The sequence below is a fragment of the Ambystoma mexicanum genome, chromosome 2q, assembly GCF_040938575.1.
Source record: "Ambystoma mexicanum isolate Mex_15411 chromosome 2q, UKY_AmexF1_1, whole genome shotgun sequence".
Taxonomy (NCBI): domain Eukaryota; kingdom Metazoa; phylum Chordata; class Amphibia; order Caudata; family Ambystomatidae; genus Ambystoma; species Ambystoma mexicanum.
In genome coordinates, this window is record NC_090924.1 from 1,458,185,456 (window position 1) to 1,458,329,634 (window position 144,179).

The window sequence follows — 144,179 nt, forward strand, 5'->3', positions numbered from 1 at the left end:
ACCCATGTCTACCACCACCCCCACCCCCCCAGCCACCAGGGGCAGTCTCGACCAGGCCCCCACCCATGTCTCCCATCACCCCCACCCCCCAGCCGTGCAATTTGCCTGGGTATGTGTACTTCTGTGTGCGCAGGAAGTTCCACACGCGATTGGCCTGGGTACGTGTACTTCGGGTGCACGGGAAGTTCCACACCCGATTAGCCTGGGTACGTGTACTACGGGTTGCGTGGGAAGTTCCACACGCTATTGGCCTGGGTACATGTACTTCGGGGTGCGCAGGAAGTTCCACACGTGATTGGCCTGGGTACGTGTACTACGGGGTACGCGGGAAGTTCCACACGTGATTGGCCTGGGTACGTGTACTTCGGGGTGCACATGAACTTCCACACGCGATTGGCCTGGGTACGTGTACTACGGGGTGCGTGGGAGGTTCAACACGCGATTGGCCTGGGTCCGTTTACTTCGGGGTGTGCGGGAAGTTCCACACGTGATTGGTCTGGGTACGTGTACTTTGGGGTGTGCGTGAACTTCCACACGCGACTGGGCCTGTGAGAGTGGGGTACATGTATTCCAGGGGCGGGCGGGAATATTTACCCGCGACTGGGCCTGGGAAAGCATGCTACGTGTATTCCTGGGGTGGGCGGGAAGATTCACACGTTCGCCTACGACGTGCCGAAAAATAAATGGTCCAATCCTGAAACACGTACGCCAGCATGAAGCAGGCGTACATCGACCCGCGCAGCATAAAAGTGCGTGCAAACAACAAACAAGCTCATACGCCAGGATGAATATACTGTTCCTAGCAGCAGTGGCCGTGGGTTACCAAAGGAGGAGGAGGAGGATAGTGAGGGCCCGAATTTTCATTCCCAGAACCAGCCTTTTTGGGATGCCTGATGACCAGGTATATGGGAGGTACAGGTTTCCACCACACATAATGCTGGACCTGGTTAGTGAGTGGGAGGATGACCTCACATCACCCACCCTGTGCTCCCATGCACTCAGCCCCCTGGAGAAGGTCCTCAATGTACTGCACTTCTTGGCCACAGGATCATTTCAGCGGACAAGTGCCATAGTGGGTGGGGTGTCACAGGCCACGCAGTCATGCTGCCTACACCAGGTCTTGAACATCATCACTGCACGCCCATCAGTCCGTAGGCACATATACCTGCCCAGGACACCTGCAGAAAGGCAGGCTGCCACCCTCGATTTCTACGGTGTGGCACAATTCCCAAAAGTGCTAGGTGCCATTGACTGCACCCATGTAGCACTACGTCCCCCCAGGGCATCTGAGCACATCTATAGGAACCGCAAGCACTGGCATTCCATCAACGTGCAGGTAGTATATAATGCTAAGGGAATCATCACCTCAGTATATGCCAACTATCCAGGGTCCATCCACGACAGCTTAATTTACCGTATGTCAACCCTAAGCCGGGACCTAGAAGCTGGGCGGCATGGCGATACATGGCTGCTTGGTGAGTATGAATGCCACTGCACATGCATGCATGTCAGATGCAGAGTTATGTCACTACCCCACTAATGATACCCATGACCTCCTCACCATTGGACACTGCGTACCCTCTGAGCACCCACATGATGACGCCAATTCGGAACCCCATCACGCCTCCCGAGGTAAGATACAACACAGCCCATATTGCAACCCGGGGCATAGTGGAGCACACATTCGGAGTGCTCAAGTCACGCTTTCGCTCCCTTGACCGTTCTGGCGGGCAGCTGTTATATGCGCCCCCAGTAGTGTGCAGGATCATAGTGGCAGCATGTCTCCTGCACAATGTTGCAACACGCCTTGGCCTCGCTGTGGACATGGTGGTGCCCCCACATCCCCAACCACATGCACGCCCACTGTGCATGGGAGGGGAGAGGGCACGGAGTGAGGCAGCCCGTACGCAGATGGTGGCTAATTACTTCACATAGAAATCACACCCCAGTGGAGTGCACACAGGCCTGGCACATACCATCTGATAAGCAATGATGACTCGACCTGACAATTAAGACGAACAAAGGGACAGTCAACTGTCAGAACCATAGCAGCCTGAGATTGTTCATGTGGAAGTGTCACAATGTGTGCATCCCTACCTACACAAACACCACCAATGCAGTGTCATCAAAAGACACTTCCATGCTGCAGAAATGAATACCCACTCGCAAAATACTACATGAAAACAGTGCCATGTCACCCAACCCCTCCCCGGCCTGGCCACACAACACACCATGGCATGTCATGCAATGTGAGAGGAAAGCAATTAATCCCCATAACATGCCCCAAGTGTCACCAGCTACAGTGTCCCTAATGGAAACATGTCCACACATGAAATGTTCACAGTAATGCAGGACCTACAACCCACATTACCAAATATTTACCAAGAATACCAATCACCTACACAACCTCCAACCTACCTTAAACATGACATTACAGACTTAGAAATTTGCTAGCCTCACCACCTGATGATGACAGCCCTCCAACCACTTCCAAGTATACAGTGTTAGCGCCACGCATGAGTGTAGGTGCACTGCTTACAACATGGACTCCAGCCCCAAGGTGGACCGCATTGTGAAGACATGAGGAATGGACCTGCAAATTAGGAGGATGAGATGGATGCAGAGGCACATATCAATACACCATGCAGTGTACAATACAACAACAATATGCACTATGAATGCATACACAATATTGACTACAGACTGCCCACACAGCTCATGGGAGTCCAATGTCACCATGTACGTCAATGTCACTTCGGCACACCCTTTGCAAGCCCATGGAAATGGGAAGCAGGAGGGGTGTGTGTGACAAAAACCCAAGCATCTGAACCAAATCCATGACAAGCCTGCATGTGCCCAGCCACAATGCAGCGTATGACCACGTAAGCCACACAAGGCAACACACTGTCCCAAAAAAAAAAAAAAAAACATTCAAAAAATTTAAAAAATTCTAAAATGCCCATTAATGGGCCCTGGGGGGGTGGGGGAGGCCACCCAGAAGGTCCGAGGACAGGGTGCACACCAAAACCCACCTGTTTGGATCTTGCGGAAAAAAAACACCTCCATGGGCTCATGGCCTACACGGCTACCCTATTGTGGGAGTATCACTGCTGTCGCTCTCCTCACCCTCTGCAGCTGCATCAGGAGGTGGTGGCACTATGGGAGGCAGCCCATGCAAAGCCCTAGTCTGTTCCTCCATGGCTGCAAGCATGCGGGTGTGGTAGGTCTCGTTCTGGAGGATAAGTGTGCGGAGGTCCCCATGCAACAACTCACGGGATGCCCGGACCTCCGCCCTAGTTGCCTGCATCTCAGCTGAGAGTGTACGGGTGAGACGCTCTAGCTGCTGTTCTGTCCTTCGGTTTGTTGAAGCCTCAAGCTCAACAAGAGTCATCCTGAGGTGAAGGAGTTCCAGCCTCAGGGCTTCCCTGTGGCCCTGGGACTCTATGGAGATGGCTTCCTGCAGAGTCGCCAGTGTCGCCCGCCTGTCCCTGTCGGACGCCAACATGTCCTCCCTGTGTGACTGGCAGATGGAGTCGGTTGCCTGCTGTAGTCGCTCCATCAGCCTTTCGGGGGGGAAAATGGAAGTGGCCACCCTATCCATGGCCTGAGCCATCATCTCTGATGATGCTGCCTGTTGGGTTGCCCTACCGTATATGGATTGCTCCCATGCGGTATTGCCAGGTGGCTGACGGCCACCACATCGGCGGGCACCACACCTGTCTGGGGCAAGGCGAACTGCGCCTTGTTGTGCCGGCACTGCCTGAGGCTGCAGGACTGCATTCCCCCTCTGAGCTGCTGGCCCAGGAACAGGATCAGATGTCGCGGAGTGTGACCCTGCATCCGTAACCACCAAAGGCGTACCTGCCAACACTGACATCCCCATTGAGGGTTCTAACCCTGGTGCAGGTGGGTCGGACAGAACAGAATCCCTCCCAGGAACACTCACCTGCGACGGCACATAGGTCTCATCATCCGAATCGACACCTGAATACAGCTCGGGGGAGGTGCAGCCAGAGACACCCCTTGAGAGCACGACCTGCAGCAGTTGTGGGTTCTCACCCACCACCACACCACATTCCTCACTGGTGATCGGTCGGCCCTCAGACCCCTCCTGGGTCTGCACCATCTCCACAGCCCCAGCAGTATCAAGTGCATCATCCCCTGCAAAGACATAAAAGAAAACAAATGGAAACAGGCATTAGCACTATGGCACACAATTAGGGCTGAGAGGCTACAGAAACAGTACGTGATTGACACATGTCCCACATGACTAAAACCCTCCCATGCATGCACCATCACTGCGTGTGATGGGGAGGCAGATGGCACACATTGATGACACCAAAATGGAATATGAACACATTTGCTGCATGCTGCCTAGCAGTGGCATCACACATTGGCCAGTGATTGGCAGGTCAAATACACATGCCATCACACAGATGGCATGTACCCTAGCCATGAAGTGAAGAGGGAGAGGAGGTCACCAATTGTTCATTCAGTCCAGTTTGCTCATATAATTGATTATTTTCATTGAAATGGTTCAAATGTTTAACCTGCAGCTGCCAGTCCAAAATGGTCCTATAGCACAGGAACATGTCTAAACTAATCATGTCCAGGAAACTAAGCCAGTCCACTGTACCATAGCCATGTCAGACATGTGACAATAGGACTGAGAAATCCCGAGTAAAAGTGGTGGTATGCAAACAATCTGCCTGAATAAACAGAGGTAAATAAGCAACAATGTTGTGGCAAGATGACACTCCAAGGGCAACTGGCATGGTGTTGGGCTGGATGTCTAATGTTGGCAGAAGGGATGCTGCTATACCCAAATGCTGGTGCCAAGAATGTATAGGAAGAGGCACATGGGTGACCCGAACCACTCAGGCACACACACCCTCACCTGGCACCCAAACAGAAGCCCTCCCACACACACCATGCACATGGAGGACACACACATGCATGTGCACTCACCGGACAATGCCTCGTAATCTGCCAGTTCTCCCATGCCTTGGATCTGTTCCTCTGTGACGTAGGTCCCAGCAACCTGCTCATGTGGAGTGAGTTCTATGTCGTCTGCTCGAGACCCACCTCCAGTCACTAGAGTTGCGGCATGACTTGAGGCCAGCTTATTCTTTGCCCTGCGCTTCAGGTCATTCCAGGCTTGTAGCATTCATTAGCTGTGCGCCTCATGATTCCAAGGGCACTTATGATGTCCGCAATGGTCTGCCAGTGTGCCTGATGTTGTGCAGGTGTGGTATTGGATCCTGCAACAATCACCATTTCGCGGTCATGTGCGGACACATACTCTACAAGTGCATTCAGTTCGGCCTCATTGAAGCTGGGCTTCTTTGATGGGTCGGACTGTGTAGCTGTGTCTGGGGCATCAGCCTCTACTGGACGAGCACTCTTCCTCTTCTGCTTGGAAGGTGGTGGGGATCCTGAGTGTCCTATGCCGCTCTGGACATTAGGGGCAGGAGCGTGGGATTGCACACTCAGCATGGGAGTTGGTGCAGGCATTAGCTCAAGTGTGATGGTGTCAGGGGGAATGTCAGCATGATGGACTTGGACCGACACTGTCCTGGCTGGGTGTGTGAGAGGTGGGGTGGATGGAGCCGCAGCTGCCCCTGCAGCCTCTCCACCCTGCCTACGCGGGCAAGCAGATGACCTACCTGCCCCTGATCCACATGGCCTGATGACACCAACATTCACCGGTGCATGTGGCCTAGACCTGCTGACCTGGAAGTCAGCCATGGAGTCACCCTGTGCCAGGTCTAGTTCCACAGTGGGCTGGTCCAACAAGGGCTGAGCATGGATGGTGTCAGCCACGTTAACCTCAACCGGGGGGGCATGGGTGTCCCTGACTGCTCCTCCGCACATGGGGGGCTAGGGGCACCCTGCAAGTCACGACCAGGTCCCCTACTGGATCCACCACGGCCACCACTTGGGGCTCGGCCACCTTTGCCACCCTTACGGCTTGGTCGCCTCCCAGCCATTGCACTGATGTTATTGTGCGTATGGGAGTCGATGTGAACTATTGTCCTGGGCAATTGGGGGTCAAAGGGGTTGGGTACCAGATGGTAATCGTACCCTAGTGCTCTAGCAAGGCTGTATGTCACCCCTGGGGAAAGATGACGGGTCACCCAACGCACAGCACCCCAAAAAAGGGAAGTAAGGTGCACGCAACCCCTCCTAGACCACGTGCGTGGAAAAACAAACCTGCACTACGCTGTGGCACCCAGAAACACAAGAATGAATGTATGCGTGTCACACGCAGCCTAGAATGACCTCTGAAGGGGTACGCGACACACGGGGCAAGCACAGATGTTAAATACATCCGCGACTCACCGTCTGCCAGGAACAAAAGCGTGAAAAATATGCACGTGTGCGCGTTGGCAACACCCCCGCCAAAAGAGGAATTGTACGCTGTCTGAGGAGACAGGGCAACAGTAGAAAGGAAACGCTGTTTGAGGAAACAGGCCCAGGAAAAAGAGGAAAAGAGAAAAAGCTGTCAGAGGTAACATTGAGTATGAACGGGAAACGCTGTGAAGTAAATCGCGTGTGAACCAACAAGAAGTACAGATTTCACCCACTCGCTCTCCATGAAAAGCACGTACAAGGAAATGGCGTTCTACACGTAACTTTTATACACACGTCACAGACGCGCATACGCGATGAGGCCAATTACGCGCTTTGACACTCGGACGTGTATCTCTTCATTTTTACACGCGCCATTCTCTACGGCCATGCGCGTGACGTCAGAGCTGCGCATGGTGGCCTTTGGGCCAATGAAATCGCATATGCGAGCACATGTGGTAAAACTGCACGTCCGAGTGTCATCGCGTGTAATCGGAGGGAAGTGAGCGTACACGCTATTGGCCTGGGTACGTGTACTTCTGGGGTGCGCAGGAAGTTCCACACGTGATTGGTGGAAATCCACGTGTGCTCTGTCATCACGTGTAATGAGGGAAACACCCGCGCGCGTCACGTCACAGACGCGCTTACGCGCTAAGGACCTTTGGTCCAATGAAATCGCATATGCGTGCTGATGTGCATATGCGCTAAGAGCCTTTCCTCGATTTATACGCAGACGTGCAGGATTTTCACATGCCAAATCACTCCGTATCAAGCTGGCCACGTGTAAGCACACGGAAGACCACGCTCCTGCCCAAAAGGCTGAATTACTGCCCCCCAGAACCCTGAGCACGCTCCCACCTGCCATCTGCTGCTGCCTGACTGCCTGCTGCCCACGTGCCCTGCCATTTGCTGCCTGCACATCAGCCAGGGGTGCTGTTGCTGTGACCACCCCTGCTGGAACCGAAGACTCCCGACTGGGATTCTATCGCTCCACAGCCCAGCCCCAGGACCCAGTTGCCCACCCACTCCTGCCTCTGGGGTTGTAATGTCGGGCACTGCAACATCTGGCACCACTGACAACCCCCAGCCAGAGAGGCAGAGGGGCACCAGCTTCAGTGCCAGGGAAGTTGGTGTCCTGGTGGAGCAAGTCCTGGGGCAGTATGATGCCCTCTACGGAAGTGTGCGCGCCGGCAAGGAAGGACGGACTCAGATCTGGACGGACATCGCAACTGCCATCAACGCGGAGGGGGTGGCAGTCCGCAACTTCCAACATGTCAAGAAGCGCTGGGAGGACTTCAGGTCCAGGACCCTGAACAAGGCCCGGCGCCTCTTGAAGGCAGCAGATGCTAATGGGCGCTGGGGCCACTTGTCGGAAGATCAGATGAGGGTCCTGGAACGCATATCCCCAGCGCTCCAGGGCAAGGTCCTTGTGAGGCAGACCCGTCTGGAGTCGAGTGATAAGTGTACATGCATCATGATTGTAAGCTGTGCGTGTGGTGATGTGCCAGTAGTGTGCCGGTTGCACATCTGTTTGAATGGGGCCGAGTATGGGTGGGGGTGTACAGGGCCGTGAGGCTAACACATGCATGGGCTGTCATGTGTGAGACATGGATGGTGCTTGTGTGTGTAGGCTTGCATGCCAAATGCAGTTGTGTGTGCACACATGTTGGGATGAATGTGTATGTAAGTGGGCATGTTTGTGATGTCACGCATGTATGTTGTTTTCAGCTGCATGTATCAGCACTGTGTACATGTGCATGTGTGTGTATTTGACAAGGGTGCAACAGTGATGCAACATGGATGCATGTGACAGCGGGATGTGGAAGCCTGATTGGCAGATGTGACATGGATGCCCATCGGAACACTGCAACAGTTGGCTGAGGTGTACAAATGCATGCAAGTGTGGTGGTGTGCGTGCATGTGTAGTGCACTCCCTGTGTTGCATGTGATGTCTGGCTCACCTTTGCCTGCTCATGCTGTTGTATGTGTATGGATGGTGCTGGCAGTTGCAATGTGGCTGTGGTATGGCTCATGTGTGCAAGTTGAAATGACATGTGTGTTGCCGATTGTGATGCCATGTCTGAGGTTTGCCAATGCCACTCATGTGCAACTGTCATGTGTGTATGTGTCCATTGTACAGTGCCCTGATGCCTGTGTTTTATTTCTGCCTGTCTGCAGCGTCAACTGATGAAGAGGGCGGAGAAGGTGCTGTGGAGCACAGCGGCGGGGATCGCCCGCCAGCCGGAGACGCACGGCCCGGCTCCCCTCCCAGGTTGTGATCTCATCGGGGAGTGAGGAGTCTGGTGCCGCGTCCCAGGCCTCAGCTGCCGGGGTGAGGTCCAAAAGGTGGAGGTCGGAGTTGGACTCCTCGGCAGCAGAAGGGGCAGCTGGGACCCCACAGGGCCCAACGGGGGAAGATGGCACAGAATCATCCAGGTTGGTAGGGGGTTTGGTGGAGGAGGAGGCCGTGCAAGCAATAGAGGCGGGGTCTGGAGGTGGGGATTCCACTGGTGCTAGTGGTGCAGTGCAGGACCAGGGACAGGAGGCAGCACAGGTCGCCGCGGAGGTGCCTGTGTGCAATCCTGTCCCTGATCCTGTCACTGCATCATCTTGCACCAGCAGGGATGCCTACGTCCAGACCCGTTTTCAGGCAGGGGATGAGCTCACGACAACTGGCCTTCCTCTGCCTGTGGACGTGGCTATCCGGGTCCGAGTTGAGCCTGTCCTGACTGGTGTGGTGTTGCGTCAACGGACCATGCGAGGTGACCTGCAGTCTTTTCATGAGGAGACTGCACGTCATCTCAAATGGCTCGTTGACCGCGTCGGCCTACTGGGACAGGTCACCCAGGCCGGATTCCTCCATTTGATTGGGCTTGCTCAGACCCCCTCCTCAACTGAACTCCCTATGCGCCAGTCATCCTCCGTGCCATCTTCCCACCCATCAGTCACCTGGGTGCCCTGTGGAGCTGCCTCTGATGGTGCGGCCAGGCTGGTGGAGGAGGCATCCCTGCCACAGTCGGGAGTTGGACGTCCAGCAGGGGTGGCCACATCAACGACTGCACCCCAGCCAGCGGAGGATGTGCAGGCAGCAGGAGGCAGTGCACGGGCAGAGGCGCAGCAGCAGCAGCAGCAACGTGGTGGGAGCCATGATGGTTCGGGGCCTTCCACATCGGAGGGGCAGCATCGGCCGGAGGGCTGGAGGACCCAGGACGGGAAGTGTCTTCCGTGTGGCAGTGGTTGGGCCACGCCATAGATGCGGAGCGGCAGCGGGCGGAAGAGGCACGGCTCACGATGGTCAGGGCGGAGAACTCCATGCAGAGGGCCCTGAGGCGGGCCGAGTGCCTCAAGGCAATCCGCAGGGAGTTTGAGGGGAACATGTGGACGGCCCTGCGGACCCTCGGGGCCATGGAGGAGGAGCGCCTCCGGGACATTGAACAGGAGTTCGATGATGCCCTGGCCCGGAACATCCCGAAGTGAGCCGTCGGAATAGCCCGCTACCCTTGTAAATAGTTATATACTTAGTGTTAGGTTTCCTTTGGTTTAGCATTTTTTTTTGGACCTTTTGGACAATGGGCCACATTTTTGTATATAGTTATTTTTTTTAGGTAGTGTTATTAGATAGCTTTCATTTCTTCGGTTGGGATCATGGACCCTGGATAGTTATCTGTACATAGTTGACTTTTGGATTTTCAATTTTTATTATGATTTACCCATGGAGCAATGGTTTTCGATTTTAATTTTCCATTAGATTTACTTTTGTGGACTGTGACTTTGGACACCTTTCCTTTGCATTATGATTTGTGGTTTAGCGTTATTTCACGGACCTGCTGTTGTTTTGTTTTTAATTTCTATTATTGTTTGTTTATTTTTGATTCAATTTATGTTGCTTTTAATACATATGTTTTCTTCAAAGTTCAATGTGTAGTATCATCTCATTGGTTTCATGCATATCATGATATGGGTTTGACATTCACTAACACCCATTGGGTGTATGTGAGGGACATGTGTTCATTTCCAAACTTGCAATTGGGCTTCTGTCATGTTTTCTGCCATTTCTATGTGGGTGGATGCAATACTCGGGTGAGTGTTTGCCATTTGGAGGCTGACCATAAGGGCCAGGGATCTACATTGTGGTGACATGTTGGCTGGTAGACATGAGTGGGGTCCTGGTGGAGGCTGCCCCTGGTGGCTGGGGGTGCAGGGAGACATGAGTTGGACATGAGGGGGGCCTGGTGGAGGCTGCCCCTGGTGGTTGGGGGTAGGGGTGGTGGTAGACATGAGTGGGGGCCTGGTGGAGGCTGCCCCTGCACTGCTGGGGGGTGGGGGTGATGGGAGACATGAGTGGGGGCCTGGTGGTGGCTGTCCCTGCACTGCTGGGGTGGGGGTGGTGGTAGACATGAGTGAGGCCTGGTGGAGGCTTCGCCTGCACTGCTGGGGGGTGGGGGTGATAGGGGACATGAGTGGGGGCCTGGTGGAGGCTGCCCCTGGTGGCTGGGGGGTGGGGGTGCAGGGAGACATGAGTTGGAGATGAGTGGGGGCCGGGTGGAGGCTGCCCATGCACTGCTGGGGGGTTGGGGTGGTGAGAGACATGAATGGAGGCCTGGTGGTGGCTGCCCCTGCACTGCTGGGGGGTGGGGGTGGTGGGAGACATGAGTGGGGGCCTGGTGGAGGCTGCCCCTGGTGGCTGGGGGGTGGGGGTGGTGGTAGACATGGGTGGGGGCCTTGTGGAGGCTGCCCCTGCACTGCTGGGGGGTGGGGGTGATGGGAGACATGAGTGGGGGCCTGGTGGAGGCTGCCCCTGGTGGCTGGGGGCTGGGGGTGCAGGTGGACATGTGTGGGAGCCTGGTGGAGGCTGCCCCTGGTGGCTGGGGGGTGGGGGTGGTGGTAGACATGGGTGGGGGCCTGGTGGAGGGAGGCTGCCCCTGCACTGCTGGGGGGTGGGGGTCATAGGGGACATGAGTGGGGGCCTGGTGGAGGCTGCCCCTGGTGGCTGGGGGGTGGGGGTGGTGGTAGACATGGGTGGGGGCCTTGTGGAGGCTGCCCCTGCACTGCTGGGGTGTGGGGTTGGTGGTAGACTTGAGTGGGGGCCTGGTGGAGGCTGCCCCTGGTGGCTGGGGGGTGGGGGTGATGGGAGACATGAGTGGGGGCCTGGTGGTGGCTGACCCTGCACTGCTGGGGGGTGGGGGTGATAGGGGACATGAGTGGGGGCCTGGTGGAGGCTGCCCCTGGTGGCTGGGGGTGGGATGCAGGGAGACATGAGTTGGACATGAGTGGGGCCTGGTGGAGGCTGCCCCTGCACTGCTGGGGGGTGGAGGTGATGGGAGACATGAGTGGGGCCTGGTGGTGGCTGCCCCTGCACTGCTTGGGGGTGGGGTTGGTGGGAGACATGAGTGGGGTCTGGTGGAGGCTGCCCCTGCACTGCTGGGGGGTGGGGGTGATGGGAGACATGAGTGGGGCCTGGTGGAGGCTGCCCCTGGTGGCTGGGGGGTGGGCGTGGTGGTAGACATGGGTGGGGGCATGGTGGAGGCTGCCCCTGCACTCCTGGGGGGTGGGGTGATAGGGGACATGAGTGGGGGCCTGCTGGAGGCTGCCCCTGCACTGCTGGGGGGTGTGGGTGATGGGAGACATGAGTGGGGGCCTGGTGGTGGCTGCCCCTGCACTGCTGGGGGGTGGAGGTGGTGGGAGACATGAGTGGGGGCCTGGTGAGGCTGCCCCTGCACTGCTGGGGGGTGGGGGTGATGGGAGACATGAGTGGGGGCCTGGTGGAGGCTGCCCCTGGTGGCTGGGGGTGGTGGTAGACATGGGTGGGGGCCTGGTGGAGGCTGCCCCTGCACTGCTAGGGGGTGGGGGTGATGGGAGACATGAGTGGGGGCCTGGTGGTGGCTGCCTCTGCACTGCTGGGGGGTGGGGGTGGTGGGAGACATAAGTGGGGGCCTGGTGGAGGCTGTCCCTGCACTGCTGGGGGTGGGGGTGATGGGAGACATGAGTGGGGGCCTGTTGGAGGCTGCCCCTGGTGGCTGGGGGGTGGGGGTGGTGGTAGACATGGGTGGGGGCCTGGTGGAGGCTGTCCCTGCACTGCTGTGAGGTGGGGGTGATGGGAGACATGATTGGGGGCCTGGTGGAGGCTGCCCCTGGTGGCTGGGGGATGGGAGTGCAGGGAGACATGAGTTGGACATGAGTGGGGGCCTGGTGGAGGCTGCCCCTGCACTGCCGGGGGGTGGGGGTGGTGGGAGACATGAGTGGGGGCCTGGTGAGGCTGCCCCTGCACTGCTGGGGGGTGGGGGTGATGGGAGACATGAGTGGGGGCCTGTTGGAGGCTGCCCCTGGTGGCTGGGGGGTGAGGGTGGTGGTAGACATGGGTGGGGGCCTGGTGGAGGCTGCCCCTGCACTGCTAGGGGGTGGGGGTGACGGGAGACATGAGTGGGGGCCTGGTGGTGGCTGCCTCTGCACTGCTAGGGGCTGGGGGTGGTGGGAGACATGAGTGGGGGCCTGGTGGAGGCTGCCCCTGCACTGCTGGGGGCTGGGGATCATAGGGGACATGAGTGGGTGCCTGGTGGAGGCTGCCCCTGGTGGCTGGGGGTGGGGGTGCAGGGAGACATGAGTTGTACATGAGTGGGGGCCTGGTGGAGGCTGCCCCTGCACTGTTGGCGGGTGGGGGTGATGGGAGACATGAGTGGGGGCCTGGTGGAGGCTGCCCCTGCACTGCTGGGGTGTGGGGTGGTGGTAGACATGAGGGAGGGCCTGGTGGTGGCTGCCCCTGCACTGCCGAGGGGTGGGGGTGCTGGTAGACATGGGTGGGGGCCTGGTGGAGGCTGCCCCTGCACTGCTGGGGGTGGCGTGATGGGAGACATGAGTGGGGGCCTGGTGGAGGCTGCCCCTGGTTGCTGGGGGTGGTGGTAGACATGAGTGGGGGCCTGGTGGAGGCTGCCCCTGCACTGCTGGGGGGTGGGGTGATAGGGGACATGAGTGGGGGCCTGGTGGAGGCTGCCACTGGTGGCTGGGGGGGGTGCAGGGAGACATGAGTTGGACATGAGTGGGGGCCTGGTGGAGGCTGCCCCTGCACTGCTGGGGGGTGGGGGTGATGGGTGACATGAATGGGAGCCTAGAGGTGGCTGCCCCTGCACTGCTGGGGGGTAGGGGTGGTGGTATACATGAGTGGGGGCCTGGTGGAGGCTGCCCCTGCACTGCTGGGGGGTGGGGGTGATAGGGGACATGAGTGGGGGCCTGGTAGAGGCTGCCCCTGGTGGCTGGGGGGTGGGGGTGCAGGGAGACATGAGTTGGACATGAGTGGGGGCCTGGTGGAGGCTGCCCATGCACTGCTGGGGGGTGGGGGTGATGGGAGACATGAGTGGGGGCCTGCTGGTGGCTGCCCCTGCACTGCTGGGGGGTGGGGTGGTGGGAGACATGAGTGGGGGCCTGGTGGAGGCTGCCCCTGCACTGCCTGGGGGTGGTGCTGATGGGGGACATGAGTGGGGGCCTGGTGAAGGCTGCCCCTGGTGGCTGGGGGGTGGGGGTGGGGGTAGACATGGGTGGGGGCCTGGTGGAGGCTGCCCCTGCACTGCTGTGGGGTGGGGGTGATGGGAGACATGAGTGGGGTCCTGGTGGAGGCTGCCCCTGCACTGCTGGGTGGTGGGGTGGTGGTAGACATGAGTGGGGGCCTGGTGGAGGCTGCCCCCGCACTGCTGGGGGGGTGGGGGTCATAGGGGACATGAGTGGGGGCCGGTCGGAGGCTGCCCCTGGTGGCTGGGGGGTGGGGGTGGTGGGAGACATGGGTGGGGGCCTGGTGGTGGGTGCCCCTGCACTGCTGGGGGGTGGGGGTGCTGGGAGACATGAGTGGGGGCCTGGTGGAGGCTGCCCCTGGTGGCTGGGGGTGGGGGTGATGGGAGACATGGGTGGGTGCCTGGTGGAGGCTGCCCCTGGTGGCTGGGGGTGCAGGGGGACATGCGTTGGTGGGCAGTAGTGCAAGGTGACATGTGGGTTGGCTGGGGGCATGGCCTTTGTGGATGGGTTGCCTGCAGGACATGTGCAGGGTAGGCCCCTGTGGTGTGGGCCACCTGCAGGGGCCGTGGACGGTGTAGAGGGAACACCTGGGAGGACCCACACGTGCAATTCACATACACAATACACATACCCTGAGGGAATCGCGTGTGATACTTCCCGTGCACCCCTGGAATACACATACCCTGCTGTTTTTGGATGTGATACTTCCCACGCACCGCTGGAATACACGTGCCCTGATGGAATCACGTGTGATACTTCCCGCGCACCCCTAAGATGCACATACCCTGCTGCTTTTGCGTGTGATACTTCCCGCGCACCCCTGAAATACACGTACCCTGCTGTTTTTGCGTGTGATACTTCCCACGCACCCCTGAGATACACGTACCCTGCTGCTTTTGCGTGTGATACTTCCCGTGCACCCCTGGATTACACGTACCCTGCTGTTTTTGCGTGTGATACTTCCTGCGCACCCCTGGAATACACGTACCCTGATTGAATTGCGTGTGATACTTCCCGCGCACCCCTGAGATACACGTACCCTGCTGCTTTTACGTGTGATATGTCCCGCGCACCCCTGAAATACACGTACCCTGCTGCTTTTGCTTGTGATACTTCCCGCGCACCCCTGAAATACACGTACCCGCTGCTTTTGCGTGTGTTACTTCCCACGCACCCCTGATGCACACGTACAAAGGACAATCGCGTGTGGAACTTCCCGCGAACCACTGAAATACACGTTCCCTGCTTGGCGTTTGCTGTTTGCCAGCCCTGTGAACTGGTCCAGGGTTAGAGCAGCCCTTTGCGATTATTTGGGGATTTTGAAGGCTTTTCCTTGCGCGAGGGCGTTCTTGGGGGCGTAACTGGCGCTGCTGCAGGGTTGCTGCGCCACGCTGCACCTCGGCTGGTTTTGGATGCGAAAATCCATGAATACACTGTGCGCGGAAATCGATTTTAGCGCACAAGGCTGGCGCAGACATTCGCACGGGCACACTGTGCGCCAGCCGCGTGCGCCACTTTTGTGCGAATTTCTATGAATTACCCTGTATATTAAAGCAAGGAGCAATTTTACCTCGAGCACGGCAGTATCCCATGTCTCGAGAGGCAGATGAAGGTATTTTTAAGACGATATCTGCTATGATGGAACAGGGTATTTTAGTGGCCATAAGGCCATTTCCATATTACAGTGGGATGTTAGATCTAGTAATGAGGGGACACTTCCTGTGCAAACAATAGTATATTGATGGAGTGTTCTACAACGTTATCTGTTGAGCATGCATTGTTTGCCATTCTGGAAAAACCTAAAGGTACGTTGACATCTCAAAGGGCTTCTGCCTACGAGGTGGTCATATCGAATCCAGCGATCAAAATAGTTTGATGCAGAATAGTTAAACCTGCCATGTTTGTAGCGGAACCACTGTTAGAAGGTGAGCATGCACATGATTCTTCAAACTATGAAAAGTTCTATGACGAGCTCCCGAGGGTGAAGGAAAATGCATTGGCAGCTGGGTTAATTCTTTTTATTGACGGTTCATCTAGACTTGATCAAAATGATGGACAAAGATATACAGGTGCCACTGTCATAAAGCACACGGCCAATGGAGAGTTTGAAGTAGTGGTAAGTGCATGACTAACGTATCACTCTTAGGCGCAAGCTTCAGAATTAGTGGCGCTGATTGTCACACTTGAGCATCATGCAGATCAGAAATTAATGGTTTATAGTGACTCTGCCTTTGTGACATCAATGGTGCATGCAGGGCTAGCACATTGGAAAAGAAGGGACTACCTCCGAGGAGATGGCATGCCAGTGCAACCCGCAGCCTTATTGGACAGACTCATTAGAGCACTACAATTCCCAGTAGCCATTGCAGTTGTAAAATACGCAGCTCACACTAAACGGGCAGATTTTATTTCATGTGGGAATCAAAAAGCAGATGAGGAAGCCAAACTCATTGCATGTACAGAAGTAATAATCTCTTTTGATACGCATGATGTGAATGAAAGCATGGTGGTAATGATGAGTGTGCCAAATTGTTATAACAACCTGTCTAGAGCTGAACTGGGAGAAATCCAAGGGGAAGCACCCCAAGATGAAAAAGACTTGAGGACGCAGAGTGGTGACAAGACTGGTAAACCAGTGATGCCTGTAGCCTTATTAAGGGTGGCATTAGAACAGCTACACTACCCTGCACACGTTACAAGAGAGATCCTCACTGCAACAATAGTGGAGGATTGGTTTGTTTCAAATATAGTAGAACACGATGCATTTTATGTAGTAAATTGTATCGTATGTCAAAAGTTTACTGCTGGGTACGCATTGCGCACAATTAGAGGAGTCATTCCGAGACCTAATGGTCCCTTTCAGCATTTACACATCGACTGTAAGTCTGTAATGGATACAGATATATGATTGTAGTAGTATGTCCCTTTTCAAGGTGGTTCAAAGTTGGACCACGTACTTACCCAGACACCACCTGTGCAGCCAAATTTTTTGTATGCAGTGTTTCCTAGATGGGGAATATGTGAAGTATTGAGATCACATAATAACCCTCATTTTGTCAATGAAGTCATTGAACAAATAAGCTTGTTGCTTAGTATAAAGCACAAGTTTTCATGGGCATATAACCTGCAAGGGAATGGTGTCTGTGAGAGACTCAACGGCCTGCTTAAAGAGAGTATAGCTCAATTGAAATTGACCCTGAAAAAAGATTGGTTGCATTGTCTACCACTGGCATTATATGCCTTGAGGAACCAGCCAGGGTCAGACCACCATCTTACCCCTCACGAGATAGTGACAGGGAGGCAGATGAAGACACCCCTCACACCTCCATCTAGAACTAGAGTGATGCCCAGCCAACAGCAGATTTGTTAGGAAAGGAGCTATGTGATTACCTTACATGTATGACTTCAAGTATCTCTGTCATTTCATCTCAGCTCAAACAAAAAGGGTGTAGGGCAACTCAGAACACAGAAGGAGATGCTACAGCAACAGGCTCTCACCAGTTGTGACTTCCTAAACTTTTTCCTGGAGATGCAGTATTAATTTGCAATTCCACTCAGAAGTGGCACGAACCTTGTTTCAATGTCCCTTTCGTTGTGGAAGATGTCATGCCGTCTGCAGTCAAAGTGCAAGGCAGACATGCTTGGATTTTCCTTGGTGATGTAAAGATCTACACTGGAGAGTCTGCATCACCCTCCCTCCCACCCAAAGAGAGCGTCGGGGAAGAACCACAGCACGTGCAGACTAGGTCCATGATCAGGAAGAAGGATGCAGAAGCTATTGCCGAGTAAAAGAAAGAGTGTTATTGGACTGTGGCTTATTCGAGATACTCCTTTAAGTCACTAAAAAAGAGTTAAGGAAACATATTTCAAGCCACAGAAACTTGTTGATATTGGACTGAGGTCCAATGATGATGGACCTTGATTGAAAAGAAGAATATGCCAAATTCTGAGTTAATTTTGCACCATCGGGAAGAAGGAAAAGGTACTGTACCTTTGTATTGTTGAAAGTCCTTTCTAGGGTGCCTATGGTGGTACTTAATGACAAAGCTTTCCGGATCATTCTTGCAATCTTTGAGTTCATCTTACGCGCTTACCCTGCACTGGTGGGGAGACGTACTATTGTTCAAGTGTTCTTGCAAGATCCTTAAAAAGGCCCCATTGTGAGAAGGTTGGTCATAGCTATAACTGAGCAATCCTGAGTTCAGAGTGAAGAACACAAAGACCCATGTCACTGGATAATTCTAACAGACTGGCCAGCACAGCATTTCTTTTTCTGATAGAGGAATGTCCACATCTTGTTGGGAGACAAACCAACGTCCAAACTTTTCTGAGAGTTCGGAGAAATGATGCAGCACTCAATGAAATATTGAGAGACATCATCAACAAAGTGAATGGATATTCCGAGAGAACCTTAAGGAAGGAGTGAAACTTCCTAGGAAGTAGAACAAAAAAGATTCACTGAGTGAGGAACTTTTGTTTCATGCTGAATGAAAATCTTCATGTCATCTGGTCGGAGGTCAAGTTGTGCCATTTATTGGGATTTATGAGTGCATTACTGCATAGTGTGACTGCTAAAGCTGATCAAGGAACTTTTTTGAGCCAATTCTGCGGATTCCAGAAAAGTGCATAATGTTGCCCCATTAAACATATTTGTTCTCCTTAAAAAGTAATAGGGGCAGCATCAGTAGCAACTTCATCATGGAAGATCATGACTAACGTCCACGATGCATTAAAAGTTATTGCTTTAAGTGGTCCTGTTTATGCACACTTTATACCTGTATTTTGTTCATAGTAATACTGCTTTCACTCACAGTACAAACATCTTATTATGTAGACATAAGTATAGTGAATATTCCTGTGTATCCTCCTGTGCAAGAAAAGAAGGATACAGATGTGGCAACTACTAGGCAGCTGAGGCCTTATGTGATTGTTCCTACTCTAGGGATACAGACAAGAGCACCTGGTCCTGTGATAAATGAACTAGGGTTAGTTTCCAAAAAGAGATTTTGTGAGACATTTTTATAACTAGAGCTTAGGCTGAGAGGATGAAACTTTTAGAACTTTCTCCTGCTCAGGTAGCACATGAAAACGTATCCAGCCTACTGACGAATGGACCCATGATTGGTCCAGTAAGAAGAAACAATTCTGATGTACTTCTTAAAGGATGAACAGGATCCAAGAGAAATGCTAGGGAGGATGATCATGAGTTAAATGATTACCAGACAGTACAGCACACTTGGGGAACAACATTTGGTATCAGCATACGAAAGAAGTGGGAAGGAGGCCCCTCAAAGGAGGAGTGCTTTGTGTGCGCACTTCTGCCTTATAGAATGGGGAAGTCTAAAATCTTCATACCTATTGAGCTAGACGACCAGACAGCACATTGTCTATCAAATATAGCACTCTGCAGAACAAGAAGCTAGTTCATGGGTCAATATGCCTATCTCAAATGGGCAACTGAAAAGACAGATCCAGATGAAGATGACTATGTACAAGACACAAAGACAAGAAACAGAGCTCATACTAAGAATCACGTGATCAGATATGAAAAGCCTGGAGTGAAAGGAGCTGGGATCAGATGGAAAGTAAACAAAAGACTTGAGAGTCCAGGAAAAACTGAAGAAAACATCTGACACTAGAAGAACAGAGGCCAGATGCATATTTGGGGATCGGTGTTGTCACCAAATGTATGGGAAGAAGGAGTGGTTATCTGTAGAGCCTGGATGATATATGATCACCCTGAATCAGCTGTTTGGAATGCCCAACTTGGCTGCATCTCGTATTTGCCAAAAAGTTGTGCTTTAGAAAAAATGGCACTAGAAAAAAGTCAGAGAAAATGAGAACTGCAGTCAGATCTTTGATGCACCAAAGATGCATCTTGGGACAGCAGTGATCATGGATCATTATTGGACTTGTGGATCCAAAGCATATATGAAGATACTCAAAGACTGGGGAATAATATGTACCTTGGTGAATGTTCATGTAGCAGCATTGGGGATTTCTTAAAGTGACCTGAATATTGACAGCTTCCCGAACGCAGATGCTCATATGATGAAGAAGAGATCTGTGGAGCTGATAGATCGAATGAAGAGGGAAAACTACTTCTCTGCCAAGTCAGTAGAAGCCTTTGACTACATCCTGTATGAACACAGACTGCTCAGCCAGACTTTGTCAGTACTCACGTTAATCATCATGTAGAGAATCCAGATTGGAGCGAATACTAAATGTTTACAGATAACCAGATGGGAATTGCTGCAGACGATCAACACAACCATAAAGGGATTCATTGCTATCAGAGAAGAGATGAGAGCCATGAGACTGATGACTCTTCAGAACAGGTACGTCTTGGACATGATCATAGCTATGGATGGAGGTGTTTGTGCAAAAATAGGAGAATCATGTTGCACATTCATACCTTCTCACAATAACAAGAATCACACCTTGACTGAGGCCATAGAAATGCTAACAAAGCTACATGTACAGAAGATAGACGAAGTGGAAGACATTGCTGATACAGCTGGTTTGGATCACTTTTTTCTTGGGTTCCACAATGGATGGCAAACATGTTTAAGTTCCTTGGAGCTCTGATTGTTTTAGTGTTACTGGGATTATGTTTGATCAAGATAATAATCACACAGTGCAAGAAGACAGCAAAGGAAGCCAGAGGGATGAAGATCATGATTGATGTTAAATCAGGATGGAAGGCCAGAGACTTAACAGATGATGAGATCAGGGACTTTGTTAAAGCTAGTGTCCATTCACCCGAGGGAACAAACTTCCTGTATCCAAAGAACCATAAGGAGTATGTTGGAAGATGGATCAATTGTCGTCCAAGTGGCAGTGCATGCTCATGACTTGGAATAAGCAAATCGGCTGGTCACCTGAAGGGAGTCATAAAGATATGGATCCCAAAGAAACATTTCTTCAGCCAAGGATGTCTAGATGTGAAGAATGATGGGAGAGTGGTCGAGGAATGGCCCAGAGGGAGGAGTGTAGAGAAAGAGATAAGTACCCCCACTTCAATCACTTTGCCCATATTACCTATCTGCACGAAACCAGAATATGACACACGTACAAAGCTATTTGAACTACAGATACCAAGGAGAATCCTGGAAGCAAGGTTCCCATTGAGACAACCATACCCGCACATGAGACAGTATGATAGCTGTCTGAGTGATAGTCCAGAAGAAAACAGGACAGTTGCCTAACGAAGAAAGATTATGACGTTACACAGACTAGAAGCTGACGTATGAAGAGAGGAGATGCAGATAAATGATCAAGAAACTTATGCTGCAGAAATAATGAAGATATCAAGCTATTTCACACATATAAATATGCAAAGAAACGCAAGCAGACGAAGTATTCTTGAGGCTAGCTTTATAGTTAATAGAGTGTGGCATGCACCAACATGTACAAATACATATATATATTGGAGTCAGTAAAGGATGGGTGTTCCCACTATGTATGATAGCAGTGCTGAGCAAAAGAAGGAAGGTCGCTTTTTTACTTTCCAATGTGTGGCACAGTTAGAAAGCAAGTGAATTACAGGTGAAACTCAGAAAGGCGAGGTTGGATGAGCCAAGAAGCCATAGCCATAAAAGACTGGGGTGAGCTGACATTTGATACAAATCGTGTGAAAGAACAAAGCTCTTGTTCAAAAGGCATGGACAAAAACAAGAAGACGTCAGCGGTCTATTAGAAAAAAGCATTTTAATACACAGAAAGCTCTATTTCGTGGTCTTAAATCTTGTGGGGAGAAGAAGTTGGACAAGCATGATGGTCACACCTATGCACGAGGGTAGAGTGTGCCGTCACTCCCCTGAATTCTTCAGTAGCTAGGAACATTTCCAAGGACGAGTTCAAAGTCCTAATTGACAGCAGACCACAGAGGTGATGATGGATGGTCATGCTAATTGGTGGGAATCTATGGTTAAGACTAGCTTATCTGCACCTGAACGCTCAGCCTGCGTGCTGTTAACATAGGTTGGGAAGTTACTGACAGAGGTTAGAAAATAACCAATGATAGAGGACTGCATGATCAAGGGTCCTATAGTTGTGTAACCAATTAGATGTTGTATATTTAGTGACGTTCATAGTGACATATTTTAGGAAAGGGCTAAATTGCCCCACCTGATGTTAAGAAGCCTATCACTTTGTTTCACAGCCCAAACGAGTATGGACTGTATACCTAGATGATCCATTTAGACCTTATCACATTCACCCTTAGGTTTTGAAGTTGTGCCACGTAGGATGACGTTCGTGATACATAGGTAAACATTATCAATGATGAATATGTACTATAAAAATGTGATCAGAGACGTCTGCTGATGTCCGTTGTACTCCCTGTTCTAGATAATTGATATTAAAACAGTTATCCTTTCGCCAACTAACTGAGTTGTTTTGATTATTGATGTTTGAATATTTTCTGCATCCCCATCTATGTCAAGGGTAGGGCTATCTCATCTTAAAGTGCTGGGAGATCCAATTCATTTCTATGCACTGAGTGACAGGAGGCCTGGCCCGAGGATGTGCAGCACACAGAAACAATGTTTGTTACAGATTCTAGTCAGGTGAAATGTGTGCACATTGCAGTTAATACAGGCTGCATTTTGACATTCACACCCCTTTTTCCCCTGCCAGGAACCTTCCTCGTTTCATGTAACATTTGGCTTTCTTTTAGGGCTAATGTGCTTTTTTCGTCAGGGCACAGATAGAGAGTAGGGTTATATAGGATAAAGGGCTGATTAGACGCTGCCAAGATTTGAACTTGGAAGGTGCAGGCAGGCGCATGTCACAGTTGAGCATATAACTCACTGTGCTTTGTGCAGATAAACAACAACATTAACCATGTTTGCTCACACCCGTTTCCTGACCCCTGTTCCTTCCAGTTGTTTTTCATTACAAAATATAACATCAATATTATCACATGTATAATAAGTGTGCCATGACATATTTGTCCAGTTTCTAAGCACTGTGATAAAAGGTGATATAATAGGTGTTCTATTAATGAGAAATGTTATCAAACGTTGTGTGTCAGCACATGTAAGGTGAATGTCTACATATTAGCATCAATAATTCCATACAAAGGCTCAGAATTATGTCATAGGGCCTCATTCCGAGGTTGTAGGAAGCCATGGTGCTATTGGCTGCCTCCAATACCGGCTCCTGTCTGGTTGGATGGGGACTTACCGGGTCATTCCGACCCTGGAGGCCCCGGTAAGTCCCCATTCAACCAGCCATTCCCCATTCCCATTTGAGCCCCCATAGGGATCAATGGGAATGGGGAAGGAGGTAATTACGGGTCTGCTAACAGCAGGCCCGTAATTGCAGACCACACGTCTTTTCCCGCTAAGGGACCTCAGAATTGGGCGGTAAGGGATTACCGGCACCAGTCTCCTTACCGGTGCCCGGTATCCATTACCGCCCAACTCATAATGACCCCCATAGTCTTAAATCAGTGTTTTCAGTGTTGATTTAAGTGTGACTGCTCTGAATCTCACTAAAGTTCAAACATGCCCCTACAAAAACCATTTCCCAAGCAGTGGGCCTCATTTCGAGGTTGGTGCTAGTCATGGCGCCATGACTAGCACCATTACCGGTACCGTGTCCGCCCTCGTTCAATGGGGACTTACCGGTCTAGTCCGACCTTTGCGGGACCGGTAAATCCCCATTGAAAATGTCAATTCCCATTCCCATTTGAGCCCCCATAGGGCTCAATGGGAATGGGGAGGGTGCTAATAACGGTACCGTAAATTACAGTACCGTTATTAGCTCTGAAGTCCCTTTGCGGATCCCGTCCATAACGCCTGTTAAAAGCAGGCGTTAAGGACAGGGCCGCAAAGGGACCTTGTTGTAGGGGGCAAAGGGTTTACCGGCACCAATGTCCTAAACGGTGCCCGGTATCCCTTTGCGCCCTACTTGGAATGAGGCCCAGTCTCTTTGCCTCCATGAGATATGCACTAATCTAATTAGTTTACGCTATTAGTTGGCACAAGTGCCACCTATAATAGCGTAAACTAATTAGTACAGGCACAGCTGCCGCTGGTATTAATTTTTTGTCGGCGCCCAGAAAAGGGCTATTACCAGGTCATTATGACCTTGCCGGATCAGGTAATTGCACTTTTCTGGGCGCCAGAACAAATAATTCCCCATTCCCATTTGAGCCCCATAGGGGAGGGTGGTTGCACCAGTACCGTTAATAATGGTACCGGTGCTACTGACATGTGCTGTTCGCGGGTGCCGGTACGGCCATCAGGTCAGACCTGGTGGCTGCAAGGACACCCGCGAGCAGAACTCGTAGTATGGTGGTACAGTAGCAACGGTGCCGGTAGCGCTACTCGCACCGTTGTTGCCTCAGCGCCATACTTATAATGAGGCCCATTGCAAGAAATTGGGATGCCTATGTTTGTAGCCACACAAAGGGGAGTGGGTGCAGGGGTAGGCCATGCATAGTGGATAGGGTGTAGGCCATGGAAAGGGGAGGACGTGCAGGGGTGGGCCATTTGACTAAGATGATGCATCCAGAGTGTCAGTGTCAGTGGTGTCAGGTCGAAGCTGCTAAGTAGTCCTGGAAGGTCACTGTGGAGGGTCAAGCCAGATGTTTGGGTCGCCCATGATTCTGACTTGGAATGCAGGTCTCTGAGGTCATTTTCCCATTCTTACAGGAAGGCTCTGGCTTTGCCGGCAGGTAGACAGGTGGCGACTAAGGTTAGCTTACTGCTGCTGTGGTTGAGAGAGCATTTGCATGCTAGTCCTTCAGACAAGGAGGTGTAAGTAAGAGGACACAGTGAGCACTGCAATTAGGTGACTATGGGAAACATTTGATTTACAAATCTCTCACAGAGAATCGGGGGGCCCGGAGAGTAAACTTTTATGACAGAATGATACAATAGTATTTTAAGTAAACATGGTTATTGAGATTTGATTTTCCCATAACATTGCCAAACATGTTTTAAGTACACATGTAGGAGACCACATGGAATAAAAAAAAAACACACAGCCAATATTACAACGGTAGATTTGAGTCGCCCCAACACCATATACAACATATACAGGAGGCATCTCACGTGTGGTGTGCTAAGGAGCACAGAGGAGGGGCCCACAGCACCTCCAGCCCATAGCATGCCAAAGCAGATCCTGCCCCTGGCTAATCAGCCATGCCCAGACAGTGACACCTATGGGCAGGCCTTTGTGGTGAGTCTTCCTTCTGTGGCTCTCTCTCTCTTACCATTCTTCTCTCTAGCCGAACCCACTCAGCCGGACACACCCTGGCTGCGCTGATCACGGCTGATAGCTCCCTCTCTAACCCTCTCACTACTCCTCTTTCCTGCTCTCACCATTCTCCCCTCCCATCTGGAGCTCCCCGGCTCTCCGGCTAAGCCTCCTCCCGCACTGCCAGGCTCCTTCTCCATCATTCGACCCATGAAGCGAGTGTCAGTAGCTGATTTTGCCACCTCCAGCACTTCCCCCAATCCCATCTTATCTCCAACCTTGACTCTAACATTCCCTCTGTCCTTATCCTACTCTATCTCTCCTCTCCCTTGGACACAATCAACCATTCCATCCTGCTCAACTTTCTCTGTGACAACCTGGGTATAACCAATCAGGCCCTGGCCTGGCTGACCTCTTTCCTGTCTGATAGACCCACACAGGTGCAACTTGGGTCATTCCTATCTTCTATCTCCCTCTCTGCCTGTGGTGTTCCGCAGGGGTCTAACCTCTCGCCCTGGCTTTTCAACCAATAACTGGCAGCTCTTGCCTACTGCATTTCCATTTTCTATTCAAATTTCCAGCGCTATGCTGATGACACTCAACTTATTTTCAGGCTTCCCTTGGCCACCTCCTCTCCTTCCCTCATCTCTGATTGCCTAATCGCCATTCAAGATTGGTGTACCGCCAACGATCTTTGTCTAAATGCCAACAAGACTGAGATCCTCCTCATCGGTGAACCTTCACCATCCTTTCTCCTATTTCTATGGCCAGCCTCCCTTGGCCCTCCTCCTACCCTTACCTGCGAGGCTAAGAACCTCTGGGTCATGTTTGACTCCAAACTTTCCTTCTCCGCCCCCATCTCTGACATCTCTAAAAAGTCAAACATCTTACTGCACCTTCTCTGAGGTACTCTGCCTTTCCTCTCCTTTCCTCAGAAGCTCAGTGTCTCCCAAGCTCTGGTTCTCTCTAGGTTGGATCACTGTAACAGCCTCTTCCTAAATCGACCTGCCCTCACTCTCCGCCCTTTACAACTAATCCAGAACAGGACTGCAAGACTTGTTCTTGGCCTCAAGCCCTGGGATCGCATTTCACCAGCTCTGAAATCACGTCATTGGCTCCCTGTGGATGCAAGGATTAAACCCTCTGCATTGTCCACAAGGCTTTCTGGGGCCTGTGCCCATAATACCTTTAACTACCCCTCCGTAAATACCTCCCCTCCTGAGCCCTACACTCCTCTACTTCAAACTCCCTCAGGGTCAGTTGTTTTTCAATGAAAAGCAAGCTGGAGGTAGATCTCTGTCTTGGCTGGGCCCCCCATCCCCTCTGAAACAGCCTCTCTGCCACCACCTTGAAACTTGAGGAAAATAATTTTCTTTTCCGGAAGCACCTCAAGACTTCCTCTTCGATTCTGCCTTTGCACCTCTTCTCCCCTGCTGATCTGTTTTCTCTCTTGGCACTGTGCACCTGGCCACCCTCTGCCCTTTGGGCTCAGGTACCTGCTCACCCTGCCACCCTCCTGCACTGCCTCCGTGCCACCTCTTGCACTGGGGTCTGTACCTGTACCCATAAAGTCCCCCACCCACTTTTCTTCTGCAATTATCATATATACCCTATCTGCCTAACCTAGCACTTGCCACTTGCTGGCAGCACTACCACTGTTTATCGCCTTTATTTATTTATTTATTTGTATGGATTATTATTTATTCTGTCTCTCCTCTGTTCCGCACTTTCCATTTCTTCTCCCTTCCATGAATTTTCCACCTTTTCCCTTTCCAATGCACTTGCACGTTCTCAATGTCACTGGGCCTAGTAAGATTGTTGTTTTTGTTCTCCCCATTCCCCTCCCTTTGCCTGGTCACACTCTGAATCACTTGGATATGAGCACGATATAAATAAAATATTATTTCATTTCATTTCATTACTATTCACTCTATCACTGACTCAGCCTTTGGTAACGTTCACCTCTCGATCTCCAACACCCTCGACACCCTTGCCCCTGCCATGAGGATCCGCATGAAGCCTGCCTCCAAGTGCAATAATTGGTATGATTCTGACTTCGCCTTGTTGAAACGCAAGTGCAGAGTAGCGGAAAGGAAGTGGCAGGCTTTTAGCACATCCTCTGACAAGCTGGCCTATTGCCTGCTCCAACTGCAACAATAGACTCTCTATTCACTCCTAGAAACGGGCCCATCGCCAGTCCCTCATCTCTGGAGCCACAAACAACAGGGCGGAATTTTTCAAAATCTGCAAGGAACTTACCAATACTACTACAGTCTCCACTTCCCCTCTTCCTTCTCAGGCCCTCTGCCGGGTGTTGGCCTGCCACTTCACAACTAAAACTCAGGATATCCGGTCCTCTTTCTCCTCTTTCCCTCTGCCTCCCCCTCCTGCATGCAGGCCCACCCTGCCCCCCTTCCACCCCCCTTCTATACTCCTTCTCATCCATAGCACCTAATGAGTTTAGCAATAAAGCCTGCTCTATGAAAGTCTCCTCCAAACAGGGGGTGCCCTGCCCCTCTAGAACTACCAAGGGCATCATCATCTCTCTGACTCCCTCCTTGGTTGAGTTCTGTAAACACCCTTTTGCCACTGACTCCTTCCCTTCACCCCTCAAGCACTCCTTGTACACCCCCTCCTAAAAAAGCCATTTGCTGATCCTTCCTGCCCAGCTAACTACTGCACTATCTCTTCTATCTCCTTCTTGGGCAAACTCCTGGAGAAGTTGGTCATCTCCCAACTAATCCATCACACTGAATCTTTTGGCTGCCTCCATGACCACCAGTCTGGCCTCAGAGCAGCCGGAGGCTTGGAAACTGCTCTCCTGAACACCCGTGAAGATTTGCTCTCAAACCATGACTCCAACTTTCCTTCCATTCTCATCCTAACCGAGCTGTACTCTGCCATTGACACAGTCAATCATTCCATCCTCATAAATTGGTTCCATGATACCCAGGGCATAACAGACCAGGCACTGGATTGGTTAACCTCTTTGCTCTCGAAACAGCCTTCCCAATGTTCAACTTGGCCCCTTTCTCTCCTCTACCTCACTCTCGACTTATGGAGTCCCTCTGGGCTCTATCCTCTCGCTGTGGCTTTTCAACATTTACTTTGCCCCTCTTGCCCACTTCATCTCCACCTTCTCTCCTCATTTCAGTGTAATGCTGATGACACACAGCTCTCCTTTAAGCTTCCCTCCTTTTCGTCCTCTCCTTCCTCTGTCATCTCTGACTGTCTGACTGCTATTCAGGCATGGTGTGCTGTTAATGATTTCTGCCTTAACGCCAGTAAGACTGAGATCCTTCTCATTAGGACTCATCCTCCTTGCTTCCCTCCTGCTTCCCTCCTACACTCTAGCTTCCCTCCTTGAGCCGCCTCCCCTCACCATTGTGTGAGGTTAAAAACGTGGGTGTCATCTTTGACTCCTCTCTCACCTTCTCACTTCATATCGCTGACCTTTCCAAGAAGGACCACTTTCAGCTTAACCTCCTCAGAGGAATTCTCCCACTTCCGCAGAAACTCAATGCCTGTAGAGCTCTGGTTCTCTCAGTGCTTGATTACTGCAATAGCCTCTTCCTTAATCTGTCTCTCTCCTCACTCTGCCCTCGTCAACTAATTCAGAATAGGACTGCTAGAATTATCCTTGGCCTCAAGCCAGGGACCACATCTCTCTCATCCCTAAAATCTCTCCACTGGCTCCTGGTGGTAGCCAAGATCAAATTAACGATCCTCTGCATCATTCACAAGGCTATCTGGGGCCTGGAAACTCACTACATTCAACTCTCTCTCCCTAAATACCCCCGGCAGAGTCCTTCTGCCATGTAGCTCCAACTCTCTGAATATCAGACATTTCTCCAAGCAAAGATTGGGTGGCAGATCTTTCTCTTTGGCAGGAGCCTCCATCTGTAATGTCGACTTGAGCCACAGCTCTTTACGTTCCGGAAGCTTCTCAAGACCTTTATTTTTTTCTCCTCCTTCTCTGTCCCCCTCCTCTGCTATTCCCCTCCTACCACCATGACAGGATGCCTGTATCCCCTTATGAGCCCCTTCAGGGTCAGGCCCTCCTTCGTCCAATGTTCCCCTCTCACCCCTTCCTACCAGCACTTGCCCTTGAGCACCCTTCCCTGACAAGGCTTCCTAGGATGGTCCCCCCTCCACCTTGACCCCTACCCCTTGCTCTCCCTAGCACTTGCCCTCCCTTAGCACATCCCCAGCCCCTTGGGCTCCCTCCCTCCCAACCTCCAGCACTGTTCCCTCCCTCCCCATTCCTTGTCTTCTCCTTCCCACCTGCACTTCTTGATACCGCACTTGCATGATCCAAAAGTCACAAGGCCTAGTAGGATCGTTATTGTTATTTCTCCTCCGTCACCCAACCCGTTATGCTGTATACACACCATACAAATGCTCAATAAATGAACAAAATAAAAAATATGAACCAGGGAGTTTGAGGGGTCAGAGGAGGGAGTGGGGTAGTACCATGCAGACAAGTGTATGCATCCTGCTGGTAAAGGTTAAGGTTAAAGTGAGGCGGGGGCTGGTGGTGTGTAGCGTCAGGTCCCAGGATGGAGGATGAGGTGCATGCAGCATCACTAGTGTCACAAATGCAGGCACACAGGTGACTAGGGGACACATTTCATCTAGACTGGCCCCTACTGGCCAAAGGCCCAGTTAACCAGGCCTCTAGGGAACAGACTGCTTCACTGGTGATGCTGCATGGACAGGCATCCAGTGTTCACTGTCTTAGTGTCTACCTATGTCTTTGATCACAGGGCACAACCTGTCTCCAGATAGTTCTCCTGGTCTGAGCCAACGGCTGGGAGCCTTGTCTTTTACTTCTAGGGCATAATATGTACGCCACAAGAAGGGGTGCCTTTTCCTTGAGTCACAGGTGGATGGTGTTAAGCAGGATAGAGGTTATTCCACTGATATCCCATGCAAGCTGCTATTGGTGGGCTCACCTTGAATGTTATAGTCTGCACGTAAACGTCCTCTCCCAGACATTCACACCCAAAAAGAAAAGAGTGGGTGTTCAGAGAGGAACCTCAATTCAAGTGGAATAACTATGGAATCTTAAAATGAAAGCTCTAATGGCAGAGGTCTTGGCCAACAAGTGCATCCCAGTAATGCCCAAATAACACCCAGAAGATACAGGAGCAGGAGACAGACATTCCTCAAAGCCCACGCCATAGTGTTGCTGTCATGCCACAGGGTGCAAGAGCTGCTGCCAACACATGCCCAGTGAAGGAAATGTAGCAGAAGTAAAAAGACCCCAAACTGTCCCAAAGGTAAGTGGTACAGGGCCTCTACAGCACAAGCCTACACGGACTGCAATTAAACCTTTAAAAAGTCACAGTGGCGATGAAATGTTACATGATTTTTGTGACTGCTATGGAAAAGTCCCCAGTCCTGTTTTGTGGATTTCTAGGGGTGACATCTATGGGCTGGGAGCCACCCTGGCCACTAGAAAATGAAGGGCCAAAGTGGTATGGGAGGAGCCCCTAGGCAACCTCACTTAGCACACTTCAGCAGGCAGAGAACTGTCACGTCGCAGCAAATTGTTAGTTCCACTTTATTCCCCCATCCTTGCTGGTAAATATGCAAAATAATTATTCCCCAATAAACTAGTTGTGAAGCCTTCACTACAAAAATACCCAGAAGAGTGAAGCAAAAGTGACTCCATGCCAGGACCCAAAAAAGCCTATGGATGTAGAAGACCAACACTTATTTGATTCCAAGATGTCGGGGAAAACTCTAAAAGCAACACTGCCTTTCACTTCAGCAAATCACTGTAACCATATGTTACGTTATAGCATCTTGCATTTGTGTAGGAGGACTGTCTGAAATTACCTGTGTTGGAACTGCTGAAAGAATTGCTGTTGGGGAGACCCTCCTTGAATAGTGGGCACTTATTCTGCATCACCTCACCTGCCTTCCTGAGCTGCTACAGACCCTACAAAAGACTGTTTCGCGAATCTGCATTACCGCGTGCACCAGCATTGCATGTACAATTGAGCAATAGGCTCCTCTCATCTTAGGGACTGGACTGCCTTCCAGTTAGGATAGTGATTACTACAGAATTGCCTAAAGACTGTTTCCACTGCCTGCTTCCTTCCCCTTATAGGTTGTGGACCCATTTCGTGCATTAACCCTTTAGACCACTTGGTCTTGTATATATGTATTTTAGTAGGATGGTGTTGGTTTAAAGGTGTTACTGTGATTTTTACTGTGTGTATAAGCTCAAAGGCCTTGAAATGAATGTATTTGTATTTGTAATATATATACACCTGACTGGGAGTGATTTGTAAGTGTCCTTTACTCTGTGTGCTCATTGAGGTCTTTCAGTCACCCTCACCCATCCTGAGACCCAGTCTTGACTCCCGCCAATGCTACCTTGATTTGTCTGGCTTGTTCAGAAGGTTACCCTGTTTCAAGAAACTAGGCTGGCCTTCTGAACCCATGCCTGCCAGGTCAGGGTTCATAAATCCGTCTAATCAGCGGGTTGCCATTGTTGGAACTACCCTCCACATGTCCTCTGATAACGTACTGAGTGGGGTAACGAGTGTCATATCCCTCTAAAATCCTGGAGTGTGTGATCTTCAACAGATCACCACTTATTTAGAAACATGAAGTGTGTGTGACCCACTTCAATCTCTGTTCCACAGCCGTACTGCACAGAAATACCCCTGACCCATGTCTCCACCAACCATAGTTTTGCACTCATCGGCTTGGGCACCGCCCTCTGTCATTATTACCCTCGCTCCCGCCTGTATCTGGATAGTGCATTTGCCAGCATTGCCCAGAGCCTTCATTATCAAACCTTTGCCATCTCCTGAATCATAGACCTTTCTGATGTCACACCTACCCAGAGGCTGAGTCCCTCACCCACTGCTCCTCACCGTGTACACAACCTGCCTCCTTACCTCTTTTCCTTTGGCTATTTTTCGCCAGCACTTCTTGTTTGGACTGCAAATCGTTTTCTTTCATTCCTTTAACCTGGGCCCCTCCTCAAGAATCTTTGCAGTGGGTATTGGTGAGGTGGCAGTGTGTGGGGGTAGATAGTGTGTGTAGGCAGGCTGAGTTTGTGTTTCAGGGTTGGGCATGCAATTGTGTGTGTGTATGTGTGTGTGGGGTGGCATTTTGAATCTAACAAGTGTGTTTGTTGGGGACACTTAAGGGCCGTGTGATCAGCAGTGTGTTGAGGGACGTGTATGTGTTGACAGTGTGTGAGTGCTGGGCAGTTAATCGGGGGTAGTGTGAGTAGGGGAAAGTATGTGTGTGCGGGGGCAGTATGGCCATTGGGTAGCTTACAGTATGCAGTGTGGGGCAGTATGAGTGGGCCAATGTGTGTTGGGGATTGTGGGTGTGGGTGCAATGTGGGGGCACTGTGTAATTCTGCATACTCCATTGTTAAATCACATTCAAAACCACTGCTCTGCATTGCCATTGAAGTGATCAATTAGGTGATTGTTAAGAAACACACCAACTCAAACCAGAAATCAAACCCTTGCCTGTTACAACTTTTCTTTCAATCTAACATTCTATCTGGCTGCGTGCATAGACAGCACACAAATAGCAGAACAACTTCAATACTGCGCCTCATTCAACACTTTGCCTACAGTACCTACGATGGGAGGGCAAGAGCCCTCACCACCTGGATACCTCAAATCGGCTTCTGGAAAAGCTCGATCACCACAGCATCCTGGCCCATCAATATCGGTGAGAGCAGGGGGGAATAAGCCTGTGCAAACCTTTATTCACTATTGTGCATCTAAATCTGCATGTGCGCACAGCACAACCAACCCGACACTGTAGCCCACAGCACAGCATGAGATTGCCAGCGGAGAACCTCTAAATTTCATCTTCTGACTATCTGCAAGCACTGTTCGACTGTTTGAAAATGACCGTCGTGTTCCTATTGATCAACTGAGGGGCTCCCTTGGAAACATCCTCTCCTTTGCTGATGGGATGTAGCTTGCCTCATAAGCCAATTGGATTGACCAACAGGCAGAAGCCGGCCCATCATCCAAAGGCCTTCATCACAAGGCCAGGCCCTGTCTCTGCCTGTCCGGGCAATACAAACCCCAAAACACATGTGCCTGCTCTTTAAGGGAACGTTCAGTGCATTGCACTGAAAGTGCAAGTTTCAACTGCTTTCCACACTTTTATTTTAAAACAAAAACATTCCGGAACATTAAAAAAAAAAAAAGTATAGGAATGGTAAAACTTAAATAAAAGAATTAGAGGAGCACCGCTCCAGAGCGCTCCTGCCCACTTCGACCACTGGTCCTTTCCCTAAGTTTCTAATGAGCGTTACATTGCCATCATTGTATGTGAACCTATCGCCATTTGTGCCTTATACATGTAACCTGCCTATGGCCACTATTACTACTAGTCATACCTTTGCCTTGAGTCAGCAAATGCCAAGTTATTTTCTGCAAGCGTTATGTCTGCACCACTGACCTCGCAAGTGGCAATTGCTTTCTCTAGATAATAACTTTACTCTTGCTAAACAGGTAGCCTCCTTGCCAGAAATGCTGCAAACATTAGAACTGCACTTACATCTGAGGCCTTCACTAATGCTAATTGCCTGTTCTAGTCAATGACTGCGCTTGTGCTAAATGTTTGATCTTCTCATCTTTTGGGTTTGCAATTACCAAATCATACTAGAACCTTTGCATCCCAAGATTTGCGTCACCCAATCGTTCTGAGTACACTAAATGTATCAGCCTCCACTACTGTTGAATGTTTCAGCCACCCTGCTGCAATTTAGACCCGTGCATTGTGAGGCATACTCTTAAGGATCAGCAAGTTAGCGGCCCCCCTAGCCCCATACTCATGATGTAATTTGATACAAGTGACTAGATCCTGCTTTACTGTTTTGACTGTATCCAACTTACACCCAAACGCAGGGCTTCAGAGCCAAGCACATTGGTTCTGTCATAATCTGCGCTTAAGATTGCCTACTTCATTGATTGTCAAATGTACTCATACCTCTGCTTGTGCTTTATATATAATGATATTTAAATGTCTAGTATCGCCAGAAACATGCCCACCTTCTGCTTGTGTAAAGAATATTGTTGATCAGGACTGCCAACTTGTGCCACACCCAGCTTATGTATCACATAGAGGTGGAAGCCGGCCCACCTCTCCCAAGGCCCACTCCGACTAAGGCCCCTTCCTGTCTGCCCCTGTCCGCACCTGCGCCACTGCGCCGGACATTGCTCTGTGACTATTTTAACCAAGTAACGTGTCTATGGACTGCAAAGTATCATCACGCATGGCCCTCTGCTACTGGAACACTCTGCGTTTTAACTCTAGACCGGTAAGACTGATATTGTGAAGTGTCTACCTGTACGTCAACTAGTTGTATAATCTACCCTCACGCTTACCGAATGCCCACACTAGCTCATGTCCCCATCTCATCGGGACTAGCACTGCATTTTCAATACTGTATCCTCCGAGCAATCTATCTTGTTACGATTGTCCATGGTACTCTCCTTGCCTTGTGTCCAGTAGCTACTCTTACACTAGCTGCTCAGCATTAACTGTGTACCCTTTGCCTGACCTGATCCTACAGTTCGTCAAAATTGTAATGCACACCTGTGACCAAGGCACCGTACAACCTTAGTTTAAATGCCCACTGCTGCTTGCACTGCACGACTTGCCTCTATCTATGGTGCATATTTCTCCACTGCATAGGACATGCTTAATGACTATCCCGTACGGCGGATGGCAAACTCTCGATTTTAGCGGCATCATTGCATACTTATACTGTTTCTTACCTTAGTTGCCTTGCCTAGTAGCCGGCACTGTTACCCCTGTTCCTAGGAGCTTGCCAATAGGCCAACTGTGCCTATTGCATATTGGTACATATATCGCTATTCGTTCAATTCCAAGTATTACATTGAATATGACTATTGGTTACTGAACGTAAAAGCTCCCGACCTTAACATTGAGATAACGTATTACACCTGCCTAGATCACCAAACCATACTATCACCATGTCTCATACAGACCACCTTACCTGACGGTATCAGCATCAGCATGGCCCCATCTACTATTAACCAGACACTTCTCTCCCCTTGACACAGGGATGAGATTGCCATCTATGGTGAAGGATTTAAATGCGGGATTGAGATTTTTGAGTTTGGCGTGAGTGCCAAGGATGATCAACTCAGTTTTTTCGTCATTGAGATAGAGTCCATGATGTGCCATCCATGCTTGAATTACTGAGTAGATTTCATTAAGGGTTTTGCTGTCTGTTTCATAGTTCCCCGAGATAGGAATGAGTATCTGGGTGTCGTCCGCGTAATTGGTATACGTGACACCCAGATAGTCAAGGATATCAAAGAGGGACTTTGTGAATATATTATAGAGTGTCGGGGACACGCAAGAGCCTTGCGGGACTCCACAGGGTACTGGTGAAGGTTCAGCAGAATCAGTGGGAGAGAAGACCCTCATGGTTCTGTTCGCCAAGAAGGAACTGATCCAGGCTGTGGCTGCGTCTGAGAAGTGTGCTGCAGTTTTCAAGTGGTGACAGAGTGTTTGATGGTTGACCAGGTCAAAATCTGTTGACAGATCAAGTAATAAGAGGAGTGCAAGTTTACCATTGTCTTTCAGGATTTGGATCTGGGTAGTGAGATCTACTAATGCAGTTTCCGTACCATGTCTCGGTCGGAAACCTGACTGCCTAAGTCCTAGGAGATTGTTTGATTCTAAGTAGGCCTGTATTTGTAAATAGGCTGCTCTATCCAGTATTTTTAATAAGAAAGGTACAGTTGTTATCGGTGTATAGTTAGACGGGTTGGCTGGATCAAGAGTAGGTTTTTGAAGGAGTGGGATGACCCACGCATCTTTTAGGTTATCAGGCACTACTCCAGTTTTGAAGGAGGCATTGATGAGGTTGGTTATGAATGGTGCCAGGTCGTGCGCAGCAGCATTGATGATCGGGGCAGGGCAGGCATCACCTTGGCAATTTGAAGGTTTAAGTTTCCTGATGATGTTTTCTACTTCCCAGATTGAGAGGGGTGAGAAGCTGAAAGGTTTACAAGTTGACTTAAAGGTAGGTGATTTGTTAGGTATTTGTTTGTAGTCCGGGTCAGCAAGTAGCAGGGATTTTTTTGCGTTGATTTTAGATTGTAGGCGAGCTATTTTATCTAATAAAGCCTTCTGAATATTACTACACCATAGTGCATCTGTAACACATTTGTCTATGGGGGCATTGGGGGATTCTAGTTCTTTCAAAATCTTAAAGAGTTCCTTTGTGTTGGATTCCGCTTGTGTAATCCTTTTGTTATATGTGTCCTTTTTAGCAATAAAGATGGCTTCTTTGTAACTAGAGGAGGCTAGGGTTAGCTCAGTCTTACTGGATGCTGTGGGATGTTTTTTCCAATGTGACTCTGCGGTTCTCTTAGCTTTGCGTAATTCTCTTAGCTGCGGCGTGAACCAAGTGTCAAGGTGACGCTGTGGTTTGGGTTTCCGCAATTTTAGGGGGGCAATGGTGTTCAGTGCTTTAAGTATAGCCTGGTTGTAGATATCCACTGAGACTGTGGGGTCAGCCTCTGAGTCGATATTGTTCAGGATGGGGAGTAGTATGGGTAAGAGTTTGTCAGGTGTAATATCTTTCTTATTTCTTGTGCTGGTGGCTGGGGCGATGATAGGCGCCAGGTGAGGTGTATTGGCTTTGATAGAGAAGGTTATTATGTGATGATCCGCCCAAATGCATGGGTCATTGGATAGAAGGTCAATAGAGCAATTGAGGTGAGTGATCCAGTCCAGTGTTCTGCTTTTGATATGAGTGGGCTCGTGAATAATGTGCATGTGACCCAAATCCGATAAGGTGTTAGCTAGGTCATGGGAGTTAGTGTTCTTAGGGTCGTTAAAACCAAGATTAAAGTCCCCAAATAGGATCGTTTGAGAGTTGGGTTTGGTATCTGTGTTTATGAGTGATGCAATGTCCTCTATAAAGGAGGAGATGGGACCTGGTGGTCGGTAAATAAGGTGCAAAGATGCCGTGTGGTTAGGTGATAGAGGTAGCTTAATAGACAAGGATTCAGCAGAGGGGATTTGAGCGTCCTGGATGACTTTGATGTCGAATGTATTTCTGAATATGATGGCGAGTCCACCTCCCTTCGTTTGAGTGGTGTTTCTGTCGCATCTAATAATAGCATAATCATTAGGTATAGCAAGGGCCAGAGATGGACCGGAGGCAGCATTAAGCCAAGTTTCCGTGACTGCGAGGAGATCGAGCTTTTCGTGAGATATAAAGTCAGCGATGTCGAGAGCATGGGCAGGAAGAGACCTAGCATTCACCAAAGCTGCTTTAATGAGTTTGTCTTTTTGGGAAGATTTTTCAGGTGGCACAGGTAGGTCATGCAAATGGGTATGGGCTAACTTGACTGAGTCAGTGGTCGAATTGGCAAGGTTGTGGTCAGTATGCAAATGTTTCATGCTGCGGGCTCTTAATATAAAGTTTATGGTTAAGATGCTAGGGTGGAAAGAGCATGGAGAGGTAGGTAGGCTAGTTTTAGAATTCAATCTAATGTTTCTATTAGAAATGCTAGGGTGGTGGGAGCATGGAAAGGTAGGTGGGCTAGTTTTAGAATTCAATCTAATGTTTCTATTAGAAATGCTAGGGTGGTGGGAGCATGGAAAGGTAGGTGGGCTAGTTCTAGAATTCAATCTAGTGTTTCTAATAGCCGTAGTACAAGGTTGGTTAGGTGTTGGTCTGGTAGCAAAGTGGTGTATCCAGAGTGCTGGATCATCCAAATACGGGTTAGGTGTCATGGTGCTAGGCCACGAGGTGAGGGTGGTGGTTAACATGAGTGTGCAGGTGTAAGTGCCTTGACTAGGAATGTATTAGGTTGACTAGTCCAACGTCTAGTGTAGATATACAGTAGGTGGATGAGGGTAGATAGGCACCAATACATGATGTGGGCAGTGTTGCTAGTAAGCAGGGGTTGCAAATGTGGTCTAATGGCGACCATAGGCACAACACAAATCTAGTGTTTGCGATGTTTACGGGGCAAGGTTGGTTAGGTTTAGGGCGCACAGCATATAGCTGGATCCATTGGATGGGGCTAAGTGGGCAAAGTCTGTTTACTGACATCTCTAGAGTAGAATTGGGTATAGTGGTACTAGACTGTAGAGCTGGTAGGAATTTGGTAGGTGTTAGGATGTGAGAGGGCGGTAGCGATGTGGACATGGTAAGGGTTATGCCATTTTGTTAGACATAAGTGGGCAGTAGTTGGGGGCTGTGGTAAGCAGACCGATGAGGTAGTATAACCTAATTGTGAGCATCGTGGTGTGGGCCAGTCAATGTTCTAGAGGTGGGGCGCTTGGAGGTACTAGAGTGGCAGGCTGTAGACTAAAGAGGCTCACATGGCCTATAGTCTCTACTAACTCAACTTGGTGCAATATTAAATCAAGTTAGTACAGTAGTGGCAAGATGAGTATATTGCGCAAAGACGGTAAGGAGTACATTCGGCAATCCTAAACAGCAGTATGTGTGTTTGTTTGTTTGTTTATTATTTGTAATGCGCGTCATACTCAGGGGTAACAGTGCGCAGCAGATGCAAGAATATGTGAGACTTGGTTACACACAGGATTATACAATGGTATACACCACAAATTATACATAGAGTAATACAAGATTTATATACACATCAATATAGATAATGCAGGCAAGGGGGGTTAATTACAAGGAGACAAGTTTTCAGCATAATATACAGAAGACCAGAGCGAGAGATACAGAGTAAAGGCTAGTGGCAGGCTAACCTGGTCATATGGGTGGGTCTCATTGCTAGGTTGGGAGAGTTGGTTGTTAGTTTTTAGCCATATAGTAGTGTTAATGGTAAGTTTGGTTCAGTCTTAAGCTAGGAGGCCGGTTGTTCCATAGTTTAGAGGCTTTCACCGGGAAACTGTTGCCTCCGATTGTGGCCCGTTTGAAGTTGGTTACGACAAGACAGTCTTTGTTGACAGATCTGGTGGGTCTGGAGGATGTGTACTTGTGGAACCTCTCTATTAGGTAAATGGGAGCAGCCTTATTGAGGGATTTATAGGTCAGAGATAGAGTTTTTAGGAGTACTTTCTCGTGAGTTGAAAGCCAGTTGTGTTGTCGATCTGGGAGATGTGATCTTTTCGGGACATTCCTAGGGCCGCTCTCAGGGCATTGTTTTGGAGGATTTGGATGCGTTTGATAATGGCTTTGGGTGATACTAGGTAGAGTGCATTACAGTAGTCCAGGCATGAGAGGATGAGAGCTCTGGCCAAAGTAATGCAGCTGTTATCTGAGAGGAAAGATTTACCAGTGCGTATCAGTTTGCACGTGTAGGCTGTAGACGATGCAAGGGAGTTAACCTGTTTTGTGAATGATAATTGAGAGTCAAGATAGAAGCCGAGTGTTTTATCCTCATGCCCTACTTTTGTTGCCATCAATTATGAAAGATGAGTACTTTGGTCCTAGTTTTTGTAAATTGGAATGGGTGCCAAGGATGATGAGTTCCGTTTTATCATCATTCAGGCATAGGCCATGAGCGGCTATCCATGCCTGGATGATGATATACACTCTATTCACCAAGGCCAAATCCTTTTCATAATCCCCAGAAAGCGGGAGGAGGATCTGTGTATCATCTGCATAGTTAGTGTAGGTGATACCAAGATGATCCAGATCATCAAAAAGGGGCTTAGTGAAGATGTTATAGAGTGTTGGTGAGACACAGGATCCCTGGGGCACACCCCAGGTAATGGGGATGGGGTCAGCGGCCGCTAACGGCGAGAAGACCCTCATTGTTCTGCCATTTAAGAAGGATCTAATCCAGGTGATGGCTTGGTGGGAGAAGTGTGCTAATGTGTTAAGGTGGTTACATAAGATGGAATGGTCGACAAGATGGAAGGCAGCTGAGAGATCTAGGAGGAGGAGTAGTGCTGCTTTCCCCTTGTCTCTCAGCTCATCAATTTGTCTCTTTAGATCAATGAGGGCAGTTTCCGTGCCATGCTGGGGGCGGAATCCAGATTGTCTAGCTCCTAACATGTGATGTTGTTCCAGATGTTTTTGAATTTGAGTATAAGCTACCTTGTCCAAGATTTTTAGGAGAAAAGGTACCGTGGTAATGGGCCTATAGTTGGTGGGTATGAATGGGTTGAGAGTGGGTTTTTTTAACAGAGGGAGTACCCATGACTGTTTCAGGTTGGTAGGAATAATGCCGGTGGTGAAGGATGCGTTAATGAGTTTGGTAATGAAAGGCGATAAGTCGCGGGCTGCATCCTTGATAAGTTGTGCCGGACATAGATCCCCTTGACAGTTTGAGGGTTTGAGGGATAGAATTATTCTTTCCACTTCAATAATGGAGACCTTGGTGAAGTTGAATAGCGTTGCATCGCCTCTACTGGTTTTGCCTGTGGAATTGGAGGCAGAGGGATCAGGTAGGCTAATTCGTTTCCGGGAGATTTTGTTTTGAAGAGTGGCTATTTTGTTGGAAAGGGCGAATTGGATGTCCTCGCACCATTTTTTGTCTTTTGTGCAAGTATCGGGTGGTGCTATTGGGGTCTCTACTTCTTTAAGAATTGTGAACAATTCCTTTATGTTGGACTTGACATTAGCTATGCGTGTGTCAAAGGAAGTGTGTTTTGCAAGGTAAATTTCTTTTTTGTATAGTGTGGACAGTTTAGCAAGTTTGCGTTTATTGGCTTCAGATGGATGTTTGCTATAAATGGCCTCGCATTTTCTTTTTTGTTGTTGTAGACATTTTAGGAATGGTGTGAACCAATTATTCAAATGAGTTTTTTGTTTGCTTGGTCTTAGTTTCGGTGGGGAGGTCGTCATGATTTTATTAAATTCTTCTACTAAGCTCTCTGGGTCTGAGTTATCATGAGGAGAGTTAAGAGTGGGGAGTAGTATTGGTAGGAGCCTGTCCACAGTAATGTTATTTTTGTTTCTGGTTAGGGTGGGAGGTGCCCTGATGGCCACAGGGGGTGGAGGCTTGTTGGTCGAAAGCAGGAAGGACACTAGATGGTGGTCAGTCCAAGCTAGAGGCGAGATGGAGAGGATTTTAGCCTGACAGTTATAGGGCCTCATTACGACCCAGGCGGTAAGTTACCGCCTGGGCCGTGACTTTACCACCATGGCGTAAACTACGTTTACGCCATGGTGGTTGGCGGATTTACCGCCCCATTCCGACCTTGGCGGGGCGGTAAGTCCCCAATCCCCATTTACCCTTCCCCATTCCCATTTTTGCCCCATAGGGCATAATGGGAGTGGGGAAGGCGTTAATTACGCCATCGTAAATTACGGTGGCGTAATTAACTCCATGGTCCCTTAGCGCCATGGATTTTAACACCTGCTAAAAGCAGGTGTTAAGTCCGCCATGGCGCTAAGGGACCTCGTACTCAGGCGGTAAGGGTCGGCGCTGTTTACGCCACCGTAAAACCCTTACCGCCTGGGTCGTAATGAGGCCCATAGTCTGCGACCCAATCAAGGATCCTGCCTTTCTCATGGGTAGCAGTGTTACTTCTTTGGGTGAATTCCAGGTCTGACAGGGTGTTAGCTACAGTTGTGGCAAGCTGGTCTGAGTGGTCATTAAAACCCATGTTCAAGTCTCCAAGAAGAAGTACTTGTGAGGTACTTTTAAGGTTATTAGTTAAAATTGAGTTAATATCATCCATGAATGTTCCAGGAGGGCCAGGTGGGCGGTATATTAGGTGGATAATTAAGGTCTGGTCATTGGAGAGGGGAACATTAACTGAGAGTGATTCACAGGAAAGGAGGTTAGACTGGTTAGGCAGCCTCATGTTAAGGCCGCATCTATAGATAAAGGCGATAACTCCGCCTCTTGCATTTTGTCTGTCCTGTCTTAGGATGGAAGATCCCTCTGGGACTGCTAGCATGATCATTGGGCCAGTAGCCATGTTTCAGTGATGGCGAGAAAGTCTAGATCCTCATTCACGATCAGATCGGCTACATCGGCGGCATGTGCTACCAAAGATCTGGCGTTGATTAAGGCACCTTTTATTTGTGGACTCGTAGAATTGGGAGTAGTGGGCTGAGGAGTATGTGAAGTTTTAGGTTTACTGTGTTCTATTAACCTTTTTTTGGAGGGATTGGGGCTGCGCAGAGGTGCCAAGGGCAAGCTCTGGGTCCTGGAGGCATATGATATGCTAAGCGACCTAGCAGGAGGCTCATATATCTTAGCTAGTCTGGCTCTGAGGCGTAGATTTCTGTCAGTAGTTGGACATGGCTTGCAAGGTAGGAGATTTAAGGCGTCTATTGAGAGGAGAGGGGCGCGGTAATTGCGTAGGGTGAGGTGGTAGGTGTTGTAGGTGGCATTATCTTATTAGTGGTGATGAATACCATGGTGTAGAGGGTGATGGTTAGGGCAGGGGGTGTCGGTTTGGGGTTTACATCGATGCCACCTTATCCTTCTCCAAACAAACTAATGCAGTAGCATCATCAGCCGCTTACACCTGCAAGCTGATCACTGCATGTAGGCCGTTCATCTCCTCACCCAATTGCATTACTCTTGCTAGAGCATTAGTCCTATCCAAGATAGACTATTGTAATGCCCTTTACTTAGGCACTAGCTACAAAAATATCAACAAACTGCAAGTAATTCAAAATAATGCCATCAGGGCTGCCCTCAACATCCCCAAAAAGATGCACATCTCGGAGACCAGACGCAAACTACGTTGGCTTCCAGTCAAGCACAGAATATCCCTTAAAACACTGGCCCTTACACATAAAGCCAGGGCCAACCTTGCACCAGCCTACCTCACCAACCAATTTACACCTCACACTTCTTCAAGACCACTTAGAGCAGCACAAGCTAACACTATGTCCATACTGAGATTTAAACTTCATAACTCGGGTGGTGCTAGCTTCCCTGTACAAGCCTCTAAATTATGGAACACAATACCTGCGCTTTTGCGAGCAGAACCTTCATTTAACCTATTTAAACATAACGCGAAGTGCTGGCTTCACAACATGGACGCTATGACAGCCTTACCGCCTGATCCCAGCATGATCGACTGTCACTGGCACACTTTTGTAATTAATGTACTTATACTAGACTATGTATATATGCATTTGCATGACTAAGTTTGTACCCACCTGTAACTGCAATGTAATGTAACCCTTATTGACTGCTTTCAATTGCAACTGTAACCAGATCTAACTTATGCGCCCGTATGCCCCTGGGCCTGGCTGCGCTTTATAAATAAATAAAAATAAATACAAATAGACTAGGGTCTAGACTAAAGAATTCACAACCTCCACTAACTGACTACAGAGGGAATTCCAGAACCAATACCACATCCTCCAAGAGAAATAGGGATATGCAAAATAAGAGCAAAATTAATAGTATGCCCTCTTTACCTGCTGACCAGCCCCTACTCACAGCTAACCCTGATGCCAACGCCCCGATAATCAAGCACACACTTATAAATGCAAGATCATTACTTGCACATGCGCTAGATATAGCAGACCTGATAGTAAGGGATGATCTTGACCTTCCAGCAATATCCGAAATGTGTCCTTAGCCATCCCAGAAAACCTAAGGGCTATCCCGAATCAACCGTTCCCCTCAGGAGAACTCTTATCTGTTAAATGATCTATTAAGGCCACTCGCACGGTAACGATACACCTTATGTACAGACCCCCCGGCCCTTTATCCTCCTTCGAGAAGGATATCACCAAACTCCTCTCTGCTAACTCTAAACCTGGCTTGCAGATTATTGTACTAGGAGACCTTAATTTAGGCCTTCTTGACCCCAATGACAACAATGCATTAGCGCTTGCAAACACACTCAGGCTTCTCACAATGCATCCTCAATTCAACACACATCAAAGGGAGAACTTTGGACTGGCTGGCCGATCTGAACTGCAACATCAAGATCACAGCAAACACACCTTGCGCCTGGTCAGACCACAACATTATTTCCTTCACTATCCAGAATTGCCCTCGGCCTAACCCCAGCAACTTACACGCACTTCCTGCTCCCACTAGAAACAATTGCAACATCACTGTAGAGAACATTGTACCTCTCCTAGAACCCATCACCTGGGATTCAACCTAAATGAATATGGACCCATATGCATTAGTTGAGCTTCACAACCTTACCCTATGGCAAGTCATAGACAAAGGGCCTCATTCCGAGATTGGTGGTAGTCATGGCGCTATTTGCACCATGGCTGACTCCAATAACGGGTCCCGCACCAGTCTTGTTCAATGGGGACTTACAGGTGCATTTTGACCCTGGAGGGACCGGGAAGTCCCCATTGAACAAACCATTCCCCATTCCCATTTGAGCCCCCATAGGGAGAGCGCTAATAACGGGCCTGCTCATGGCAGGCCCGTTACTAGCTCCCTGGTCCCTTAGCGGGACCCGTAAAGGATGTGTGGTCCGACCACACGTCCCTTCGGGTCCCGCCAAGGGACCTCGGAATTGGGTGGTAGGGGATTACCGGCACCTGTCTCCTTACCGGTGCCTGGTATCCCTTAACGCCAACTTGTAATGACCCCCAAAGCAGCGCCATTAAAAATGCGTAAAGCCAAACCTCTTGCTGAACAAATAGTTTACCCTCAAAATTAAAACTTTGAGGAACAAAAAAAGAAACATTGAGGCTAAATGGAAAAAGCTCCCTTCAGAATATTCTCTAAAGTCTCCAAAAGCTACAAAACCGCTATCCCCCAGACTAAAAAGGACACATTTAATGACAGAATTTTCAAAGCTAACTCTGGAACTAAAGAATTATTTACCATCCTCAGAGAATTAGAAAACCCCTCAACCACACCAGAAGCCAGCAATAAAAATGTGACCTGGTGCACTAATATACAAAAAGCACTACTCGACAAAATGTCTCTATTACAAATGAAAATAGAAACAAAAAAAACGTAGCCAGCCAGCTGATACACAATTCTTAAAGCCACAGAACTCACCCTCTAAAACATTGGTAGCCTTCATTCAAAAAGTAGAAGAAATAATAACAAGCCTCAAACCATTGAGCTGCCAAGGGGACATCTGCCCGGCAACCATTATCAAAGAGGCTGCGAAAGATTTCGCCCTGTTCATCACCACACTAATCAACTCATCTTTCGAAACAAGTTTGGTGCCAACTAATCTGAAAGATGCCTGGGTCTTACCGCTTTGAAAAACCTAGCATTGATCCTAACATACCAACAAGTTACAGACCCATAACTACAATGCCATTCCTTCTGAAAATCTTAGCTAGGTCTGCTTACTTACAAATCCAGGAAGGCCTTGGATCGAACAATCTCGTTGGCCTGAGGCAATCAGGCTTTAGACCTGGTCATGGCACCGAATCAGTCTTGATAGAGTTCTATCATGAATAATACACTAAATAACAGACATGTTTTAATAGTAGTTATAAGATGACAGCAGTTTCCTTTTCTTTTGGTCCAAATAGAACAGTTGGCTAATTCATCAACCTATATATTTCTCTCTATATTTCATGATGTTACCATGGGTATTTTGAAAGGCATCATTTACAGCAGAGTTCTTCAATTCAAGGTCCTGGTTACTTTGTGATGACAAACAAATTTTAGAATAGAAGCCTTTTCAGATATGTAGAAATTTCATTTTCCACCAATGAAACTTCACAATGTATTAGTCAATGACAATTTCACAGAATCATGTTTGCTTCTTTTTCTGGGTGTGAATCACCTTGGGTATTCTGTGCTTCTTAATGTTTGGCTCAGATTCAGGTTTGTTTGGTTGTTTGTTTGTTTATTTGTAGGGCGCCCTAAACCTTCGGTAGCTGGGCGCACATCATGTCAGGATTACTTATAGCTTAGTTACATTTTGCATAGATAAGGGTATATACAAGTGCATATATAATTACAGTGTGCATAGCTACAGGTATATACAAGTGCATGGATGAATGCAGTTAGTTACATAATTAATGACTGCGAGGAAAGAAGTGAGAGCAAGCATATGTGGCTGTAGGTTAATGATCGTTGTTACGTAACCAGATGCGGGTGTTGCGCCTGAAGCTGTCATAAGATTGCTCCCTTCTTTGCTCAACTGGTAGAGCATTCCATTGCTGAGCTGCTTTTACAGGGAAGCTGTTTCCACCTGTTTTTTGTAAGCAGAATCTGCTTATTTGGAGACAGTAGGAGTTGGCTGTTCTAGTTGGTTGTGTAGATAGTTTCCTGGTTATTCTTTCCTTCAGGTATGGGGGTGCTGCATTTGAAGGTTAAAGTGATCATTTTAAAGAGGATCCGATTGGTCATTTTTAGCCAATTGTCATTTCTTCTGGTGTTAGATATGTGTTCTCTAGTGGTGAAGTTCAGAGCCATTCTGAGCGCATTGTTTTGCAATGTTTGAAGTTTGTTAGTGATATATTTATTAGCTCCTGCATAAAGTGCATTGCAGGAGTCCAATTTAGATGGGAGGAGGGCATTGGCTAGAATAATACAGCTAGCTGGTGAGAGGAAGGGTCTGCATGCTTTGATGAGTTTGCCGGTGTAGGCGTTGGATGAGGCCAAGGAGTTTACTTGTTTTTTTAGGGAAAGTGTGGAATCCAGGTAAAAACCTAGTGACTTCACTTTTTTGGCAACTGTAATTATATCGCCGTCGATATTGAATGCACTATAGTTGGCATTAAGTTTTTTTAAGTTGTTGGTTGAGCCAAGGATCAGGATCTCTGTTTTATCGTCATTCACTAAGCCTAAATCTGATGTGAAATTGCCCATAAGGGGGATAAGGATCTGGGTGTCAACTGTGTAATTTGTGTAGGTCTTGTGTATTCTGTGCTTCTTAATTTTTGGCTCAGAGATTCAGAAACCGTGTATTCAGGTCTGTATCAATGCACGCCGTTATCACCCCTGTGAAGATTGCGCTGTACTGTCCATTTGAGAATGTTGAGTTTAACCTCTAAATGGCAAGGAAGGGGGTGGGAGTGCAGGGAGATAAACAGGAACCTACGGGATAGATTTAAAAATGAAAATGGACGAACTGGAGGACAAGGGTAACCTGCCCCTCTTATGCTTCTGGACCTATCCGCTGCCTTTGATTAAGTCAATGAAAAGGTACTTTGTAAACATTTGTCTTCGTTAGCCTACTTCCCAACCAAAGCCACTTCCTGGATACAATCTTTCTCAGACAATAGAACCATGAGGGTATTTGCACAGACTGTGATGGTCGAGCCGGCCCTTGTCACTTGCAGCGTACCTCAAGGTTCCTGCATCTCCTCCACCTTATATAATATCTTTACCAAGCCCCGTTTTGACAATCTAGACAATTTGGGTGTCACCTACACTAACTATGCAGGTGACACCCAAATCCTCATTTTCGTCACAGGCGACCACGACATTGATACGAAGCTGATTAATTAAATGTACCTAACGAGTCAAGCCTGGATGGCCACTCATGGGTTACTACTCATTGAATCTCAGACTAAACTGAATACATTGGATAAACAGTTCAAAGCATTCAACATTGGTGGCATCAACATCAAAGTTTCAAGGGAAGTGAAGACACTAGGAATGTACTTAGACCCTTCACTCACCTTGACTGAACAAGTCAACATTACAACCTATGCTACGACGTACACATGCAAATTGATCAATGCTTGTAGATCCTTCTTATCTACGAAAAGTTGCACTAACTTTAGCAAGAGCCCTCATACTATCTACATTAGATTATTGTAATGCCCTCTACCTAGGGACTAACAAACGCAATATAAAAAAAGTCACATTTTACAAAATAATGCATTGAGGACTGCACGCAATATCCCCAAATCCCACCATATTACGGCAGCTAGATGCATTGCCCACTGGCTGCCAGTTTAAGACAGAATTACGTTCAAACTCCTAGCTCTAATGCATTAATGTCTCTCTAACTCAGCTCCTAAATACCATGCATGCAAAATCACCAGAAACCAACCAGACCGACCTACACGGTCTTCCCTCACCCACTGTCTCAAAGTTCCTAACATTAAGCTACATAAATCTGGAGGAACGAGCTTTCCTGCTTTAGCCGCTAAACTATGGGACTCCATGCAGCTAGCTCTAAGGGCAGAACCCTCATTCTGGGGCATGGTTATTCACTCAAGAATGATCAGTAGACAATATGTGATATTTTGATTTTCTGTGATGCTTACTGTCATGTTGAATATCTTTCTTCATGCAACTATGAGGCTTGCTGTAATGTTGAATGTCTATCCTCATGTAACTCTCTTTGAAACTGTAATGTACTCTCACATGTATGTGCCCAGAGACTCCAGGATCAGGAGCGCTCTACAAATGAACAACTAAATAAATCCGTGTCTGCCTGGTTAACGCTATGACCCTATGGAAACTTGTATAGCTTAGGAATATAATTATTTGATAATGTGAATTTTTAACTATATTTATGTATAACAAGTGGGCGGTGTAACACATTTTCTTAACTAAAATAAGTAAAATGTGTTCACACAATGCAATATTCTCAAAACTGCTTCCCCCCTCACTGATGACAACAGTGACACGAGTGGCTCTTAGGGGCAGATGTCGTGCATTGTGGTGCATAATGGAACTTCACAAATAACCTACAATGAAAGAATTGTGAAGGCCCCTCCTCACCTCTGCTGTGCGTTTCCCTTTTGAAAGTCTTAGCGTTCAGCCACCTCCCTCGGCCTCGAAGCACTGTGTGTCTCCTCTATCTATGAACAGTCACCTATATCTACTCAGCTATCCGCTCACACCCAACGATTCAATAAACAAGTCAGATCTGAAAACGAAAGAAACGTCTTTTGTTCTATGTTCCAGCAAAGCTGTGGTATCATAGAAACCAAACCACAATGGTGATCACACTCTGCCAATAATCCTAACACTGACGCATTGTATTTTATGCCAATTGGGCAAGAAACTCTTGGCATGATTGGGTTCAGCCCAAAAGACTGTGACAGCAGCATTGCAGCGACACATGCCTGCAGTACAGAGAGAATGTGGCAGCATTGCATCTGTACATGCTGTGTAGAAGAGAGACTGCAGCAGAATTGCAGCGGCGCATGCCTGCAGAAAAGAGAGAATGTGGCAGCATTGCAGCTGCACATGCCCACAGTAAAGAGAGAATGGGGCAGCGTTGCATTTGGACATGCTGTGTTAAAGAGAGACTGCAGCAGAATTGCAGCAGTGCATTACTGCAGAACAGGGAGAATGTGGCAGCATTGCAGCTGCACATGCCCACAGTACAGAGAGAATGTGGCAGCATTGCAGCTGCAAATGCTGTGTTTAATGGAGACTGCAGCAGAATTGCAGCAGCCCATGCCTGCAGAACACAGAGGATGTGGCAGCATTGCAGCTGCACATGCCTGAGTTGAAAAGAGACTGCAGCAGAATTGCAGCGGCGCATACCTGCAGTCCAGAGAGATTGTGGCAGCATTCCAGCGACACATGTCTGCAGTGCAGAGAGAATGTGGCATCATTGCAGCGACACATGCTGATTTATTCAGCATTTGTTAGGCGCCTTTTTTTATTGATTTGGTTGAATGAAGAAAAGCATTATCAACCTTTCAATACATAATTATCAACAGAAGTCAAAACAGGCCTACTTAAAAAGATGAAGAGCAAATACAGAGACACTAAAATAAACTAAATACATGGCTTAAAGTGTCCATTCCATCACTTGTTTGCTGAACACGGACACTGTCTATGGCATTTGTTTGGCACAGTTTATCATACTTTAATTGCGGATATGTATTGTGATTTGTAAGGTGTATATCACCTCCATGGCTATGGGGCCCTCTGATTTGCATAAGAAGTTACTGTCTAGATGGTTACAGGGGGCAGTACAGGCCCGACTGTGTGCTTGGTATGGTGTCTGAAGGGACTTGCCATAACTCACTGCCAGGTTCACCACAGGGGGTCTCTTGCTGTGGGGACCTACATGGCCACGGGGGCCCCGCAGTTCCATGTGGATATTATGGGGGTAATTCATAGAATTCAGCGCACAAGTGGCGCACACGGCTGGCGCACAGTGTGCGCGTGCGGCAGTCTGTGCCAGCCGCATGTGCCAAAATCCATTTCTGCGCACAGCGTATTCATGGATTTAAACATCCATAACCAGCAGTGGCGCAGAGTGGCGCAGCGACCCTGCAGCAGCACCAGTTATGCCCCCATCTCTCCCCGTGCACCAGGAACAGCGCCCAAATCCCATACATGGCGCACAGGCCAGTGGACCAGCATGCAGCCCCCAACCACAAACACGCCTCGCGCACCCCTCTGAATATACGTACCCTGCTGCGCGGAGAGAATCACACGTGATTGGACCTGTGCGAGCGGGGTATGTGTATTTTGGGGTGCGCGGGGAGAATCACATGTGATTGGCCCTGTGCGAGCGGGGTATGTGTATTTCGGGAGTGCCGTTGGAGAACCACACGCGATTGGCCCTGTGCAAGCAGGGTACATGTATTACGGGGGTGCACTGGAAGTTTTACACATGATTTGCCTTGTGCGAATGGGGTACGTGTATTACGGGTGTGCGCAGGGGGAATCACACGCGATTGGCCCTGTGCGAGTGGGGTATGTGTATTTTGGGGGTGCATGGGAAGTTTTACATGTGATTGGCCCTGTGCGAGCAGGGTACGTGTATTTCGGGGGTGTGCAGGAAGTTTTACACGTGATAGGCCCTGTGCGAGCGGGGTACATGTATTTCCGGGGTGCGCGGGAAGTTTTACATGCGATTGGCCCTGTGCAAGTGGGTTACGTGTATTTCGGGGGTGTGCAGGCAGTTTTACACGCGATTGGCCCTGTGCGATTGGCCCTGTGCGAGCGGGTACGTGTATTTCGTAGGTGTGTGGGTACATTCACATGTGATTTTGCTTGCAGAACGTGGTACATGTATCCAGTGGGGTGCGCGGGGAGTCACACATATGAATTGCCAGTGTGTGTCCTCCCAGGTGTGCCCTCTCCCCCCTCCATGGCCCCTGCAGGCAGCCCACACCACAGGGGACTACCCTGCACCCATGGTCATGTCCTGCATGCACCCCATCCACTATGGGCATGCCCCCAGCCAGGCCACATTTCACCTAGCACTAGTTATCACCAACTCATGTCCCCTGTACCCCTAACCGCCCAGCAGTGAGGGGTACCTGCCAGCAGGCCCCGACTCATTTCCCCCTGCACCCCCGCCCCCCAGCAGTGACGGACACCTGCCAGCAGGCCCCGACTCAGGTCCCCCTGCACCCCCACCACCAAGGAGTGATGGGCACCTGCCAGCAGGCCCCGGGTCATGTCCCCCTGCGCCCCTACCCCCCAGCAGTGAGGGGCACCTGCCAGCAGGCCCCGACTCATGTTCCCCTGCACCCCCGCCCCCCAGCAGTGAGGGGCACCTGCCAGCAGGCCCCGATTCATGTCCCGCTGCACTCCCGCCCCCAGCAGTGAGGGGCACCTGCCAGCAGGCCCCGACTCATGTCCCCCTGCACCCCCACCCCCCAGCAGTGACGGGCACCTGCCAGCAGGGCCCAACTCATGTCCCCCTGCACCCCCATGCCCCCAGCAGTGACGGGCACCTGCCAGGAGGCCCCAACTTATGTCCCCCTGCACCCCCACCCCCAGCCGTGACGGGTACCTGCGAGCAGGCCCCGACTCATGTCCCCCTGCACCCCTGCCCCCAGCAGTGACGGGCGCCTGCTAGCAGGCCCCGACCTATGTCCCCATGCACCCCACCCCCGCAGCAGTGAGGGGCACCTGACAGCAGGCCCGACTCATGTCCTCCTACACTCCCGCCCCCCAGCAGTGAGGGACACCTGCCAGCAGGCCCTGACTCATGTCCCCCTGCACCCCCACCCCCCAGCAGTGACGGGCACCTGCCAGCAGGGCCCAACTCATGTCCCCCTGCACCCCCACGCCCCCAGCAGTGACGGGCACCTGCCACCAGGCCCTGACTCATGTCCCCCTGCACCCCTGCCCCCAGCAGTGAGGGGCATCTGCCAGCAGGCCCCAACTTATGTCCCCCTGCACCCCCACCCCCACTGCTAGCAGGCCCTGACTCATGTCCCCATGCACCCCCACCCCCGCAGCAGTGAGGGGCACCTGACAGCAGGCCCGACTTATGTCCCCCTGCACTCCCGCCCCCCAGCAGTGAGGGGCACCTGCCAGCAGGGCCCGACTCATGTCCCCCTGCACCCCCACCCCTCCAGCATTGACAGGCACCTGCTTGCAGGCCCCGACTCATGACCACCTGCAACACGACATGAAGCTGCACAATCATGGGCCTCATGTGCACCAAAATACCACATCACGCCACCCCAGTCATGACATGCAATGATTTTCCCAATCCACCACACACTGACATGCCTATGTCATGACACAAATCAAATGTCAACCATGTACATCAACACATGTCCGTCACACACACACACTGGTTGCCATAGATTGTGTAAACCCATATTTTGACATGCATGAACCCAATGAGCGAATCCCACACATGGAAGTAAAATATCAAAATGCATTATGAACAAAATCAATGTAACGAAATGAATGTTAAAAAAAATTACAAACATGAAATGAAATGCATGTCCAAATATATGAAAAAGGAAATGTAGAACCAATCCAAAGAAATCCGAAAGAAAAATGGTCCAAACTTTCCGTCCACCAAAACAAATCCAACGAAACGTAAAATTTAAAATCCATTGCTCCATGGTGAAATCCAAAGAAAATGAACACATAAATCCAATGTCCAACTATGTACAAGCAATTTTCAAAGGGTCCATGAGCCCAACAAAAGAAATTAAACCTATCAAAGAAACTACCTAAGAAATCACTACATACAAAAGTGTGGGGCATAGTCCAATAACCACAAAATAAAGGAAAACGAAAATGAAACCTAACACTAAAAACTACAAGAAAATAGGGCTTAGTTAGTTTGAAGTTGCTCCAGCAGGCGACTCCTCACAATCCCTTATAGAAGTCAAATGATGGAAAAAAGTGATTGCACTATATTGTCATCAAAAGTCGCGGGTCACTGGATTCGGACGGACGCTAAGCCCATACCGTCCACAAGGTAACAGAAAAAATAAAGGAAACTCCAGGACTCAGCACCAGTGTAAAAATGGATTGTTTAATGACACAATCTGTTGCACATAGTTGTGTGCATACGACAGAAAAACGCCCTCTACTCGATAACGCATTTCGGCTCCCACAAGCCTTTATCAAATCATGGCCAATAACAGAATTATTAAATCCGTATGACTGTTGTCTGAAAGACAATAATGGGGACAGATCCCAATGGTGAATAATTGTGCTGCTCCACAGTCCCTTGCGTCAGCTGCTCGAATGATGAACGCTTTCATCATTCGAGCAGCCGACGCGTTATCGAGTAGAGGGCGTTTTTCTCTTGTATGCACACAACTATGTTCAACAGATCGTGTCATTAAACAATCCATTTTTACACTGGCTCTGAGTCATGGAGTTTCCTGTATTTTTTCTTTTCCAACACTAAAAACTATTTACAATGGCGGCAGGCTAGTCTGACGGCTCACTTTCCGATGTCCCGGGCCAGGGCATCATCGAACTCCTGCTCAATGTCCTGGAGGCGGTCCTCTTCCATGTCCCCGAGGGTTCGCAGGGATGATGCCATGTTAGACTCCAACTCCCTGCAAATAGCCTCGAGGCACTTGGCCCGCCTCAGTGCCCTCCACATGGAATTCTCCACCCTGACCATTGTGAGCCGTGCCTCTTCCGCCCGCCGCCGCTCCTAACCTCCTCACCGCCCAACCGCTGCCACACTGAAGACACTCCCAATCAGGGTCCTCCTGCCCTCTGGCCGATGCCTGTCCCTCGGATGTTGAAGGCCCCGAGCCATCATCGCTCGCACCTTGATGCTGCTGCCGCTGTGCCTGTGCCCTGCCTTCTGCTGCCTGCACGTCCTTCTCTGGCTGGGGTGCAGTTCTTGTGGTGGCCACCCCTGCTGGACGTCCGACTCCCGACTGTGGCAGGGATGTGTCCTCCACCAGCCTGGCCGCTGGGTCAGAGGCAGCTCCACAGGGTACCCAGGTGATACATGGGTGGGAAGATGGCATGGAGGATGACTGGCGTGTAGGGGGTTCAGGTGAGGAGGGGGCCGGAAGAAGGTCCAGCACACAGAGGAATCCAGCACTGGTGACCCATCCCAGCAGGTCAATGCGGTCAAAGAGGCATCCGAGATGACGTGCGGTGTCTTCATGAAAACACTGCAGGTCAGCTTGCATGCCCCGTTGACGTAACGCTATTCCAGGCATGACAGGCTCAACCCGGTCTCGGATTGCCGCATCCGCATGGAGAGGAAGGCCAGTTGTTGTGTGCTCATCCCCTCCCTGAAAACAGGTCTGGGCGTAGGCATCCCTGCTGGTGCGGGAAGTTGAAGTCACAGGATCGGGGACAGGATTACACACAGGCACCTTCGTGGCGGCCTGTGCTGCCTCCTGTTCCTGCCCCTGCACTGCACCACTAGCACCAGTGGAATCCCCACCTCCAGACCTCGTGTGTGTCCCTTCCACGGCCTCCTCCTCCACCAAACCCCCCACCAACCTGGATGACTCCATGCCATCTTCCTCTGTCGGACCCTGTGGGGTCTCAACTGCCCCTTCTGCTGCCAAGGAGTCCACCTGCAACCTCTGCTTCTTGGACCTACCCTCGGCAGCTGCGGCCTGTGATGTGGCACCAGACTCCTCACTCCCCGACGAGATGACAACCTGGGAGGGGAGCCGGGCCTTGCGTCTCCGGCTGGTGGTGCGATCCCTGCCGCTGTGCTCCACAGCACCCTCTCCGCCCTCTTCATCAGTTGACGCTGTAGACAGGGAGAGATAGAACACAGGCATCAGGGCACTGTACAATGGACTGATACACACATGACAGTTGTACATGAGTGGCAGTGTCAAACCTCAGACACGGCATCGCACTCCCCAACACACATGTCATTTCAACTCACATACATGAGCAAATCAACAGGAATGTTGCACCAAGCAGCACCATCCATACACAAACAACTGCACGAGCAGCCGAAGGTGAGCCTGACGTCACATGCAACATGGGGAGTGCATAACACATGCACACATGCTACCGGACCAACATGCATCTGTACATCTGCACCACTGCAGTGATAATGCCACCATCCATGTCACAACTGGCAATCAGCCACCTACATGTCAGTGTCACCCGCATCCATGTTGCTTCACATTTGCACACTTGTCAAATACACACAAATGCACATGTACATAGTGCAGATACATGCAGCAGGAACCAGCATCCATGTGTGACACCACAACCATGCCACAGTACATGCACATAATATTCACAGCTGTGCACCCACACATGCATTTGCCCAGCATGCTTGACAACACATACACCATTGATGTGTCTCACACATGAGAGGAATCACATGTGGCAGGTTCAAGTCCCTGTACATACGCATCCATACATGACCCTACAAAGACACATGTTCAACCTGCACTCTCCTGGTACACCACAACACGCACAGCGTCCAATCAGTAGGCATGTACACTTACCTCTCGAATCCAGACGGGTCTGCCTCTCAAGGACCTGGACGTGGAGCGCTGGGCGTATATGTTCCAGGACCCTTATTTGGATGGTAGATAGGCGGACCCGACACCCCTTGGCATCCGCTGCCTTCAAGATGCACTGGGCCTTGTTGAGGGTCCTGGACCTGAAGTCCTCCCAGCGCTTCCGGACGTGTTGAATGTCACGGACTGCCAACCCCTCCTCATTTATGGCAGTCACAATTTCCATCCAGATCCTCTTCCGTCCTTCATTGTCGGCGCATGAACTTCCTAAGAGGGCCTCATACTGCCCCAGGACGTGCTCCACCAGGACACCGACTTCACTGGCACTGAAGCTGGTGGCCCTCTGCCTCTCTGCCTGGGTCTTGCCAGTGGTGCCAGATGGTGTAGTGTCTGACATGGCAACCCCAGAGGCAGGTGTGGGTGGGCAACTGGGTACTGGGGCTGGGCTGTGGAGTGATGGTATCCCAGTCGGGAGTCTTCAGTTCCAGCAGGGGTGGTCACAGCAACTGCACCCCTGGCTGACTTGCAGGCACCAAATAGCAGGGCACGTGGGCAGCAGGCAGGCAGCAGCAGATGACAGGTCGGAGTGTGCTCGGGGTTCTGGGTGGCAGGAGTATGGCCTTCTGGGCAGGAGCGTGGTCTTTCCGTGTGTTGTTGCGTGTCCAGCTTTATATAGTTAGATTTGCCACGGGAAAAAAGTGCACGTCAGCGTGAAATTCGAGGAAAGGCCCTTAGTGCGTAAGCGCATCTCTGATGTTACGCACACGGGCGTTCCCCACAACACAGGTGCATAGTGAATCAGCACCTGAGAAAACTGCACGTCACCGTGCTATTGGAGGAAAGGGCCTTAGCGCGTGTGTGCGTAAGTGATGTTGCACGTGTGGGCTGGCTTAAAAGGTACGAGTATGACGCTATTTTCTTTTACGTGCTTTTTGTAGAGACCAGGTGATTCTTGTACTTCTTGTCGGTTCACATGTGATTACTTAACAACATTTCCAGTTTGTACTTCCTGTTTCCTCAGACTGGGTTCTTTTCTTCTTTTGGTGGGGGCGTCTTTTTCACATTCTTTTTCAAGGCAGACGGTGAGTCGCGCGCATATTTTCCAACTGTGGTTGCCCCCGTGTGTCGCATACCCCTTCAGAGGTTGTTGTAGGCTTCGTGTAACATGGGTATGCTTATTTTTGTGTTTCTGGGTGCCACAGCGTAGTGCGGGTTCATTTTTCCACGCACGTGGTCTACCAGGGGTTGCGTGCACATCTACTTTTGTTTTTGGGGTGCCTGTGCGTTGCATGACCCGTCATCTTCCCCCAGGGGTCACAAACAGTCTTGCTAGAGCACTAGAGTACGAATTCCATCTAGTACCCTACCCCTTTCACCCCAATTGCCCAGGACAATTGTTTACTGCAACTCCCATACGCACAACAACATCAGTGCCATGGTTGGGAGGTGACCAAGCAGTAAGGGAGGGAAAGGTGGCCGAGCTCAAAGAGGTGGCCGTGGTGGGTACGGTAGGGGACGTGGCCAGGATTTGCATGGTGCCCCTAGAGCCCAGTGTGTAGAGGAGTAATCAGGGCCACCTATGCCCCCCAATGGTTGAAATGTATCTGACAAGTGAGGCAATAGATGCACTTTATGATCATTATGCTACCATTACATATCATTATGTATCTCTTGCTTTATATACATTGTATGCATTTTTTGTTGATGTTATTGTTTCCTAAAAGTATAGACTTGCCCTGATGAAGGAGTTTTATACTCCGAAATGCATTGGCATTTTAGGTCTACTTGCATAATGCAACATGTCAGCTGCGTCCTCACTAAGATTTGATTAGTGATCATTCTTTTGATTTTTTTGATAAAAGAATATATATTACATAAACAAGGTCTTGGAACTCATTTTTCTATGAACAATTCTCAAATTAAGAAGAACCAAACTTAAACTATTTGGAATTGTTTTTTCGAATATAATTACCCAGACTGGGTACAAACGGAGAGCGGTTGTGTGACTAGGTTTCCCATCTAGTCTATTGCCTCACTTGTTTTCTTGGGTCAGGGTGACTCCAACCCTTCTCAACCTGCTCCCGCAAGTGTTTAGATATTTCTTTGCTAAAAATTTAAAATACAAATACGGACTGAAGACGACAAATAATAATATTTACCCTGTGGTGCCCACTTATTTCTCTTCTTCTTTTTGAAATGTATCTGACACCATCCCAGCTCAGCCATTGTTAAACCGGCCCATTTTGTCAACTGAACCGGCACAGGATGACTCCCAGGCTGACTTCCAGGTCACCAAGTCAAAGCCACGTGTGGCAGTGAAAGTTGCTGTCACCAGGCCACGTGGATCTGGGGCAGAAATTAATGTCATCTGCTGCCCCAAGTAGCCAGGGTGAGGAGGCTGCAGGGGCAGCTGCAGCTTATTCCACCCCAGCTCCGAGTCTCCCAGTCGGGACAGTGTCGGTCCAGGTCCATCACACCGACATTGGCCCTGCCAACATCACCCTGCAGCCAATGCCTGCACCAAGACCTTTGGTCATTGTGCCTTTACAGACTTCAAGTACACAGTCCACCTGCGCTTCTGCCCCTGCTGACCAGAGCGGCGTAAGCCACTCAGGATCCGCACCACCTTCCAAAAAGAAGAAGAAGGGTGCTCTTGCACTACAGGCTGGAACCCCAGACAAGGCTACACACTCCGGCACGTCAAGGAAGCCCTGCTTCAATGATGCCGAACTTGATGCACTTGTGGCCTATGTGTTGGTACATAGCCGCAAAATGGTGGTGACTGCAGGCTGCAAGACTACGCCTGCTCAACGTAGGACCCACTGGCAGACCATCGCGGACCACATTAGTGCCCTTGGATTTGTGAGGCACACAGCTGATGATTGCTACAAGCGGTGGAATGACCTGAAATGCAGAGCAAAGAACAAGCAGGCTTCCAATCATGCCTCTACTCTGGTGACTGGCGGTGGGTCTCCACCAGAGGACGACCAACTCACTAAACATGAGTCTGTTTCTGGAACCTTCGTCACAGAGGAACAGATCCAAGGCGTGGGAGACCTACCAGATTATGAAGCATTGTCCGTTGAGTGCCCATGCATGTGTGTGTAATCCATGTGTATGTTGCTTGGGTGATGTGTTCTGATTGAGTGCCAGGTGAGGGTGTGTACTCATGAGTGGCATGGGTCACCCATGTGCTTCCTCCAACCATTCACCGGCTTTGGATTTGGGTATGACAGTATCCCTTCTAACCACAGTAGCCAATTAGCACCACATTACTGCAGTTGCCCTTGAACTGTCATCTTGCAACAACATTGTTCAAAATGTTCAGTGTTCATTCAGCCTGATTGTTTCAATCCTCCCATTTTTACAACACATTTTTCAGCCCTAAAGCCACATATGTGACATGCTTCTGTCATAGATTACACCCCACAATGGCCCACATTTATTACCTTGTTATGGGAATGATTTCACCATTCAGGCTGATTGAGCAATGGCCTGCTCACATTAATTTTTGGGTCCTGTATGAATGTGGGACATGACCGTTGTCTCCTGTCATGTTGAAGTGACCAACCATTGATGTATCCATCTGCCTGTCATCACTGGATAATTGAACACTGAATGTGTTGCAGTGTGTGGCACATGCGTATTTTGTTACACTATTTTGCATTTTTCATCTCATTATGTCCATCTCACATGGATGGGTGACAGTACTCATTCACTTACATATGGCTGCAGTTGTCAAATGTACCATGGCTATGCTATGTGCCATCTGTGTGCTGGCAGGTGTCATGTATGTGTATTGGACATGCCACTCACGGGCTAATGTGTGATGTTGTGCTATCCAGCATGCAGAAAATGTGTTGCTTTTCCTTCTTGGAGTCCTCAGTGTCTGCTTTTTGCCTCCCCTTCCAACTCATTGACAGTGCATGCATGCCAGGGTTATAGTCATATGGGACATGTGTAATTCATGTACTGGATCTCTGGCTTGTCAGGCCTATGTGTGTGCTATGGTGCTAATGCCTGTTTCCATTTGTTGTCTTTCATGTTTTATGATTCAGGTGTTGAATCGGACAGTGAGACATATGTGCTGTTGCAGGTGAGTGTTTCTGGCAGGGATGCTGTTCTGTCCAACCCACCTGCACCGGGGTTAGACCCCTCTATGGGGATGTCAGTGTTGGTAACTCCACCTTTGGCGGTTATGGATGCAGGGTTACACTCCACAACATTTGTTCCTGTTCCTGGGCCAGAAGATCAAAGGGAGAATGCAGTCCTGCAGCCACGGGCAGTACCAGCACAGCAAGGTGCAGATCGCCGTGCCCCAAACAGGTGTGATGCCCGCCGACGCGGTGGCCGTGCGCCACCAGGCAATACCGTATGGGAAAACTCCATGTACGGTATATAAGCACAACAGGGCGCATTGTGTGAAATGATGGCTCAGGTAATGGATAGGGTGGCCACTTCCATTCTCCCACCTGAAAGGCAGATGGAGCTCCAGCAGCGGGCAACAGACTCCATTTGCCACTCACACAGGGAGGACATGTTGGCGTCACTCAGGGACCGACGGGCGGCACTAGAGACTCTGCGCCAAGCCATATCTGTAGAGTCACAGGCCCACAGGGAAGCCCTGAGGTTAGAACACCAGTTCCTCAGGGATACTCTGGGTGAACTTGAGGCTTCCTAAAATTCTAGGTCAGAACAGCAGCTGGAGCAGCTCACACGTTCACTCTCAGCAGAGCTCCAGGCAACCCGTGCGAAGATCTGGGCATCACGCAAGGCCATGCAGGTAGAAATGCAGGCTACCCGTGAGGTGCTGCATGGGGATCTCCGTACCATCATCCTTCAGAATGAAACCTTCCACACCCGCATGCTTGCTGCCATGGAGGACCATACCAGGGCTTTGCGTGGGCTGCCTTCCGTAGCACAGCCACCTCCTAATGTAGTAGCAGAGGGTGAGGAGAGCGATGGCAGTTCTCCCACAGTAGCATAGCTATGCAGGCCATTAGCCCATGGAGGTATTTTTTTTGTTCTCAACATCCACGCATGTGGGTGTTGGGGTGCACCCTGTCCTCGAACCTCTGGGGTGCCCCCCGCAGTCCACACATGGCCATTTTTGATTCTTTTTTTGTTACAGTGTGTTGCCTTGTGTGGCTCCTGTGGGCATCCACTGTGTATTCCAGCTGGGCACATGCAGGCTTGTCCTGTCTTTGAGTTAGATGCTTGGGTTCCTGACACACACAGCCCTCTTGCTTCCCCTTTCCATGGGCTTGAAAAGGGTGTGACCAAGTGACAGTAACTTTCACAGTGACATTGGGCTCCAATGAGCTGTGTGGGCAGTCTGTAGTCAAAACGGTGTGTACATCTGTACATCCCTAGTGGGGACTGTTGTTGGATTGAACACTGCATGGTGTATTGATATGTGCTTGTGCATCCATGTCTTTCTACTTATTCACATGTACCTTCTTCATGTCTTCACAAGGCTGTCTCCTTTGCAGATGCAGTTCATGTTGTATGCAGTACACTGCCACATTTTCCTGACAGCAACACTCTGCAGTTGGAAGGGGTGGATGTGCTGGTTTAGTCAGGTTGTGAGACTTGCACTGCTTTGATTTTGGACTGTCATATATTGCCACTGTTTCATCCTGTGTTGCTGTTTTGTGTTGCTGGTATTTGTTCATGTGTGCTGTTTCTTATTGATTAATGGGAGCATATTGTCTGTGGCCCATTTACATTTGGGACAGTGCACTTTCTGACACTTGTGTCATGTGTTGTGCATTCATTTGGTTGCTTTCACATTGCATGACATGCCATGTTGTGTTGGGCAACTGAGATGGGGAGGGGTTGGGTGACATGGCACTATTTTCATGCGGTATTTTGCAAGGGGTTAGTTATTCATGCTGCATGAATGTGTGTCTTTTTGTCACACATCATTTGTTGTATTTAAGTGGGTAGAGATGCACACAATATAACACTTCCAGGTGACCTATCACAGGCTGGTATAGTTGAGACAGTTGACTGTCCCTTATGCCATCATCATTGATTGTCAGCTGGTATGTGCCAGGGCTGTGTGCACTCCACAGGGGTAGGATTTTAGGTGAAGTAATTAGCCACCAGCTGGGTACAGGTTGCCTCACCACGTACCCTTTCACCTCCCATGCGCAGCGGGCGTGCATGTGGTTGGGGATGTGCGGGCACCACCATGTCCACCGGCAGGCCCCGGTGGGTTGCAACGTTGTGCCGGACATATGCTGTCACTATGATCCTGCACACTACTCGGGGCGCATATAGCAGCTGCCCACCAGAACGGTCAAGGGAGCGAAAGCGTGACTTGAGCACTCCGAATGTGCGCTCCACTATGCCCCAGGTTACAATATGGGCTGTGTTGTATCTTACCTCAGGTGGTGTGGTGGGGTTCCGAATTGGCATCATCATGTGGGGGCTGAGAGGGTAGGCACTGTCCCCTGGTGAGGAGTTGATGGGTATCATTAGTGGGGTTGTGACATTACTCAGTATCTGACATGCATGCATGTGCAGTGGCATTCATACTCACCAAGCAGCCATGTATCGCCATGCCGCCCAGCTTCTAGGTCCCGGCTTAGGGTAGACATACGGTAAATTAAGCTGTCGTGGGTGGACCCTGGATAGTTGGCATATACTGAGGTGATGATTCCCTTGGCATCACATACTACCTGGACGTTGATGGAATGCCAGTGCTTGCGGTTTCTATAGATGTGCTCAGTTGCCCTGGGAGGACGTAGGGCCACATGGGTGCAATCAATGGCACCTAGCACTTTGGGGAAGTGTGCCACTCCGTAAAAGTCCTGGATGGCAGCCTGCCTTTCTGCAGGTGTTCTGGGCATGTATATGTGCCTGCGGACTGAGGGGCGTGCAGTCATGATAGACAACACCTGGTGTAGGCAGCGTGACTGCGTGGCCTGTGACACCCCCCCACTGTGGCACTTGTCTGCTGAAAAGAACCAGTAGCCAAGAGGGGCTCAGTGCTTGGGAGTACAGAGTGGGTGATGTGAGGTTATCCTCCCACTCACTCACCAGGTCGAGTATTATGTGTGGTGGAAACCTGTACCCTCCGTATACCTGGCCATCAGACAACCCAAAAAGGCTGGCCCTGGGTGAAAAATTGCAGGGCCTGGCTATCCCCCTCCTCCTGTGGTGTCCCACAACCACTGCTGCGAGGAACGGTATATTCATTGTAGTGTCTGAGCTTGTTTGTTGTTTGCGCACTCTTTTATGCTGCGCGGGGCCGCGTACGCCTGCTTACTGCTGGCGTACGTGTTTCCGGTTTAACGTGTCTTTTTTGGCACAAGCCTTTCCCCTGTTCAAATCCATGAATACGTGTTGTAGGCACGCATGTGGGCGTTGCTTGCATTTACCTCCTGTACTACCCCCGTAATGCCCACATTTTCACACGTTGTTCCCCATTCCGCGTGTTCTAACCACTTTAGTTGTGTACGCTGCGCTATGTGCACTTTCGCTGTGCACGTAGTGCACACCCTTTGATGACGTATGCGCCCGCGTGCGCCACCCACGACTTTAGTGCAGATCCCAGGATTTACACGCGCACTGACTTCCATGAATCGATGTGCGCGGCTTTGGCGCACTAGCATGGCAATTTTCACGCTTGCACTGCGATTTTCACACTTGGGCTGCCATTTTCGGCGCACATTAATTCCATGAATCGGCCTGTGTATAAATGCCAGGAAACGGTTTAGGCATGCATTTCATTCACTTTATGGCAGAAAGGTGCCCAGCATGACACACTGGAGTATTTGAGACATGCCACAAGCATAGCGCCCATTTCCGGGTGACCCGGAAAGACATCCACTGCTGGTGGAGATGTGCACGGGGGGAGTTTAAAAGCACACTTGCCTTTGTCCGCTTGTCCCGAGTGGGCGCCACTGGAAGACACAGGTGATGTCCTCTGGCGGGGAGGGGCCTTACTTTACAAAACATAAAGTTATGGGGTCTGAGGTTGCTCCTGTTTGCATCATTTTAAGGGTGGGTGAACTTCGCTTTGGGGGTGCACTATACATACAGTGATATGGCGTGCACGGATCTGAGGGTGCAAAGGTGCATTCCTGTTGGGCAAGGTTTTCCGTGAAGCTAACAGTGGGTGGCAGTCACAAACCAGGTAGTGGTACTGGTTCGGTGCAGTCTGAATAATAGTACAACCCAAATGGCTGTAAAAAATGAAAGGGGGAGAACGTATATTTATTTATTATTATTTATTGCATAGTATAACGCACGTACACACACAATGGGCCTCATTATGACCCTGGCGGAAGAACATGGTGCTATTAGCACCATGGTCCATGCCGGTAAATTACCGACTCCGCTATGGAGAAAGGGGGAATTACCACCCCATTACAAGGTTGGTGGGGCGGTAATTCCCCCTTCCTCCATGGCCCTTCCCCATTCCCATTTTTGCCCCGTAGGGCACAATGGGAATGGGGAAGGCACTAAGTACGGTGCCGCAAATTGCGGCACTGTAATTAGCAGCAAGGTCCCTTTGCGGGTCCCTACTTTAACGGCTGGTCTACACCGGCCGTTAAGGTCGGGTCCCGCAAAGGGACCTCGTAATTAGGCGCTAATAGGTTAACGGCACCGCAGCCTTTTACGGCGCTGTTAACCCATTAGCGCCTGGGTCGTAATGAGGCCCAAAGTGTGACAAAGCACGGTACTGGAGAAGAGCTGGACATTGGGGCTCGGGCTGGGGATATATACATCAGGCTGAGAGAGAATTCACTGGACGGGCAAGGTGTATGAAGTACCTGCCAGGTACATGTGATATAAAGGGCCTTCCCTCAGTAAATTACAAGATGTTTTAAACAGAGCCATAAGTATGCTAAGGGGAGGAGATTGGAGAGCATTGTGGGAATTGGAGCCCTTAACTGCACCTTTTAAGGGGCCCTGAACTTGAGGATATAAGACTCCCAGACCGGATTATTATGCAAGCCTAATAGAGCACTCCTACATGTTGGAACTGGACTCTAGACACTCTAAGAGTAGAATTAAAAATGATTTTAATTTTAAATGGTTTTTATTGGCATTTATAAACATAATGATAAGGTGATTTTGCTTTGCTAGATGACTTGTGGCAACTCATTCAGGGGTTGTGGGGCAGGATAACGGGAAGGCCACGCTTCCATTGTAGCAGTTCATTTTCATCCTTTAATGGCATGGTAACATGCTGCACTGCAGCACGGAAGGTAAAGGTGTGTAAGTAGGTTAAATCTCCCAATACTGGGTTACTACCTTTTGCTTGTCTGGAGTGCCCATATGCCTCAACGGGCCGTGCCCAACCCACTTCCTCGAGCTAGGGGGGGATTTGTCACACTAGGTTGTGGAGGGGAAGACTGACCAGGAATTTGTGGTAAAGTATTGCATTACTGGGTTTAACAGGATGAAGTTATTAATTGTAACAGGGCTTTATTACTTCATCGAGTTAAGTGCCCTCTCAGGCGGTTTAGAACTTGGATACATGCATGTTCTTTTGCATACCATGTTGTCAATAAGGGTTTACGGTTCACACAGTGCCCCAAAACGTAAAGGGGATAACTAAAGAATACAGTGTTAACTTTGCTTTGCTATGGGCATGTGGCAACTCGCCGGGGTGTTGTGGGACGAGTGGACGGGAAGTTCGGCTTACATTATAGCAGTTAATCTCATCGATGACAGGTAGGGTAGTAGGCTGCATTGCACAAAAATTAAGGGTGTCTATGTGGGGGTTTGCCTATTGCAGTACTGTTGCTTGAAAGGGAGAAGGAGATAGTTTACAGGTAATGCATGGAAAGGGTTGCAAGGGTGTATACACCACACATCTGTCTAAAACCACCCGCCTCACAGTTACTCGGGTTGTGACCATGGAACGCAGAGGATTCACTCAAAATGACTGCAGACATGAGCGGGCGGGTTGCAGTATTTGGATTTTGATGATTATATGTGAACATGGGCTAGATACAGCCAGAGGGCGCTGTAGAGGAAATAAGTATTGTATTGTATTTGTATTGTATTTTGTTTTTGTATAGCGCCGGTAGCCCGAGGGCATCAGGGCGCTTGTACATAAAACACCGGTACTACAAGACGAACAGAACATATGAGACAGACGATGGGAACAGTACTAACCAAGATCTCATGTAAAAAGGTGTGTCTTCAACATCTTCCTAAAAGCAAAGTGATTAACTTCGGACCTAAGGATTTCGGGGACGCTGTTCCACAGTTTAGGAGCTAGCACAAGAAAGGATCTGCCCAGCCCTGTTTTTAGCTTGAACCTGGGCACATGCAGGAGGCATTTGCCGCCCGAGCGTAGGTTTCTGCTCGGGTTGTAGGGCACTATGTGTGTCTTCAAGTAAGCAGGCGCTGTGCCATAAAGGCACTTGTGTACCAGGCAGAGAGTTTTGAACTTGATACGTTCTTCTACTCTAAGCCAGTGCAGAGCACGCCTCTCTTCGGTAACATGGTCTTTTCTTTTCAAATTTTTTACTAATCTAACCGCATTGTTCTGGATCACCTGACAACTGGATAGATCCCTAGTTGCGGCCCCCAGCAAAAGTAACAAGGGAGCAGCATTTACTAAGGCTTTACTGCTCTCGGGCACCAGGCGACCTGCAATTTTTGTGGGGACAGGTATGTCTAAACTATTAATTTTGAGATTTGTGTCACAGGATCAAAGGACATGGAAGACGGTTGCCGGGAAAGTGATTCAGTGTGGCTACCACTCAAAGGGGTGTGAGAGCCGCACTGGTAGGTTGGGGCTCGTCCATGTGAGGTAAGACACACGGTTTGCAATTGGTCCTCCCGGAAAGGCGATCCATAGTGTCGTTGAGACAGGGATCAGTTGAGGGGTGCTTGGACCCAACGCTCTGGGGTCTAACGGAGGCAGACACGAGTGCCAGGAGCGGGTCCAGGTGGCAGTTGGAGTTGCGTGAAGTTCTGTGAGGAGGTGCCAAAAGGAAAACAGCTGGTAGCAACCAGCAATGGGCTGCTTGTGCGGATGAATAGTAAGGGCATATGGCTACCTGGGATGCCCTGGGAAGGCCGTGGGTCACCCAGAAATGAGTGATAGAGAAGATTTAAGTACCAGCGAACTTCGCACCGAAGGGGAAGAAGGCTCAATGCAAGGTTTGTGAGTTACTTCTCTGAGATATTAATGGGCCACCCAGTAGTGGCAACAAAATGGAGCAACAGGTCCCTGGTGGTGGGATGGTGAGGCTGATGCCCTTGGTATGCTAGTTTGCTTCAGGAATTGGAGATTTGGCAAGGAAGAGCCATTGGAACGCCTAAGGTTGGTGTCTCAACAGGATGACAATGACAACTAAGGGTGGGCACCCAGAAGTAAGTGGGGGGATAATATTTAAGTACCGGCTTTGAAGGCCGGGGTTAGGTTACACGCAGGGTTTGAGAGTTAATTCCTGGAAATAGTAATGGGCCACCCGGTAATGGGAAGAACATTGAGCAACAGGTCCATGGCAGTGGGAAGGAGAGGCTAACGCGCTTGGAACCTCGGTTTGCTTCAGGAATAGGAGATTGGGCAAGAAAGATCCATTAGATCTCGTTAAGGTTGGCGTCTCACCAGGATGACAAGGACAATAAAGGTTTCTGAGGGGTAGGTCCGGAGCTCCGAGAAGGAAGGTGGGCTCATGATACCTAAGGGAGCAGGATGACAGGTTCCTACTTGGTGGGGGATTGGGGTTGACACCCCAAAGCATGGTGCACTTACGAGGGTGGTCCCAGAGAAGGAGGCACACTGTGGTCTGGTCCATGAGCTACAACCACTGACTGCTTCAGTCAGGTGGGGTGACACGGGCACTGATACCACTAAGGATGGTTGGGACTCCTCAAAAACCGATGCAGTGGCTTTGGGTTGTCTCCATTGTCCAAATGGGAGTGACTGAACTGGGTGACTGAACTGGCAGTCGGATAACAGGGCAGGACATTCTTGCAAGAACAGAATTGGTGTGAGAAGGCTCACAGGTTTTGGACATGGGACTTTGTAAAACGGGATTGGTGGAGCCACCAGGGAAAGGACTATGTGTTGGGCCAGGCATTGATAAGACCTGAGTGGGGCTGGGGCCGCCCGATTGGATGACTCTAATAATGTAACCATATGTTTCCAATAAAGTGTATTATGTTTCCAACTTTCAGAAAGTCTCTGGCTCTTATCATTGGGGGTAAGAAGGGTATGGGGATTTATGCATGTTATTGTTATTATGCAAGGGGCCATAGTAGGGGGTAGCCCTGCTATGTGTTTTTGTGAATCTCATTAATTTGAACAGAGTGACTCTGCAAGCAGTTAGGAAATATTTCTTAATTGTGGGTAATTGTCCTTCCATGTGGCAACCCCTAAACTTTTTGCTGTTGTTTTCACCCTGATCTAGACTTTGTCAGAGAAGCGCAGCATTCCGCCGCACTCCTCTGGGCTTTTGCTTCATTGGTACGGGGAAACTGACATGCCCTTAAGACAGTCAGTACTGAGAAACGTTGTTTTCCGTAGTTCTTTTATCATGTTGCAGCTTTCGTGCAACATGACACAAGAGGGCACTGTAAGCTAAGTTAATGCTCTCTTGGGTCTCTAGTCACTCTAAAGGCCCTAAACACTCTCTTTGGATTGTTAATGAGCGGTGCAAGTGAATCACGGATGGGAATGGTGGCAGCAATCATTTCTTTGTGTTTTGAGCTCCTTTTGGCTGTTTAAGTGCGTTTCTCGCTCTTAGCCCAAAATGGTGGCCTGGCTTCCAAAATGGCCAGATCACGAGGCTCTTTGTCCTGCCCGCTGAACGTCTTGCCCCCTTCACCTTCCCCAGGTCAAGCCGACCCGGGGCCTTCCTTATTTGGGCATGTACTTTCCCGCGAAACACAGATGCTTTTGCCAGAATCTACATGCCTTGTGTGTGCCTCCAGGATGTGGGCTGGGATGTCTGGTCCCAATACACATCCTGGGTGCCAGAGATTCTAGTGTGTCTTGAATTCCTGGAACCACAGTGGTCCGTGATAGGTCCACGTATGGTGTGAGTGTTTTGTGAGCAGATCTCCCATTGGGTCCCCTCCGTTTGGCGCGAAGGGAACTCTGGATAAGAGGAGGCTGGAAACACCACTACCATGTCGATCTCCTGAGTTCTCACGAACGACGGATACAGGAGCCAAGTATCCTGCAACTACGAGGCTGAACCAAGGAATCGCTGGTGACCCGCTGAAGGACTGCTCCTCTGCACTGCTGTCGCTCTGTGAAACTATTCTGCCTCTAATCGAACAAGAAGGCCTGTACTGGTACTTCGACCCTTTGGAATAGTGGGAACAACTATTCTCAGCATCTTCATCATCTCCTGCACGTAAGCCTTCAGAAGCGTCACTGGGCCATCCAGTGGACTGACCAGCTTACCCAAGAGTCTTGCTCTGTAACCGCCGTCAGGTTATGTTGTATTCCGCGTCCTTGACATTCTCACACGATTCGTACACTTGGCATTCCCAGGTCTGAAGTGAGAAGTGAACATTAGGCTGAAATACACACGGCCGCTTCGTTGCCCTGCTGTGGTAACAAACTGTGCAGGTTCACTGCGTTTGGGACATCCTCAACTCTAACTTCTGCTGCCGTGGAATCTACACGATGCCGAGACGTCCCCTGCTCACATCTGAACCTGCCAGCACTGAAACTGACGCGGAGAAGCCTGGGTCTGCCTGCATTGGGGACTGGTGAGTAGCAACGCTAGGAACTGGTCGTCCTCCTGCAGTAGCCCGTAGCTTTTCCTCGCTGTGTTAAACAGCACACCTTTTTCGCACTCGCGCTCTGCTTCTGCCCGCAAGTGGAGGCCGCGCTTGAGTAGTGGAGATTTGTTTGCCCTCCTTTGTTCACCGCTCTGAACTGCCTGATTCCCTTGAAGAGACTCCCCTTGGCCCGTTCGCACGAGCGTTTGCAGGTACTTTTGAGCACAAGACTCCACTCTTCGTAGGGCTCAGGCTTCCTTCTAGTTAGGTGGCCTCTGAAGGCGAACTGGGTCTAACGATTACTTGCACTGCCTGTTTACCTCCCCATCTAGGTGGTCTGTATATTTCATGCTTCAAACTCTTTAGACCCATCGGTAATTGTATATATATTGAATTTGATGGTGATGTGTTGGTTTGCTTGTGTTTTATCGGGATTCTTTGCTATGGTCAATATTACAAAGGCCTTGTAATAAATGTGTCTATATTTTTAATATAACACCTGCTTGGAGTAATTTGTAAGCGTCCTTCCTTTGTGTGATCATTGCAGGCTTTCAGTCACCCTCACCCCTCTTGAGACCTAGTCTTGACCGCTGCGATCGCTACCTTGATTGGTCTGGCTTGTCCAGTGGTTACCCTGTTCCAAGAAACTAGGCTGGCCTTCTGAACCTCTGCCCCTCCAGGACAGAGTTCAGAAATCCATCTTAACACCAGCCACCATGGGCGAGTCAGGAGGAGTTGACAAGTCTAAAACAAAGCAGTCTACGGTGTGTACATCAACAACTGTTGACTTAGAGTTAGTGTTTGCAGCAGGTATCATAGATACATCAGGATTAGGTAGGTTGTTATGATCAGCAGTGCAAACGTTTTGAATATCAGCTAAATAAGACTGTGTGCGAGATTGCACTACTTTTAATTGTGTTCAGAGTGTTTGGCGTCCTTATAGGCGTGCCCTGGGTTGAGTGGGTAACTTATAGAAGCTCTTTGCCAGCGGTATTGCAGACTTTACAGTATAGGGACCAAAGCCATTCTTTTTCGATGGGAGATCTATTGTATGTGCGCAGTACCAATGAATGGCTCTCAGGAGTTGCTGGGAGGTTTGAGCGATTACTGGCTAGGTATACGTAACTAAAAAAGGAAAAGAGGATTGCTTGAATAAAACGAATTGTGGAAGAAGTGGGTGTGGCTAACAAAGTCTCTGCATGTAAATCCAAGAAATTTGGAATTATAATAACCTAACAACAAGGACATTAAAACACCTAGGATTTAAACAGTGTTCTCTAGATAAATCGTTGCAATCCAAAGTTTGTTAGTGCTGCTATGCAACAGTCTCTTAGTCCATACCAGGATGATTCCAAATTTTGGAGAAGAGTGGAACTAGCATAACAGCACTTTTTGTAGCACTTTCTCGAACAGCAGTCACAAATGCACACGCGCGTTCAATAAAAGGATTGTGAGAGAAGTGGGTGTGGCTAACAAAGCATCTACTTCTAAATCCAAACAGGATGATTCAAAATTTTTAAGCAGAGTAGAACCAGCGTAACATCACTTTCCCAAAGCACTTCATCGAATGTTAGGCGCTTATACAACTGACTAGTGTTTCAGCTGCAGCAGCATATTCCTATGTTAAAGAGAGACTCTGCAGTATTGCAGCTGCACAGGCCCGCGGTACAGAGAGAATGTAGCAGCATTGCAGATGCAGATCATTATTTTATTTTAATTTATTGAGCATTTGTTAGGCGCTTATACTAGTGAATAGTGTTTCAGCTGCAGCTGCAATGCAGCTGCATATGCCTATGTTAAAGAGAAACTGCAGCAGTATTGCAGCAGCACATGCCCTTGGTAGAGAGAGAATGTGGCAGCATTGCAACTGCACATGCATGCATTAAAGAGAGACAGCAGCACCAGTGAGCTGCACATGCCTGCAGTATAGAGAGAAACTGGTAGCATTGCAGCTGCACACATTTTATTTTATTATATTGTGCATTTGTTAGGTTCATATAAACCTGATTAGTGTATCAGCTGCATTGCAGGTGCATATGCCTATTTTAAATAGAGCCTGCAGCAGTATTGCAGCTGCACATGCCTGCAATACAGAGAGAATGTGACAACATTGCAGCGGCATATGCTGTGTTAAAGAAACACTGCAGCAGCATTGCAAGTTCACATGCCTGCAGTGCAGACAGAATGTGAAAGCATTGCAGCTTCACATGCTTGTATTAAAGAGAGACTGCAGCAGCATTACAGCTGCACATTCCTGCAGTACAGAGGGAATGGGATAGCTTTTCATCTGCATGTGCTTGTGGAACATAAACACTGCTGCAGAATTGCAGCTGCATATGCCTGTGGTACAGAGAGGCAGCAGCAGCATTGCAGCTGCACATGTCTGCATTAAAGAGAGACTGCAGCAGAATTGCAGCTGTATATTCCTGTGGTACAGAAACACTGCAGTGGAATTAGAGAAGCACATGAGCGCCATACAGAGAACAAGTGGTAGCATTGCAGCTGCACATACCTATTTTATTGAGCATTTGTTAGCCGCTGTTTCAGTGTTTCAGCTGCAGCTGCATATGCAGTTGTTAAAGAGAGACTGCAGCAGTATTACAGCTGCTCATGCCTGCAGTACAGAGATAATATGCGAAAAGGTGGTAACATTGCAGCTGTACATACTTATCTTGTATGGGGAGTATGGAGGAGTGCTGAGGGGTCTCCCCCACATATGATTGCATGGAAATGTGAGAAAAGAAAAAAATAATTCAGTATTTTCGTCTTCAGTATTTCTTTTCTTCAAGATAATCACATAGATCCTTGGTAATCCATTACGAGATGGCTGGGTGAAGGAGGAAAGGGAGAAAAAGATTTGTTAGCTGCTAATACAACTGAATAGTGTTTCAGCTGCAGCGCCTGTGTTAAAGAAAGACTGCAGAAGCTCTGCAGTTGCACATGCCTGCAGTATAGAGATAATGCAATATGAAAATATCTTATGCTCTCTGAGGAAAACATGCATATATTTTCTTGCTGGTCAAAGGTCAAAGGCCTTCCCCCATCGCAAGTGCCTACTTGGTCCTTTATCTGTAAGGATAATTTCTGAGGAACTGAGGCACACCATGGGGGTAATTCATAGAATTTAGCACACAAGTGGAGCATGCTACTGGCGCACAGTGTGCGTGTGCGAATGTGCGCCAGCCGCGTGCACTAAAATCGATTTCCGCGCACAGCGTATTCATGGATTTTTGCCTCCAAAACCAGCCGTGGTGCAGAGTGGCGCAGCGGCCCTGCAGAAGCACCAGTTACGCCCCCAAGAACGCCCCTAGTGCAGGGAAAAGCCATCAAAATCCCCAATCCAGCACAAAGGGCTGTGCCCAACCCTGGACCAGTTTACAGGGCTGCCAAACAGCAAACGCCAAGCAGGAAACGTGGATTATTGGGGTTCACGTGAAGTTTCACATGTGAAAGGGCCGGTGCAAGTGAGGTACGTGTATAACTGGTGTTCGCGCGAAGTTTCACAAGCGAAAGGGCCTGTGCGAGTGGGGTATGTGTATAACTGGGGTTTGTGGGAAGATTCACATGCGATTTCAGCAGAGTACGTGTATTACGGGGGTTTGTGGGAAGTTTCACACGCGAAAGGGCCTGTGCGAGTGGGGTACTTGTATAACTGGGATTCGCAGGAAGTTTCACACGCGATTTCAGCAGGGTACATGTATTATGGGGGTTCGTGGGAAGTTTCACACGTAAAAGGGCCTGTGCGAGTGGGGTACGTGTATAACTGGGGTTGGCGGGAAGTTTCACACACGACTTCAGCAGGGTACGTGTATTTCTGGGGTTTGCGGGAAGTTTCACACGCGAAAGGGCCTGTGCGACTGGGGTACGTGTATAACTGGGGTTCGCGGGAAGTTTCACACAAATTTCAGCAGGGTACGTATATTACGGGGGTTAGTTGGAAGTTTCACACGCGAAAGGGCCTGTGCGAGTGGGGTACATGTATAACTGGGGTTCGCGGGAAGTTTCACACGCAATTTCGGCAGGTTACGTGTATTTCTGGGGTTTGCGGGAAGTTTCACACGCGATTTTGCTGTCAGAGCGGGGTACGTGAATTTCAGGGGTGCACGGTGAGTCCTACACGTGAATTGGCAGCGTGGGTCTTCCCAGGTGTCCCCACAGCACCTGCAGGCAGCCCACACCACTGGGGACTACCCCCCACCCCTGGTCATGTCCCGCAGGCAGCCCATCCACCATGGGCATGCCCCCCAGCCAAGCCACATGTCAGCTTGCACCCCCAACCGCCAGCAGTAAGGGGCACCTGCCAGCAGGCCCCCACACATGTCCCCCTGCACCCCCAACCCCCACCAGTCAGGGGCACCAGCCAGCAGGCCATGTCCCCCTGCACCCCCAACCCCCAGCAGTCAGGGGCACCTGCCAGCAGGCCCCACACATGTCCCCCTGCACCCCCAGCCCACAGCAGTCAGGGGCACCTGCCAGCAGGCCCCGACACATGTCCCCCAGCCAACACGTCATCACAATCCAGATCCCTGGCTCTTATGGCCACACAAATCCCACCCCACAGCACCCCAGTCCAAACACCCAACCAAGGTTTACATCCACTCCAAATTTAAATCCCCATTACATGATAGATCACAAATAAGCAGTATGCGCATGAGTACAAGTCTGTCAGACCCACACAATGGCAACACATGACTGAGAAAACCCACATTGTGACATGCATGAAACCAATGAGAGAAGACCACACATTGAAGTAAGAAACAAAAATGTAATCAAATCAAAATGAAGGGAATGAAATAAAAATACACATTAATGCCAATAATAATGAAAATGCAGCATGTCCCAAAAAATGATCAATAAAAAAATGAGAATCCAAATTAATCCAAATGAAAATGTGTCCAAAGTCACCATCCAACAAAGTAAATCCAAAGGGAAAGAAAAGCCTAATATCCATTGCTCCATGGTGAAGAAAAATAAAGATGAAGGAGAAAAATCCACTGTAAAACTATGTACAAATAGCAAATCCAGGGTCCATGAGCCCAACGACATAAATGAAACCTACAATGAAACCTACCTAATTACTAACTATATACAAAAATATGGGGCATAGTCCATGCGCCCCAAATGAAAGAAAAAAGAAATGAAACTTAACACTAATGAACTATATACTGTTCCCTGGCCCCGAGGTCTCGCAGGGATAATGCCATGTCCACCTCCAGCTCCCTGCAAATTCCCTCGAGGCACTCAGCCCGCCTCAGTGCCCTGCGCATGGAGTTCTCTGACCTGACCATTGTGAGCCGTGCCTCCTCCGCCCGCCGCCGCTCCGCACCTATCTGATGTAGATGGCCCCGAGCCATGATGCCTCCCACGTTGAGCCTGCCGCTGCCTCCGACGCAACTGCCTCTGCCAGCATGACGGCATCCAGGCTGATGGAATCCACCGACGCCATCTTGCACGTGCCCTGCTCGATGATGCCGCACATCCTCCATCTGCTGGGGTCCAGTTGCTGTGATGTCCACCCCTGCTGGACCTCTGACTCCCGACTGTGGCAGGGATGGGATCCCCACCGAGCTGGCTGCGTTGGTGAGGGCAGGTCCACAGGGGGCCCTGGTGGAATCTGGGCCGGAAGACGACATGGAGAACGACTGGCGAATAGTCTCCACAGAGGAGGAGAGGGCCGCCAGAGTGGCCGACATATGTACATAACCCCCGACCATGGACACTCCCAACTGGGCCACGTCGGCACTTTGCTCTTCGTGATGACGTGCGTGCTCCCCCCGGGAAGCACGCACATCATCATGAATGTCACGCGTGCATAACGCGATACCAATCAGGACCTTCTCCATACGGCCAGGGGTCCCCTCATCCGCAGGTAGAGGAGTGTCAGATGACATGGACATCCCCCCTACCTGTGGATGGGCCTGGGATGGGGCATCCCTGCTGGTGCATGGTGGTTCAGTCACAGGGTCAGGGACAGCGACATGCACAGATCCCTCCGCGGCGACCTGTGCTGCCTCCTTCCCTTGCCCCTGGACTGCACCACTTGCACCAGTGGTACCACCCCCACCAGGCCCTATGTGCGGCTCAGTAGCGGCCTCCTCCTCCTCTGTGGAAACCACCAACCTGGATGGCTCCACACGGTCTTCCGCCGTTGCTAGCCCCACCCCTTCCACTGCAGCCAAAATGGCAGACGCAGCACCAGTCCCCTCGGTCCCGGACGATGGTAAATTCTGGGAGGGTGACTGGGCTTTGCGTTGCCAGCCGGTGGGGGCATCCCCGCCGCTTTGCTCCGCAGCTCCGTCTGCGCCCTCTTCATCACTTGCCGCTGTGTAGAGGGAGGCATAGAACACAAGCATCAGGGTACTGTACAATGGTTCCCTAGACAGGAAGCAATAGCAGATGAGTGGCACTGTCAAACATCACTTCCATCATGTCCCTCCACAACACATGGGTCAGTGCAGGAAAAACACATGCAGTAACAGGCATGGTGCATGCAATGAATATTAGCATACATATCCCAGGGACTCTTGAAACATACAATGCTGGTTTGAAACTCACATGCATCATGGGTCATGCATATCACATGCACACACTTCACTGTAGTTTCATCCATCTGGCCTTGTACACCCCAGACACAGTGGATACAAGGATGAGTAGGCTGCATCATTGAATCTGAACATTGTCACAGACATGTGTCATGCATCCATGGCATTTACAAGTCACAGACACGCAAGTCAGACACACAGACATGGACACCATACATGTCCATGAACGCAGAACACATCTCTCACACCCCATCCATGTCCAATAACAGAGACAGGCATGCATTAATGTGTGCATTCCGCATGCTGCTCTGCATGTTGCATTGTAACACATGCACCTACCATGGGGTTCACACATTACTGGTCTCACATGCATGACCATGATGTCCCTGCACACGGGCAAGTATCAGACAACCAGCACCCTGCAACATGCCCTGTCTCACACAGCAATGCTTGGCCACTTACCGCTCAACTCCAGACGGATCTGCCTCTGAAGGATCTGGGTGTGGAGCGCTGGGGCTACGCGTTCCAGGACCCTCATCTGGATGGTACTCGTGCTGCCCCGCCCCCCCCATGAGTCCTCCCAGCGCTTCTTGACTTGCTTGATGTTGCGGGTTGCCACCCCCTCCGCATTGATGGCAACCATAAAGTCGTCCCAGATCCTATCCCGTCCTTCCTTGTTTGCGCGTGATGTTCCGAAGAGGGCATCATAATGCCCCAGGACATGCTCCACCAGGACACCAACTTCCTTCTGACTGAAGCTGGTGGCCCTCTCCCCCTCTGGCTGGGGGTCGCCAGTGGTCTCAGATGGTTTTTGCCCTGACATGGCGACCCTCGAGGCAGGCGTGGGTGGGCAACTGGGTCCTGGGGCTGGGCTGTGGGACAATTGTATCCCAGTCGGGAGTCTTCTGTTCCAGCAGGGGTGGACACACAACTGGACCCCTGCAGATGGCTGATGTGCAGGCACCAAATAGCAGGGTATGTGCGCATCAGGCAGTCAGGCAGCAGCAGATGGCAGGTGGGAGCGTGCTTGGGGCTCTGGGGGGAGGGAAAATGGCCTTCAGGGCAGGAGCGTGGTCTTCCGTGTGTTTTCGAGTGGCCAGCTTGATACGGAGTGATTTGGCACGTGAAAAAAATTGCATGTCAGCATGTAATTCGAGGAAAGACCCTTAGCGCGTGAGCGATTTCATTGGTCTAAAGGCTCTTCGCGCGTAAGCGCTTCTGTGATATGACGTGCGCGGGCGTTTCCCCAGTGACGTGGACATAGTGGATCATTGTGCGTGTGAAAAAAATGCACGTCCCCGTTTGAATGCGTGTAATCGAGGAAAGGGGCTACGTGCGTAAGTGACGTGACACGCGCAGGCGTTTCCCTCAGCATGGGTTAAAGGTGAGCGGGGCCAGCAGTTCGCTGTACGTGCCTTTCGTGGAGACTGACGTGTGTTGCTGCTTCGAGTTGTTTCGTGCGTCATCACAACTTCAAAGCTATCAAGGACGTATCTCTTCTTTTGGCGGGGGTATTGGCTACGCGTGTTTTTCTGCATCGCGCTGGTCAGACAGTGAGTCACGCACGCTATTTTTCCCACTGCGGGTGCCCCTGTGTATCGCACCATTTCTGATGTCATAGTAGCCTGCGTGTCCCACGCATACATGTTTTTTGTGTTACTGGGTGCCACCGCGTACTACTGGAGGTTGATTCCACTCACAAAGGCTGCAGGGTTGCGTGCACGGTTTTCCAGCAGTTTTGGGGTGCCTGAGCATTGAGTGACCCGTCACTACATCACCGGGGTCACACACATCCTTGCAGGTGCAGGGGGGCTGTTAACATATTGCTTTCCACCCCCTTCACCCCAATTGCCCAGGTCAATTGTGGTGTACACCTCCCATTGACAATACTCCATCTGTGCCGGCACTACTACATCTGTGCCATGGTTGGGAGAACACCAAAGGTGAGGGGCGCCTCAGCTGGGCATCCTCCTCGTGGCGGACGTGGTCAGGGATGTGGCTGGGGTGACCAGGGAGTAGGGGGACTCCAGGGTGTCCAGGGCAGCCGCAGAGGGGCAAGAGGCAGGGGTGCGCCACTTGAGCATGATGTCATGCCATGTGTCGGTGTTGTCATGCCACCACCCACTGTGGTTCCGGGAGATGCAGCTTCTGCATCTGGCACTGGCACCTGTGTGCCCCAGCAGTCCATTCCATCGACTGCCACGGGCCCAACGGTAGTGGTAGCTGCAGGTGCAGCTGTGGATACCGACACCCAGGCTCAGGGTCTGCCAGCGCAGCCTGCGTTGGCACTTGAGGAGCCCTTGGAAGATTTCCAACATGCCAGGAGGGAAACCATAGGGGCACGCAGGGCTGCCCTGACCAAGACACCTGTCCCTGGGGCAGTTATGTCATCTGCTGCCCCAAACAGCTGGGTGTTGGCAAGTGCATGGGCAGATGCACCCAACAACACCCCTGTTGTGAGTCTGCCAACCAGGACAGTTGCGGTCAATGACCCTGCCACAGCGGATGTTGCTGCGCAGGGTCCATTAGAGGGCACCCAGCTGCCACTGACAGAAGTCAGGCCTTTGGTAGTCCCTCCACCTGCCACTCCCTTGGCTCAATCCACCGAACCCACTGGCCATACTGGTCTGGGCGGCATTAGCCAGCCAGGGCCTGAGCCACAATCATAGAGGAGGAAGGGTGCACCTGCAGCACAGGCTGGGACCCCACAAACAGCCACGACCTCCTGCACGTCGAGGTAGAAGCCTTTCTGCAACCAGGAACTGGACTTCCTAGTGGGCTACGTGCGGGCCCACAGCCGTGACATGCTAGTGGGTGCCAATAGTCAGACTATGGCTGCCCAACGTGATACCCACTGCAAGCATGTTGCGGAACATGTCAGTGCATTCGGCCATGAGGTGCGCACGGCGCAAGAGTGCAAAAGTGTTGGAATGACATCAAACGCAGCGCTAAGGCTAAGCGTCCCTCAAATTACAACTTGACTCTGGTGACTGGCAGTGGGCCTGCACCAGAGGAGGAAGTCCTCAATCCGCATGAGTCTCTCGTTGCGGAGTTCATACCATCTGTATCGGTCGAAGGAGTGGGAGAGATTCCGGACTTTGATGCCCAGTCCAGTGAGTGTTGATGCGTGTTTGTTGAGGACATGTGTGTTTTACATGTGGGATGTGTTGTGCATGATTGCCACTACATGTGACGTGTACATGGTTCTGATGTGTAAGTAATGCAATGCTTCCGTGATTCATGCCTGCTCTGCTGGATTGTGGAGATGTGGAGCAGACGGGGACTGTCCACATCAATACTATTGCACCCTACTCACATGCTGGTTACCAGTATGCCCCTCCGGTCCATGTTCCAGCTCACTGGCCCTTCTGCATGTAGCGTGGGGTGACCTTCCTCTCAGCACAGGCACAATGTTAAAGCATGGCTGACGTGCATGTGTCCTCTGCCTGCATGCGGGTACTCCATGTAGGCATGCTCCCTTGCCCCTCCACCCCACGCTCTACACCCCAATTCCACCTTTGCACTCGTCTGCTACAATATTGCCGTTGGGTACTTCCCTGTTTATGCGTCCTGTATACATGCTAACTTCCCGCAACCAATCTGCCAGACATATGCTGTGTGGTACAGCCTTAGTACTTGATGCAGGGTATCTCACTTGTACTGTGTAGAGGTCAGATGCCCCGCAGGGACATGAGTGCCCATTCATGCTCCATGTGCATTGCACGCATGCCCCTATGTGTCCTTGACTGGATGATCACTGTAATACAAGTCCTGGGTGACATACATTGCATGGCATTTCATCAGCCTTCCCATGTCAACTGTGACTCAGTACTGTTTAGGGTCTGACAATCTGGGTGGGTCACAGGCCTCAGCCTGTTTAATGGCCAATGACTCTGTCCAACTGGTGTAGTGTCTTCTTCACTCGTGGGTGGACTCCAGAGGTTTCATCATGTGTCCTGCTTACTGTCCCATCATTATTTGCAGTGTTGTCACTTGACTCACATGAAGCTGTTGATGCTAATCAACACTGCCTGTCAATACACAGGTCTATGGTCAGCCTTTTCATACCATGCTAGGCATCCCTGCTTTTGCACTTGGTGGGAGGGGTGGTTTGCTTGTAGATATGCTACCCATTGAATGCACATTGCATGTGATGCCTGAAGTTGACCTTGCACTGCCTTCACATTTTCTGACACACACCATAAAGTATTTGTACATGTAGGTAGTGAGTAACATACACATTGGCTGTACTGCATAGACCCACTTCAATGCAAACTGCCACCTTTCAACAGGTCTGATCACAGAAGCAATTCCGAGTTGACCCAGCATGCACTTGTTGGGGAGAAGCTGGACCCCCACCAGGGCAGTGGGGGCCAGCAGCCATACCCTTACCAGCTATGGGAGACCCCAACACCTCCCATATGGCCCCCAGAAATGAACAGAGTCCCAAGCAGGCAGCAGCATGTTCCAAACTGCGTTTATTTCTGGGCAGCAAAAAAGAAAAAAACACGCAGAGCATCGTGCACATCGAGAGTTCAGGCGCCGTCTCCCTCGGGGCTGGCTTGCAAGCCAGCTTTATGATCACACTGCAGGCTGACCTCACATAATTGGATCAGTTCCCAGAAACCTATCTCCTCCTGCTATTGGCTGCTACGTGATAGGTTACCTATGTAGCCCTTATAGAGAGCCTGATAATTGGATATTAGCCTTTTGCGTCAGTGGGTTGGTTTAGCTGTGCCAGCCCCCATTACCTAATTCTAACTTGTTGCAATATGACCTTGTTCCCATAACTTTTTAGCTGAACAAGCAGTTTGCGCTTGAGCTCTGAGCGCTGATTAGCTGGGCTGCGCCATTCTTGTTACAATTTATGTTTCAAATGTTGTGCGAGTCCTTGAGAAAATGTCTTTCTTTCCCAGAAAGAAAAAAAAGCACACTGGGTTGCCATGATTTATTCGCATTTGTGGATAATTAAAAATGTTTGTCGGCAGAAAGCAATCTTATCTTGAATGTGCGACCTTGGCAGCTCGGAGGTTTTGCGAGGAACATTGCTAAAGGCTCCCGCAGCCAGTGTTCAGTGAGAGAAATGAACTTGGCTGTAATTTTCCTGAAACATGGCTTTACACTGTGCATTTAGACCATGTTAATTCATATAGGCATTTGCAAGCCTTTAAACAGGGATTTTTGTGTTTGTAGATTCTGATATTGCAGCATTGATTCTAATGTAGCATGGAAGTTGCACTGTTGGTGAAGTGGGTGTGTTTCAGCATATTTGTCACCCATGGGTGCGCTGGGGCCTGGTTCAAATGATAAGTGCGCTCCTTGTTCTTCCTGCTGTTCTTCTGTATATGCGCCTGGGCTGAGGGGGCATGGGTTTGATCTCGATTTTCCCTCTTCACATGCCAGGTTCTATTTTGTGTGTCACATGTCCGCCTGATGTTGTCGGTGTGTGTGTGTGTGTGTTGTGTGCTTCTGACATGTGTAGTGACATTTTTTCACTCTATTTTTCAGATGATGACGCAATGGAGCCGGAGGATGGTGTTGTCATGCCAGGCACAGGGTTGGTATGACTACATCAACCCGGCACAAGTGGGGGTCGTGGGGTGGCAGGCCACGAAAACCCCCAAGTGCTACAGGCCATCTTATCTCTGGGTGCCCATGAGTCCAGTCCTGATGACGACTCTGACGTCCATGTCGAGTTGGATGTGCATCAGGTCCATATGTCAGGGGTGAGTGATTCTGATGTGGACACTCCTCTGTCCGTGACACCTGCACTGTCGGGGTCAGACAGTCTTGGAACCTCCGCCCGTGGTGGTTCGGCACACAGGGTCACCCTCCACACCAGTCACTGATGTGCCTGGAACATCACATCGACGGGGGCATGTAGTCGTGCAGCCGTGGGCGGTGCTAACACGACAAGGACACCCGGTCCTTGGGTCCCACAGGGGTCAAGCCCCGCAATGCGGTTGCTGCGCGCAACCGCTGTATACTGAGTGGGAGCAAGACATGACTGCCAATTCAAAACGGTAGGGGGAAGCAATGGTGAACATCGCTGAGAGCATGGAGCGGGTGGTCCGATCCGTGCTCCCCCCTGCTAGGCAGGTGCTTCTCCAGCAGCAGGCGGCACGGTCCACGGCCCGCTCGCTCAGGGTGGGCATGGCGGCCTCAGACACGGCACGCCAGGCTGAAATGTCATCTCTGTATCAAGCAATTGCTGCTTACGCAGAGGCACACATGGAGGCCCTGAGGGAGGAGTATGCTTCCCTCAGATCCACTCTGGGTGTCCTTCTGATGTCCCAGAGGGAGCGGTCAGAGGAGAGGGTTGCGCAGCTTGAGCGTACCATCTCGGCTGAGCTACAGGCTTGCCGGGAGGTGCAGCAGTTGTCCAGCCAGGCCTTGCAGGAGGAACTCTGTGTTACAAGTGCTACCTTGCAAGAGGAAGCACATGTATCACGGGCGGTTCTGCATGCAGACTTACAAGGCATCGCCACACAGAACCAGGCTTGGCCATCTGGCAGACTTGCTGCCGACAAGGCGCAAGCTGAGGCTAAGCGTGGCCAGGCTACTGTGCCACGTCCTCCTTTCCAGGATGAGCCAGACTCGGACGACCATCTATCTCCCACATAGGTCGGGCTGTGCAGGCGTTGAGCCCATGGAGGGTTTGTTTTTGGCTCAGCATCATCGCATGTGGGTGTTGAGCAGCGCCCTGTACCTCCCCCCTCCTGAGTGCCCCCCCGGGTCGTATGTGGCCATTTTTGGTAATGTAGGTTTTTCATAGTTAGTGTAATTAGTTAATATAGTTTAAAATTGCTTGTCTATTGTGCTTTCATGTGACAGTGTGGTGCTTTGTGACTTTTGAAAGCATCCACTGTCTGTTCCAGCTGGGCCCTTCAGGCTTGTCTTGTGTATGTGTTTGCTGCTTGGGGTCCTTGACTCACATATGCCACTCCTGCTTCCCTTATCCATGGGCTTGCAAGGATGGTTCGGTGTAACAGCCTATTACACAAGGGCTTTGGACTGTCATATCTGTGGCATGTCTGCTGCTGTGGAACTTGTGTTAACACCCCTAGTGGGGATGATTGGGGTGTTATTGACCACTGTTCTGCTTTTGCTAGATGGGGTGTTTCATGATTCATGTGTACATTCATTGCTATGCATTGTGTAGTATGTTTCCTATCTCTACTGTACATGTGCTTGTTGCAATTCATGCCGTAGATAGTGTGTTCCACACTTTGGCTGAGAAAGACGGAGTGTTGTGTGATTTCTGATGTACGTCTCTGACATGGTCCAGTGATGGGATGCCTGAAGAGACACACACAGATGAATCTAATGCATTAATCATGTGTTTCATGACCTTTCTGCAGGGGGATGAGCTTCCAGACCACCATTGCCAGCAGACATGGGCCATTGGACGTCTGGAATCTGTACACGTTTGGTGGTGCCCACATGCACATGTGTGCACAAGCAGAGGCACAGGGATTACAATCATACATCCTAAAACTGCTGACGTGTTTCAAGGGACTCCAGGCAAGGTGAGCAGCACAGGGGGGCCACAACACAGCAAACCTTCCACCAGGCCAGTTGTACATGCATGCTTAGTAGCAGCACTGAGGGTGAGCTTGGAAGAATATTGGTGTTGAAAAGCACGATACAGCTCAGATGTGTTGGTGGACTCATGGCTAGTTGATTGTAAGTTTGTCTGGGGCACCTGCAGGGGCAGTGGCACATTCCCTCCGGTCCACCATGGTCCAGTGAGGCACTTGTATCACCCATGTAGCGTTCCAAAACATGGAAAGAAGCAGCTCACAGGGAGAGACAGCAAGGGACAGACTCGGGTGCAGTGCATTTCATTTCCATGTAGAATTTGAACTGCCTATTTTATTTGGGTCATGGTGGAACACGACTTGTTCTGAAGTCATACCTTGCTATATGTATCCCTTGCTTACCCAGGGAACATTGCATGTTGTGTGATTCGTGACACATTGGTGTTCCATTTGCCACGCACCCACCGGCGCCTGACTTACTGCATTGACTGTGTATGAACCATCACAGGGGTAATGTTACGCATGGGTACGAAGCATCCACACCAGATTGTCTGTTTGTAGAGTAGTTTGTTACTTTGGGGCATATTTGGTGGTGTGTTTGAGTGTTATGGACACGCGCAGATTTTTAACTGTGGCTCTCTTTGCAGCATTGAAGTGCTCCTGTTACCGGACCTGAGAGTGCGCAGGCAGGATGCCGGCACTCACCCTAGAGATAAGTTTCTCTTTGACTTCCATTTCAGTGAATTGCTGATATGTGCATGATGAACAAGTTTGGTATGATTGTGTATGTGTTAATGTGATTACTACATTCTTGGCCATTCCCTACTTTCCCCTGTCAATCCTACTCCCCTCTCCGGCCCCTCATTCTGGTTATCCAGTATGCCAACGCCTGTCCCGACTGTATATACCTGACCCTCCTTCCCCACCAGGGTCTCAGAGGCCTGTGTGAGTTTGACCTTGCAACCACCCAGACCACGGTGGGGGTGGTTGGTTCGTGCCACTCCTGTGCCTGTGCATGGGCGCAGTAACAGTACACATCCGTTTGTGGTGCATCATTCTATGTTATGTACCACGCATGATACACATCCTGTTGTGACATTGTTTTACTGTGCTACCTTGGTTGTTACGTCATTGTGGTAGGCCTTTGTGAGGTACTGCTACTTCAAGTCATCTACTGGAGGCTGTTCTGGTTAGTTTTTCTGCCTGCAGGCTTTTTGCTTGGCTTCTGTGTTGGCCTGCTTTGAGTTCACTTGGATGTAGTGTTTTTGCAAATCAAGCTGGTCTGTGAGGGTGCAGGCAAATTTTTACACACAAGGTGGGAGATGGTGACAAAGGGTAAGGGTGATACTGTGGCCAGGTGAAATTCAAGGATGAAGGCTCCATAACCCCGGTGCAGTTGTTCAGTGGGTCATGGTGATTTGTGAGGGAGGTGTGGTGCTTTGTTGGTGATAGTTGCCTTGCCCTGCAGTGTGATGGGCCCCCTGACATTGTAATTGTGGTATCCTATGTACATGATGTGTTCTGCTGATCAGTGCCTGTTCATGTGTTGTGTTTACCTTTCAGGTGTGAGGGGATAGTTGTGGTTTGACATGCTGGGGTGTACACATGTTGAATGTTCACATGTGATGTGTAGAGGACACTGATGGTCACTTCATTGTACATGCATATGTTGAGTGCATGTCCCTACTGACCCACACACTTGAACTATAATGCACTACATGTACAACCACCATTCCATGTCCACCTGTACACTCTGTTTTCCTTCTGGTGTCCACTGTGTCCCTGCAGCACATGTCCTATGACCAATTGTGGATCCTGTACATGCATAATTTGATTTTTGATGTGGTTTGTTGCTTAGAGGTGATGCTCAGGGTGTGCATCACATGCAACGGCTGTTAACTGTGCTGTGCACTGAGCAGTGTGTTGCAGGAGGTGAACACGGCACACAGAAGCTGCAGTGTTGATTTTGCAATGCACAATGTGCATGTAGACAGGCATTCATTGTTATGTTACAACTTCGACTTTTGCAATGCATTTGGGTATGACTTATTTTGGGTGGGAGGTTGTTGGTCAGTCATTTCATCTGATTCCATGTCAGGCATCATTGTCTGATGCCAATTTACATTTTTCACATTGCAATGTGCACCTTATTGGTACTGTGTTGGTGTATGGCTATTGCTTGCCATGTCATGTTGTGCTTTGGGAGGGTTTGAGTGACATACCAGTGATAGTCATGGCCTGTTTTGAAGGTGTGTGTGATTCACACCTTGCATGTGTGCCTTTTGGTTTCACAGGATTGCTTGTGTTTAAGTAGCTAGGGACGCACACCATGTTGCACTTCCATGGCAACAATCTCAGGGTGGTAAGGTTGTGACAGTTGACTGTCTCTTTGTCATCATCAGTTGTCACCTGGTACGTGCCAAGCCTGTGTGCACCCCGCAGGGGTGGGTGTTTAGGTGAAAAATGTGTCCACAAGCTGGGTCCGGGCTTCCTCACCACATGCCCTATCCCCTCCCATGGGCAGCGCCTGTGCCTGTGGTTGGGGGTGTGGGGGCACCACCATGTCCACTGGTACACCCTGCCATGTTGCAACATTGTGCAGGACACATGTGTGCAATCTATGGCACCAAGCACTTTGGAGAAGTGTGCCACCCCGTAAAAGTTCAGGACAACGGGCTGCCTTTCTGCGGGTGTTCTGGGCATGTATATGTGCCTGCGGACTGAGGGGCGCGCTGTCATAATTGCCATGACCTGGCGTAGGCAGTGTGACTGCGTGGCCTATGAGACCCCACCACTAGGGCAGTAGTCGGCTAAAATGACCCAGTGGCCAAATAATGCAGGACATTGAGCTCCTTCTCCAAGGGGCTCAATGCTTGGGAGCAAAGGGTGGGGGATCTAAGGTCATCTTCCCAATCCCTGACCAGGTCTAGGATGATACGCTGTGGAAACCTATACCTGCCATAGACCTGGTCATCAGGCATCCCAAAAAGGCTTGTCTGTGGTGAAAAAATGCGTGCCCTGGCTATTCTCCTCCTCCTGCGGTGTCCCACGATCAGTGCTGCGACAAATGGGGCATTCATCGCAGCTGTTTATACGTGTTTGTTGTTTGTGTGCACTTTTATACTGTGCACAGAGACGCTTCCACCTGCCTTCGTGTGGCGGATGCATTCACGCCTGTGTGCGTCTTTTGCCGTGCGCGGGTTTCCCGTATTCGTATCCATGAGTAGTTCCCTGCAGTACTTCACCAGTTACACCTTCTTTTTCACGTGTTATTCCCCATTCCGCATGTTATGGCCACTGTTCCGCCTACTTTTGTTGTGTGCGCTGCGCTATGTGCGCTTTTGCTGTGCGCGTAGCACACGCCGTTTGATGATGTGTGTGCCCGCGTGCAACATGCACCGATTTGGTGCACAACCAGTGGGAAACAAGCGCAGCGCCTTCCTTGAATCACGCGCGTGCGCTTGCTTTCTCACACTTGCACCACCTTGCGCCTGCTTGCGCTATCATTTTCGGCGCACGTTTGTTCCATGAATCAGCCCCCAAGCACCAGCTGAACCGACCGGGCTTGAGTGGGAAAAATACTTTAAAAATACAAACTTTTAGTTCAAAACTGCAGTGAACTTCAGATAACAGATGCATAAACTGACCATTAGCTTCAATCTCAGGACTGCTAATGGACTTCAATTGGGGACTGTGTGAACATCACAGTCAACCCAGTGCATATGCTCTGTAGCACGTGATTTCAAGGAAACGGGAATTGCATTTTCAATTGTAAATTAAAACTAAACTTATCAATGTTAAATTATCTCCTTATTGACTTGCATTACAGATGTGTTGTTAGTTTAATAACTGTTGAACAATTATGACTATAATAGCCATTGAGGTGTCATGTGAAAGCTGATGACTAGCCTGTGGTGTTGGTGTTCTATGGGTTTCTGTCAAATGTATAATAATCCTGGAAATATTTAAAATGTGTTCCTAGATTCCCCGAAAATCTTCTAAGTTTGAAACGTGGGGGCTAGTGGGTTAATACATAATATATCAGAATATAAATATTGCACATTTTTAACAATTACGATTATCGCATAAAGGTCGAAAGTTTGCTATGCGTGCATGCAATGTCATGGTGAAATGAAAGTAACCTCTACCAATGCCCCATGCGGAAAGGAATCTGAATATCTATATACTATGTCATTTATCAGTAAGTTACAATTTTTGTCATGTTAATACTATTGGGTGCCAAAAACTGACATGAAAAATGCAAATGAGAAGAAGGTGTGGGCCTGTTTCACATCTATTTCATCATGGAACTCCTAACCCTATCCTTAGAGGGGGGCTGGATTTAGGGGGTGGAGAGAAATGAAAATGACAGATCAGGTGTGCGAGATAGTATGCCGGCGCCTCCTCACATTAGGGGTACATAAAGTGGATGCCCTATGGGAAAAAGGAAGAGCTGCCTAAAACCATCGGTGTACCACCTTACAAGGGGAGAGCTGCTAAAGCCCATCCGGCTGAAACTGACAACTACCTAATACACACTATAAGCTGCTGCAGGATTAAACTTTGCCTCAGAGAGAGAATCTGGGGAAGCCAACAGCTTACAGGACCCTGATTCTGAAGGAGAGACAGGTGAGGGATCAAAGTTGGTGACAATCTCTGACTGGAGTGACCAGACCCTGTGCTGTCAATAGAGGAGTCCTGTCTACCCTAAGAGCGAAACCCAAAGAAATCCCAAGTAAGTTGCCTGTCTGAAATAACCAATATGCGTGGGATCTGCGCGCCTTAACATTTTCTCTTTATAGTGGGTGAGGCTTATTGTGTAGACCCTTAGCATACTTTAACTAAATATTAATGCAATGAATTTCCATATAGCTTGACGCAGTTCAGTCAACTCTTGACATTTCTAAAGGAGGAGGTGTACCCCTATCTAAAAATGAAAATGTCCTACTAAACCTACTACCAAAACTTGTTTTAAACCAAAAATATACTTGCCATTGAGCCTAGGGCCCTTTTTCGGTAGTGTGTCCTGCAAGTGGATGCAAACAGAATAACTCTCTACACCAACAATCAGACCAACTAAGGAAGATGGCAAAGTCCTTTTACTGTTTTATTATCAATTATCTAAACAGGGACAAACGTTGCACAGCATTCTCTCTCAAAGCATTTCACAAAAAACAGCACTTTTATAGTAAAAGCTCATCATACATGATTTCATACTACATGGCAAATAAGAGAAATCTATGGGGGATTGTGTTTGGCTCAGGGGGAAAAATCTACGTATACTTTCTGTAAGGGGTCAGGTTGTGATTGGGTCTGTACAGTCAGGTGGATAATTCATGCCCACCCCTAGTGCAAGTCATCTTCATCAATTATTAAAAACATGGTACTCCATTGGCTCTCAAACTATAATGCCCTTTGTTATATGGCCCTTTACAATTGGTTGGCACACTTGTGCCCTCCTGGAACATTCGATTCACTAGCAGCATGTGAGCTCAGACCCAGGTGCCAGGGGGTGGACTGGACTGTACCTCCCCTCCCAATTAGCCCAATATCTCTTATTAGCCATGCCTTCTGCCATGTAGACTGTCTTTGAACTTGACCTTCTAATGTATTCTCATCAGTGGGAATATAAGGGAGTATTAGCACACGCTTATCAAAGTTCTAGAACTGCGTGCCCAACTCTATTTCCATCCTGGGTTAACGTGACAGGAGACAACAATTCAGCCCATTTGCAGCATTTAATTGTCTTGAATTAATAAAACTTGGCACTCATGGTGTTCTTTCCTTGCACCTTAACATTCAGCTTCTCATGTTCTCTGCCTTCAAGAACAGGTAACCAGTCTTTGACATCAGGCCAGAGAGCCCTTCTCGATTTTTCCATTCTCCCAGCTAATTCTCTGCTGCGACACAGCTTTCAGCCCTTCTCTTCATGGTCTGAACTTAAATTGTGACACCGATGTCCAGCTTCTATCTAATGGCTGCTTTGCCTGCCTGCTACTCATTACGTATAGCCAGCTTCTATGATCACTTAGTCTACTTGAGTTGCTGCATCTGTAGAGTTATCGAACAATTAGCATTTTCTACAGTGCTCTTCACATGTACAATCTTCTTTTCGGTCATGAAAGTTTACTCGATTCTTTACTTCGTCATCAGTTTCTATAAGGTTCATGCATTCTCTTCTTCAGCCAATCTTCTATGTGTCTCATGCTAATTTCTTGTGGCTTCACCAACTTCTCTTTCTCATTTTCATTTTTGTTCGGGGGCCTCTTCCAAGAGATTGTCATCGCTTCTGGAATACTTCTGATAGGGTTTTCTTAGTGGATACCTTTTCTCGAAGACTCAATGCAGAAAAGTCATTTTCCTGAAGGCCACATCACGTTGATGCCCTGTGCCTTCTTTACTGTCCTCTCTCCTGATTGGTTGTCTGAGGATGATGCTGAGCTGTTCTTGTCCTTTCTAGATTGTCTTTGTATGCAGGAAAGTGCAGGAGAAAGTGTCTCTCATTTTCTTCTCCTAGGTCACACGTTTGACAGATTCCGTCCTCCATGACCTTCTCGTTTGATCTGCATCAGCCATGCTCTATTTCCTGTATGTGGCTACTTAGTCTGTTGGTCCATAGTTGGTGTTTAACACTGCTTTTTTTTCTTACAAAGTTTAAGTACTAATCCAGTTAACAATTTTCCTAACTGTTCTGTAGCATTCTAGCCTATTGTGCTGTTGAAACCCACCTCTCAAGTGTCTACATTACGAGTTGGGAGGTAACTGAAAAAAAACAGATGCTACAGAATGACCTCCAACCTTTTCAGTCCTCCTTGCAAATCCATCACCCTGCAGTGAAATAACCACCTCAGGTAATTCCTCCAATCCCCAATGAAGTCCAATGGGACGTCTGTTTGAGGATTCACCAGCTAACACCGGTATTAACATGAATTCTGTTCCGAGGAATTGACGCTACTCATAATGGTGCCATTTGTGCATTGCTTCTTTACAGCATGTTCTAGGTCCCTTGCCAAAGTTGTCTCCTGACTTGGGAATGTGTGGTGCACCATTCCAGTAAGATTGCACTTCAGTAAAATGTTGTTCAAGGCAGTGCTTAATTTGTAAAAAAAGAAAAAAAGAAGTGGCCTGGCCCAAATATATTGCAGCATATCTGGGACACATTGTGGTGGGCAACGTCCAGCCAACAGCAGTGCCCCAATGTGTCAGCATATTCAGAGTTGTTGGGTACATTTACCAGCCCAGCAGAACTCCCCTACATCACCAAACTGCATTTTCATCACATATTCCCTTGCATCAAAACTGCGTTTAGCAGTTACAACAAAAATGGCTGCGCCGTCGCTGCTGAGCACATATGGGGAGAGATGGAACATGGAACACCCCGAGAATGGCTGCATTTATTTTCATGTGCACTGAAGAAAAGAATTCAAAGGCAGCCTGGCTCAGTGCTGCTATGCTGCCAGCTCAAAACTTCCAACAAAAAAAGGAAAATGTTCTGTGTTTAAAATTACTTTACACTGGTGCTATTTTCATCTTTCAACATTACACAGTTTGGTTCCAGTCAAACACAGCCATGCCAATCTATCTTCAGATTGATCCCTTCAAATGAGGGCTATTCGTCCCAGAAAGGCATTGTGTGTCAAGTAAAATCTGTGAAAGAGCAGAGAAATTGGTTTCAGGTTGTACAGCAAGTGTTTAATTTTTGCAACAATTTAACACTAGGCAAAACTTTTCACACAAAGCTCTCTCTCTCCCTTTGCTTATGTCAGTTTCAAAGAATCCTTTTCATGAACATATCCCTGTGTACAGAAAGTGAATAGAGCACTGGAAGCTTTCAGACAGCAAAATGCAAGCAACACCACATTTTGTTAAATGGATAAAAATAAAATGAATCTGTGTTACTTTGCCTTGCAGAGAAATGAACGGACATGGCTGAAGGCTGAAGGTAAATGGGAAAGAATACTGTAAAATGCCAAGAAACATAACTGTACATTGGGGAAAGAAAAGCTGCAAAAATATATGTATATTTAACTCTGCGTAATGTACTATCTATACAAAAAGACTTCAACAGCCTAGCTGAGGCAGGCATTCCTGTTAGACCAGTTTGGCTCAAAGGCCCACATCTCGCACCTCTGCCAAGTGTTATAATTACAGGGTACCTCAGACTGCATGGCAGAGATGCTCCCAAAATAAAGGGGGATTCCAACCCTTGTGTTTCCCTCAGAAGTCTGAACCTCCTCTGCATTCAAACTAAATATTTTCCATAGAAAATGCAAAAGATTGCTAGAAGGACAAAACAGCATTGTACAAACTTGTGGTTTGGAATGGCATATTCCTTGTAAATTATGGGATCTGCCTATCTGAGTTTCAGGAGCATAACAATTGTAAATATGTATGTTTTGTTTCATAACTGGTTTTGGTTAAAGTAACTGTGGCATAACAATGCACATCATAAAACACACACCATAAAGCTGATGTCACTTATCTGAGATCAATCTGCTTACAGGGAATCGGCGACGTCCACAGACTGATCCATCCCATGTTAGAGGTATGTCCAGCTTAGTTCAGCCCACACAGTAAAAATCATCTCATGTCATCCTGCTTATAAGAGGAGAAAGCTCAGAGAGAGTGAGGTCATTCAAAATTCAGGACATTCAAAAATCAAACCTGCAAAATCCAGAGATCCAGTCATTCAACATTCACCCTTCAAGAATCCAGACTCCAGAGCCAGGTAGAACCTCTTATCCAGGCAGAACCTCCATTCCAGGTAGAACCACCTAAACAGAATTAAACCCTACACAAATCCCAATAATTCAGGGAGAAAGGGGGAAAGGCTGCGGACCCCTTTGGGATTGATCCAGTGACAGAACCTGCTTTGACTAGCTGATACACCCCGCTGTCTACTGTGACCAGACCACAGTTGCCCCACGCTGTGTCCCTAGAGGGGAGCCCAGCTGTTGCCCAAGTGACCAGATTCTTGCCCCGTTGTCCAGTGGCCTGGCTGGCTGTCAATACTATCCATTCAAGTGCTTTTTGTATCATCCTTCCCCAGTAACCATTAAGCTGCATCCAGTGCTTTGTTACCTTGTATTTTGTCCAATCCCACAGAAATTCTATAACTCCCCTTGTAAATTCTTAAATTGTCAGAATCCTCTGTGTATCCTGTCCTTAGAAAAATCAGTGATAATTTACATGTGTTTACGCAATTCTTTCCACATCATTTTAGTTTGTTGCATAAGTCCTTAGTACTATTTGGAATAAATTAATGAATTCCCACATAAAGAGGCACACAGCGTCAATGGGTTAACATTGCAAATTAACCTTCTCACTGGAAGTGTCCTTCTTTAATAATCTAGTCACTAAAATATAGTCTCAGTAGAACCTGTCATTTTCCTCTTAAAACCGATCTTGCCTGTGTAACTACTTTCATTATAAAATCTGACTTTCTCTCCCTCTCAAGAATCCCATACTGTCACCCATCCAGAGTCACCCTTTCACTTAGTATCATACCTATTATGTGCCTTTGTACCTCTTCAGCAAAACTGATTTTCGATTCTGTCTGTTTAGTTCATTTCTGAAGTTGTTCGCCTATTTTAAAACTGTACAAACTAAGAAATTGCAATTTTGCCACCTCTGATTCTTGCTGCACTGTTTTTCCTTCCCAAAGTCGATTTTCTAAATAGTATGCCCATTGATTAGTACTTTGCCTTGAAACTTGTCAGTTTTCGTGCTTCTTTAGTACAGCCACATACATTCTTGTCTTAACCGTTCAACCGCACATGTAAAATAACCATTCAGTAATTCCGATTGCCATTTTGCTCATTTTTCAAGGGAGCTCAATCCGATTTTGCATCTCTTACAGGGGTGGTAAGTCGAATTTTCATTCTGATTGTTACCTAGTATAACTGACTCCTTGCTTCTCCTCTCCACCCACACAAAACCTGGTTAACAGGGGTTTTTCGGTTTTACTTGGAACCATAACGTCCCTTTGACAAAGTTGTTTCACTGAATTTCGTAGGTTTTTAGTAGCGCAACTTAACCATAACGTCCCTTTAACAAAGTTGTTTCACTGAATTTCATAGGTTTTTAGTAGCGCAACTTAACCATAACGTCCCTTTAACAAAGTTTTTTCATTGAATTTCATAGGTTTTTATTAGTGCAACTTAACCATAACGTCCCTGTAACATTTTTTTTAACTACATTTTAAAGGTTTTTATTAGTACAACGTCACCATAACATCCTTTTCAATAGATGAAGACCATTAACATCTTATGTCCTCAAAGTGGGAATGTCGGGTGGTAAAAAAAACAAAAAGATTTTCCTTCCTGCACCGGGACGCCGCAGGCGTCCCGGTGTAGGAAGGAACATCTTTTACCAAGATGGCCACCATGGAAAGGGAAGGCGGGGTGTATAAAGAACACAACAGGGCATGAGCGGGGGGTGGGGGGGAACAGGGGAGACACATGGGCATGAGCGGGGGTGAGAGGGAACAGGGTACAAAGGGGGCATGAGCAGGGGGTGGGGGGAAAGGAAGGAAACACGGGGCATGAGCGGTGGTGGGGGAACACGAGAGAGACACGGGGCATGAGCAGCGGGTGGGGAGGAACATGAGGGAGACACGGGTATGAGCAGGGGGTGGGGAGGAACATGAGGGAGACACGGGGCATGAGCAGGGGGGTACAGGGCACACACGGGACATGAGCGGGGGTGGGGGGGGAAAGGAGAGAGACAAGGGGCATGAGCGGGGGGTGGGGGGAACACGAGGGAGACACGGGGCATTAGCGTGGGGGTGGGGGTTAACACAAGGGAAACACGGGCATGAGCGGGGGTGGAGGGAACACGAGGGAGACACAGGGCATGAGCGGGGGATGGGGGGCAACAGGAGACAGACACGGGGCATGAGCGGGGGGTGGGGCCAACAGGAGGGAGACACGGGGCATGAGCGGGAGGTGGGGAGAACAGGAGACAGACACGGGGCATGAGCGGGGGGTGGCGAGAACAGGAGACAGACATGGGGCATGAGCAGGGGATGGGGGAACAGGAGACAGATACGGGGCATGAGCCGGGGTGGGAAGAACAGGAGACAGACACGGGCATGAGCGGGGGGGCAACAGGAGACAGACACGGGGCATGAGCAGGGGGGTGGGGGGCAACAGGAGAGAGACACGGGGGATGAGCGTGGAGTGGGGGGGTACAGGAGACAGACACCAGGGCATGGGTGAGGGCAACAGGGACAGGCACGGGGTATGAGCGGGGGGTGGGGGGAACAGAAGACAGGCATGGGGCATGAGCGGGGGGAGTGAGGAGCAACAGGATAGAGAGTGGGGGAGTGGGGGGCAACAAGAGAGAGACACGGGGCATGAGCGGGGGGTGGGGAGCTACAGGAGACAGACACGGGGCATGAGCAGAGGGTGGGGACAACAGGAGAGAGACACGGGGCATGAGCAGGGGGGAGGGGGGTACAAGAGACAGACACTGGGCATGAGCGGGGGGTGGGGGCAACAGGAGAGAGACACGGGACATGAACGGGTGGGGGGAACAGGAGCTAGACACGGGACATGAGCGGGGGGGCAACAGGAGACAGCCACGGGGCATGAGTGGGGGTGGGGGGTACAGGAGACAAACACGGGGCATGAGCGGGGGGTGGGGGGTACAGGAGACAGGGGTACAGAAGGCAGACTGGGGGCATGAGCAGGGGTTGGGGCAACAGGAGAGAGACACGGGGCATGAGCGGGGGGTGGGGGAACAGGAGACAGACACGGGCATGAGTGGGGGGTGGGGGGAACAACAGAGACAGACACGGGGAATGAGCGGGGGTTGGGGGCAACAGGATAGAGACACGGGACATGAGCGGGTGGGGGGAACAGGAGACAGCCATGGGGCATGAGCGGGGGGGCAACAGGAGACAGACATGGGGCATGAGTGGGGGGTGGGGGTACAGGAGACAAACACAGGGCATGAGCGGGGGGTAGGGGGGTACAGGAGACAAACACGGGGCACACGGGGCATGAGCAGAGGGTGGGGGCAACAGGAGAGAGACACGGGGCATGAGCAGGGGGTGGGGGTCCAGGAGACAGACACAGGGCATGAGCGGGGGGTGGGGGAACAACAGAGACAGACACGGGGCATGAGCGGGGGTGGTGGGCAACAGGAGACAGACACGGGGCATGAGCAGAGGGTGGGGGCAACAGGAGACAGACACGGGGCATGAGCGGGGGGTCGGGGCAACAGGAGACAGACACAGGGCATGAGCAGGGGGTGGGGGTACAGGAGACAGACAAGGGGCATGAGTGGGGGTGGGGGGGAACAGGAGACAGACACGGAGCATGAGCGGGGGTGGGGAGAACACGAGACAGACACGGGGCATGAGCGGGGGGTGGGGGGCAACAGGAGACAGACACAGGGCATGAGCGGGGGGTGGGGGCAACAGGAGAGACACGGGGAATGAGCGGGAGGTGGGGGAACAGGAGACAGACACGGGGCATGAGCAGGGGGTGGGGGCACAGGAGACAGACACGGGGCATGAGCAGGGGGTGAGGAAAACAGACACGGGCCATGAGCGGGGGTGGGGAGAACAGACACGGGGCATGAGCGGGGGGGTGGGAGGCAACAGGAGACAGACGCGGGGCATGGGAGGAACAGGAGACAGACACGGGGCATGAGCGGTGGTGGGGGGAACACGAGAGAGACACGGGGCATGAGCAGCGGGTGGGGAGGAACATGAAGGAGACACGGGGTATGAGCGGGGGGTGGGGCCAACAGGAGAGAGACAAGGGGCATGAGCAGGGGGTGGGGAGAACAGGAGACAGACACGGGGCATGAGTGGGGGGTGGGGAGAACAGGAGACAGACACGGGGCATGAGCGGGGGATAGGGCGAACAGGAGACAGATAAGGTGCACAAGTGGGGGTGGGGAGAACAGGAGACACACACGGGGCATGAGCGAGGGGTAGGGGGCAACAGGAGACAGACACGGGGCATGAGTGGGAGGGTGGGGGGCAACAGGTGTGAGACACTGGGCATGAGCACAGAGTGGGGGGTACAGGAGACAGACACGGGCATGGGTGGGGGCAACATGAGACAGACACGGGGCATGAGTATGGGGTGGGGAGAACAGGAGACAGGCATGGGGCATGAGCGGGGGGGTGGGGGGAAACAGGAGAGAGAGCAGGTGAGAGGGGGCAACAGGAGAGAGACACAGGGCATGAGCAGGGGGTGGGGGGTACAGGACACAGACACGGGGCATGAGCAGGGGGTGGGGGGCAACAGGAGAGACACACAGGGCATGAGCAGGGGGTGGGGGTATAGGAGACAGACATGGGGCATGAGTGGGGGGTGGGGGGCAACAGGAGAGAGACACGGGACATGAGCGGGTGGGGGGAACAGGATACAGACACGGGGCATGAGCGGGGGGGCAACAGGAGACAGACACGGGGCATGAGCGGGTAGGGGAACAGGAGACAGACATGGGGCATGAGCGGGGGAGTGGGGGGCAACAGGAGAGAGACACGGGACATGAGCGGGTGGGGGGAACAGGATACAGACACGGGGCATGAGCGGGGGGGCAACAGGAGACAGACACGGAGCATGAGCGGGTGGGGGAAAAGGAGACAGACATGGGGCATGAGCGGGGTGGTGGGTGGCAACAAAAGATAGACATGGGGCATGAGCGGGGGGTGGGGGGAACAGGACATAGACACGGGGCATGAGCGGGGGGTGGGGAGAACAGGAGACAGACACGGTACATGAACTGGGGCGTGGGGGACAACAGGAGACAGACACGGCACATGAGGGGAACAGGAGACAGATACGGAGCATGAGCGGGGGGTGGGAGAACAGGAGACATACACGGGGCATGAGCGGGGGGTGGGGGGAGTCGGAGAGACACACGGGGCATGAGCAGGGGGTGGGGGGAGGGAGAGAGACACACGGGGCATGAGCGGGGGTGGCCTGGAGGGAGAGAGACACACGGGGCATGAGCGGGGGTTGGGCGGGAGGGAGAGAGACACACGGGGCATGAGCAGGGGGTGGGCGGGAGGGAGAGAGACACACGGGGAATGGGGGGGTGGGCGGGAGGGAGAGAGACACACAGGGCATGAGCGGGGGGTGGGCGGGAGGGAGAGAGACACACGGGGCATGAGCGGGGGTGAGGGGGAGGGAGAGACACATGGGGCATGAGCGGGGGTTGGGGGAAGGGGAGAGACACACACGGGGCATGAGCAGGGGGTGGGGGGAAGGGGAGAGAGACACTCAGGGCATGAGCGGGGGTGGGGGGGAGGGAGAGAGACACACGGAGCATGAGCGGGGGTGGGGAGGAGCGAGAGAGACACACGGTGCATGAGCGGGAGGGAGAGAGACACACGGGACATGAGCAGCGGGGTGGGCATCGGGCAGGGAGAGACACACTGACATGAGCGGGGGGTGGGCGGCGGGTGGGGAGAGACACACGGACATGAGCGGCGGGTGGGGAGAGACACACGGACATGAGCGGGGGGTGGGAGAGACACACAGGGGGTGGGAGAGACACACGGGGCATGAGCTTGGGGTGGGCGGGCGGGAGAGACGAGCACGGCATGAGCGGGGGGTGGGTGGGAGGGAGAAAGACACACGGACGTGAGCGGGGGGTGGGCGGGAGGGAGAAAGACACACGGACATGAGCGAGGTGTGGAAGGAACAGGAGACAGACACGGGCATGAGCGGGGGCGGGCGACTTACTGTGTAGGCGGGATATAAAGCCTCTCATGCGAGGAACAAAGATGACGGGCGTCTCTGAAGCCAGACACACTGCACGCTTTCATGCATCCAATGAGAGAGCACGTCAGATGTCCGTGGACATCACGCAAGCTGCTTGACCAATCACCGGAGCGAACACAGATATCACTAATTTTTTTCACTTACATTTTTGTCATTTTTTAAAAAACTACTGGACGTATTTACACCAAATAAAGCAAAGCACGCTTTCGGGACCAAGCCGCCGCTCCTGCCACACATTTGGCGTAAATCTGTCCAGCGGTTTGGGCTGTAGGCGCGAGCAAAGTTTTTTCCCATTCAATCTATGGGGGAAAAAAGTTTTGGGACCCCCCTATAACTTTGCCCCCCCTGGACGAATCCTCACCAAACTTTGCAAAACAATTCAAGTTTGGTGAGGATTCGTCCAGGGAGAGCAAAGTTATAAGCCGCCCAAAAAGTGCTCTTCCTATGGAAACAGCAACTTAACCATAACTGCATGGCCACTACCGTGGCCATGTAATATATGGTAATTTAATATGGAAAGAGAACTATGGCAGTCCAGATCTGGGAACAAGCCAAAAACAATAACAGCATTTAATAATCAATAACAAGAGTGAAATATTCATGAGGGGCAGTGATGCTGCAGCCGACCAAAATCGTGTCTAACTTTGTCATGTCATGTTATGCTGTGTGTCTAATTGTTGTATGTTATGACTGTTCATGTGGTTCATTTTATAGCATAACTAGGTGTGCACTGTAAACACATTGGAATTAGTCTATAAATGATATTTTAAGCTAAATTAAAAAAAAACAGCAAAGGTTAGGAGAAAAGCAAAGGGTACAAGAAAGAAGGGATGAGGAAGTTCAAAGGACAGATGAATGTAGAAATAAAGGAAAAGTAAGAAGATAGGGTCAGAGAAGAGGCGAGGAAGCACAAAAGGATTGGATACAGGACTAAATAAATTGATAAATAAATCGGCAAAGGATTAAAGTGAGTGGTTATCGTGAATAAAATATGAATAAAGAAAACAAATGAGAAAAGGAACAATTGGGCAAATGAATAAAAGGATAGGGGACAACCTCAAAAGCATAAAACAGATAAAAAAGCAAAAAAGTGGAAAACAAATAGCACTTATGAGGTTTCCTAGGAGCATTGGGCAATAAAAAGCATCAGAGACTGTGAAGATCAAGAAAAGGAGCATGACTGACAAAAATTGTGTCAGGTAAGCAAAGGAACATCATACAAGCCATTTTAAGAAAATATAGTGAGGAAAGTAAAAAAAACTTTTGATTTCCTGTAACGATTTTGATTTATTTTACAGATAAAGCTATCGACCTCTTGCGTGGAAGGACAAGAAATTGTCTGCATGGCCTCACTATTAGGGAGAAAAAGAAGAAGGTGAGTACTAGTTCACGCTACAATGGTGTGGACACACAATTGATCAGCACTAAAGATAAGAGGATCCAGGTGAGTAACAGGAAAAGGTAGTAAGAGACACAATGTCTTCAAAAGTTAGCTGTTTTTCCCAAGATAGGTACAATTAGGAGTGGAAAGAGTAGGAAATAGATGACATAATGGCCATTTCAGACAACCACAGAAAGCAGAAGTAAAATTGAAGGTCAGTAATCATTTTCGTGTTCATAATGTCAAAAAATTGTTTTGATAGGAGTATGCAACCATTAGAAGAGGCAAACATTGATGGGAACGATAGAAATGGAGGCACATAGTAAGAATTGGTGCCATAGTCTTGGAAGACAGGGGTAGGCTAGACCAAGTTAAACAGGGACGGTGTGCATCGAAACGCCTCTGTTTTATCTCCATAGGATGAACACAAAGCACAAGCATATACCATGGTCCAACTAACGACAAGAAAAGAATAGGAAGAATGGCTGCTGAGCTGAGGAAGTATGTGCAGCTAACCAGCAAGAATGTGCAGCCTAGCTGAGCCAAGAACCAAGCTGAAATTAAGTATCCCGCGGGGTGGTTGGAAAATAATTGTTTATGTGCACCAACGAATAGGGGAGAATGATCCAGATAATGTTTTGGATAGCAGAAAAGGAGGAAAGGGGTTGAAGTTAGGAAGAAAACCTGTCCCCTCACCAGTAGAAAATAGAGACAAAAGTCATTCGGGACTTTTGTCTCTATTTTGACTTTCTACAGAGGACGGGGATCCCCAAGGACAATTCCATCATCTACTAAGGGCATGCCTAGAAGACCAGAGAAGAAGAAGACATCTTTCTTTAAGTGTTTTTGTCTCCTTAGGGTTGCATGTGGCACCCTGAAGGGAAAATAAATGTGTCCCATGAAGGACGTAATGTACATATTATTGAAAACAAATCCTGGCTGTAGCCCGGCTGACACAGAGCTAGGAATGGGGTTATTTTGCTTGTAATTTGAAAATGTCCCACAAAAAGGCAATATTTAAATGAAAATGTTTTGTTGCTTGTGTAGGAGGCAGGGGTGCCAAATAAGAGGATATGTCTCACAATTCCTAGGGAATAAGGTATAAGAGCCAATGTGAAAAAGAAAGGTTTAGGTAATAGGTTGGTAGGAAATGTGTTAAAATAGAGGAGACATGTTTAATTTACAAAAGAAATTCATTCTGTTTTATATTACAGGTATGTGTTGAGGGACCTGTATGCTTTGGGAAATTAACGTCAAACAGCGTGAGGAAAGAGGGAGGTCATAGAGAAACCCAGTGAAGCCTGACGCTTCATTGTGTTTGCAAAAAGACTCCCCCAACCCTGCGTCCCCATGCTGAAACATCCCCTCTTTTTGACTCATTGGACAATGAACCCTTTTGAAAGAGAGACACTCTAGTGAAATTGAACTTCTTGCGAAAAGTAAAAAACACTGGACTCTTGGTCTAAGCACCTGGGAGACCGACTGTGAGAACAACTCAAAGGAAAGGACAAAGGTAACAGGACACAGACGGTCCACTAACACCAAACTAAAGACGAATAATGTGGAAGATATGGAAGAAGGAAGAGTGTGGAAAAGAGGGAAAGACACATCGAGAACAATATTTAATTGCATGGGCAGAAAAGAAGGAGAGACAGTATATTGTTGGGGTGGGAGGGTATGGTGTACGAAGAGACAATGGGCTAATAGGTTACCTCAAAGCTTGACCAAACATCTCTAGTCTCATAATGGCTTTAGAATTATCTAAGGCATACAGTTAGGTTAAAGCAAAAGACTGCAGGAAGTGGGGCTTAAATGGCAGAAGATGACACACACATGTGTTGTTTAAAGAATAACAATATGGTAGTGTGTGAGAAATTGTGAGATTCTGATAGGATGTTCATAGATAAATATTAAGGAGAATAGACATTGGATATGTTTCAAAGTTGTTGTTTTACAAACAAAGAACTTTAAATACGGAGGCGTGTCCAAAATAAAAGATAGGGAACCAACAACCGAATGCAGTGGAGGGCAGCCCTCCTACCCCACTTAAACCTAAGCAGAGAAATTCGTATGGACTAATTTGGTGGTGTAATTATGTGAAAATAATGTTAGTACATAGTAGTATTCAAAAGGGTGTCGTGTGTATAAGGTTGAAATTGTCATTATCATGATGTGGTAAGGTGGCAAGGCACAGAATGGATAAATAAGATTTTCTGTACACAGACAAAAAGGACTCTGACAATGCCTTTTACTGAAAATGCATGTAACTGAAAATGTGGCCAACATGAGAGAAATTCAGAGTGTATAGAATGAGGTAGTTCTAAAGTTGAAACAGTCAAAGATATCATGCTTTCAGAAAGTTGACAAATGGGCAGAAACCAGACATTTAATTGGGCCTTGTCAGGAAACTTATCTGCAGGTTACAGCTGCATCAATCATAATTGGGCAGAGCACCGGGGATGAAAGTAAGATTGTGTGCAGATTGTATTTCATTTTGAAGGTTTAGTTCAATTAAAAAATAATTGCCCAGTGAGCTAATGCTTAACCATGAGTCTGCCTAGGCTCATGTAGAAGAGTGGGGGCAGGATGCTTCCTCTGAGAGCTATAAGAAGGAGCTCCATTTTGAATCAGGGGTGGTGAGTCTGTGTACTTGATCACAATGCTGGGTGTGATCTGTGGCTGCAATGGCATGAAATAATGAAATAAAACTTGATGAACTTAACAGTCTCTTTGCCAAATCCTTGAGTTGACTATATTTATTGGTGTTGAAGTATGTGAATCCAGCATCGCGTCCACCTCAAGGTGAAGCTATCTTGTCTTAAGGTAATCGAGGGCGGGCTCTGATCCCATGGGCCCTTCAGAGGTCACTCGGACCTTGACTTCAGAACGGATAGTTACCCTTCCCGAGAACAACCTAGGTTTGAGCAAAGACTCCCGTACCAGCCAGAGTGGGTGTCACAACTGGAGCGCCAGGTCCAGAACCTCACTCAGGATCTGAGTTGCATGTTGAGTGCTCAGCAGAACCCTCAGATGAACATGGCGGCTCAGAACCCCTCAAACCAAGGGACTGGCACCCCGGAACAATGATGGGGAGAGAACCCCGACAACCCACTGGTTCCAGTGGTGGAGGCACAGGTAGAAGGGGGGTGCAAAGCAAATATCACCATGCACCTGAAATTGCCCAACTTAGTACACCTGTGCATCACACTTACATTAGTGATACTCTATACAATGTCTTCATCAGGAGATATATCAAACATCTTCAAAAGCCACCCTCCACCTCCTAAACCAATCAACCTTCAGCACACTCTTCCACACCAAACTATACCTTGCAGCATAGCTCTTAGAAATGTTAGACTACGGGCACGACTACCCAGAATTGTTGATCCTCTCTTCAGATATGAGACACCCACCAAACAAAAACTGCCCGAGAATCTACACCCACATCTAACTTCTATAATCACAACAGCCAGAATACCCCACGGGTGAAAAGATGTAGAATCATCAGTCACCCAACAGGCCCACCAATTCCAGCTAAATCTATAGCTAAACTCAAAGGCACTTTAATAAATGCCAGATCACTAGTCACCCACGCTATAGAAATATCTGAAGCCAGCTCCACCGAAGACTATTATTTCTTAGCTGTTACTGAATCTTGGCTCCATGAGGCATCAGGCCCAGCACTGTCCTTAGACGTTCCAAACAACTACACTATTCTCAGAGTGGATAGATGCGAAGCTCGAGGCGACGGCCTAGCCATTATTGACAAAACTAAGCTTGGCATGAGACTTTCTCCTTCACCTATCGTTGATTCCTGTGAAATAATGTCCATTAAAATACCCACAGCTAACTCCCAAACATTGAACATTCACCTGATATATAGACCCCCTGGTCCTATCAAGACCTTCACAGAAGACCTATCCACTATTCTCTCAGAAAACTTAAAAGATACATTCCAGACATTACTGCTTGGCGACCTTAATATTGGTTTCAATGACATTAATGACCAGCAAGCCATAGCAGCATCTAACATTCTGTTAGAATTGGGCTTCACCCAAAGAGTGACTGAGCCAACCCACCACAAAGGGAGAATTCTGGACTGGGTTGCCATAATTGCAACATCTCTTCCCTAACTAGTTCACCCCAAATCTGAACAGAGCACCACCTGATATCTTTTGCAGTAGATACTAAAACTCCCACCCCACAAAAACTCTTTGTGCCACCTATACTTACCAGAAATTTAAAAAAAATGACAGTAGACAAACTACTCCCTGGTATCTTGCCTACCCTTAACGCTTTACCTGCTAATTCAGATCCTAACCTACTGGTTGAATAATACAACAAAATTATGAACAAACTCTTGATAACATCGCCCATTTAAAACTCAGAAACAGTAAACCTCACACTCACCTGAACAACTGATTCACCCCCACCTAAAAAAAAACCTCAGAATTGAAAAAAGAAAATGTGAAAATACCTGGAAACTTCACCCCACTCCAGAAAACAAATTGAAACTAACCAACATCTCATCTCAATATAAGAAAGAGATCCTATTGGCAAAACAAGAGATCTATAATGATAAAATCACACAAGCTAATTCTAGCATGAAAGAGCTGTTCTCCATACTCAGAGAACTTGAGAACATGGTGTTCTGGAATCCAGCATGCGCTAGCAAATAAAGTCCTAACCCTCCAAAAGAAAATAGAATTAAAGAAAGAGTCATTAGCCACCACCTCACCGCTAAAACCACGACATCCTCCAAAACTAAACCCTAAACCCAATTTCACTTCTCTAAAGTCTCCATAATTGAGGTTGAGAAAGTAATACTGGGACTCAAACCCTCCAATTGCAAAGGCGATCTATGTCCAGCACAACTGATTAAAGATGCCGCTAGGGATCTAGCCCCATTTATCACCAAGCTGATCAATGCCTCCTTCACCACTGGCACTATTCCCGGCAACGTTAAGGAATCATGGGTACTCCCAGTCCTCAAGAGCGAACTTTAGACCCGGCTATACCCACCAACTATAGATTGATTACTACTGTGCCATTCTTGCTGAAGATTCTGGATAAGGTGGCATATATCCAAATCCAGAACTTCTTAGAATCTAACCAGCTATTAGGCTCTCGCCAATCCAGCTTCCGTCCCCTACATGGCACCGAAACTGCACTTACTGATCTTAAAAGCCAAATAGATGAACTAAGAGACAATGAAAAACCTGCACTACTTCTCCTACTAGAAGTAGCATACTACTAGTATTTGACCTAGTGGATCATAAAGTCTTATGTAACCACTTGGACTCAGCAGCCCACTTCTCCAATGAGGCTATAGACAGGATTGAATCATTCCTTAGTGACCGTACCAAGAGGGGCTTCTCACCTTGTGCAGCTGCTGACCCTATTCCCATCACTTGTGGAGTGCCACAGGGCTCATGTGTTTCTCCAACATTACATAATATTTTCACTAAGCCCTTGTTTGATGATTTGGACCAACTGGGTATCGCCTACACTAATTATGCAGATGATACCCAGATCCTCCTCCCACTCACCTGGGGCTACAGTGAGGACCTAGCCATGGTGAACAGAATTTACAGCATCGTTCAGGTATGGATGGCCACCCATGGTCGATGCCTGAACGATAAAACTGAGCTTCTCATCCTGGGCACTACACCCCTACTGAACAAATTAGGCGTGAGCTACTCTTCTTTCATCATCGATGAGTACCTTATTCAAGTAGATAAGGAAGTAAAAACACTGGGTCTATGCTTAGACTCCACACTATCATTCACCAAACAGGTAAATATTTTCGCCTCATCAACAGCTTATACATGTAAACTTATTAGAGCAGGTAAACAATTCTTATCCCCAAACAGTTGCATGACCTTAGCCAGAGCTTTGATTATTTCAAAACTAGAGTACTGCAATGCCCTTTACATTAGAGAGACCAAATGCACTATCAACAACATACAAATTCAGCAAAACAATGCTCTTCGAGCTGCACTGAATATCCCTAAGAGAGAACATATCTGTGAAGCAAGAAGGAGCACAAATGGCTTTCCACCTATAAGAAAATTAGACTTACAACTGTTTCCCTCACATACAAACGTCTAAATAACAAAGCCCCACAATACTTAGCTGACAGATTCTCTAGAACAGCATCTTCCAGACTAGCAAGACTAGGAAACACTAATCGCCTTCAGGTACCTCGATTCAAACTCTCCACTATTGGAGGCTCCAGTTTCCCTGTCAAAGCAGCCCAACTGTTGAACGAGCTACCCACGTCACTGAGAATGGAACAATCCTTCTCCAAATTCAGCATAACATGATCAGTTGGTTAATAGAGACAAATGATACATGAATGCACACATATGTTTTTGCTGTATATACTGCTGATCTTGCTCACAACTGTTACTCCTATATCGCTAATTTATATTGTTATACTGTTTAATCTTCGCTCTCCATTAACACTCTGTAAATTTTAACCTTGCACCAAGCTGTGCATTTTCTTATGCCCTTGCGCCCTTATACCCTCGAATCTGGTGCGCATAATAAATACTAATCAAACAAACAAATAAACTAGAGAACGCTTCCTTCCTCACCCATGAAAAGCCACTTGACACCACGGAACCGGAACTAAAATCTCTTGCCCCCGAAAATCTGCAACCCAGGTAAAAGAGGGTGGGTAGGAGAAACCAAGAAATCAAAAAGACCCATTCTGTGGAGGAAGTCAGTGTCCTCCAGTTTGAAGGGGAAGAAAATATTCTCCTTCAGGGACGGGGAGTTCCACCAAAAGAAAAATAGGCCCCAAGAGACCAGAACCTGGACTGGGTAGGGGTAGGGACTGATTCAGAATCACCCATCCATGAACCCCAGAATTGTCATCCAGAGAACAAAATATTGATGGAGAGATCCCCCCCACAAACTTGTTCTAGTGGCTCCCACCAGGTGAAAGGGGGCAGCACAGAGCTAAGGGAAAAAGGAGATTTCCAAAATCATACCAATTTCAGGATGCCAAATTTGTGTTACAGAGTCCCAGACTCCGGCACAGAAAACTGTCAAAAATTCCACAGTGTCAGAATCCAAAATAAAGAAATTGACCACCCAGCTTGCCCAAAATGCCCATTACCTTTGCCCATCGGAGGAGAAAGAAGGTAGATTCTATGCCCCCACTGATTGCAAGGGAAATGTGCATTTTCAGCACTGGTGGACACTGGATACCAAGCAATTTGTGTGTCAAAAAGTGCCTTTGAGCAGCTAAATTCAGGAAGGGGGGAAAGATACAAGATCCCTTTCACCCCTCTTCTTGGACAACTACAGAACTTTGACGGGAATGAAATTCTTGTCAAGGGGACTGCAGATCTGAAAATTTAAATTGGGAGACATAACATGAAGGACCTGGTCATAGTCGTGACTCCAGAGGGGACCCCATGTCTATTAGGTAATGACCTCCTCCGGAGGTTGTCTCCCTGATAGCCTGTGCAAATAAGGTCCTCTAGACTCAGATTAACTGACCAATAACATTAAAACCAAGTGTCAACCATGTAAATTTAAATGGAACATTCCACATGGTTGAACAAATATCTGATCACATTGAGTTTAGTTTCCAAAATAATCAAATACCTGGCATTGCAATAATTGCTGTAGGACAAACTGGTGATGGGAACTCCTCTCCATTCCTGCAAATCAACCTTCCTTCCAGTTTCAAGTGGCATTCCACTCTGGAAGGAAATATTTTGAAATTTTATACCTATTCCCAATCTGAAAATCCAAATCCGGTAGTCAAAGGTGATGAAAAACCAGCTCAAAGTTTAGCTGACATTCAGAAAATTAGAGAACAGCTGTTCCCCTCTATTCAATTGAATGAGGGGAATGAGCCTGTTCTCACCAGAGTGTGCCTGAACAACGGAAAGAGCTTCATCAGCAAAGCCATGTTGAGATTAAGAAACACAGGCATCCCATGTGGGGAGAAATGTGCTAAAGCCCCAGAATATGAAACACAGGCATCCCATGTGGAGAGAAATGTGCTAATGCCCCAGAATAAGGAACAGAGGTATCCCATGTGGAGAGAAATGTACTAAAGCCCCAGAATATGAAACACAGGCATCCCATGTGGGGAGAAATGTGCTAAAGCCCCAGAATATGAAACACAGGCATCCCATGTGGAGAGAAATGTGCTAATGCCCCAGAATAAGAAACACAGACATCCCATGTGGAGAGAAATGTGCTAATGCCCCAGAATAGGAAACACAGATATCCCATGTGGAGTGAAATATGCTAATGCCCCAGAATAAGAAACACGGGCATCCCATGTGGAGAGAAATGTGCTAAAGCCCCAGATTAAGAAACACAGGCATCCCATGTGGGGAGAAATGTGCTAAAGCCCCAGAATATGAAACACTGGCATCCCATGTGGAGAGAAATGTGCTAATGCCCCAGAATAAGAAACACAGGCGTCCCATGTCGATAGAAATATGCTAAAGCCCCAAAATATGAAACACAGGCATCCCATGTGGAGAGAAATGTGCTAAGGCCCCAGATTAAGAAACACAGGCATCCCATGTGGAGAGAAATGTGCTAAAGCCCCAGAATATGAAACACAGGCATCCCATGTGGAGAGAAATGTGCTAATGCCCCAGAATAAGGAACAGAGGTATCCCACGTGGAGAGAAATGTACTAAAGCCCCAGAATATGAAACACAGGCATCCCATGTGGGGAGAAATGTGCTAAAGCCCCAGAATATGAAACACAGGCTTCCCATGTGGAGAGAAATGTGCTAATGCCCCAGAATAAGAAACACAGACATCCCATGTGGAGAGAAATGTGCTAATGCCCCAGAATAAGAAACACAGACATCCCATGTGGAGTGAAATATGCTAATGCCCCAGAATAAGAAACACGGGCATCCCATGTGGAGAGAAATGTGCTAAAGCCCCAGATTAAGAAACACAGGCATCCCATGTGGGGAGAAATGTGCTAAAGCCCCAGAATAAGAAACACAGACATCCAATGTGGAGAGAAATGTGCTAATGCCCCAGAATAAGGAACACAGGCGTCCCATGTGGAGAGAAATGTGCTAATGCCCCAGATTAAGAAACACAGGCATCCCATGTGGAAGAAATGTGCTAAAGCCCCAGAATATGAAACACTGGCATCCCATGTGGAGGGAAATGTGCTAATGCCCCAGAATACGGAACACAGGCGTCCCATGTGGAGAGAAATGTGCTAAAGCCCCAGAATATGAAACACAGGCATCCCATGTGGAGAGAAATGTGCTAATGCCCCAGATTAAGAAACACAGGCATCCCATGTGGAGAGAAATATGCTAATGCCCCAGAATAAGAAACACAGACATCCCATGTGGAGGAAAATATGCTAATGCCCCAGAATATGAAACACAGGCATCCCATGTGGAGAGAAATGTGCTAATGCCCCAGAATAAGGAACACAGGTATCCCATGTGGAGAGAAATGTGCTAATGCCCCAGATTAAGAAACACAGGCATCCCATGTGGAGAGAAATATGCTAATGCCCCAGAATAAGAAACACAGACATCCCATGTGGAGTGAAATATGCTAATGCCCCAGAATAAGAAACACAGACATCCTATGTGGAGAGAAATATGCTAATGCCCCAGAATATGAAACACAGGCATCCCATGTGGAGAGAAATGTGCTAATGCCCAAGAATAAGGAACACAGGCATCCCATGTGGAGAGAAATGTGCTAAAGCCCCAGAATATGAAACACAGGCATCCCATGTGGAGAGAAATGTGCTAATGCCCCAGATTAAGAAACACAGGCATCCCATGTGGAGAGAAATGTGCTAAAGCCCCAGAATAGGAAACACAGACATCCCATGTGGAGAGAAATGTCCTAAATCTCCAGAATAAAAAACAAAGACATCCCATGTGGAAAGAAATGTGCTAAATCTCCAGAATATGAAACACAGGCATCCCATGTGAGAGAAATGTGCTAATGCCCCAGAATATGAAACACAGGCATCCCATGTGGAGTTAAATGTGCTAAATCTCCAGAATATGAAACACAGGCATCCCATGTGGAGAGAAATATGATAATGCCCCAGAATATGAAACACAGACATCCCATGTGGAGAGAAATATGCTAATGCCCCAGAATATGAAACACAGACATCCCATGTGGAGAGAAATATGCTAAATCTCCAGAATATGAAACACAGGCATCCCATGTGGAGAGTAATATGCTAAATCTCCAGAATATGAAACACAGGCATCCCATGTGGAGAGAAATGTGCTAAATCTCCAGAATATGAAACACAGGCATCCCATGTGGAGGGAAATATGCTAATGCCCCAGAATATGAAACACAGACATCCCATGTGGAGAGAAATATGCTAATGCCCCACAATATGAAACACAGACATCCCATGTGGAGTGAAATATGCTAATGCCCCAGAATAAGAAACAAAGGCATCCCACGTGGAATGAAATATGCTAATGCCCCAGAATATGAAACACAGGCATCCCATGTGGAGAGAAATGTGCTAATGTCCCAGAATAAGGAACACAGGTATCCCATGTGGAGAGAAATGTGCTAATGCCCCAGATTAAGAAACACAGGCATCCCATGTGGAGAGAAATGTGCTAAACCCCAGAATAAGAAACACAGACATCCCATGTGGAGAGAAATGTGCTAAATCTCCAGAATAAGAAACACAGACATCCCATGTGGAGAGAAATGTGCTAAATCTCCAGAATATGAAACACAGGCATCCCATGTGAGAGAAATTTGCTAATGCCCCAGAATATGAAACACAGGCATCCCATGTGGAGAGAAATGTGCTAATGTCCCAGAATATGAAACACAGACATCCCATGTGGAGAGAAATATGCTAAATCTCCAGAATATGAAACACAGGCATCCCATGTGGATATAAAAATGCTAATGCCCCAGAATATGAAACACAGACATCCCATGTGGAGTGAAATATGCTAATGCCCCAGGATAAGAAACACAGGCATCCCATGTGGAGAGAAATGTGCTAATGCCCCAGAATAAGAAACACAGACATCCCATGTGGAGAGAAATGTGCGAAAGCCCCAGAATAAGAAACACAGACATCCCATGTGGAGAGAAATGTGCTTATGCCCCAGAATAATAAACACAGACATCCCATGTGGGGAGAAATGTGCTAAAGCCTCAGAATAATAAACACAGACATCCCTTGTAGAGAGAAATATGCTAATGCCCCAGAAAAAGGAACACAGGCATCCCATGTGGAGAGAAATGTGCTAATGCCCCAGATTAAGAAACACAGGCATCCCATGTGGGGGGAAATGTGCTAATGCCCCAGAATAAGAAACACAGACATCCCATGTGGAGAGAAATATGCTAATGCCCCAGAAAAAGGAACACAGGCATCCCATGTGGAGAGAAATATGCTAATGCCCCAGAACAAAGAACACAGACATCCCATGTGGAGAGAAATGTGCTAAATCTCCAGAATATGAAACACAGACATCCCACGTGGAGAGAAATATGCTAATGCCCCAGAATATGAAACACAGACATCCCATGTGGAGTGAAATATGCTAATGCCCCAGATTAAGAAACACAGGCATCCCATGTGGGGGGAAATGTGCTAATGCCCCAGAATAAGAAACACAGACATCCCATGTGGAGAGAAATATGCTAATGCCCCAGAAAAAGGAACACAGGCATCCCATGTGGAGAGAAATATGCTAATGCCCCAGAACAAAGAACACAGACATCCCATGTGGAGAGAAATGTGCTAAATCTCCAGAATATGAAACACAGACATCCCATGTGGAGAGAAATATGCTAATGCCCCAGAATATGAAACACAGACATTCCATGTGGAGTGAAATATGCTAATGCCCCAGAATAAGAAACACAGGCATCCCATGTGGATCTCCGGTGCAATGCGGAGCTCCTAAGAGGTTGGTGGATATGGACTGAAGGCTGGCAGGGCAGGAGCTGATGAATACAAGCCACCAAATGCATGCACTGAAAGGTTAGTACCATACTGATATCATGGACTTCAAGGAGACATATGAGGAGATTGTGCACCCCACCCCCCGCTATCCCACCTAACCCAGAACCCTAGCCATGGTAGGATATTCATGTGATGCGTGCATCCGTGTAGGACAGACACAGTGTGAATAATTCAAGGAGCCAAAGCAGCAGGGAGTGTAATGGGTCAGTCAGAGGGTCAGTCAGAGTGAAGGGCCATTACGATGCACTAATGCATGGGAGGGTGAGGAGGGGGCAATACAAGACAAGCTGACGGAATGATTCAGACAAGATGGGAGGGCGCGACAAGAAGTCCATAGGGAACATCATCGCCATTCAGAGACCTGAAGCGGGTCGATCATAAGTAATGGAAGGAAGTTGCCAAACCCTAAAAGGACTCCCATGCACAGTGATGGACCAGAACACGAGCGTGTAGGAGGAGCTCAGCAGCCATCTTACAACACACAGAGCAGGCATCCGATACAAGGCTATATGCAGTGCCTGCAAGGTAAACAGGCTCAAGTAGAGGTGGCGGCATGGTCTGAGGAGGGTACATGATGGCCGTGGGCTATTTGGGTATTCTATAAAGCTGGCTTGAATGCCATGTTTCTGTGTGTTTCTGCAGAATGAGATGCTAACGTGATAGCTTCAGCAGTAACGCTAATGACCTGTGTTATGTGTATGGTGTGTGTAAATGTGTCATGTTTTGGTTTGGTGTATGGTGCAGTGATGGGTTGCTGATATGGAGGGACAGGGCAGTGGGAACCATAAGAGCGCGTATGACGTGTAGACTGTTGAGGTTATCAGACGTGCAGTGTGTGGGTTTAATGTCTTTGTTGTTTTTTGGATGGCATATATGGGGGGCACATGAAGATAGGAGTTTGTGGATACTAAGTCTCCTTCTTATTTTTGTCTTTTTCCTCCATAACTTGTGAAAGCGATGATGCGGGCTTGTGCGGGTGGAACTCTTTCTCAAGTGTTGGTAATGTACCAATGGGAATTGGGTAATTGCTGGTGGAATGTGTATTATTAAGGTTACAACATGCAGATTATCTGTAATGGCTGAACTGAAACTGTATATGCACGGGTTTCAAAATGTATATTATATTCAATTGTTGTAATGCAATGGTAAAGACATTGTTTGGTCTTGGTAGCCCTGAAGAGGACCTAGGAGTAGGGTCGCAACACGTGTTGGCAAATGACCATTTGATGACAATTATTTATTATACAATTATACATTGACAATTTATGGACTGCTTGCTTACTACTGTCCATTGGCACAGAAGGGCAGTTTGTATATTGGGGCTTACTCGCAGGCAGCTGGAGCACATCAGTGTACCCTTAAAAAACGAGTATGCATATAGGCAAAGGTTATTTCAGTCTTCAAGGGATCTTACCTGTGTTGTGGCCTGAATATGATATGTACTTGGTGCAGTCATCATATGCTTCCAACAGAACCATCAAATCCTAGGAGCAGCAGCACAGCCTCTGATTGCTGTCACTGCCATCTTATATAGGAGCACCGCTCTATAGCACTCTAAGCCTCACAAGTCGCGTGGTCGACTAAGTCAAATGCTGCTGACATGTCAAAGAGCAGGAGGAGAATGGTAAGGTTGCCAGAGTCCCTAATGTTGTCTAGCTGCATTTTAAGGTCAAGCAAGGTAGTTTTGGTACTGTTTGGGTTGGAACCCTGATTACCTGGCTCCTAGGAGATGGTGAGGATCTAGGATGTGTTGGACATGAGAATAAGCAATGCGTTCAAGAATTTTAAGTAAAAAAGGGAAGGTAGTTAGTGGGTAATGCAGGATCAAGAGATTTGAAACTATTATGTACCTTGCTAGTCTTAAAAGAGGCATTAACAAACTCAGTGATAATAGGTGACATTGTGGGAGCACAAAGCTTGACTATGTGATCAAGGCAGGAGTCACCCTTACAGTTGGAGGGTTTGAGCAATTGGATGGTCTCCAGGACAGTCAGTTGAGAGATGTGGGAGAAGGAAAAGGGGGTTGGCATTGTGTGGTTGGAGAGCTCTGAAGGTGGCAGGATGGTCGGCGGAAGGGATTTAGTAGCAAAGTTGGGTCTTTTTGATTTTTGTTCAAACTGCTCATGTATATCCGCAGGCTGTGCCTACGAAACACCTAACAAGATATATGCCGCATCTGCACCGAAATTGGGATTATACAATCTTCGCCCCATTTCTAATACCCCCGATCAGTAGACAAAGCTGAGCATTTTTACCAATATCCCCCTCTGTGAGTATTATTTATCATGCACATTCTGTGTCAGATCTTTTTAGTCTCATTCACTTCGGTTCTTTTGCTTATCCACATAATTCTGTGAGATTCAGACTGTCCCCATACAAGGCTTTTTGTGGACGTCCAACATCAACCCGTATGTTCACAAGCCATTACAAGATGGCGCCTTGTGAATCTTCCCCTTCTTATGAGAACACAAACGCTCTCTCAGGCGCCACGGTCGCCTTGACGACCGTCCTTGTTGCAACCAGTCTCGCCGGTTTTCGGAATGCGGTTCCCTTGGTGACACACAGGTAAGCAGCTCCGCTGCGTTTACAAGACAGTTAAACATACTGTCGACTATACATTTTCGTGCTAATACAGTTGAGAATCTAAATTTACAGGTTCCATTGGAATTACAGCAATCGTATAACCGTTAAAGTCATCCGACAGAGCGGGTCCCGTCTACGGGGCGAAGCCTCCCCTCTCACTAATTACCACACTTACCAACAAAACGATGGTGAGCAGACCTTTTCTTATTAGCGCATACCACAATTTGTCAAAACTGTAGTTAACTTTCTGATATCACATTAGTCTTTGCCTCACTTATTTGTGGATGGCTTTGATGGGCCTGGCATAAACTCACTGATGTACAAGACAGGCTGAACTCAACGAACCATCAGCATCTAGTATCTTCTTGTTGGACTCACATTTTTTGGTGAGTACTTGAATCATTCTACCAACAAAAAACTATGACCGTGGTGTGGGCCCCAGCCAGTTGTTTAGCTTTGGCTTGTAAATCTTCAAGAAACGGGGTCTCAACTGGGCTATTGTTAGTGATGGTTCCCAGATATTTAAATATCTCAACGTTTTCAATTGGGTTAGAGTCCATGTACCAAGTGAAGGGCTCGGTCTTCATAGATCCTCATTTGAATTGCATTACCTTGGTCTTTGCTTGGTTTATTTCGAGATGGTTCAGGACGGTGTATCTGTGCAGACTGTCCAGCTGTCTTTGCAAGCCAATTTTTGTTTGGTCAATTAATATAAGGTTGTCCGCATAAACCAGACGGGCCACTTTCTCCCCTCCAATTGTAGGTGGAAAGGATCGCAACATTGGCCCAAAATGGTGGATATCCGAGGTGAAGAAGTTATATATGGCCGGAGCCAGAGGGCATCCCTGCTTAACTCCTTGGTGTGTTGGGATTTGAGATGACAAAAGCCCTGCTTGGTTCAGCCGAACTTGGATTTTAGTGTCCATGTGGAGCGCTTTTAAGGGGCCCATTATTTCTTCCGGGCATCCTAGAACTTCCAGCTTGGTCCAGAGAAGTTGGCGATTGACTTTGTCGAATGCTTGGACAAGGTCCACAAATGCAATAAAGAGCTGGTCTTTGCTGGAGTGTATCTTATCTTTCAGTATGCTTAAAAGCATAATGTTTGCTGAGGTACTCACAGTATTGAAAAATCCAGTCTGGAATGGGTCGATTGAATTGATATTTACATTCCAAGCTGAAATTTGGACTATTACCGCTAGCATCCATGAAACTGGGATTATCCTTCCTTTCGAGATGTCGTTAAAAATGGCATGGATGAAAAGCGACCATTCCTGTGGATTTTCTCTTATAATGGTGTTTGTCAGGCCGTCTGGGCCAGGTGCCCTTGATCTGTTGAGTTTTTTTTAGTTTTTCCATTATGTCAGATGCTTTGTAGTTTTAGACATCCAATTATGCGTAATGTAATCACAGTGAGTGGCATAGCATTTCGATGCACCTAATGAAGAGCGAGTTAAAAATCATAGTGAATGTGATAACAGTATGACTTATGTAATGTAAGGCGACATAAAATTCACCAAGAATTTACTGATCATGTAAAACCTGTACTGACCAAGGTAGAGAGTTGATTTTATAACAGATGTAAAGAAGGAGTTAGTCCAATTGATGACACCCTTCTGCTGATAATAGATATACAGCAGGTTGTATATAATAAAAATATCAACCGGGATGTAATTTGAGTACTAAAATCCTACTATCCCACACTTGCTCCCACACTTGCTTCCCACAGTGTATCTGTCGATGGTTGGACCTTAAGAAAGGACTAATGGGACCCCATTGAAAGTCGATCCCTAGAAGAGAAAAAATCTATAAGAAGACAAACACAATTGTACATTTAATGGAATGTGGTTTAAATTTACCCCTGAAGAAGTTCCTTGTTATTAGTATGAAAGTGTGATAGGAATGAAACAAGTCGGGTATGGTATGAATGCGGTATGAAAGTAAGCATGGGTTTTATGAATATAAAGTGAAATGTCTTACGGACTGGGATGTACTTCTCTATGAGAGAGGAGAGTAAGTTACAGACCCAGATCAAGATATGAATTCCAAAAAGTATCAAATGATGGAATACTACATGACATCGAATGTGCACAGAAATTATTGAGTAATGTATGTTGTCCATAAAGTGTTTGTTAAACTATTTAAAAATTCTCTAAAAATTGTAGATGTGAAAAAAGAAGGAAAAGAAAGTTTTTTACTGATGATATGCTATAAAAACTAAATAACTATTTTTTTATATAAACTGGTGTAGTATATGAGAATCTAATGGTTACTAATCATATGCAATAAGGTACAACCACGTATGGAGTTGGAGCAGCAAGTGACCGAGTGAACATTGTGTATTGTTAAACAAGTGTTTTTTGTAGAGGGCTGTTCACAAGTGGTCCTTGAAAATATTATCTCTGGTCTCTCTAAGTTAGTTGTGGATGCTTTGTAGTCACATTCCCACGAAAGACCAGCTTCATTTGATTTCCTACGTTCACGAGGCTGATTTGGGTCAGTGAAGAGGGAGGAGAAATGGGTTATCTAGGACCACTCCTTCACGCTGTTTGATGTTACCTTATGATGTCTGTTCAGGGCGCCTATGATAAGTGACCAACATTTTATTTATTTTTTCCGCTAAGATTTCTTAACATTTGCTCAGCCACTTGCTGTAATTGCATGTTTTTCTGTTTTATTAGCCAAGATGTATACGCTTTGATGGCTCTTGCCACTTTGATTTTAAAGTCAGAGTTGGTTGATTTTGCAGCCTGCCGTTTGATACGCCTCATTGATCTTTTTTTCTCGTGTATGATGGGGTCAAATGAATGGCATTGTGTAATGGTGTTGCTGTTATTTGAAGAGCTGCTGTTGAATGGAAGGAGCAGCGGTCTGTAGTCAATAGTTTGAGGTTCTTTGCCTAGATTTCTCGCTTAGAAGTATGCTTTTGTGACTGCTGTTATTTCTTCAGGTTTCAGACGCAGTCTGTTGCCAGCGTTGTTTGTCTCTATTCCCGCCGTCATTGTAGAGTGCCAGCTGGTATTTACCTGGGGTAGCGTTAGCTCTAAGATGTTATGGTCACTGTTAATGGTCCTTCTGACACTAATACAGGAGAGTAGTTGAAAAAGATCAGAAGTGACAAAGACATGATACAAGTCAGCGGATTGAGAGTCTCTTTCCCATGTAGGAATATTTGTTTGATCAGAACCCTCCTTTTTTTTTACTTGCTGAAGACCTCTGTCCTTCATGAATCTTTACCATTTTAGGCCTCTTAAAGTGGCCATGTTGTTTACTTCTTGGAGCTTTGCGCCCTGAATTAAGGGTTCAAGAACTATATTTAGATGTCCACAAATTATAATGGAATCGATCCCGTTTTCTGCCAAGGCGTTGTCAAGTAATAAGTTAACCAGGTTTATGAATTTGGCATCTGAAATCGCTGACGGGTTCAAATAACATGTCGCTAATAGCAAATTTCTGCAACTTTTGATCTTGCTAACTTGGCAATTCGTTGACCATTCGATGATGGTTGCCAAGCAAAAGAGGTCTGAGTGGATGATTTTGGTGACAGACAGGCCCACTCCAGTTCTAACGGCTATCAAAAGACCTGAATAGGGGCGACCCTTGTCACCCTTTGCTGCCTGGGCTGCATTTACTTCATAGCCCTATATGAGGCCGGTTAGTTAGCCAAGTCTCTTGTAGGCACAATATATTGTAATCACCCAGGTTTACGTCACTTGTGGCCGTTAGTTGATGAAAACCTCTGGTGTTCCAACATGCCAGCTTCAATGGTTTCATTTTAATTTGTTGGGCGCAGCCAGGAGGTTCCAAGTTCCGAGATGATCTGGTCTGGGCTTCCTGAGAGGACAATTGCCATGTGCTGGATGGCTATGCTTTCCTTTTACAGAGTGCGGCTTGAATCCATGACCAGTCTTCGACAAAGGGTTTGTCAGTTTCTTTCTCCACAGGCTGCCCTGATGTTTGTACATCTTGATTCACGTTCTCTTGAATCACAATGATCGTGATGGCTTGTCGGGGGCCAGTAGGCTTTCTTTTTATGTTAGGTGGGTTCGTTTTTTCTCAGAGTGGGGTTCACAGACTCCTTACAGATATTTTGAAACTAGTCAGGCTCTGTCTTGTTTGTTCGGCGAGAGTTAAATCATATCCCAAAATTCAAAGATTTTCTGTCTCCACTTGAGATGGTATATGAAGAAAGACGCAGTCAGTTCGATGTTTTATACCAAATTCCACGATTTTAATATCTTCAGACGCTAGTTGACGCAAGTTTGGAATACTGTGAAGGATCTGTACAATTGTTCCACGATTCAGGATCAGGTATTTACTTTTGTCTAGTATGGATTCGAACTTAAACAACCTGTTCCCTCTCCGGTCGTTTCTCTGATGGCCGGCCTTTTGGACGTGCCGGGAGGCTCTGTGCCGGCGTCTGGAAGGAGTAGAACTTCTCGAGCCTGTTTCAAAAGAGTGTTCTCTAGCGTAGCCTGGTTTATTGGTGGAAATGTTGTTGCGCCGAGGTGAGGATGGGTTGTTGAGCTTTTTCCACTCCTTTGGGAACCCCCTTTGATCATGTGCTAGGGATTTAGGCCTGCAGACTTGCTTGTCTGCAATTTTTGGCTGGCCTTGTCAAGGACTGGGAACATCGAGCCGCTCCTTTTCTGTAGCGCTCTTTCTTTTTTCAGATAATGTTAAGAAACCAGGTGGGTGGGGCATGCCTGGGGTTTCCGCCAGACTTGCCGCTGTTTTTGAGTTGTCCTGGAAGGCACGTTTTCCTGAGTTTAGGTGGAGGTCTGCCGAGTCGTCTTCGTCTACCTCCCTGATTGGTTGTTGGGAGAGGTTAATCAGATTCTTAAGGGTCTCTGATGATTCACTTGTATGTCTAAGGGAATCGAGACTTGAATCGTCATCATCACAAAAAGCTCCAAGTGGAAGGTGACGTTCAACAACCAGGACATTTTCCTTGCCCCTTTTAGATGGACAGTCATCGTGAACGATGGTTAAACCAGCTCCTATGAGTCCCTGGCCTGAGGTAGTAGGATCCTCAGTTAGGTGGGTTAACGATACTGGTCTTTAGCACAGCAACCTTGGAGTTTCTTTTCTCAAAGATCCAATAATCTTTGTTGGCGGGCTTGTCACGACTATTCTCAATTGACACGGTCTGAGTTTGATGACGGGGGAATGCTGCAATTGGTCTGCTAGTTTCAGGACTACACATCCGTTACTAGGTCCTCTTACTTGACTGCAACAGTGTTAAGCCTTTCCACACCTGAGAACTTGGTTTTTTGAGGTTTGTGCGCTTGTAGTGAATTTACAAGGCCGGGTGTTTGCGTTGAGGATTCAAATGTTTCTTTTGTAAGATCGATTTGGGAAGGTGAGGGTGGTTTAATGAAGACAGAGCTGTTATTGACATGCTGATCCGGTTTGTGCACACTTATAGTTTGACAGCCCATATCCAGGAAAACAGGCTTGGTCTTTTGAGCCAGATGTGATGGTTTCTCTAGGGCTGTAACAAATCCTTCCAAGAATATTAGTTTGGTATGAATCATGGCTATGAGGGATGTATGGTCTCTCAAGGTACCATTTATTCCTTCCTATAGTTTTGCGAAGGGGCGAGAGTGATGGTAATAGTGGACGTTATAGACATCAAGTCCAGTTTCTAAGGGGTGGTGTTCGGTCTCTGGCCCAAATGGCCATCAGAACCTATATTGCCTCGTCGAGGAATGTTTAATACTGACTCATGGCCTTCCAAGGTGGATAAAGTACGAGGTGGTAAGTTACAGTGTCTGATGTTCCTATTGGATGTAGTCACTGGGAGTGTCGCGTTACCCGTCAGTGAGTTGGTAATTGAGTCTTTCACCGGCTCCAGGACTGAAGGACTTGCATCTTTTAAGGGGCTGGACTTGGAAGGGTTCAGAATGCTGATACTCTGATCTGTTGTGCTATGCACCACTTTCACAAACGAGTCACGGTTTGGATTTGTTGACGTTATTTCCCTTTGGTCCAGTGTTTTATATAGAGACGATTTGCCTGGTGTGCTGTTTCGCATGTCAATTGTCTTTATGTTTGAATTCGCTGGCCTCAGAATTTCCCGCCAAGGGACGGGTGAGTCTAGTACTGTTACAGCCGGCACTGTTGGGAGGGTGAGATCCAGACCTACTGTAGGTTGAGCCTGTACGGGATGTAGGTCAACATCTTCCATGGCGCAAGTTGCACCCTCCAAAAGCGCTGCATCTGAAAGGTCATGGGCTGATGTACCCGTTAGTTCATTACCCGTCAACTTCTAGTTCAAGAAAAAGTTTTTCAGACCTGCAGACAGCAACAGGTAATATCCTTCTGTAAACCCGCTTCGTGGGGTTTAAGGTCTTATTTTAACATCACTTGAACATTTTGGGGGCAAAGCTTTTTCTTTTGCCTCACCAAGGGTAGGTGATAAGGTGAACAGTTGATCTGGGGTTTTTTTCACAGTCAGACGCCCCTTCTGGGCCTTGTAATTGTGAAGGACCGGAGGGGGGGTCTGTACTTCCGCTCTCTGTTTGGTAGAGGAGAGGCACAGAGGACCCCAGCCAAGATTCTCAACGTTGGTACGTGGTCGAGCAATCAAGGCCAGCTTCTCAGGAGGTGATGCAGCCTGGTTCTTAAGTACAGTGTAGTCCCCAAGCACCCAAAAAGGAATGTCAGAACACTGTATTCATTAATAGACAGTCTTTATATAACTAATATTCAAGGTTATATACAGTATGACAATATCTCACTTTGTACAGTTCTACGTGGTACCACAATTACTATTAGATCTCTTTAAAGTGCATCAACTGTATGGTTAAATGTCACACAAATCAGTTCATAAAGGAAACCAACAATAGATATAAGAGGAAAGCAGTTGGTTAGAAAAATTGGCAGAATTCTGGCCCTACTACTAGACACAGTTCTGTGTGGAGATCCCCCCACCTGGGCAACCTGTAAAATAAATATAGATCACAAGCCCAGTCCATATACTGTTCACAAGAGACTTTCCAATAGTTCTGCAACCCCAAAGTACCTGGCGTTGTAGCGTTCCTCGTAGGCGGGAATCATCCATCCTTCTTGAGTGTCCTCCCTTTAAGGCAGGAGTCACAGGTCGTCGAACATCCGACAGAGAACAGGGTGAACTACGACGATGAAGTGGCAGCTTCTTTCCTAGCGGTGATCATTGATGGGAAAGCGTAAACGTTCTGCAAGGAAGAAGCGTGCAGGGCACCTCAGTGTCGATAGTTCTGGACTGCAGAGCTTGAAGAACTGTGGCCCAGCAAGGGCGTCGAGTCATTGGCGTCTCTGTGGTCTTTGGGTGGCGGGAAACCCACTGGCGGATGCTCCTAGGCGCATCGACAGTCAGGCCTTCTCCGGCGGGATAAGGCGGGCAACGATGCAGACGAGAGCGTCCTTGGATCAAATGAAGTTCTTAGGCAACGGGAGCACAGGAGCTCCAGTCGGCGACGGTAGTCATCGACGGTGGTGGGCAACAGTCTGGGCGCTTCTCTTTCGGATTCCACGGCAGTCCCCATCCCCACTCGGCAGCCTGTTGTAGGTCTGTCTACCAGGGAGCTTTGGCAAAGATCAGCTAGTGCACAATGGTCCCTCATAGCTTGGGAAAAGGGCTCCTTATCAGGTCCTCTCTGTGTAAGTCCTTGGAGACACAGCAGCTTTCAGATTGATGAAGGAGAGCAACAGCAATTCTTCTCTTCCAGCAGGGCTTCAAGGTCAAGCTTCAGTTTCACTCCAGTTACTCGTCGTAGTGGACTTGAGCTTCTGAATACAATTCCTAGCAGTAAGAGGTCCCCAGATATACTGTTGATCTCCCAATCATTCCGCTGGGTCATACTCAAGCATCCAATCGTGGCAAAGGGCATTCATGCAGGCAGTCAGCCAATCAAGTGCATAGTGCATTCAGGCCATTCACTTCTCTCCAGACACTGACAACAAGTTATGTGTATTGGGACAAGTGCCCAGACATTCAACATTCCACACTGCATTCATACCAGTTTCGGGCACTGCAGTCTCAGTCATTGTGTCAAACACGAGATACTAGACATGCACAACACAGAATGGGTATTCGTCACACACTCCATTTACCCAGGTCCCACCCACAGGCGTACCCACAACATACAGTCGTTGGGAAGGGTCCAGCCAGTCTGGTCAGCACTTCCCCACACTACCATATATGGAACTTCCACCCAACAGCCAGTCAGGGGGAAGGGACAGAGTCAGGGCTTCCCGGGACTTCGGCAAGATCAAGATAACAGGCGATGGAAGGCAAGTGGCCACGGGGGCCATCTTGTCTCCATCAGGAATCTACTGATTCCAATGACAGGGCCTGGGCATCCCAAAATGGAGGACGCTCAGGGTACCAGTCAATTCAGCACGGAGCTGCCACCAGCCCGTACCCTATTCTGTGGGCCACCCACAGGTGCCCATAAACATACACTAGGGGCACAGGGTTGTACCCCTACCCATGGGTGCCATAAGGGTATCCCATGGACTCCGTTCACCAAAACCAAAAGAGAGAGCTGCACTGCCAGGAGTCCCACATGACCTCCTGCGTGAAAAACATGACAGAACACATGATAAAAAGCAGTAAAGGACAAGGATACAGGGGCCCTGTCCCTCCGATGCATTTCCAGCATCGCAGTAATGCAGTTTCCTTGGTGGCGGCTTTGCCCGTCTTCTTACTGTTTTTTTAGGTCTTCGTTTTATGGGTGCAGGAGCACCCGGAATCATTTGCTTTTTGCCTTGGATTTTCTATTTTGGAGAGATGCCTAGCCAGGGGCGGGGGAGCCCAGCAGGCGGCAGGGAGAGAGCTCCCCCTCCCCATGCCTCCAGCGTGCAATGCACTCCCACCGGCCCGCCCTGGCCAAGCATGGACGCCCCTCCGATAGGTTCCACTCTGCCCTCCAGCAGAGCACCGCCCACACTCACTCCTGTGCTGGGTAAAAGGCAGTGGTGGGGGCCGCCATCTGCGCCGAGGCCCGCCGCGGCCCCCCAGCAAGCAGGGGCGACCGCTGAGTCCGAGTCTTCTCCAGCCGGTAAGAATGGGTTGTTTCCCAAATCAAGATCAACGTGGATCTGGGCAGATATTGTAGTGGGGGGGCACACACAGTGTTTTGCATTTGGGTGGTGTTTGGGAGGGCGGGAGCCCACATTTGGTTGGAATAAGCAGTGGTCTGTCCGTGCAGTAAGATCCAGTTTGTTTTGAGGTGGAATAAGTAAAAACGGAGACAATGGCAAAGCAGAGTTAGTTCTTTTGCCCATGTGTGAAATTTCTGCCATTTCTGACATTTGGTCACTAGTTACTGGACCCCTCGACAGTGTTGTTACTTCCGTGGTCGGAAGACACACATATCGTCAAGACTTGTGTCCCGCTTGGCTGTAGGGGAGAAGTAAGAGGAGGCTCTGTGGGTAGCTCCGTAGCTGGATCTTGCGGACGGTCGTGCTGCTCTTTCCTCTTCCTCAAGCCGATGGGTACTCCACAGCAGGCGTCCTTCTTCCGACATTCCTGCTCCAAGTAGGTACTAGGGAGCTACGGTAGAGCAGTCCACATCTGTCCGGCAGCCCAGCAGGACTGCAGGAATGTTACTCTATGTTACTCCGTGGCCGCTCTGCGGCACAGAGAGGTTGTTGAAGCTGCAGTCAGAGGTCAGTGGGTCCACCCACAAAGGAGACAGTAGAGAGACTTCCAACACAGTCCACTGCAGGACTGTTAATCTACGTTACTCTGTTATTAAACAGAGTTACTTAATGACTCCCCACAGTACACATTATTTATTTATGTAATTCAGAAACGTCATTATGTCCTGTACCTGATGAAGGGCTAAGCCCTGAAATGCGTTGTATGCATAAAAGGACAACACTGAACATAAGTTCCATGTGGGGTTTAAAGCTACTCATATGAGAACACACATATGTTTCTATGCGAAAATTGTTGAAGCTATTGGGTTTATTTCTGACTGACTTTGTTGTTAATTGTTGGAACCATAATCACCCACTTATGATTATATATATTTATCTACGTTGAAATGTGATGGATACATATATTTCTTTGAGATGTATTACCAATGTATTTTTGTAGAAAAATTGTGTTTAATTACATATTATTTGATTTTATTCCATGATTAAATGACATGTGTAACTGTGCTTCCAGCACCACATTGTTGTGTATTGAACGTTTTGACTGATGTATATCAGACTATAGTGTGGCCTGTTGTTGCCCCCTACCAGTGGGCGGACCGTTTATCTCCCATTCCATTATTTGTCTTGTAGCCAAGAAACACACAGGAGCACCTAAATTTGAAAGTAACTCCTGCAAAAATCTATTACTGACATATTCTCTTAGAATTTGACTGACCGAGACACTCAGGGGGCGATTCATGGAACAAACGTGTGCCGAAAATCTTGGCGCAATCTGGCGCAAGTGTGAAAAAACAGGCGCACACGTGCGATTCATGGAAGTCCCTGCATGTGTTTTCCTCTGGATGTGCACCAAACCCGTGCGTGGTGCACACGGGCGAACACGTCATTGCAACATCCCGAACGCCGTGCACGATGCGCACAGGGAAAGCGCACAATGTCTGCACACACACCAAAAAGGGGGCGGGACATGGGGCGTAACACGCGGAATGGGGCACAACGTGTGAAAAAGAAGGCGTAACTGGGGAAGTACTGCAGGGAAATACACAGAACGCCCACATGGACGCGAACAACCCATATTCATGGATTCGAATACGGGAAACCCACGCACGACAAAAGACGCGCATAGGTGTCAACACGTCCGCCACATGAAGGCAGGCGGAAGCGTCCCCGTCCACATTATAAAAGTGCGCGCAAACAACAAACATGTATATACAGCTACAATGAATGCCCCATTTGTCGCAGCACTGATCGTGGCACACCGCAGATCGAGGAGAATAGCCAGGGCCTGCATTTTTTTCCCCGGACCAGCCTTTTTGGGATGCCTGATGACCACGTCTATGGCGGAATGGTGGAGCCGGGCGTATTGTACAGGAGTGTCCTTTTCAATCCCATCAAGCTTTCTGGAATCTGTGAACTCTGACTCTGAGACAGGAACAAAGGAACGGACGCATGACTGGTTTTTCACAGCAGTCTTTTATTAGCTGAGGTTACAAGACACTTCTGGAAAAGCACACACAGTCATTCTGCCTTCCCCTGCTTATATAGGTTTATTTCAATGATGCAATACCTGCATGCAAAATACTACCTTGGTAGACCATATATTTGATGGGTCTTTTTAGAGAAAAGCCCCCCCTACCTTTTTATTGGGGGGCTTATCTTTTACTCGCCCACATTAGCATATAGTTGGCAAACACTTGCTGTCTGACAATTAGGGCCTCATTACGACCCTGGCGCTAAGTGAAAAACGATGGCGGTAAAAGATTACCGCCATCGTTTTCCGCTAGGTCCGATTATGTCCCCTGACCGTTAACTACGATGCCATTAGCGGCATCGTAGTTAACGCTGCCGCTAACTGCACCAAGGACGCGCGCACGCGGCATCCCACACCGTAATCACCGCCATGGCGGAAAGGTACGCGAATGCCGACCCAAGCGGACATGCACCTAACGCCATCACCCAGCCCGTAAAGTACCTTACCGCCATGGCGCTAATAACGCCATCGCGAACCAACCGTAAAGGGCCTTGTGCAGTGAATCCAGCTGCAACAGGTGCACAGAATCAGTACAGGTGGAGGCAATACAGACTCAGGAAGTAGAAAAAGAGCACACCCAACCCCTTCCCAGACCCAGTCACACTCCACAATGATACCAATAGGACTAGCAATGTTGGGGCAGGAGGACCTGATAGCAATGCAAGTGCTACAACTTCAACTACAACAACAACAACAACAATAACAACAACAGGCTGCACAGAGGAGACGCAGGAGGAGAAGGAGGGCAAGGCAGGGCCAGCAAGCCCCACCAGCACAGCCAGTGCCACCACAGAGGCAGCCCCCAATCCCACGCATCAGAGCCAGTCCATTCAACCTCACCGCTGAGCAGATCCACACCCTGTATCGACTGGACCGGGACACCATCACCACCATTGTGGACATGATACACAACGACATTGTCAGCATGATTGAAACACCCACCGCCATCCCCCCCTACTGAAGGTAGTGTCTGTGCTCCACTTCCTGGCCACAGGCGCCTACCAGCACACAGTGGGGCACTTGCATGGCATATCACAACCATTATTCTCATGTGCACTGATCCAAGTGCTCGATGCCCTCCACAAGCACACAGACGACCACATCTCATTGCCACAGTCTGCCCAGGAAATTGCTAACACCAAAGTGGGTTTCCATGCACTAGCTGGCATACCTGGTTGCATTGGTGCCATCGACTGCACCCATGTGGAATTGGTGGTCCCACATGCCATGGAGGTACCATACCGCAACCGTAAACTATCTAACCAATCAACGTTCAAATGCTCTGTGACTCCAACAGGATCTTCACACATTGTTGTGCCCGATTCCCTGGATCAACCCATGATTCAATGGTCCTGAGGAACTCCACAATACCACGCTACATGGAGCGACATGCAGGCCCAAGATGCTGGCTACTCGGTGAGTCTAATGTCATGACCATGGAAATGCGAAGTGGGTAGGTGATCGACGTACCAATGCATATTTCACCTGGCAGAAAGGGGGGGTGATGCATACTTCACCTGGCTGCGGCTAGCAGTAGCCAGACCATACCCTGAGGCAGCACTTACGTCATCTGACAACTGTATACATGATGCCTGACCTAAGCAGCCCTAACATGGGAATGAAGGTGTGTCCCAACCATGACACAACCATCTGCAAGTGTATTGTACAAAATGTGACAACATTGACTCCAACGAATAGCAGCTACATGCACGTCACCAAACACCATCTACTGATAGGCCTGTCCCCCATAACTGTGCACAAAGGAGGCACATGACAGACAGGAACATCAATACACCACAACTCAGACAGCAAGGCCCGCAAACTGTCCACATTGACATCAGTATTGTTCAGTGGGGTCATAATGTGCCAGACATCAATGTTGCAATCATGTGAGCATTGACCTCACATGACACGTGCCAGGTCACCTGAAATACGGCCTGAACGGACACAGTGGATATGCACTCACAAGGCACTTGTCACCCCTTCATTGTGACTTGGCATGCAAAACAGTACATGAGAGCCATGAACATATACCGGTTGCATAGTGTGAATCCATTAGTGCGACTAAAAGTGGTGCAAAGTAACAGTCTAATGCAAGGCATGGCGTCACGTCATGTTCAGTAATCATTCTCATCCCTGACACATACATTGTTGTCCACTTACAGGTGATGCAGGCTATCCCCTGAAGAGGTGGCTCCTTACACCAGTCCGGAACCCACAGAACCAGCATGAGGAGGACTTCAACAGTGCCCATGCACGTACCCGTGTGGTGATTGAGCAAGCATTCGGCCTACTGAAGGCACGTTGCCGCTGCCTCTGCAGGTCTGGCGGGGCACTCCTGTACCGCCATGAGAAGGTTGCGAAGATTGTGATGGCATGTGTCATGCTACACAATATGTGCGTCAGACGAAATGTGCCCCTGCCCCCTGACGCAGACCTGCAACCACCTGGCGATGACGATGATGAGGGTGGGGATGGTGCAGCACCTCAAGGAGGCAGCGATGCACAGGAGGGGCGTGAAATGCGTCAGAATCTCATTGACCAATGCTTCTAGCACACACGTCGTGTGCGTGTGACATGGAGAGGGCACTCGGGCCAATGTGTGTGTCTTGAAAATGCACACTGCGGACTATTCAACAATCAAGCACACATACGCAATGAGCAATGTCCACACATATGATTTGTGCAAAACGAAAAAGTGTATTGTGATTTCAAAAAGGAATGACACACCCCCTCCACCCTCCCACCTCCCCCTGAACACCCCAACACACCCCCTCCACCCTCCCACCTCCCCCCTGAACACCCCAACACACCCCCTCCACCCTCCCACCTCCCCCTTGAACACCCCAACACACCCCCTCCACCCTCCCACCTCCCCCCTGAACACCCCAACACACCCCCTCCACCCTCCCACCTCCCCCTGAACACCCCAACACACCCCCTCGACCCTCCCACCTCCCCCTGAACACCCCAACACACCCCCTCCACCCTCCCACCTCCCCCTGAACACCCCAACACACCCCCTCCACCCTCCCACCACCCCCCTGGAATCCTTATGAAGTTGTGGTACTGTCTGTGCAGCAGTGTGTGAAGGAGTCCTGCTCAACTGTCCAGCCACTACTGACAGTCCCCTCCTCTGACCCCCGGGGCACCCCTGCCCGTGCTGCGCAGATTCCTCCCAGATCTGCGGATGGGGCTGCTCTATGCCGAGCTGGTTGATGAGGAGGGTCCTGGCTGCACGATTGGACGCGTGTCCCTAATGGCCCGTACTAGTTCTGTGAGGACGTGCCGCACAGCAGCGAGCTCTGTACAGATGTCCTTTGTGGAGGACTCAATGGCATCCGTGACTCGGTCCGCACTTCTCTCCATGGCAACACTTGCACCCCCACACTCTGCTACTTGTTCATTAAGGAGGGTGGATAGCTGCTGCTGGCAGGTGACTATCTCTTGCAGGGTCTGCTGGTTGCGCTGGCTCATGCCCAGTGGCATTGCCATGTCCATTGGGCTGCTCGCCTCAGGCTACGGGGATGGGGTGGCTGGCCAATCCTCGGCCTCCGAATGCCCCTGTGTGGCATCCACCTGCAGGGGGCTTAGGGATGTGTGGGGGGAATGTGGCTGGGCAGTGGGGCTTCCATCATCGATGTCCTCGATGCTCCCTGCCTCACTGTCTGAGGATGCTGCTATGGCAGCAATTTCCCCCAGGGTGCTGCTCACAGCGGAGCCTGTCCCTTCGGTGGGCACAATTGTTGACGTGTGTGGTGCTGCGTCTCCGATGACTGTTGTGGTGGCTGTCACTGGCCTGGCCTCTTCCCCTGGCAGGGTTTGTGGCTGCTGGTGTGTTTTTCCAGGGACGGCTGAGGTGGAGGCTTGCGGCCTTTCCACTGTTGTCCTGGCCCTCTTGGTGGCTCTGGAGGCAGTGGTGTCCTCATCTTGGAGGTCTGAATCAGAGCCTGTGGTGGAGCAAAGGTGGGATACTGTTATTGATGGGTCTGCGGACATTGGCCGTGCATTGTGACGAGTGACATCTTAACAGTAGGTACATGCAGAACATTTCCGGCAGGGGCATACAGGTTTTGTGCCTTTTGTGTGGAAGTTGCATGGTGGTATGTGGGTGCCAGCAGTTAGGGTGTGCATGCTGCATGTGTGCAGGGTGTATTCCGGATGTGTCTGTGGGCATTCTCCTGCCAATGTGTTGCATATGCACTATGGGTCAACATGTTACTTCACATGATTGAACTTTGTTGTTTTTAGCATGGCTTGATTTGGCCACCTACCTGCATCTCCAGATGTCGGGACTCCTCTCTCCATCCCTCCGACTCCTTCGATGCTCTCCATCCCAATGGTGGAGGCACATATTTCTTCCCATGCCTGAAGCTTGATGGGGGATTCTGATCCACCCCCGGTTGCCGTCCCCAGGTTCCGGTTTGCTGAGAGTATGCTCCGGACCTGTAGCCTCAGATCGTCCCAGCGCTTCCTGCACTGCTGTGCAGTGCGGGGTACGGCCCCCACCGCACTGACACGCTGTGCCACCAAGGCCCATATGGCCTTCTTTTGGACTATTGCCGGCCTGGTCATCTGCGTGGAAAATACTACTGCAGCATTGTCCTGCAGTGTCTCGGCAAGCATGGTGAGCTCCTCACGTGTAAAGCGGTCCTGGCGCTGCCGGTCGCATGCCTTCTTCACAACTTTCAGCATTTTTGGGTGGGTAGTAGGGTGGGTGATGGGTTTGGAAAGGTTTCAGGGTCGGATCTGGTATGGTTGGGGAGGATGGCAATGGATTGTGTTTTTAAAGATGGCCGCCGTGCTCCTTCCCGTTCCGCCGCGATGACGCTACTTCCGCTTCCGCTTAATTGCGGTCACCGCTAATTACGGTCACCGCTAATTGCGGTCACCGCTATGATGGGTGGCGGTAGTGCACCATGCGCAGCGTACGATGCCAGTAGGGGCCATTTTGGGGTCTTTTACGGCATCGCGTTCTTTGCATTACCGCCATGGCGTAATGCTCGTGCGCGATGGGTCGGAATGTGCCGCACTTTACGGCATCCGGCCATGGCGTAAACGTTAATTACGCCATGGCGGTAATGTTCGGTACTTAGCGCCAGGGTCATAATGAGGCCCATAGACTAATAAGCTATTTTAAACCCTGGCTGAACACAATTACATATTCTTCATCTTTTTAGCAAGAACAATTATAATCACATCACTTGTCAATGCTTATCTACTCTTTGGGGTTCTACCAAATTTAAAGTACTGCAATTGGTCTTGTAAACTTGGTCTTCAAAAGTACATAATTCCCTTCTAATTATGAATCATGTCAGGTTTTCTTGCCAAGTTTCAATATTTACCTCCCAGACATAATTATTTCACAGTGAGATGCTGCCAAAGGTCATTCCTTTATCAGCATGAGTCAGGACTTCCACACCTGCCCTTAAGACACCATTTTGTGCCTAGGCATCCATTTTAAAATATATCCCCGTCTGCCTACTGGGCTACCCAACGGTGAATCAATATTTCATTTCTTACTTTGTATCTCTTTTTCATAATATATTTTTACATATTCATGATATATGTGTGATACTTAAAGCACCCTTCAATTCCTGGGTCATTGTGACCCAAATATGTGCCGCGCCACATGCTCTTTTTTACCTAAAAATAAAGGCACTATAATTCTGATTTCTGCAATACTGGAACCATTGATATGCCTATCATGTTATCTGTACTCAGTTGAGTGGGATGGGTCTGGCACCCTTATACACCCCCCCTCTGGTCGGTATTCGACAACCAACCAATACACCTACCACTACACCCAGGGTTCACCCTCTCCCATATGCAGTGTACCTATGCATCCCTATGGCCCATTTGTTCCTGTTCCATCCACATGCAAAATGTCACTGTTTATATCCACTTTTTCCTTACTCCCTCCCCACGACTCTTCCTTGTTTCCTGCCATTTCCTCATATACATTTTTATTTCGTCCTCGTTTTATTTGTCTTCCATCAGCACATCTTCCACCCAATTCATCTTACTTTCCTTATTCTGCGTCCAAGGACCTTCTTTATACTTAGTCCATGTGTTTGATTTGTCCTTTGGGCTGCTTTGCAGCAAGTTCAAGGACCCCTTAATTCATAGGCCAGTCCTTTTGTATTTACTTGGTTTTGCTTCTGATCACAAAGAACTCGAACTTTCAATCTTCTTTATTCACATAGAATAGTCAAGGGGGGCATTCAATTGTTTCTGGGGAACACAAGGATGTGGGAGTCTCATAGGGAAAAACAGTTTTGAAGGTAGTTGCAACTGGGCCTCTGGCTGGGTCCCTGAAAGCCCTTTTCACGCTGGGCTTTTCTCCCAGCACGCAGGATCTATTGCCGACAATCACCTGGAGTATAGGTATCTCCCGTCTATCTGTAATATAAAACTGAATGTGTTTCTTGAATAATAAGTGTATCTTTATCATCAGTACTGCCTCCTTAAACCCAAACCTTAGAATAGTCATGTCCTTCCTTTAAACATGTCTACCTCTGAAAACCAATTACTACTGCATTTTCTCTTTTTCTAACATAATAGGATGGCTGCTTCCTTCTCCCTTTTTTTTCAGCATCTCTTAGTGTCATCTATGGTCCATACATATTGGCAGATACTGGGGTTTGGCTAGGACCTGAGACCATAAAACATATATAATTGCCTTTTTCTGGCATTTACCTATTTTCTTCTAAAAATTACATAGTGTAGTAATCAAAACCCTGCTGTTCACCTAAGCTCCTCACCCTATGAATGTGGCTGTTTCTCATATCAGCCTACTGCTGTACAGTACACTAGAACTATATCACGCTCACTGTAACCAAGAACTAAATCATGTTCCTGTACTAAGATCTACCCACGCAACCAAGGCAATATTGTTTTCATGCTCACTGTAACCAAGAGCCAAGTATACCTATATAACTAAAACAAATATGTGCAAACGAGACAATCTCTGCAACAGCGCCTCGATACCTGTGGGCTGTGAGTGTGCTTTACACATACAAATAAATAAATAAAATAAATAAAGGAAACATTTTCTCTGTGGTTGTCATTCTTCATACCATAGAATCATAAAGTCTCCTTTATGATAAAAATAATAAAAGACAAAACAGACAACACAACAAATACAAAAATAAAAAAAGAAAAAAGGATGTTTTTTCTTCAGTCGTTCCCTTTCTTTCTTCTTGGTGCATCCATAGCTGAAGAAGAAGACGACGCTAGTATGGGTTCTTGCTCCCTGTAGAAACCGAAATAGAGGCAATGTCATGTTTAAGGTGGCAAAGCGATCAGTTACTTCCCTAGCGTAGGCCTTGATTCTTTCTTGTCAATCACAATGTTTGCTGAGGTCATCTCTTGACATTCTCAGCCAACTAAAATGCAGGCTTGTTTTTCTGCAAAAGAGAACACGTTGGTGCACTTCTTAATTTCCTTTGAATTTTCATAAGTGTATATACAGGCCTGTGTTTAGTCTGTTCTGCTATGCTTAAACTTTTCTCTGTACTTTTGAAGTCCTCCTCCTGATGGCGTGGGACCACAGTCTCTTCTTTCTTTGCTGTGTTTACTTGTTGAGACATAATCAACATTTTTCGTTGCCCTTCCTCCACTAATCTTGCTACCCCTGTTATCTGGACCACAGTACTGATTCTATTAAGTGGCATATAGAAATACATAGTTTTGCCTATCCTTAATATTTCATGCATTCCAAATGCACCTATTGGAATTTCCCCGTTACCAGAATTACAAAAAGGTTACTCCGCCTTCTACCCAAAGTCTTCTTCATTCTCGTCATTAAATATGGCCATACTTGCATATATATTCTATTCTATGCTCACGCCTGTTGGACATTTCTTGGGAAAATTCTACCTATTAAAAGGGACTGTATCCCTTACTACCCTTTTCCTGTACTCACCTGGGTCTTAAACCTAATAATGTTCAATAAGGTTTGCTCACACACTTACTGTGTGTCAGCTGATACTCACCTTTTCATTCTCTACTTGCCTACTAGAACTTACTTTTGTCATAATGTTGTCTTCTCATTATATTGCTATTCTCCACTAAGGCCATATGGACATCCTTCCGCACTCCAAAAGTGACAATATTTAAAACGTAAATCAACATCTTCATATAAACATAAACAGTGTTCTTGTTACTTATTCTTGTATGTTCTTTTGTGCCGTTCTACAAAAGGTTCTCTCATACTCTTAGATCAATCTTGGCCATCCATACCTTTTTGCCTTTCATTAATCGCATTTTATTTCCATCAAATATTTTACACTGATCTATTGAAACCGACACCATCCATTGTGCTCATTGCTTGCTAAACTGGATATCTTATCCAGACCTTCCTCCATCACGCTTGTCTCACAATGTTACTCTTTGTTTCTTTATTGACACATTCTGTCAACTTGTGTTTTTTGCTGCTTTAATATCATTCATCCATTCATTACTTGTTTATGTATTATGAATTGACGTTAATTTTATTTTTAGTCTTGAACTTCTTACTTCAGCGCACTTAGCTTTAACTGTTTATGATTATCTTACATTAATTAGTCTAACTGTAACACAAACCTCTCATTTTTTACATAATTATAATCCCTTACATGTATGTACCTTTTATTTTGTTCCCCTATTCCTTTTAATAGACCCATGTCATAAGGCCTATGGTCCACAGGGCACTTGGCACTCTCTCCAAGTCTTCCTGAAAATATTCTGGGTGCTGCTGTATTTTTATCATTCACTGTGGGATTTCCCCTTTTCTCTATTTTTATCCAGTATGTGATGCTCATAAAAAACACCACTTCATCATCTGTTGCGTCCTCTCTACATGTGTCATCATCAATAGTGTCAGTCAACCTAGACTCTTCTTCATGAGCCAATACTATCCTCCATAGTCTACCTTCATCATCCATTTCTTTGAGCATTTTCCATTTCCCTTCATACTATGGGTGCTTCTAATTCTAGAAGGATTGTCTGCCCCCTCTCTCCGTCCATAGGTATCTGTGGTCTCAACAAAAAATCATCAGGTATACTCATAGTCTTCCCCAAAAAGCCAGGTAGCCATGTTAATAAAATGCTCACCCCATGAACAAAAAACCTCTGACTCCACTGGAACGCCTCGCAGAGCCACTTGCCCTGTGAATGGCAGCATACATTCGCCCATGGTTTAAATAGTGTATTCCAGGAGTGGAACACACTATCCGTGGGACAATAAATGAAATCGTCATGTTCAGTTTTGTCATCAAATCCCTTCAAAATATTAACTGATGCCTGTCACAAATATAACAAAAGGAACAGTCATGTCGCACTCTCCTATAGAGACTTGTAATTCATCAATAAAAGGAACTCAACTCGTAGCTCCAGATAACCCCTTTGAGCATCTCATAACGATTCCCAACATTGAATACCTTCCCTCCAGTATACATGAAAGTGTAGCCTCAGTGTCTGCTAGAAAGAAAAAGGATATGCCTCCTATCGTCACAGATAGTACTGAACATATCAGGTCAACCTCTGAACTGTCCTGTTGTGGGTACATGCATGCCCCCATTACTGTGCATGGATTTCCCCCTACCACAGTGGCACCTATATTCTGGGTGTGCGTACTTGTCCTGCATTTGCATATTGCTAAGATTTTATGGGGGCTTGTTGCGATTGCCCCTGTAGTGGATTCATTTGCACTCACTCTAGCTATTGTACCTGTTGGACTTGCGTCTGATACAATGTCTGATCTTGGGAAAACCCTAGTATCCTTATCTCTCTTTCAAAAAATCTAACATCTTTAATATATTTTAGCAAAACATAATGTTCCTAACTGGTAACCCTGATATGAAGTTAAAGCATCCTATGTGTGTTTTTTATTGCAATATTGAATTCCTTCTCTGACTACCTATGGGTGTTTTAGGTGCATCGCCTGCAATCCATTGATTGCCTATACTTCCACAAGATCATGTATACACGTGTGTGTGTGCCTGTGCCTGTTCATGTACATGTGTGTGTGCATGTGTGCATGTGTGTATGTATATGTGTGTGTGTGTGTGTGTGTGTGCATGTGTGCATGTTTGTGTGTATGCATCTGTGTGTGCATGTGTGTGTGTGTGTGTGTGTCACTCCCCCTCTCCTTATAAGCATACCATGATAGAGATTCTAACTTTAATCATCTTTATTTTTCCCCACTCTCCTAAAAAATGTCTTCTTTGTTCATGTCTCCAAATTCTACTTTCTCCCAATAAATCAATTCATCACGCATAATAATAATCCATGTGGTACTTAATAATTGTGCCAAGCTTTCCTTATTTCTCTTTGTCAGTGCCCAGCCTACGTGTACTTATTCATAAATATATTTCATTTAAACAAACCTTGCAAAAAGCGCTAAATAGTGCACTCCTAATTCTTAGAAGTCAGGCCAATCAGTGTTTGTGCTTCTACAAAAAATACTCCTTTATTTGCTCAGACTTTTAAAAATATGAGTGTACTTTCTTGTGTGTTCTTCATATCGTAATCCCTAAACTAGTGCACATTATCTCCTAGCTATTTACTGACGTCTCACCTCAGTACGACTGTTAAATATATCATGTTTCCATCTATATTGTGTGTAACCTTAGTCTTGGTGCATTTGCGAGTACTTCTCCTCATTACTTACTGCTTCCCTATTTTTAAATCCACATTTTCGTATCACTACATGCACCTTTAACACCATTGCCAAAGAGGTGTCTTCATCTTATTAATTCTTGCTATTCCCCATAAATATTCACTGTGCTCACTTTATTATCATTCATTATTGCATTAATGTACTATATAATGTAATTGGCCCTCATAATTACATTTTTATTCTCAGTGACTTCCTTTAGACACATTTATTTATTTTTTTTTTTTCTTCAAATGCCTCTATATTGTATAGTTATGATGTACAGTGGGGGAAATACTGTACCCCCTCTTGAAGCCGGACCAATCTGCTGTGGCCTTGGTACACATGCACAAATCTGTATGTATAACATCCCCATGACTCTGCATCATTTATGTTTCATATCCCATGCCTATTCTCTGTCCCCAACTACCAATATTCTCACTGTTCTGATCATCCACAGCACTCTCATGTGCTTTCATTTGCAATCTGCCTTTCTTTTTGTGGCTCACTGAAAACCTCTCAGCAAAACATGTTCCCTCTTTTCCCCATCTATGCAATTGACCCATGCATGCTGTCAAGTTTGTCTTCCTCTTCCTGCGTATCACTCAATTCAATCACCCCCTGCTCCTCACCTGTGTCTTCGGAAGACGTATCCTGCAGTCATCCCTTCTTTTTCCCCACTCTTTGTTTTTTCATGAAGAGGTATGGCCTCCCCGTGTAGAAGCCACTCTGCTGCCTTAATAGATAAGGTTTATAAAGGACCCCCTCCCGTGAACACCTGCGAGAGGCAAAAGCCAAAAGGCAGAAAAAACCTGTCGTAGTCCACGTGGACCAGTATCCTCGGGCTGCTGGTTCACTGCAGTCTGATATCCTTGTAACCGGATGTGGCAAGAGTGGCAATGAAGATTGGCAGAATCCAGAGGAGAAAACGAAAGGTCAGTAGTAGAATCTGTGCTACCACAGTATGGCTCACTTCCCTGTCTTCTCTGGAAGTCAATCGTCAAGCAGGGACATCCATAAGCATGGTAGGCAGCATTCCGGCATGAAGATATAGAGAAACGCTGATAACAGAAACAACAGTGGTAGCAGGAAGGGTTCCACGGCTCTGGACAGATAGGAGGTAAGAGAGAAGGGCAGAGGAAGAGAAAGTTCCTGAAGAGTAAGAAAAGAGTAGGCGAGAGCCCACCGTGAGGCAGAAACAGAGATAGGTGGAAAGGGCAGACAGACAGGAAAACAGTATTGGGCTGGACCGCTGAGAATCACGGCAGAGAGAAAGCATGGAAGGAAGCGTATGAAAAACAGGCAGTAAATAGAGACAGGAGAGGATGGAACGAGCCCCGAAGAAGGACCGGAGGAGGCAGAAAGAGAGACAGGATAAAACCCGGGTAAGCAAACAAAGGGAAAAGTAAAAATTAGGCTCGGGAGCTGAAAAAGCATGATAGAAGGCACAGTACTAGTGCATAAACCTAGAAGCGAAAGCAGTAGGGTTGCAACACGCAGCGCCGAGTAGTGGGCGTGGTTAAGTAAGAAGCAAAGAAAACAGACAGAAAAGACTAGAGCGGTGCTACAGAATCACAAAGAGGGTGCTGGCACAATTCAATGGCGGCGAAGCTGCCAAGTATTCCATAGCCTCCAGGAAGGCAAGTGAGTGAGGCGCGTTCCACATGCCTTATGATCTATACTCTTTCAAAAATGTCCCATCAATCACCAACAAGAAACGGCTACCTTGCCCAACATAAAATAAACAAATCAGGGGAGATCCAGAGTGTCCCAACAGAGAGAGCATCCAATACCAACCCCCAAAATAACCAACAAACCCGCTAAAATGGGAAGTGACTTGTGTGCCTTCCAACCAGAGACCCAATGGGACCACCCTAGTTCACACATGTGCAATAACTGAGAGTAGCTTCTATTGTAAAACAATACATTCACATATGGTTTCTTTGGGAAAATCAACAATTTTTTCAAAATATATATCCTTTGCTTGACTAAACAACCAGGGGTTTAATTACCCCACAATGTATTAATCCAATTCAGTTTTTCTCTAACACCTGACTTTCAATAAACATGCACAAATATATTGAAAAAATACTGTTTCTCAAAACCTACTGAATTGCCATTTTCCTCAGCTAGTGTTTGTCATTTCGACCCATAATTATTGAGAGAACGGAAGGAACACGCCAGTAGACTGCTTAGTTAGATATTTGTTGCTATTGTTTGACTTGTGTTAGCTAGAAAGGCATTGCATTTCATTGATTGAAATTCATCTGCACCACAGCACGTTTATTTTTTTTCATAGACCAGTGTCTGCCTGTTACTGCTTATCCTGATTGTTGGTCAGATTAGTGGGGGTTCATTTGTGCACTTGTCTCAGAAATTGTTTTACATCGAGAAAAAGTACTTGCATACAGGCTTTTACTTACCTGCTACATTTTTTGACAGCTGGGAACTACATTTCCCAAGTTCCGCAGGCCTCTAGATCTCAAAACATCAGGCGCTTCAGGAGGCAAGCCAGTCTTCGCCGGTCCTCGCCGACATCAACGCAAGAGGCCACAGGGTGCTACTTTGGAGCACCAATCTAAGTAGGTATGCTAAAGGCTTCATATAAAGATTAAATAGAAAGGGTCATAAGGCTAAACTTGTGACTCCCAGATTCACATATGAAAAATCGGGTGTCTGCTCGTTCACTGTCCAGGCAACCAAGCTGTGGAATGGCTACCCTGTGTTCTTCTGCATGATTGGCATCCATCTGGAATTCATGGGAGGTGTGAAGGCCTTCCTGTTCCCCCAGTAATTCCTCCTAGGTAGTTGTGGGCATGGCTCTGCTATATGGAGCCTTTTACAGTGCTGTGATTCCTTCTACAAGGTGTGTGTTTGCGTTCTATAAGTCTCATTACCATACCATCCAATGATTTTACCACTGTCTTTAGCAGAATAACACTGGCCTCTTAGCTGGCCATAGTAATTTCTCCTCTGCAGAACTGTGAGATCCAGAATCTCCCACACCGTGTCTAGCCCTATTTTTTAAGTTTTTTATTGATATTGATACAGCTGAAATTAATCAACTTTTCAATTTCATTACACAATAAAAAACAATCACAAATTCATTCTTTCCGTCTTATTAACAAAAATTAAAAAAAACACATTTAACGTCATAAAAAAACTTTAACATAAGCCATATACACTAATCTTAACTGCATTTTTTCTTCACTTCTTTTTTCCTCTGCTCTTTTTCAGTATCTTAATTTATCTTAGTCTTTTCCCTTGCCATGTTATTTCCCTCAAATGCAATCACACATTACGCACACTATTAACATGCAAAGTTCAATTTGTTTCAAGTTTTAGAGAGTTCAAAACATTCACTGTTGCAATCTGCAGCATTTTGTGGGAAGATCCTGATATATAAGACCAACACATTTGCTCATCCATTGATCCTAAATATCTGTGGAATCTTTTAAAATGTGTTACTCTTTGAGGAATGAAAGCTTCACAGACACATGTTCCATTGTTTCTCCTATACCATTCATCTGAAAAACTCGACAAACATTTTCCTGTTTTGATGTAAGTTTGTGTTTATAGAGCAACTCTCTCGTCTGCCATAAATTAAAGCGAAAACGAAGAATTGCATGTCTATAAAACACAGCAGGTGTCTGTTCAAGATATTTTTCAGGTATGTTCATATGTTTAGGAGAAGAAATTTCAGGAGAGATGGAATGATACCGTAAACACGCATTGTGATTGTCAATCCAGTCCATTCTGAAATCTTTCATTATCGCCCTGTCCGGATTGGTTATTAATAGTTCAATAGATAATCTGCATGCATCAAACTTCCATAGGTCGCTACTAACCATCTTTAGACAAATAGATGAGTGCTCGAGAATATATATTCAGACAATGTTCTTAGTATAATTAATCTTGTTGTCGAAATTAAGCATTTATGAAATAGCGCACACACTTTCCAACAGTAGATTGCATATACAGATACCAATCCTAATTCATATCGGATTCAAGATATTGGAATGCATTGAGGTAAATGCAATATTTGTTGCCAGATTTCTTCTCCCATTTATCACAGACATTAGGCGATATAGGGCTATCTGTTTCCAAACCATACAAAATTGTTGGTAGTAGTTTTGCTTTCCAACATATTAGAGATGGAAGTAAAGTGAATTTTCCAAACCGATGTGATAGTTTACGTTCAATACACCTGTATTGCCTGTTCGCTTTTACCACCCCGTCAAAACACATTCCCAAATAAGTGTAGTCAGGCACAATCTCTAAAGGCCTGTTGTTAATGTTCCACCCTTTCAATCTTGGTCCACAGGTTGTAGGTCTGTATACAACTATTTGAGTCTTGGCTGTGTTCATTCTTAGGTTATTCAGAATAATGTATTGTTCAAATGCTGTTAGACACCTTTGCAGCCCCACTGGCGTTCTTGCTATGAGAACCAAATCGTCTGCATACATGAGTGCCTTGATGGCTATTCCCTTCATTTTTGGGGAATCAGAATTTACGACCTCAAAACTATGTTTTAGATCATGTATGAAGTAGTTAAAGACTGCGGAGGCCAGCAAACAGCCCTGTTTTAGTCCATGTGATGTTGGAATTGCCACTGAAAACAACCCCTGTAGATATAATCGGATGCAAACAGAGGTGTTTGAATGGAACTCATGTATTATGTCACAGAGGGAAGGTGGGCAATGATCACGGCAAAGTTTCGATATTAGCAGAGCACTGGAGACCGAATCAAAAGCGGCCTGCAGATCCACAAATGCAAAGAATAACTGTTGTTTTGAGTGGTGACATTGATGTTTTAAAGTGTTAATGCAAAACAGGTTTATACCAGTTCCTAGGCCCTCCACAAATCCTGTTTGTTGCGGATCACGTAAACCATGAGACAAGGTCTATGCATTGAAATCTCTGAGAACACACTTGGCAAAGATTTTGCCCAGTATATCAAGAAGCGCTATGGGTCTATAGTTTGTTGGTTTACAATAGTCGCCCTTCTTGAATATCGGGACAATTATTGAGGACTGCCATGATTTTGGGAGCGATCTATGTTTGAGGATTTGTTGGAACATAGTATACAAAATTATGGACCAAGCAAGGACATTTTTTTTCTGCATCAGGTTATGCAACCCATCCGGCCCGGCCACCCTAGAATTGCTTGCCTGCTTAATAAAGTCCCAAATAGGATTCGTAGAACACTCCCACTCCCACTCAACATTACTTTTGCTAAGGGGCCAGCAGCTTTCAGGATGTTTTTACGTTCTCTGCGCTATGCAGCTCTTTTTTTCCACACTTCGGGATCATATCTATGGGTATGCTTCACCATTTGATTGTTCTTAATTATGATGTTATCTTTAAATTTTTCCAAGATCTGAGTATATTGGTTTAAGATGTGATGATTGGAATAAGCTTTAATGGAATTATTAAAGTACTGCAATTTTGATACCGACCAAGTGAATCTTGATCTTGCGTTATTAATCACCAGCGATTGTCGGATATAATGCCGTCTTCACTCCCACATGATTTTTCCTATGCATAGTTAACAAATTGTGATCACTTGATGCTTTAGTGGTTATATTTAAGGAGATTATCTGCGAAAAACTCCTGGAATCAACAAATATTTGATCAATGGTACTATAGCTGTTATTTCTATGCCACGTGGGTTGCACAGGCAGATCTCCTTTGGCTGCAACATTTACCATTGTGAAATTTCTTTCTGACATGAACGCAAACCATCTTCGGGCCTCCTGAATCGGTCACCGTTTTTTTTTGTTACCATAGTCAATGTTAGAATCACCCACTATAAAAGTTGAGGTTATGTCTTTGGCCAAAGCTATTACTTCTAACATTTCTGCAAGTTCATGATAGAAAATATCGTCTGAAATTCCATAGGGGTTCCGGTTGATATTTGTCAGACCAATTGAGCCCACCAGACTAACCAGTTTGACTAGTTGTAGCAAACTACTGTACGACAACCAAGGTTCTAAGCTGAAACCAGGCGTTAATCAGACCGCTACCAATAGACCTGAAGATGGTCTGCCTTTCAGTCCGCTGATCGTAGGTACAAGTTCAATGAGATAATTATCCCAAACAGGAGTAACAAGTAACCAAGTCTCCTGAAGCGCAAGAACATCAAACATCACAGTGAAATTTTGTATAGAGGTCTCGAGATGGTTATGTCCTCTTGTATTCCAACAACCTACAGAGATAAGAACCACATCCTCTTCTTTATTTAGTTATGCTCTGGAAAAGGCTGGAATATTGGATTCTAGCCTCCCTCTTTGCTCTGGTTTGTCTATGCTCTTTGTTGAAGAGTATATCGCATTAGTATTTTGGTTTTGCGCTCGAGCAGGGTCCTGCGCTATTAGAAAACCCATCTCAAACAGCTGCATCTTTGCTCTACATAGTGCATTTAGAACCAAACCTGAAGGAATGCAGAGTCGTACTACTGTGAGATTTTTTCCAGCAATAAACTCAATTAGTTCAATATCTCTAGAGGAGATACACTCTAATTCAGCAACATCACTAAAGATGTTTGTAACACTGTTCCGATTTAGCTCATACAAGGTAAATTGCCCTCAACGACATTTCATTATTATTGAATGGCAATTCTGACTGCGATTAAATTGCTTAGTCTTTGTAGCAGGGGGATGCAATGTATTAATTTGATTGTTCGCTAATCTTGACGGAGCAGCAGGCGTTAATCGAGCTTGTTTGTTCAGATTTTGTGCATGCTGGTAGCACAGTAAAGCGCAGCCCATGTGAGAAGCTAGCTCCGGATTCACATTTGCATGCAGAGATTGTATGGGGTAACTAAGCTCATATTGTGGGGTGTTACTTACTTCACCACCATCAGCAGGTTGCATTATTGGGGCCCTCTCCTCAACAGATCCCCTTGTAGGCAGCACATTCTTATCTGAGGCAGCATAAGTACCATGTGAACTGGGCTTTGCATTGTCCAACTTAAGGGGCTGAGACCCAGGCATGGAGGTTACCAATCCACTCACTTTGGATACCATTAGTTTTTTAGTTCTCTCAGCCAAGTACAAGTCAACCATTTCTTTCATTACTTCAATTGAGTTATCTGGTAGCATGACACTAGTATTAGAAGGAAAGGAGCCTACCTGCTCACGACCCGCCGCACTGTGGACAGAATCTGAAACACTGTTTTCGATAGCATGAACTAATTTGTTTAAGGGTGAATACAGGGACGGAGACTTCTGGAGCTTGTTGGGGATGGAAATTCGTTCACCAGCTGTCCTAGGCAGCTGGTCACTCCTAGTGAGTGATTTTCCCTGCGTTGGCTCCAACTCCACCCCGATACAGGATTCGGATCACGTCTATCCTGTTTCTTATCTACTTTAGACACTGCTGCCAAGTTCTTAAAGAATGAAGTCATCTTGTTCTTGGACGATTTGACATATGGCATATTTTTTGAATTTTTTATCGAAAGCTGTTTTAAGCCCTTCGTTTTCTACATCTGTTGTTTGGACTTTCTCTTTTCTTAATAGTTGAGGTTTGCAAATCTAATATTTCAACTTCATTCTCGACATCATTGTCGACACTCACCCACGATGCCTCTACTGGAGTTATTCTGGCAGGGTCATCAGATATCTCAACTGGTGGAATAATATCAGGAATCGTGGGTAGGGGGCCTGCATCAGATGCACAGGTGTTTAAGTTAGAAGAACAGACTGGCATTAGATCTTGAATTTGCCACATCCACTTGTAAATGGAGTCAACTTGACCAGCCTGAAACATAAGCTTTTGATACAATTTTTCTAACAACTTGAATAAGCTCATAATGGTAGTTTTTATGGCTGACAGGGTTACTTCAAGCATGACTGACTGTGGCATGCTTCCCTGCAGCGACTTACTATTGAACACTGGTGTTTTGGGGCACTGCCTTTGTGTGGGATGAACATACAATGATGAGTCGCCAACCACTGAGCACCTACTTGCGTGCAGATCTTCTTCAAAGGAGCGATTACTTCAAATGGTGATGGGCGACTCACACTGACTAGCATATAGAGATATATTTCCCCCTTTATGTTGATCAATGACTGAGCTATTTAAATTGTCATATTGAGGAATCACAACACTGTCTGACAAATTGGGGTGTCGGGGTACATCCGACATGAAGTATTGTGGTATCTGAAACTGACTAAGGCATCGGGGAGACAGCTGCAGAGCGCAAGTTTACAGCAGCAGCTGCACCCTGAATTTCACCCTTTCCAGTCACACACGGGGCTAAACAGAACAGTTTTCACCACTTTGTTCAAACCTCT